The sequence below is a fragment of the Ixodes scapularis genome, unplaced genomic scaffold (assembly GCF_016920785.2).
Source record: "Ixodes scapularis isolate PalLabHiFi unplaced genomic scaffold, ASM1692078v2 PGA_scaffold3__209_contigs__length_174095766, whole genome shotgun sequence".
In the NCBI taxonomy this organism is placed as follows: Eukaryota; Metazoa; Arthropoda; class Arachnida; order Ixodida; family Ixodidae; genus Ixodes; species Ixodes scapularis.
The window spans coordinates 129151775-129295625 of NW_024609868.1; the positions used below are offsets into that span (position 1 = coordinate 129151775).

The following is a 143851-nucleotide window of genomic DNA, read 5'->3' on the forward strand; positions in this document are numbered from 1 at the left end:
TCGAACTTTCGAATCCTGAAAAGTCAAAAGTGTGACCAACTTCGAACTTCTAGGGTAAAAGTGCGAAGATCGTCGAACTTCGAAAGACCGGCGGGCGGTTTTATTTGAATTCAAGCAAAAAAGTACATTCGTAACTTTTATTTTTTTTATAATCCTTTTTTTTTTACACGCGGTGCCGCGTTCTTTGCGAAAGACAATGCCGTTTATTACAATGTCCTAGCATGCTGTTTTAAAGAAATAAATTCCCGAAGGAGCGAGGAAGGACGACGGGTTTCTGACAATTGTCGTTTGTGCCATGTTTGAAGCGCGCTATAGCCGAACCTATTTATGGTGGAGATGTTAAACTTTTTAAGAATGATCTATGTACAGCCTAGGTAATTGTCGTCTTAAGATATGATTATTGTTATTCAAGTTGAGTTTCGAAGAAATGTCCAAACATGTATCTACGGGCAAATATGCCCTAAACTGGGCAATTTTTTTACAACGGACAGTATATATGTAACATATCATTGCATCTGCAGAATACAAAATAATGTATTTATGTTTTTTGTTTTTTTTTACATTAAGGAATAAATTAACTCATGGGGGAAGATTTCTAATTTTTATTGTTATTCATGTTGAGTTTCGAAGAAATGTCCAAACTAGGCCACGGCCGCGCTGCCTACTTGGCCAGCTGCGGGCGCGGCAATACAAAATAATGTATTTATGTTATTTTTTTCACATTAAGGAATAAATTAATTCACGGAGGAATATTTCTAATACTGTTAAAGTTCCGCACGTTATTACAAAAAAAAAACATTTCTATTTTTTTTTTTTTTTTTTCACATTTCTCGGACGTGTTTCTTTCAGCATGTACATATTCTGGTAGGAAAACTTGTTTCAAAGTTCTGAGCCGTCAAAGCCGTTATATCATCATGTTTCGAGCGTAAATTTCGTTCAATCGTCCATCGCACGCTGCAGAATCTCCAATGTCAAGAAGTTTTACCCGTGACTGGTCCGAGAATGTCGGAGCGCTCTGAGCACGGCAGCTGTGATCGGCTGAAAAGGATCTCGAGTAGCTCTAGTAGCGAGGATGGGGCGCTCTGTTGAATCAAGGCCAGAGAAGAGAGGCGACCACCCGAATTCGCCATTAATAAGCGTATTAATTTAGTTTTTTTTTTTCGACATTCAGGAATATATTTTAAATGCATAACATACTTCTAAATACATAAAAAGTATGCCAGATATGTGTGATCATGTCCTTCCATGTATTTCAGATATGACAGAAATATTCTATCAATGTCAGAAGTATGGTAACATATAGCGCATATACTTCAAAATAAGCCATAAGTAAAAGAAACAAAAACATCTTTTCCACATATTAAAAAAAATACACCGAAAAATATGTGTGTGAAACATTAGTAATAAACTAGAAATGCGTTCGGCCGATGCGGAGAGAGTTCGGCCAACGCTCAGATAAGAACCGGACTTTGTGTAAACACAATTTGTAAAGTTATGTGACTGAGGTAAACAAATGCATGTTGAGTCGTATAAACACGACATTTTGTATTTTAACCTACATTTTCTTTTACTGTTTTGTCGAAAATAAATAACACAATTTCTTATTTTTGGTACCTGAAAATAAAAATTGTCCGATTGATAAAACGTATACAGTATAGTTACTCAGTTCACGGCGAAAATAATGCCTCTTGCCAAAAGAACGCGAAAAATATATATATAAATTTAGCTGTCCAAACTGGCTTGAAGCGTTATTTCTGCGTCCCGGAACTAAACCGGAACTGAACCGAAAGCCGTATACCCAAACCAAACCGATAAAAATTTCTGTTAGACACTCTGTTCAGCACAATGAAAACCATTTTGGAAGTGTGAGAGAGAAGAGTGAGTGCAATAGCTGTGACAAAATAGCGAGCAGTCAAACATGCGATCCCCGCCCGACAGGTGGGAGAAACGTCAGTTTTAGCCTCGGCCGCTTCAGTGCAGGGGCGGATCCAGACCTCCATTTTAGGGGGGGCGGTTCCTCGGTGTAAAACGGCGGGGGGGCGAGTGCTTATATTTTTTGTGGAGTTATCGTTCTTACTAAACTCGGATAACATAATATAGATCTTGAGAGCCTTTGTATCGGTTTACCTGTCGGGGATGAACTCTTTGAATTAAATAAAACCTTTCGGGTGACCACGCTAGAGGTAAGTATCTCAAAAAAGTGAAAGCCGTTTACAACTCCCTGTAACACCGAATTAGAGCGCAGCTCTTGAGGAGGAGGAGGGAAGGGTACTGGGGGGTGAAGTGACCTGGGGGGTCACGTGACCTTGGGGGTCACGTGACGATGCCGATGATGTCATCAGTGACGTAACTGATGACGTCATCAGTGACGATGACGATGCGGATGCCGGTGAGGTCATCAGTGACGTCACTGATGACGTCATCAGTGATGATGACGATGACGATGCGTATGCCGGTGACGTCATCGGTGACGATGACGTCATCGGGGAGGTCACGTGACCTCGGCGGGGGGGGGGGGGGTTCACGTGACCCTGGGGGGTGGTCACGTGACTTCTGGGGGGGTCACGTGACCTCGGGGGACACGTGACTTTGGGTGTCACGTGACCTTGGGGGTCACGTGACCTTAGGGTGACCTTTGGGGGGTCGCGTGACCTTGGGGTGACCTTGGTTACGGCGACGCCGACGCCGCTCAAGCCGGGAACGGGCCCCTAAGAGCTGTGCTCTAAAATTGTGGTGACACCATCCTTTCTGAAACTTGGGTTTCAGACCGACACTACGTGACCAGTCGATTTAGGGCAGCTTAAAGACATTGCCTTGGCAGACATTCTGGTTGGAGCTAGTGCTCAACTGCCGCGGCAACGGGAAGAGCGACTTAAATCAGCGGAGCGAGTACGTTGCAAACAAGCGACAAAAATGGCCCGGCGGCTTCGACGCTGCTCGCGGCGTCAAAACACTGTTGACGCAGCGAGCGAAACGAACGCTGCCACGCAAGTTCGTCGGTTGTTCGCTGTATAATTGGAATGTCCAGAGCGCAGCACATGCGGCATTGCCAACCCAATTTCGTGTTTTCACGTGTTCCGGATGCAACTCGAGAGAACGAAAGCGAATAATTGTTGAATATTTTTGAAAGCATGTTGCAGTTCGGCAACTATAACTTTTGAACTTAGACAAGACCTTAAACCAGCAATATGGATCCTTCCAAATTATATTCAATTGCACTTCGTCTGGATATTTTCTGTATCAAAGGAACACTTACTTGTTTCTGGGTAGTTAGCTCATTCGTCAGGGTCGAGAGGACATGTGAAGAGATATGATAGGGCAGAGCGGTTGTAAGGTCGGCGAATCTCAACTGGGCTAAAGGCCGATCACGACTGGAGCATGGATGTTTGGGAGTCGGTGTTCACTCGAACGGGCACAGGCACTGTCTATTTAATTTATGCATAGCCGCATCTTTGAAAGGGCCTCGTTTTCCCCAAGTCCGTTCGACACACACATATTCGCTCCTGCAAAGCCGCGCGAAAGCTCTGCCGTCAGTACACAGAAGCCGCGTTTAACTCGAAAAGTAAAGACGGCGCCAAGGGGAGACAAGGGGTAGCGGGCGCCTTTCCTAAAATATGTCCCGCCACCCTAAGTTGAAACGGCGTTGTATACAAATAAATGTTTACGGCGTCGGCTTGAGGAACCCGTGTAAGCAGCCTCCAGCCTTTAGAGTGCTCGTACCGTTTATCTTTCTTTTATTAGCTTCCCGCCACGAGAAGTCGTACCGTAGGCAGTATGAAGCCCATTAGAGGAAACATCTCCCCCTTCTGGCGCTCGTCGGCTTCTTTCTGTATTCCGCGCTGCGGCGCTGATCCTCAATGAAGGATGGAGGCGAGGACGGAAGCGTGCTTATGTTTAAGCCAAGGTCGTGGGGAAGTCCGGAGCGTCTTCAGGAGAAGCTCAGACCCAGACTACACTGTACCCAGAGCATTTGCTTCCTCTCTCAGTTGTACAAGCTACATCCCCCCCCCCCCCCTCGGAACGTCTCCTCCCGGTACGTCCCCTCCGCACTTCCCTTGGCAATGAGCACACTGTGCCAATAAGATACCTAGGGTAGTGAGTCCGTGGGCGACAGCATCTCAAAGCAAGCCAAAAAAGACATGCCAAAAGACAAGCCCAGAACCACGAAGAAACCATCAAACGAAAAGTGACGAAAAGGCGGCCGCTAGAGAGGAAGGATATTCCGCTACCCTTGAGGAAGGCTGCTTGACGTCTGCGTTTGGGAGCTTTCAGGGCACAAATTTTTCGCTGACAACCCCCAAAGAGAGAGAGGGAGACAGAGAGAGAGAGAAAGGGGACTAGATATGTTGAAGGTATTTTCCCCCCGTGGCTCGACGTGCTGGCCTTGCTTGGAAGTGTGCCTGCAGTCGAGGACCCCGATATTTGGTGTAGGGTGCCTTCATGTGCGCTTCGCATAGAGTGATGCCAACTGCCTGTTTCCCTTTCCCACACCCTCTTCCACCGTCATTTTGTTCCTCTCATTGTCTCCCCGTGCTCCGGAAAATGGCCTTTGTGTCCATCGGTCCTCCGATCCGAGGGGGAAAATGCTAATCCTCCCTCCGTGAGTTCCACAACACTGCTCCGAACTTGTGAGCTAAGGTGCTTGTTTCCGGGAGGGTTATAAGCCCCATGGATTATCGCCGAGAACCAAAATGGCTGCTGGTTTGTCGGCGAGAGGTATTACAAAGGGTGGCATCACCCTAGCAAAGCGCACATGAAGGCTCCCTAATTTGGTGCGCCTCCCCACTGTCTCTCCACTTCGAAACTCCTGGCGCCGTCCCTGTCGGGAAGACGTACCGTGACCTTGACGGAGATAAACCCCACTTTGGAAGCGCCCAGCAGGCGCGTCCACCCACCGCTGTTTTAATCTTTTGTTTCTCGCGTCGATTGCTTACGTTTTTTCTTCGAGCTGACGAAGAACCCCCGGGGGGGGGGGGGGGGGGGGGGGGCGATCGCCCCCACCGCCCCCCCCCCCCCCCCCTTGGATCCGCCACTGCTTCAGTGGTGGATAAATTGAGAACAAAACGTTCGCCAAGCTTGCCGTTTGCGCTCTCTTTCATATCAAGAGTGGACCCACACATTATATGTCTTTTGTAAAAATTAAATATAATTAAAAAAGATATCGACCTCGAAACCATGCCTGAGTCGAGATGAAAACACCTACTTTTTACACTTTGATAATGATACGGTATACATGTGCAAAGGTGCGGCAAAGTATCGAGTTATCGGAGTGATCTACTGAAATCCCTAACTTAACCCTTGACAAAAAAAGGTGTGGAGTGTGGTGGCCTGGTCGGCTCTCTAACCGTAGGAGCGCGGAGCGGCGCAGGTGTCACGTGGTAGTGAACGGGGATCACGTGGTTTTGTTGACGATGGCCGGCATGCAGTGGTCAGCGGGGTCCCGCATAACGACAAAGTACAAAGTGTAAAAAAATTAATTAGCCATCCTTAAACGCTTATTCTCAGTCCAAAAGTAGCGTAGAGGTTACAACCAGATGCCAAAGCTTCAGTCCGATCCGATACCTTATTCAAAAGTTATAACTGAATTCCTGAAAAATTCAATGGAAAAATGGTGGCCGACGGAGTTTTCGAATACACGGGGCTCTATGGCACCAGAAACCGAAAACGGGCAAAAATGGGCTCCATTTTCCCATTGAAATTTTCAGAAAATCACTTATAACTTTTGAATAAGGTGCCCGTTCGGGCTGAAACTTTGGCATCTGGTTGTAAGGTACCTCTACCTGGTTGTGACCTCTAGCGCTACCTTTGGGCAGAGAATGAGTGTTAGGCAAAGCGTAGTTTATTTCTGCAGTAAAAAAAAAAAAAACAAAAAAAAAACTATATCTGGTTTTACAAAGTGCTTGTGCGTTCGACTGTCCGAGGATTACAACATACTGGACGACAATCGCTTATTACCACGACAGGAAAACTCAACGGGGGAAGTATTGTGCTTTTACGATGTCGTTCATCTTAGAGCACTATATAGCTCCTTCGGAGCAGAGTAGCGCAATCTAGAACGCCGTCTCTCGGCGACTAGCGGCGAACGCCCGGAGGTTCCAACTGCGGTCAGAAATGCATGGAGAACGTGAGAAAATCGTTGTTTCTTCAGTTTTGTGGGGATGTGCGGAATGGAAATCATTTTTGACATAATAATGAAACATTTTAGAATAATATGCGATAAGTTTTGTGTCATACAAGGACGTAACTTTTTTTAAAAAATTGCCTGCGCGGCATCATGCAGCAGACGACACGGCGACGTCACACCATTCACGTGACCCGCTCCGGCCAACCCGAAAAGCCCATCTCCGCTGCGAGCAAAAATCGTCTGCTTCAAACGCCATTGCCCTGGAAATTGCCTTCTCAACATTTGCACACGCATCCGATATTATTAAAACTTTGATAAAGTGTTTAGCGCTTTACTAACTTCACGACAGGCTAGTTTTGAAAAGTGTGAACTCGCCGTTATTTTTTTAATCAGCCGTGTTATGTCGATCTCCATGTATTCTCCCATAGGGCGGGCCGCCTCTTGGAACCCTGAGTACCACGTGACTCGCGCCGAGCTGCTCTGTCGGCCATGTTGTCGGCAAAACACGGGGTTCAAAGGATTGCGCTACTCTGCTCCGTAGGAGCTATATAGTGCTCTAGTTCATCTCACGGTGGTAAACACGTTAAGCCTAACCGATGAAGCTCGTCGCTGTTTTACCGGGTTTTGTAAACGCTTCAATGAATTTTCAGGTTTGGTAAATGCGCTTTCAAAGGTTTGTATTGAAAATAAATGGAGAACTGGCTATAAGGCACCGTGATTTGTGTCACATGGCGACAGGGTGATTCAAGGAGACGCCAGGCTCTTTAAATCGACCGCAAAATTCGGTCGCCACTATCGCGCTACGACTTTGTGCAGCGTTGCCCACAGATGGTGCACTTTTTTTTTTTTTTTTGTAAAATTTGCAAAGAGCGAACTTACCTGAGGAAAAAGTAAAGAAAGAAAAAGATTTAGCTCCTATGGAAACGCGGCGAAGCCACCGGTCTTCTAACAACACGGCGCAGTTTCGCACGGGAGACAAGAGATGGCGCAACGAACGCCGCCGACGAACGAGCATACGACACCGAGAGCCGGCGTTTTTAGCAGACGATCTTTTCGACTCAAAAGCGGCGCGCGTTCCGCAGGCGGCGACAGTCGCAGAAATAAAAACAGGCGCAGTATCAACAAGGAACTGCAGTTCCTTGTCTGCTAAAGAGGTCGGCTCTCGGCGTCGTATGCTCGTTCGTTGGCGGCAGTTGGCGTCGCGACCACTTGCGCCATCTCTTGTCTCCCGTGCGAAACGGCGCCGTGTTGTTTGAAGACCGCTGGCGTCGCTGCGTTTCCATAGGAGCCAAGCCTTTTTCTTTCTTTACTTTTTTTCTCGGGTAAATTCACTACTATTTGCAAATTTTACAAAAAAAAAAAAAAAGCACCATCTGTGGGCAACGCAGCACAAAAAAAACGAATTTTGCGGTCGATTTAAAGATCCTGGCGTCTCCTTGAATCACCCTGTATGTGCTGTGAGTGATGTTTTCATGATATTCCGTAGTGAGAAAAATGTTTTATTAACCAGCTGGCAGGTTCTTGATAGTTTGTTTTTTCAGCTTTTTATTTCTGCATTTATTGCCTTTTTTTTACCAATGGCTTAGTTATTTAGGTCAAAAAGACATAGCTTTGAACTTCCGAACCACTAAGCATGTGACAAGTAGCGCCTTCTGACGAGTTTCCGACAATGACCATCTACGCGATCTTTTATGCAGTGAAGAGCGACAGTAGCGACACATATGCTTGAATAATTTCAGATTAAAATAAGCTCGACCATGCCCCCTTTCCCCTTATTGTTTTCTTTAACAGTCTGAAATATCTGCCCATCAAAAAGCATGCATCTTTAATGAATATTTTCAATCGGTCTTTGTGCCTGCGAACAATATAACGCCAGCAACATACTTGGGTAGTAATTAAATTACAGTAATTACTATAATTTAATTACTTTTCTAGGTGATTTGTAATTGTAATTAATTACTTTCAGCTAAAAGGAATTGTAATTTAATTACTTTCTGGCGTCAGTAATTGCAAAATTTCAGGCACAATTACAAATACTTTAGCAAAACTTTGTGACGCCGACAGAACCTGTCTGAAAGCCTCAGTGTTCGCACAAGCGGCCTAGCTCTCGGTGAAACACTTGCGCAAAGCCACACACTCAACCACCACGCACAACCTAAATAGCGTTGCAATGTTTGTTGTTTTGTTGCTTACACTGCAGGCCCAGAGACAATCATCCTTAGAGCCTACCTCAGCGGCGCCATGTAGCGCCGGGTGCGAGCAGAAAACAATAGCGTAAACATTTCAAAATATTGAAAGATAAAAAAATTTAGCTTCAGCTTTCAGCTGAGAATTTTAATTGTCTATAAAGTTATTTGTCGTTCTTTTTTGCCAGTTTTTTATGTCCCTCTTCCAGTACTGTCGCATATTTGTAGGTTTGTATTATTTTCAAGTTTATTTCTTGTTGGTTTTATTTCGGATATTATTTGCGTAAGCATTCGGGAGACTGACCTTCCAGAAGTGATTCGGGAGCCCCGATTTTGTTCTTATATAATTCTGAGCCATTATAAGTTCAACTCAAAGTAAATAATTTTAATACCACGGTGTTTGTACCTGAGTACGGTCATATTAGTGCGCACGTATTTAGTTTTACATTAACACTTCTGAAATATTCATATATCACTAATTGTCGCATTTCTATTTGCCTGGCTAACAAAAGTTTGTCAACCCAATTTTTTTCTTTAGCGATCTGGCGTCTTCCAGCATATTAACTAATTTATTATTATTTATTAAAATTATGAGAACGTAGTACTTCATTGTCCCAAACTCTGTTTCTATAATGAATTTAACAAAATTAATAAATGTCAATATGTGACATTTGTGCAGCGATGCTTAAAGGGATACTTCAACGAAATTTGAAATATTCCCGTCGTGTTCAAAAATAGGTTGATTATGATCCACAATATCCGTAAAAGAATATCGCACGTTTGTGTTTTGGGCCTGGTGGCTGTATTTTTCGTTATAAACGGCCCACTCTGGCAAGCGCTCGGACAAGGCTCAGCGGAGACCACGTGACATCCAACGCAATCGTGACGTAGGTCGTCTCAAGATGAGCAAAGCTATGGCAAGGCTGACGTCGATAAAATGGCCTAGTCGTTCCAGCCACCGAAGCGGCTTCTTTTGTACGAATTTTGAGCGACGGGTTAATCTTCTATAATCTTGTAGGGGGACAATAGCGACTTCTGCGACACACAAAAGGCATTCTCTGGAAGAGGGGAGTTCCTCCTTCCCCTCTTCTTTCGTCGTGGCCGGAGGTGAGACAAGCTCCGTCACTAGCTGTCAAGATTCCTAGACGGGCATTACAAGCGAGGCGTTAGCGACATCCACCAGGTGCTCTTTGCTAATCGTTTAATTCGTTTTAAAATTCCTTTCCGAGACATTTTTAACAAAATATTGGTATGTTTAATGTGATACTGCTCCTTTGAACACATATAGACAAAAAAATGAGAGCCGAAATTTCGTTGTAGTAACCCTTTAAAGGGATACTTCAACGAAATTTGAAATATTCCCGTCGTGTTCAAAAATAGGTTGAATATGATCCACAATATCCGTAAATGACAATCGCACGTTTGTATTTTGATCCTGGTGGCTGTATTTTTCGTTATAAACGGCCCACTCTGGCAAGCGCTCGGAGAAGGCCCAGCTTAGAGCACGTGACATCCAACGCAATCGTGACGTAGGTCGTCTCAAGACGAGCAAAGCTACGGCGAGGCTGACGTAGAGAGGATGGCCTAGTCGTCCCAGCCACCGAAGCGGCTGCTTTTGTACGAATTTTGAGTGACGGGTTAATCTTCTATAATCTTCTAGGGGGGCAATAGCGACTTCTGCGACACACAAAAGGGATTCTTGGGAAGAGGGGAGTTCCTCCTTCCCCTCTTCTTTCGTCGTGGCCGGAAGCAAGACAGTTATCGTCACTACCTGTCAAGGTTCCTAGACGGGCATTACAAGCGAGGCGTTAGCGACATCCACCAGGTGCTCTTTGCTAATCGTTTAATTCGTTTTAAAATTCCTTTCCGAGACATTTTTAACGAAATATTGGTATGTTTGATGTGATACTGCTCCTTTGAACAAATATAGACAAAAAAATGAGTGCCGAAATTTCGTTGTAGTATCCCTTTAAAGGGATACTACAACGAAATTTTCGCGTGGAGAAGTTGGTTGAACAGCTATAGCTGTTCAACCAACTTCTCCACGCGAAAATCCAGAACAAACGCCAGTCTGTTCAGCATCAAACTGCCACAGCCAAAGAAAGGTTTGCTCATATCACAGGCATGGCAGTATTTATTCAAAATCCTAAAAGTATTCATACCAAAATAGTTGGCTTGAGCATTATGCTGCAGCCGCAGCAGGCATATGAACGCTATTCCACAAAAGGTCTTTCGAGGTTTCAGTGAAGAGTGCCCAGTTCTGGAATGGTTGATTCACAACACCCAGAGAACTGGAAGCCAGGTCAATCGTGTCTCTGCAGCGATCATTTCGCAAAGGAATGCTTTTACCATACTGACACAGCATACAGGACTAAAAAAAAAAGTAAACGGACACGTGATACATTCACATCTTGGTATCATGAATTACTGAGCATTTTGCACGTAGCAGTAGTTACTGAGCACGTAAAACATTCCAATGCGGTAACAGCTTTAATACAGGCACGTCATTTAATTTCGTGCATCATTCAAAGTGTTTTTTCAACTGATAAAACTGCTGTCATGTATAGATAAATGTATACTTGGCACTGCAGTAATTGTCCTTCAGACTGGGATGTGCACACTGTAATATTACGTAACTCCAGTTCAAAAGAATAAAAACATAAAACATAGGACAGAACATTACTTATTGAAATAAGAGTGCACTACCATATGAGCACATTTGCATCACTGATTGAGCCAGCAGTAGAGCCAAATATGGGACCTTCCTACTCTACAACACCAATGATGGATCACAAAGCCCTACAATCTTGAGACATTCTATGGCACATAACATAGAATGGCTGGAAACAGAAACAAAAAAAAAAAAAGCTTAGAACTTATAGTGACAGGAAGCAGCAAGACTTTAAAAAGGCTAACTCTGATGAGGCAAGTTTTAGAAGAGTTTCACAACAAGCAGGTCCAAAGATGCTGCAGACAGGAAAGCGATGCCTGGTGTAAAGCCAACTGAACATGTGAGCAATTGAAAACGACCTAGAGAAACTGATGAAAAGAAATAATGTTGGAATCGCTGCACAGTTTGTCGTTAAATTGTGATATCGTTTTGCACCGTCTTTTACTGCATATAAATTTTTTTTTTTATTATGCTGCCTAGGATCTGATATGGAAATTTTAGGAATATTTATTGTGAACGTACATAAGTCTCCTACCACATTTAAAACAATTCATAGAATTTTTTTATCCGTCTACATTCTATGGCAAACCAACGCCTTTCGTTGAAGCATTGCTGAAGTTTAAATATATTTTCTCTCACTACATATATATATATATATATATATATAAACATATTATGAATATGGAGTGGACACTTCCCCTCCAGAAAAGTTGTCTGTAATGTGAATTGTTTATATCAAAGAGACAAAAATGCATGCATTTACCCAATTCGTCTCCAAAAACTGCCTAAACAGCAGGGTATGCTTATTAACGATATGACATCAGAACCCTCGGTAACTGCATCACCTTTAAAACTAATTCACACAATTTTCTGATCAAACAGTCTACTTCCTGCAGACGGGCCTCCTGCAACCAGCCAGCAACTTTTGTTGTAGCAGTGCTGCAATTCAAATGTTTCTTACTTCATTGATATTTGTGTATAATCATAACACCCTTGATATTTGCAATTCAGAAACTAATAGATGATATGATCCAGGCATTAGCAAATAGTGGCCTTCAAAGCAAATTCGAAGCGAACGGTAGTTTTGCACAGATATTTTTTTATGAAATATAAAGTAGTTTCTCCAAGCCATTCACCATCGTGCACAAAAATTCAGCCGAACTCAATAAGGCTGTTCCCAACCTTCCACTCGTCCACCTCTAAGCTCGGTTAATTTTAATGACTGTATATATGAATTGTGGCAAGTCAACAACAAATTTGTTGCAACTTTCCTAATCAAAAATATTAATTTCAAATTTGACAAAAAATAAATGAAAGTCGTTTACAACTCCCTGTAACCCCGAATTAGAGCACAGCTCTTGAGGTGGAAGAGGGGATGGTATGAGGAGGGTATGCACCTCCTCCTCCTCTATATCCTCTCCTCCCTCTTCCTCCTCTTTCTCCTCCCTTCCTCCCCATCCCTCCCTCGTGACGTCACTCGTGGCTCTAATGACCCTCGAGACATCACTCATAAAGGTCGCAACCTTCACGTGACCTTCACTGTAAAGGTCGCAACCACCACAAGTGACCTTCGTGACATCCCTCGTGACGTCATTATGGGAAACGTCCCATAATGCAACGTGCAGTTACGAGTGACGTCGCTCGTGACCCTCGTGACGTCATTATAGGATATGTCCCATAATGCAACGCACGGTAATGCCTACGCCTCTCAAGCCGAAAACGGGCGCCTAAAAGCTGTGCTTTACAACAAAACATGCACGAATGACGAATGTGGGTTGTCAAGACATCGCCGCCTAACACATGCTATAATAATCGCAGCGGGTAAGCCACGTTGAGTGCTCTTCTTACCGATCTTATGGGAGCCAGCTGCAGAGCTGGCTCCCATACGAGGAAGCCAGCTGTGCAGCTAGTACTTCTTTATGGTTCCTATCTGAGACATCATGACCTGTATTATCCATTGCCAACGGCAATTTTCGATGGTCCGTGTAAAGAGTACCGTGAAAGCTTGTAGCGATTGTGACCTTAAAACAAGACCATCAAGGGTGACCTCGACATCTCTCTTATTTCCATTAATGGAAGTAGAATTCATCCTAATCAAGACGTCATAGTGAGCATTCGGCACATCTCTAAAGGCCGACCACGACAACACTTTTGGCAGCGCACATCGACAATACCCACGTAGCCCGCAAGTATTGCTTTTCCGCAGTGCACGAATGCTCCGTGAAAAGCACACTCGACAAGGCTGATAAGCCTCAATCGACGCCTCAAAACACGTGAATATCGCAATTAGTTTCCAAGTTAATATTGAATGGTGTATTATTCGTAAATACTATTCAGAAGTTTGAATATTCGCAAAACACAAATATCACATTTGTTGGGTGCATTACCCCTTGAACGCATAATTGAAGTAGTAGCTACATATACAACAGATGCGTGCCACCTGCTTGGTTGGTCAAACACAGACATGCAAACGTGAAAATGCGTAGGATGAGTTCAGAGATGCTATTGCATCTAATAACCACAGTGATCGGGCACATTTGCACCGACACTCCAATTTCACTCCACAAACGCATAGGAGTATGTATGCGTGCTCGTATGAACCCAGCATTAGGCAATAAACAATGAGCCTGGTTTCAAGCAGGAAGCTTTTGAAGCACAGAAAAGGGAAGCAGAAACAAGAAAGGGCCAGAGATAAGTAGTACGCCACCTCAGAAAGCTACGGACCATAGGACAGTCAAGTTATTAAAAAGCAGGTAGGGTGCTTGGACCGTGCCAAATGGGCTTTGTAGATAGACGTTGGCGTTCATGACGACACCCGGCCAGTCGCGATCGAAGTTCTCTAATTTTTGTAGTGGCCCTCAATGCAGGCTGGAAAGTGTCACGTCACACGCGTATGGCAAAACCTCATTAAATCGACCTCCATTAAATTGGAAGATTCAAACCGCCAACACTGTACCAGCAAACACGCGTGGTCAGTGGCGCCAAACACTTAACGATTGGTGGGAGGGTCCGACGCACGCCAGTTCTCGCGAGCTATACCTTGGTTCACGGAGCAATGACGACGCAAAATATGCCTAAAGGGCACTCCTGGAGATGCGAGCAGGCATCGGTTGGAACGTTTGCCGCAAGCGTTAGGCCGCACGATTGAGGCAAAGACAAAGCTAGCGTGCAACATAAACGAAACGCAGGCGCTTGCACCGCTACAATCACCGATTGTCGAGGGGGGCAACGCGGTTCTTGCTCTCTAGCAAAATAATTTGTTGGCCTAGTTGGTTAAACATCACGAAAATAGGAAGCACGAAGGACAAGGAGAAGTGGAAGACTACGAAGGACAAGTTCTTTATTCGTAAGTGCTATTCAAAATCCGTAAGTGTCAAGAGAAGCGCTTGTGTCCTGTCTAGACTTCCACTTGTCCTTGTCTTTCGCACTTTCTATTTTCGTGTGGTTCTTGTTCTCTTTCACTGCTTTTACCCGCGTTTCACACTACTGGACGGACATAAAAAAAAAGCATTTGGCCTGATTTTCAACAAGGCCGCGTTCACGAGCAGCGCGCAAGTTCTTCCAACCGAATGGAGCCTTCCCTTCTCCGGCGGCGAGCTTTGGGAAATGCGGCATCTCCGACCAGTGTGTTTACCGGGCCTTCGTCGGCGGTCCCTCGGTCTTCACCTGACAACGTCACCCTCGTGCCCTGCCGTTGTTCGCCGTGATCCTGGATGTAGCACATCGGCGGAGGTGAATATGACCAACACTCACTCCGCCGTAGGTTGTTCTCCAGTTGGACAGTTCGCAGAAGCTTTGGCAGCCAGGAAATTAGACGCCACGATGACGGCGAGACTTACGTTTGCTCCTCTTTTTCGCCGAAACCTGTATGACCAACCGCCGGGATTGCGACATCCAACGGCACGACGCGGCGGCACCCGCGGCATAGTTTGTCGCTTCTTGGGGGCCGCTTTCGACGCGCGGGAGGTGCGAAACGCTAAACACGCCAGACGAAGAAGCGTTCTGGGCACCGCACCTCCCCGACCCCAGCCCTTTCCCTCTATAAAGGACGTCCTCCCTTAGAGCTCCTGGTGTGGGTGTGGCTTGGCCGGCGGCGGGAAGGCCCAGAAGGAGGTGGACAGCCCCAGCACGTCCCTGTGCCTCTTGGCGAAGGCGCTGAAGGAGGACACGCAGTTCCCCACAAAGTGGTTCGCCAGTCCCAGGATGGCCAGGTCCACGTGCGGTTCGCTCGGCTCTCGCGCGTGGGCCACCACCTGAAACAACGGTTTTTCCCTGAAATGAACCGCCCGGCGGCCTGACCAAGGCACACTTCCTGAGTCTGCACGTGCCACGGCGAGGATCAGATCCAGGGGTTTTATGCGCTAAACCGACGAAGGGCATTTGGCACACCCCAACAGAGGACTGAAGAGTCATTTTGACCACCTGGGGATCTTTTGATTTGCAACCGAAGGCTCGGTTTCATGTTAAAGTTCAGCTGCGTGCCTTCTCAACCTCCATCGAGTTGTGGACACTTCGGCTGGGAATCCGACCTGCCACCTGGGGTTCTATAGGCCGGCACTTTGCTCGGAGCCACCGACCGTATGTACTGCTGCTGACTGCACGCGTCACAAAGACCTAAAATACATCTGGTGATAATACGAGGCTTTTAAGGCAGTTACTAATGTTTGAAGCTTAACCTTAAATTGAGCAGGAAATTGTGCATCTCACTAACTCGAAACGGTGTTCCCCTCAATGACGTCACACCGTGGTTCCCATGATCGTCAAAAGTGGCTACAGATCAGGAATTATTCAATTATTTCCTCAGCAATTATGCAGCAGAATCGCACTGCTTCGGCAGAAGGTGAAGTGTTTTCTCTTTCTCACTTATGCAAAGATATGCAAGATAAAGAAATACAAGCTGCAAATTCGTTCAACATAAAAATCGTTGCACTGCCCCTTAAAGGGGTTTCTCAAGGACCCTATCTGACCTTAAAGACCACATGCAAAGGAAAACAAATTTTTTTTTAGACAGCTTAGATGGAAAAAGGATGTCATAAAACGATTTTACAACCAAGAAAAAAACTTTTTAAAGTTATATTTACGGCGCTATACGAATTTGTACTTGGCGCTCGCGGGAGCCGCCGCTGGTCACGTGGTAGGCCCGCACGCCGAGCGTTGCGCGAACGCCGCTTCAACGCGTTGCTCCACGCCACTGTCGCTGCCGCCGCACAAGTTTGTCTGCTTCGGGGCGCCGCCGCCGTCGTCTGACCGGCACACAGGTCTATCACGTCTGCTTGCACTTTTTCAGGAGTTTCCTTTGGGCTCTAAAAGTTACTTATTCATTTTAGTTTCTTGTTATACTTCACAGAAAGATGAATAAGTTACTTTTAGAGGCCAGAGGAAGCTTCCGAAAGAGTGCAAGCACCACGTGACAAATATGGGCCCGTCACATGATAAACAAGGGCCACTTTTCTGCGGCGCTTGCCGGCGCCAACTACAAATTCGTATAGCGCCGTAAATATAGCTCTAAAAAGTTTTTTTCTTGGTTGTAAAATTGTTTTATGATATCCTTTTTCCATCTAAGCTGTTTAAAAAAATGTTTTTTTCTTTGCGTGTGTCCTTTAAAGGAACACTGCAAGGGGGAAAAAAAGTTTTTTTTAAAGGGCATAGATGGGACACATACTTTTTCAAATAAACACTCCGCGAAAAAAAAAATTGTTGCACAATATTTGCATTAGACGCAATTTGGGTGGAGGTCACAGCCCACTCTAAGCCCCGCCTACAGATCAGTGGCTCTGCCCATCATCCAGTGCGTCTAGTCTGCAAGTCTAATACCGCCTGCTAGTCATGAAAGCAGACAAGCGGCAGCCTCCGGCATCGTCTGCTATTTCATTCCTGTCTATCGTCGCCTGCAATGCCACGAGACATAGACATGAAAGCTGCGCATTGGCGTCTGTTTTTGCCGTCGTCCGTCTGCTATTCATCCCCCATCTAAAAACTTCTGCAACGCTTTGAAAACGCGACCACGAAAGCGGCATTCTAATGTTCCATCATGCACGAGCCACGATCCAATACAAGCATCTGTCAGCATCTATCTATACGCGTAATAAGCGACCGAGAGAACAAAAAAATCAACAAAATAAATATGCAGTCTTCCTAGCTTTAGTGTTCATGTTATTTTTTCTTCATATGGCATCCGCAAGCAAGGTGGGTGAGCGTCATGATGCATAATTAAAATGCGACATAAAAATATTTGCTTTGGTAGGCCAGGTGCACTGCAAGACTTAAAGGCTTGCCTTTCGAAGCAATGACAGGAACATACCTAGACAAACTTGATGCGAGCCGAATGCCCGATTGCCTCGAATTAAATGGCTCTAAAATTCTTACCTGTGTAGGTATCTTCTTGGTATTGAGACTATGGTCACAATCACGACGGTTTGTTTGTTGTTGGCTTATCGAGCTCAAGGAGCTTCACTTGTTAAGCACTCCGCAGACGCCGGCAGCCATATTTGTTAATGCTTCAAACCAAAGCAGGAGAAGCAATCTCAGAATAGTACACTTAAAAACAATAATGACTCCATCTTCATTATTTGCTTCTCAAACATAAAAGAATAGTAAATTAAAATGCTATTTCGCCACGGAGGTACAAATTTACAAACAACCTTCTACACATCAATCATCTCTCCAGCCAGTGAGAGATGTAAGCACCTTGCAAGCACGGGGCGGGGCTTAGCGGGCTGCAACCTCCACCTTCTGCACCTAAATCGCATCTAACAACAAAAACTGCGCAAAAAAAAAAAATTTTTGTGGAAAATATATTAAAAATATTGTATGTCCCATCTATGCTCATTAAAAAAGTTTTTTTTTTTCTTGCAGTGTTTTTTAAGGGGCTCCTCGAGGCCTCTTTTTGACCTTCAAGGGATCCTCAAGATATTTTTTGGACCTTAGGAAGTTCTTAAGATAGCTTTTTGACCTTAAAGAGTCCCTCCCTGGGACATAAGAGACTTTTGATCCTAAGGGGTTCCTCAAGGTTCTTTTTTGACAGCAAGGGGTTCCTCAATGTTCACCTCGACATTAGGGGTTCCTGGAGGTCCCCTCTGGACCTAAAGGGGCTTTTAAAGATAGCTTTGAACATAAGGGGCTCTTCAAAGTCCCTTCTTCACCTGAAGGGGTTTTTAGACGTCTCATTTTGACCTAACAAATTTCCTCAGGGTCCACACATTTTAGAGCTCGTAGCGCCAAACATCCGTCACCCCTCAGAGGTGCGCTACGCACGTGCAGTGGCTCCAGAGCCTTGTTGATGGCCGGCAGCATGTGGTCGTTGTCCGAGGCCACGAAGACAGTGCGTGCCTTCAGGGCCCTGACGACGCGCTTGAGCTGTGCCAGCACCGTGTCCCCCTGGGGCAGACAGGCCTCCCTGGGCAGAGGGCCTTTCTCCCCAGAGTAGCCCACGCACTGGGGAGCCGAGAAGAGCAGCGGGCTGTCTTCCAGGTGCTCACAGGCACGTTCCTGCGGGGTACAGAAGACATCCGTAAAACATTCGGGCCTCCACAAAGCAAAGAGCCTGGGCCTATAAAAAGCATTATTTACCTCGATGCTACAAATACAGTCAGTACACACAGAATGTGTTGTTTCTTGAACCTTTTCGTAATGTCAAATCATGCAACATAGTTGCATAATCTTGTCTGAAGGTCGCCTTTATGCTTCACCACTCACCCACAGATCTTTTGATTCGTTCTCCGACGTCAAATCGCCTGATTTGACAAAGCTGAACGACCGCCAACTAGTGGAAAGAAACCTCAAGTTGGCATTCCTGATCTCGACTACAACAACCATTTTTCAATTTCTTCTTTCTTTCAGCATAAAGTAAACCTATTAATTATCACCGTACCATTTTGGTGGAGGAGTGTACAGTCGAATCTCGTTAAATTGAACTTGAGGGGGACCGAAAATTTGTTCGAATTGAACGGAGTTTGAATTAAAGAAAGCTCATTAAATGGATACTTACGTGCAGCGCTGCATTGGGCGGCGCATGTGCACTGAGCTAACACGAGTGATGAGTTCCGGGACATTTATTTACACCGATCACCAACTGAAGTAACCTGTGATGCATGCCTGTGCACGCGCGTTCCGAAGTCGTGAATGAACAAATATTGCTTGGAGCTGGAGACTAGCACTAACGTGGCATCAGCATTCTCTTGGCACGAGCAGTAGCGCGCAGTTGTGCCCAGCACCGATGCTACATCAGTTGCACTAGGTGGGGACATTTCTTCGCTGGCATCGGAATCTTCGCCACTGAGGGTTGAACGGTCTTCAGATGTCGCCTGTTGAAAGCACGTAGCCTGAATGATCTCAGCGTCAGTTATTCATGACGCTTGGAATCCAGATAACGTCAGTCGCACGCCCACTGAAAACATGCTGAAGAGCAGCAACACGCGAGTGTAAGGCAAGAAACATAACTGTCGCACTCCCACCAGAAACATGCTGAAGTGCAGCAATGCGCGAGTGCAAGGCAAGAAACCTAACTGTCGCACTCCCGCCAAAAACATGCCGAAGCGCAGCAACGCGCAAGTGCAAGGCAAGAAACGTAACTGTTGCGCTCCCACCGAAAACCAAATGAAAACACGCCGAAGAGCAGTGGCGCAGCACCGTCACCGTGGAAGAGAGAAAACGACAACCACCACTGCCAGCACCACACCGCAAATCACAGCATTCAAGGCCACCACGTCATCAGTTGTCACAGTTACTTAAAACTGAAGTCGGGAGTAGCAGCTGGCGCACGGCGTAGCACGGCCACACAGCCGGGTCGGAGGCGCTATTGCGTGAGTTAGCCCGCTCCTTGGAGCATGGTCAGCGGCACGGGATGTTCGAATTAACCGGCGAGAACGCTTAGACGTTAGAATTACCGGGCGTTTTCACACATTGAAACACATATAGTGTGGACCGGACCACAGCGTCAGTTCAAATAAATCGAAAGTTTGAATTAAGCGTGTTTGAATTAACGAGATTCGACTGTACTTATCACTAACGATATGACCATATCACATTGTTGCCTTTAAGATTTACCTCTCCCACAGGTCTTTTAAATATTGTCATGAAGTCCAATCATGTGATACATTCATGTGTATAGCCACAGGGTTGCGCCTAGGTGCTTCCTGCCCTTGGCATATTAAAGTAACTAACATTTCACAAGTCTCCCCTTGGCACAGTGGTAGACTGTCGGACTCAGAGTTTTGGTGTCCTAGGGTTGATTCTCATCGGAGAATGTTACAAACATTCTTTCTATTAATTTATTCATTTTTTGTCCTGATTTTTTCTTTGAAATCAGTGTTACACATTCTCGTATTGTTGCATCAAACTTTTTGACCTTTGTAATCACAGCCTTTAAAGATTCTTCGTTAAAATGGCCCATCTGGCCTGTCGGACTCGCCACAGTGCCCAAACAATGCTGGGACCCAAGCAGCAGGACTGATTAGTATTAGTCGTGAAGAACCAATGGCTGATACTGGAAACAGGGGTTCTTCCCTAAGCGTTTGCTCATGTGTCATTCAAAAGACTGTGTCCCCTCAATTTGATATTCTGAAAATGTTGCCCCGAGTGGTAAGCAAAGTAACAATAAATATCCGCTTTGGTAGGAAGTCTGCTGAAAGAAATAGTTACCAAGAAAGAAAAAGGCAAATGCACGAATGAAGGAAGGGCTGGCCTTATGTCGATACAACAGGAAAATCACTATTGACAGAAGCTAAAAATATTTGGTGGAAAAAAAGCACAGTAGAACCCCGTCGACAGATTGTCCCGGCTGTCACATTCACAAATGCTGGTCCCGTTGAAATGGGGATATGCGTATTAATTTACCTATCTTTGGGTTTGTCTTTCCCGTTTTTGCATTCAGAAACTTCTACCCGACGCAGCTGAACCCCCGCACTGGATCACCCAGACGTCCATGCACATGAGAGCATGCACGACCTCGTGCCCGGAAATTTTGCTTCCATGGTGGGGTGTCCGTATCAATGCGGTCCGTATTAACGAGACGTGGCCGTAAATAGCCTACATGGCCGTAACTAGCCTCAACGAACAAATATCCACGAGGGGTGACCCCAGAAATTCCGTCGCATTTAAAGAAGGGAGGGGCTTGGGTCTGACCCAGTCGATGCCGTTGCGCAGGTGGATTCCAACGAAGGGTGCCTTGAGGGTGGACGTCACGAAGTGCTTGGCCCGGTGCAGCACCGAGTCGCTCCAGGCCAGGTGTGCCTGGAGGGGCAGGTTCTCCTCCTGCACGGGGAAGCTCGCGGGGGCCCCCGTGAACGCCAGCACGGGCCACCGGCTGGGAGGGTACCTGCCGAAAAAAACGGGGTCGTCCACCGTTCCTGCTACGATACCTTACGAGATGCTCTGTAGCACCTGTTCTGCAGCACTTGTTTCTCACAAAGCTATAGTTGCTGACGGCATCTCTTTCAGATGCCTCTAGCACGTCCTCAGTGTTCTTCAATGTGCTTGGACTGCACGTGCATGCTCGAGGCTCCCGGGAGGCCCAAGTGTTACCCAATATAGAAAACTCACGCCGGAGGTGCGGCAACTGGAGGATCCCCGGCCGTCCTCATTCTGTCTGACTCTAGCTAGTTATATGCAGTCGTGGCTTTAAAATACGGGGAACTGCAAAATCAAATATTTCTAGAGGTGTGCAGATAGTGGTTCCAACAGAAAGGCACGGCGTCATTCATGGCCACAAACCTAGGCTTCGTAAACACATTTTATAACCTGTGCTGTTTATACACCTGCAAATTGTATAGCAGCGATTAACTTCAGATAATGTTCACTCCTTGTGATATGTATATTTTTATGATAAATGTGCTATTAAATGTGTCGAAGTTGAAAACATAAAAATCGACTGCAGCAGAAATCAATGCATCAAATGGAAATAAGAAACAGTAAATCTTTCTCGGGTTACTGGTTCCTGTCAACGCTATTTTTATCAACATGGCCCAACACAAATTTTTAACATTAGGTTCTTTCTTGATCGTTGTGAGTTGCAGCGACTTGAAAATAATTACAATAATTTATATTTAAACTTTTGGCGAACAATTTTCTCTTAACCATATTTTGACACCAAGGGGAGAGGCACAACAGCGCATGCTTGTCAGACCTCCTGCAAGAATGATGGTCGCTTCCCGCATCGCTTGGATAGAAAATCATTGCGATTCAAACGATTACTAACAACCTCCGCGCTTCCCCGTGCCTCGCTGTTCGGCAGCACCATAAGTTGCAGAGTGAATTTTACGACAGTATGAAATGCGGGACATTTTGAAGATGCGGCAATTTCTCGCGGGACACGAGCCCTCAATGCGGGACAGTCCTGCGAGTCGCGGGACGGGTGGTCACTCTAATTGCACTGCTATTCTGCTTCTAACGAGGGAAGTCACACCTTGCCCCCGACAGGATCCCAGTGGCAGCTGTAAGCGTACTGCTTTTGCACTTGCCAGTCGAGCATGTTTGTAACGAGCTCCGTCTCGTTGCAGTTAAAAAAAACGAGGCGTGAATCAGGTTTGCACACACCATAGGCGGAGAATTTTCAATTTTCTGAGGGGCGGGGGGCAAGGAATTTGCTGCCACCTTCTGTTTCCACACTGCCCTTCTTCTCCAATTGCCCTCTTTCACCTCTCTCTCTCCAATTTTATCTCCCCCTCCCCCTCTCTCATTCCGTGCGGAGACATTGTTTTTATAGTCCGTTGCAAGTCAAAAAGGTAGGGCAAGAGAAAGGAAAGTCAGGGAAGAGGAAGCAGACGGAATGCTGGAGAGGAGAGGGGGAAACCTCCTCCACCACTACATAGCATTTCGTCTGCCTCCTCCTCCCCGGCCTTCCTTCCACTCGCCCTACCTTCTTGAGTTGCAATGGACTATAGCAGTTTCACAAACGCGCAAGTGCTCAGGCATCGTCAGTTACTTCTTTTCTTTTCTTTTTTTTTACTTGAAAACAGGCAAACACAATATTATTGCTGTCAGTTCACATCTGGCATTTTAGTACAGAAACCATTTATTTTCTATTAAATACAGCAAAGTAGCTCCAAATGCCATATTCAGAAAATGCAACAGCAAACAAAATGTCACTGCAGGTCACCTTCGTGCAGATAATCACTTGACGAATTAACATGACTGAAGCATGACTTACAATTAATAAACACAATTTGATCTTATCGACAGAATCAAGGGAAAATGTACAAGTACACACAATTTCAACAAAAAACAACACATTTTCAAAATATACAATAACAAAAAAACCAACTCAGCCAGAGACAAACAAATGTAGACAAACCCTTATTTGAAAGGCAACATTAAAAAGACACTACAACAAAATTTTGGAGATTATTTTTTCGTCTTTACATGTTCAGAGGAGCGGTATCACATCACACACAGCAATCTCTTGTTGAAAAAAACACGAAAAGGAATTTTAAACTAATTAAATGATTAGCAACAAACATTGAAGGATGTCGCTAACGCCTCGTTTGTAATGCCAGTCTAAGAACCTTGACAGGTAGTGACGATAACTGTCTCGCATCCTGCCACCACGAGAGAAGAGGGGAAGGAGGAACTCCCCTCTCACTGACAATCTCTTTTGTCTGTCCCAGAAGTCGTTATTGTCCCTCTACAGGCCTGTAGAAGATTACCCCGTCACTCAAAATTCGTACGAAAGCAGCCGCTTCAGTGGCTGGAACGACTAGGACATCCTCTCGACACCAGCCTTGCCGCAGCTTTGCTCGTCCCGAGACGAACTACATCACGACTGCGATGGCTGTCACGTGGTCTCCGTTGGCTGCTTTCCAAGCACTTGCCAGAGTGGACCATTTATAACGAAAAATACAGGCACAAAGCTCAAAATACAAGGAGGAAGAAGACGAAGTTTCAAGTGTTCGGACGAGCTGACATTGAGCTCCACCAAAACACTGGATTTTCACCGGTTTCAGTCACTGGATCGCATTGAAACAGCCGTTAATTATCTACGGAACACGTCTTAGACACGTGAGTAAATTTTTGACCAACCACGTAGAATTTTCGCCCTCTTACGAAGAATATTCCAACACGGAAGTAAGAGGTGGCGCTTGGCCTAGCGCCGGCTAGGTCAAAGAGCGCTTCGAGCTCGCCCAACCTGGCTGTCGCTTCTGCTCTTCACACCATGGAAATCGATGATCTCAACGAAAATGACGGATCATGGCAGACAGTTGGTCTTGCACCCCGATCTTCTCAAGCGGCCACCATCATCATCCGCTTTGGGTCGGCCATACACCTCGAAAAAATTGACGCCCATAACCTAGGAGCCGCAATTCTGGAGGCAGCGCGCCTCACACCCAAAGAGATCGGGGATACCTATGTCAAGGTACGTTCCCTCCAAAACCTAATTGCCATCGACACGTACCGCACTTCCGCCGAAAATAAAATCCTAGCGCTCAGTTCGCTAACCTACCAAAACGTCAAGCTTCATGTGAAGTCTTACAAGGCCAACAGTCCAAACAACGCTAGGGGGGTTATCCACGGCATCAGGCCCCACTACTCCGACCAGTACATCCAAGACTCTCTCATTCTTGAACAAGCCAAGCTCCTTGCTGCACGAAGGATTGGGGAGTCTCAAACCATTCTCATCACGGTAGAGGGACCCAGGCTACCCAGATATGCATTTGTTAACCGAGTCGCCTACCGTCTGTATCCCCATCGACCACGCAGCACCCTGTGCGCGCACTGCTACGATATAGGCCACCGTGCGGACGTCTGCCCATTCAAAGTTGCACACAACACATGCCCCCGATGCAGCAAACGCTTCCCCTCAAACCAGGACCCCACGCAGACCCCCCACGAATGTGAACCGCACTGTGTTAACTGTCAAGGCGAACACCGTCCCAACTCTCCCCTATGTCCTAGAAGACAGCAAGCTGACCAAGCCGTCCAACAGGCCGCAATCGAACGCCGCAACGCCTGGAAAATCTCCAACGGATCCTCCACAAGAAACCACTCCACGCTAGCAGGATTCTCCAACAACTACGAAAAATGGCCAAAGCTGCCGACGTCAAATCGCTTCTCCCTGCTCCAAAGTGAGGAGATTCCACCCAGAGGATCTCAAGCTGGCGCCAACAACCCCAAACAAAAACCAATCGACCCTCAGTTTGTCGGAGAAACTGGCATGCATCATACAAGAAACACCTACCCCAAGGAGGCGCACACCCCCAGCTCAAGACCGGGAACCACAAACCCCCCAACACATGAACAAGAACAGGGCAACAAGCCACACCAGAAGAACACCAAAGTGAGACACTTAGAGCACCCGTCGTGCAGCTATGCTCATGCCCTACAGATTGCACGAGAAAATCCACTAACAGAAAACATTGCAGAAGCCATAAAAGAAGGGATTATATCAAGAAACAACGCATTAGAAATTCCCCAGCACACAAAAAGCACGCACGAGGCACGCCTTAACGCACTTGAAACCAAAATGAACAGCCTAGAGACAAAGGTCGACAACATTCTGGTCAAACTCGACTCTTTCATTAACGTCGTCCAAACTTCGATAGAGGCAAACAACGCTAGTAATCAAGCCAGAGACAACCTCATACAAGAGATCGCCAACAGCCTGACCCAGATATCCAAACAAGTTGAGGACATAGAGGCCGCCACGATCAAAAACGAGCAGCTTATTGCCAACCTCCAAATCACCAGGAAAAGACACGCGCTCTCACCGAACAGGCCCCACAAAGCTCTGGCCGCATTACCTGAGAACGACGACGGAACCATCAACGATGAATAACTCACCAACGGAAACTAATACTCATCCTCGAAAACACACATCACACGTTTATATACTTCAGTGGAACTGCAGAGGTATCCGCCGCAAGAGAGGAATATTCATACAGCATCTCAATTCACTAGAGTTCAAACCCGACATCATAGCCTTGCAGGAAACGAACGGGCCAGTCTCTTTACCTGGCTATGACTCATACGCGCAACCAAGCATAACCAGCAAGAAGGGAGACCAAACCCAAGCCAAATCCATGGCAGTTACTCTAGTATCCAAAAGTCTGGCCTCCATCCAACTGGACACTACCCATCTCAACACGACAACACAAGAAACAGTTGCGGTCAAGATTAAGCATCCGGACTCACCAGACTCCGCCTCAGAGATCCTTGTTATTAACTGCTACTGGACACCACGACAGTACAAAGCAGAGACCAAGCTATTAAGAAAGCTAATGAAAGACAACAATAGAGCTGCAACATTGCTACTTGGAGACTTTAACAGTCAACATCAATCATGGGGTTACACAACTAATACCCCAAACGGAAGGAAATTGGACACCCTAGCCTCGGAACAAGCACTGACACTCCTCAACGACACGACAACCTCAACACGGGAAGGCAACAGCGTCGAGAAAGATACTTCCCCCGACCTGACATTTTACAAGGGCCAACTTAATGTCTCTTGGACAAAAACGCAAGAAAATCTTGGAAGTGACCACTTTATTCTTAAAGTCACCGTCCAGATTGGAAAGGGACACACAAAAAGCGGACCCACAACCAATATTACAAACTGGGACTCCTTTAGACAGGAACTCGCAGAACAAACGGACTATCCGGGAAACCTTAGTTCATGGATTCAAACTCTTCACAGAACCCGAGACAAAAACACAAAAAAAGTATGCAGATCTGAAGACTTCCCTCAGATTGACACACACCTCGTGGCGCTATGGGATAAAAGGCATAAAATCGTTCAAAAATGGCGCAAGAACAATAAAAACCGTAAATTCAAGAAAGCCATACAAGACATAACAGAAGAAGCACAGGACTACGCACAGACACTCGTGACGAACAACTGGCTCGACCTTTGCGATAATCTAAACAACCAATTCCACACAGCAAGGGCATGGAACATACTCCGCACGCTCCTCGGACAGGCTAAACCCAAACACTCTCTAACCAAGATACAGCTCCGAACGGGAAACACTAAAGAACAAATAGTGAGAGCACTGATCGACCAGTTCTATCCTAGCATTGCATCTGAAGATGCTGCAAATACAGAAGACCAAACACCTAGGGAAACGGACGAAGCAGAAGGAATAAGCTCGCCTTTTACGTTGAACGAGCTCACCAGAACCCTCGCCAACATCAAACGAAACTCTTCCCCAGGAGAAGACGGTGTAAGCTACCGAATGCTCCGTAACCTTCCGGACAACCAACTTGAACATTTACTAAAAATCATGAATGCCGCTTGGGAAACTGGCAAAATTCCCCAAGAATGGAAAATAGCCACAATTGTACCAATCCCCAAACCAGGTAAATCGCCCGACCAAATCTCAAATCTCAGGCCTATCTCATTAACATCATGTATAGGCAAAGTTATGGAGAAGTTGGTCCTTGAAAGACTGCTTTGGCACATCGACAAGAACGAATGTTTACCTCACACGATGGTAGGATTCAGATCCCACGTCAGCATGCAGGAAGTCATGCTCCGCATTAAAGAGGACATATATGACCCTGAAAGCACCACCCAGATGCGGACGATCGTTGGACTTGACATCAAAGGGGCGTTTGATAACGTCGCTCACGAAGCAATAATCCAAAAGACAAAAGACCTAGGAGTCGGAAATAGACTAATCAGATACGTCCAAGATTTTTTACGAGACAGATTTGTTCAGGTCAGAGTCGACGACCATACTACTTCACAACACAGAGCTGAGAAAGGAGTCCCACAGGGAGCGATATTGTCGCCCACTCTTTTTAATATAGCCATGAAAGACCTTCCAAACAGACTTCAGAACATACCCAACCTTAAACACGCCGTGTATGCAGACGATATTACACTATGGTGTAACAATGGATCCCCAGGGGAACAACAGGAAACAATTCAAAGGGGTATTGACGCTGTACATAAATACACTAGTGAGCTCGGGCTAACCTGCTCCCAAGAAAAATCCGAATACATAGTTGTAACTAACGCGACCGGAAGGAAGGCCGAAGAAACTAGAAACCACATATATCTCAACATCGCAAACACACAGATAAAACGCAAAGACGTCATACGCATCCTGGGCTTCTGGCTTCAGGACAATGGAAAATGGAACGTTTGGCTAACGAAACTCACCGTAAAAATACAACAAATACATCACATGATAAAGAGAATCACCCGCAAGAACAGAGGCGTACGAGAAGAACATCTGAGACGTATACTTGAGGCCCTCGTATACTCTAGGACTCTATACCAACTACCACACATCCGACTCACCAAGACTCAAACATCCAAACTTGAAACAATTCTTCGCAAAGGCCACAGGCTTGCACTGGGCATCCCACGATTCTCAGCGAATTACCGTATCGAAGCAACCGGCACCTTTAACACGCTGGAGGAGCGGTGCGACATACAACGGCAATCCCAACATGACCGCCTACTTACCTCGAAGCAAGGAAGACAGATCCTCAGGCAGCAGGGTTACCTTACACCTCCCCATGAAGAGATCCCCGACATCCCTCCACCGTGGGAATACATCCCGAGACTAACGGTTCTACCTATCCCTCGGAACATGGACAACGAAAGATACGCCACAAGGAGGGCGGCAACGATCAATAGACTCCGCACCTCTCCAATCCCAGCCCACGTCACACTATACTACACAGACGCCTCACACAAAGAAGAAATGAGCACCACATCAGTCTCCAGTCACTACCTCAACTGGCAGAACAAACACGTAGAAATCCCCACTCCAGAGGAAGCAGAGATAACAGCTATCGGCGAGGCAATAGCACTACCCTACCACCCTACGGAAGACATCCTCATTTGGACGGATAGCCAAGCTGCATGCAGGGCCTTCCGAGATAACACGTTGCCTTCACACATTAGGCAACATATCCAGGATTACCTGCATCTGCGAAGGAACATAACGGTCACGATACAATGGACACCAGGCCATGATGGCCTAAAGGGGAACGAGGAGGCTCACCTCCTCACCCGAGAAGCTTTGCCGGGACCCCCTGCTATATGGCCGCCTGAGTACAACCCACGCACCGAGAGATCCATCTGCAGAACTACAAGGAAATTCACACTTAAGCAACTAAAGGAAAATGTCAGAACTCTGCCCCCTCCTCAACGCTCGCTTGGAAGGAAGGAAGAAGTACTCCTAAGAAGAGCGCAGACATTATCGCTGCTTACAGACAACTTCGTCCATTATATATCTAGAAGTGCTGGGCACCCAACCTGCAAACATTGTGGAGGATACCCAGACAACCACCATACACTCTGGGCATGTCCCAATGCCCAATCTTCAAAACGCACGGCTTTATCTTGCATATCACCTACTCTACGGCCCTCATCCTACGAAGAATGGCTCCGTCCACCCAAACACCTTGTCACCGTGTACCAAGATACTCTCCTCCAACACATCATAACCACCCTCCCAGAAGAGGAATCGTAAACACCCCACAATCTAAAAAAGGCCCGTGTGTCGGCTTTCCCGCGCAGCGCTTGGGGGGCCGGTTGCCGCGACTTGCGGAGGCGGCTCGGCTGGTGGCGTTGCCGAGGCGTGTGTTTGGGCAGGGGGGCGCGGTCTGAGTTGTGACATTGGGCATTGTAAAGCGTCACGCTTGCATTGCTTGGTGTCACGGCTCGGAGTGCGTTTTTTGGTCTGGACATGTGTTTCGGCATCGCCGTTCGCTGGGCTGCCTCCGTGGGTTGCGGTGGTTGGCTCTACGAGTGTTGTGCAGGAGAGTGGACTCACGAGTTTTTTTTTTTTTTTTTTTTTTTTTTTGTTTAGAGTGCAAAACCTTTTCAACGAGCGCCGGACCAGGCGTACAAAAATAAAGTTTACTCTCTCTCTCTCTCTCTCAACATACAAACGTGCAATTGTCATTTACGGATACTGTGGATCATATTCAATCCATTTTTGAACAAGACGGATATATTTCAAATTTTGTTGAAGAATCCCTTTAAGAGATGAACAAGCGACTTAGTAAGTAAGCAAGTAAGTAAGTTTATTTCCTATCAACATGGCTGCTAACATTTTCTCTGTTCGGTCAAATCTCAATGTTGGCTTCTGCATCGTGGTATTTAGTTTTCAGCCGTGAAAATATTGGGAAGAGCAGTTTCAGCGTGAAATATGTGGCGAATTTTGATAACTCTTTCAGGAATCCGCTTGCCTTTGCCCCAGTGTCATTCCACTCGTCAGATGCTAGGTGGTTTGAAAAAACCATCAGCTTTCTATAATTAAAGACTGACCAGAAAAAAGCAGCCTTGAGGGTCCACCTTGTGGGACAAAATGTTCTGAAATTCATATTTATGTCTTCCTCTTGCAGCGCTTGAAACAAAACAAACACAATTCTGAAAGGGTCTTACAAAGCTAATGAGATTGGTAATCCTGTTCAAGAAGTCACGACACATGCTCACATTGTGGTTGAAGTCCTGCAATAAAAGATTTAGGATGTGCGCCATTCAGTGCACATACAGGGGTCAGGGTTCTTCCTGTTGCATGAGCACTTGGAGCCCATTGCGCTTGCCCCTAATGTTTGTAGCACCATTGTAACATTGCCCACGGCACATGGCGATCAGCAAGCTAAAACGGCAGACCATGTCCTTGAGAATGGCGAAGAGTGCGGTCGCTTTCGTGTCTGCTGCATTATAAAAACCACGAAATAACCCCTGTAACTCGAAGTTATCTTTAACAATTCTAAAGCAAATCGGTACTTGCTCTTTGACCAACATATCCGTTGCCTCATCCACTATCATGGCAAAGGGCCCTGCTTCGCAGACTTTGTCATGAGCAAAGAACATAGTGAGCCATTAGGGAGTTTTAAAATAATGTACGCTATTTTAGCGCACGCTAGCGCTAAATTTAGCGCCTGTATTAGCACACACGACGCAAGACAGTTTTAGAATAGCGTTTCTCCGTCGCGACGCAAAAGCCCAAGCAGCTCGCGCTTGCGACGCCACCAAGATACAGTCACAATTTTTATTTCACACATGAAATGCTGCAACTTTAGAAAAAAACAAGTTTTTTGGTTCAGAGTATCATTTTAGATTTGTTTAAACATGAAAATGCAACGCGAGCAGTTAACTAGTTGTGTCCGCTTGCGTCTTGGCTTGTGTCTCCTCGGCAAGAGAGGTCTCGTGTACTGACCTTCGCACATCGTACCTTCGCCAAGAAATGTTCGCGCGTCGCAAGCATCAAGTTGCTGGTGATCGTTGCCAAACCGAGTGCAATGTCGTCCCGTATTGAAAATCGCAGTCGCGAGGATGCCGCCGAAGCAGCCGCCAACGTAATCCTGGAAGCCGCCATTTTTTTTAAAGGAGTGATGCAACAATTTTTGTACTTTGTGCAAATACCGCTTAAATCGGATCCCTAACGTTAATGACCTACGAAACACGCGTTCGTTTTTCACCCCACGCAATATAAGTCCCAGAAAAAAATTTAAGAAAAACAAGCAGCGTTCACCCCCTCAACTCGCAGCCAGAACAAGCGGCCACGTGATCTGGACCCGATTATATGCCGCCAATGTTGATCATAGCCACGCGCTGAGGTTGGCAAAGCGCAGGACACGCGCTGAGTTGCAGACATTGTTATGGCTCGGCTGTTGTCGTCGTTGCAGCGATTGGACACGGGTCACTACCCGAATGCTTCTCGAGCTAGCAATTATCACGAGCCCAAGTCGAGTGCCCACGCAATGCTCGGGTCCAATCTATGAACTGCATTCAAATATCGCCACTAGGGTGTACTACGATCCCCACGTTACGTCATCAAATTTTGCAAAGGAGAGATTGAATGAAAATGATCGCTTTTGTCCTTGAAAATCACCGCAACAAAGGAGTTTCTTGGCCAGTGGCGTTGCGTGTGAGTATCCTTCAGTCCCAGGTGTGCCAGTAAGCTCGTGTCAAGTGAAAACCATTCCAATTGAATATCGTTGCACCGCTCCTTTAAACTCTGCTCGTCTTGGCTTTAGATACTTCTTATCATGAATCCTCCTTAGAGAAGCGCAAAGATTCTTTGCGTACGCACGCTATTTCCGGGAAATAGCGCACGCTAAAATTGCGCGCGCAAAGTGCAAATTCGGGTTTGCGTTCGGAGCATGGTAGTGGCGACGACGCTATTCTTTGCGTACGCAAAGCTTTAGCGTGCGCTATTCTAAAACTCCCTATTATATCTAACAGTTCGTTAAAAATTTCAGGAGAAAGCCATTTGTTTCCAGATCGGCAAAGCCAAGATTGCAGCTCTGGTATGTCATTTGCGCGTAGTTCCAGAAGCTGCCTTACGTTGCTTTCTGCATCATCACGGCCACGTACCGCTAGGCCTTGACATGCCAAGTAGTGTAACGAAGATACTGTTAAACGTCACCGACAACTGCACGAAACACCTCCTGCAACGGGCGAAGCGTCACGCAAACCGACATCACAGCCCATATAAGGCCAAGCATGATGTCAGGTGCAGTGATGGAAGCGGAATTTGACCCTTTGTAGCAGGTTCTGTAGCAGGCAAGTGCCTTTCCAGCATCCTTCATTTCCTTTTGCTTTCCTTTAAAGCAGCAAAAAGCCGCATTTACACCCTTATCTACAGATGGTATAGAGGCTAAGCCTGCCCTATGAAAACTGGAGGCCTAATGGCTTTGAAATATCTGCAAACCTTTCTTCCAGTTGGAAAAGCCATTCTATACAAAGGTAAGGTAAGAGTCCTTGTCCCTGTATGTGGTTGGGAGGGGTACAAACATGTCGTAAGCAGCGCGACAGGTCTCACAGAACACTCTGTTCAATGAAGCATCATAATGAAGTCATATGTAGGTGAGCTTCCACGTTGGTTTGTAACGTCGTCCCTGCACTCCTTAAAAGCAAGGAACCGAGGCATTACTAATCGTTGGCAAGTGTGCGGATGCAGTAGTTATGGTGGCCGTGGACATGCTTGGAGTGGTCGGTTAGAATGGTCACGACATTATCAATGGACGAGGCTTCGCAAGTGATGGCTCCACAGGCTGTGGACATCCCGCCCGATGAGCAGCAGCTCGGCCTTGCATCGTCTTCGTTTAAAGCCTTCCGCTTCCTCACAAGGTATTTTTTCATTGTTATTTTTTCGACACCCTAATAATGAGAAAACAACGGGGTAAGACTGGCATTGATGATTTACGCAAAAAATCTTAATCAGTGAGCAGTACTACAAAAGAAAGCCTAAGCATGGCCCTTGTTTTCATGCCGCAACGGTCACCGCGTGCGGCGTGAACTCCGACAAAGTTGAGCAGAAAATTAATAAAGTTTAAATAAGTCTAGGTGAGGCACAGACATTGTTATAACAAAGCATGCGCCTGACTCGCAACGTATCCTAAATCAAGGATCACAATAAAGTGAAATTGCTATTGTCAAAGAGACAATGTTCTTACTTCTAGCTAAAACAGTACTAAATAGACAATGCCGAATATTCACTGGGGATCCGGATAATCTGTTGACGATGGGCGCAGTCCTCAACACTTGCAAAGAAAAGTTCTTCTCGTTGTTAAGACCGAGGAGTTCTCCTTCCAGGCAGCATCAATCAGGGGCAAACAATGGTAGGGCTCGCTCCCTCCCCTCCCCTCCCCCTCCCCCCCCCCCCTCCCTCCCTCCCTCCCTCCCTCCCTCCCTCCCTCCCTCCCTCCCTCCCTCCCTCCCCCTTGCCCGGAGGGGCGAACGTAGCCTTCACCCTCCACAAAGGTCCATCACAACATGGTGTGGCCAGCGTGCATGCAGCAGTCGACTCTGTGTCAAAAGACGGCAGGTTGATCCTTGTTCAGTCGGATGGCATGACACACTCAACTTCAAGAAGCAACTGACCAACTCCTCACCAAAAAAGAGAAAGAGAGAGCTTTAGGAAGAAAAAAGCATGAGGTCACCAAGGGAGAGAGAAAGAGCTTGAGAAAAGAAAGAAGAATCATTGCATCTCTTATTTTTGAAGAGGCGAAAAACAGATAAACAAAAATCTACACCCTCCTCTCCTATCTGGCAATCAGTCTACTTTCTCCTTTCCTACCTTCCGTTTTCCATGCCCTTTGTTTTTGAACTGTCGTGTTTTCTCGAGGAAGTGCATACGTAGAGAATGGTTCATGCAAGCAGGGAGCCCCTTGTTGCAGTGCTTGTTTGGGCGGCGCTTGCAGGAGTGAAAAACAGAAATGATGCCATGGAAAGACTCGTTCAATGTCCGAAAATCGGTGGAATTTCGAGGAGGGAGATATGTAACCTGCCCCCCCTCCCTTCCCAGAAACTTAGGAGCCCTCAGCGCCCCCGCAGTCGACGCCTATACTTCGAAGAGGGGGGGGTCGGGCCTCCGAGCACCCCCCCCCCCCCCCCCCCACCCCCATAATCAGCGCCTATGGTGCACACCACATCGACACACACAAACCAAGCCTGGCATCTTCGCTCGCTTGCATGGTCAGTCCCAACGCCTCTACAGGTGTTCACAGGAATCGCGGCATAACTTTTGGCATGCTCCGTCCAACGGTACGTAACCCAAAATACAAAGCGTGTGCCCATGTCGCAATAAGCCCTTACCCACTACTTTGGGAAACGTTTGAAAACTGTAAGCAAAAGACGTACCAAGCGCCCACCCCACATCTCTGAGCCCGTCGAGCTAACCGAAGCGCTCTTCCTCGTCAGCTGTTTCTTTGAGCATCCCAGTTTTAAAGCAATGAAACCCACCTGTAGAGGCAGTTGCAATTTTCGTGGGCAACCAAGATGGCATTTTGTATCAGTTTTTTTTTTTTCCATCACGAGCAAAGATATATTTTTCACACGGCGAGTTGCAGCCACGGGTCTTTCTTCTGACCCGAGGACGGAGGTCTAGACACAGGCGTCCGCCGAGGCATTCGGAGCAATGAACTGCACCCATTAAAGGCTAGCACATCATTTTGTAAACTAGACAAGACGCCATGGAAGCGTCTCGAACTCAAAACTACGTTGTCAGAAACCACGGATCACGTTCCAGTGGTGGGTGATGCCAGCTGAAGGGACCCCGAGCAGGACCAATGTTTATGGGCAGATGTAAAAGCGGCATCAAGTGAACCCAGCAAAGTGGCCTCCAAATTTCAGGAATCCCAAATGGTTATACCACAGGCCCTCCACGACGCCTGCGTTCACGAGTTCACGGTGGAAATTAATCTGTGTCACCTGTGGAACGAAGAACAGAAAACCGTATTTTCTTGCGAGCACTAGTTTTTATACTTTAAAATATGAAACAGATTGAAGGTCAAAGTGCCTCTCAACTCGCCACATCGCCTTTCGAGTGCATACTCTGGGGGTTCACGTGGTTTCCCCTTGGGCCCTCTCTTAAGAGACCCCAGCCGCTTTCTCTGCGATTGTCGACTTTTAAAGTCGACAATCAACTTTAAACTGCAGATCCGCAAAAAATTAGTTTTTTTCTTTGCGATTACGCAGTGGAATAGCAGTTTCTCGGGGCAAGGTGACACGTTTTTGGTCACTTGTGCTTGGATAAACAATATAAAAAATATAAACTGCCAATTCTTTCAACATTAAAATCGTTGCATTTACCACTTTAATACTCCCATCTATGCTCCCATCCATCAAGGTAATCGGCAAGGCACGTTTTGGCGATTCGCGTGGGGATGGTCGAAATCCGTGCATTTTCTCTCACACACAAACGAATCAGGGCTCATGTATTAATGTTTAAGTTCTCAGCCGTGGGACCTGATCCTACAAAGGAATTGTGAACCAAACTTTTGATTTCAGAAAACAATGCAGGAGCTGTAGGCGGGACGCTACAATCCCCACAACACTACTTGTAAGGCGATGTCTCGAATGGACGGCCGTAGTCTTGGAAAAAGAGGCCGAGATTGAACGAGGCCAACGAGGCACGTGATGTCAACATACCTCGTTTGCTCCTCTCTTCGCTTCACCCCCTCAAGGCGGCGAGGCAGAGAAGACGCGAGCCGTTCCCTCTCTCTCTCGACTCTTCTCGAAAAAACAAGATGTCAACATATCTGTCAAATGCGCCTTTCTTTTTATAGAAAACAAAGTCATCTGTTCGAGATATTGCCGTACAGTCAAACCCGTTTATAACGAACAGCAGGAAACTCTACTATCGGTTCGACGTAGCAAGTAGTTCGATATAGCAAAAACTATTTACACGGAACTTCCACGATGCGTTCGTTGTAAGGCGAGAGCTTCTCTCTTTCTCATCTCTTTTCTTCCGCTGTGTAACAACGCGCTGGAATTATTTATTTTGTATTTTTCCATGCGTGCAGAGTTTGATTTTTTTAGCTTATCTCCTCTTTTGAATCGCTTCTCTTCGTGGGCAACCGCTTCAAGCTGAAAAGATTTTTTTTGTGCTTGAGTGCACAGTGTATATTTTTAGATTTCTCCCCTTCTGAATCATCTCTCATCGCTCAATTTTTTTAGCGGCTTGACCTTTTGGAATTTTCTTTCCTTCCTACGATCTTTTATATTTTTTGGGGGGGGGGGGGGGGGGGGGGGGAGGGAAGGGGCAGGCTAGACGACGATTTTTTGCGCGTTTTTGGTAGCCTTCCTGGGGGAAAAAAGTTTGATATAGCCAATATGTTGTTCATTATAGAAATAACTTTTTACATGCATTTTTATTTAACATTTCCGTGAGTTCAATATCAACAATAATTCGCTGTACGTGGGTTCGTTCTAAACGGGTTTCACTGTATGAGTGACGTTTTGGTGTTTGTAGCATCTCGTTTCACGCTTTTTGCCACTGTGTTTTGTGGAATCCAGATTTCGGTTCAGCATCCCTTTGACCCTCAGAGAGGGTGGTGTCCTCTCATCAAATTCGCTGGGGAGTATGTTGACTCACTTTTTGTTCCAGCGCTGCGCCGTGTCACCGCGGTGGACGTCATAGTGAAGCGGCGCGTAGAACTCGGAGGCGTCGAAGTCCACCTGGAAGGTGTCCCAGAAGGGCCCGAAGGGGTTGCCCTCTTTGGCCTGGCAGCTACCGCCCCCCCGCCCCTGGTAGCACAGCACTGCACAAGAGAAAGGGCGGCTGAGGACCTTCCTGGGGGGCTTTCCCTTTTAGTTCTTTCACAATTCCTGCCCTGCCCAGGAAGTCAATCACCAATTAATTATTTATGCGAATGTCCAATGTCCACCGTAGACTACCGAGCAAGCGCCTACTCAATATTAGGAGACAACCTCAAAAAACAGGGGGATGGACACTTCTTAGGTCCGAGCACAGAAATGCGGAAGGGGCACGCGATGGAATGGGCTTCGCCGCATGCGCCGGCGTGCTCGGAGAGGCGACCGACATGAAGGAGCATCTCGACAATACATACTCTATTTCATTAAAACGCTGTCAAAGCTGCTGGCACAAGCGCATGGCTTCACCTACCGTCCCCTTTGTGCAAAAGCACACGCAAACAAACTGCAAGATGAAACCACACGCTTGCACAAGCAGCTTTGACAGTGTTCTACGCTACTAAATATAAAATTATATTTTATTACTTCATAAATGAAATGGAATAAAGGAGAATTCAGAAGTTTGCTGGGTGGGTATGATATGTGATTTGCTTATTTTTCTTGCATTTTATTCGTAGTGGGTGGGTGCTTATTGTGACATGGGCACACGCACGGTATTTGACGACACATATTGCGTCGTAAGTTAATAACAGCTACAAGATTTCTTATTTGTTCATTACTATTCTTGCATTTAGAAACAGTCACAGCCTGGTACTGCATGGCACAAACAGTGCAACTGCTATGTAGAAGAATTGAATGAAGAATTCACTAAGAATACTTTCTTTTAATATACTATAAAAAAGAAAGAGCGAATTAGTAAAATAAATAGTTCTTTGATAGCTGAAGTCTTAAAGCATGTGAATTTCATACAGAAATAATATATTTAAAGTAGAACGATGAATAAAGTACAGAAAAGTTAAATTCAGCTTATAATGCTGATGAAGGGGCTTGAAGTAGTGAAGCAGTAAAAATGCCCCACCCAGGAGCAATACGACAGATATGGGCTATATAGGCTCGGCTTCACTGCCACAGAAAGTTGTCCACGAGTCTAGCTCAGCTATAGCCACCACTGGTTACCTTCCCTACTAAGGTGACTTTGTTATGATTCTTTATCAGGTGATACTGCAAGCGGTGCCACATTCAGCGGATAAATTAAGGTAACACATAAAAAATGTGAGCAATGTGGGCTCTGGGGTTTTTCACAACATCAACAGTTTCTCCTGACTTCACATGTTCTCCTGACTTCACATGTTCTCCTGACTTCACATGTTCCTCATGATGTGATGTTCCTTATAACATAATTTGTTTCTCATGACATCAAGTGTGCACACAAAAGTGCAATAGGTATGCACATGACTCTCCGCAAAAATGCTGAGAAGCCTTCTGCAATAGCAGATGCAACCCAGGACCACAATTTTGTTGAGACTAAATTCGTCGCCTTTCAATCGTGGGATGTTGATGCCATCCATTTCCGGGGAAGAGGACCAGAGACCCACCTGTGCGGTTCCCAGGGGGCCAGACTGTGGGTGCCAGGTCCCTCATGAACTGCTCCATGAGGATGACGCTGTGGAAGGCCTTCAGCTTGTCCACCTTAAAGTAGGTGTCAAAGGGCACCTGCACCTGTGGGCGGCCCGGGATTCTGTGTGAGCTTACTAGGGCAAAAAACGGCGGTGTTTCCTAATTAGAGGCTAAAGGCCCGTTCACACAGTTGCAACATCTTAGAATAGAGTGCCTTGGAACTTCTTAATATCTCTTATGATGAGAGGGCATACTGGCACCATCTATCGGGTAGCAGTTTAAACTTGGTGGTCCGGCATATTTTTCATTTCTCTCGCGCATTATCCTTTCTCTCTTGGCTCGAAAGAACTTTTGTCAACGTTATAAACGAGCCTTTCTCAAAGGTATTACGAACATTTGACCTCGGAAATCCCGCAAAACCTTCGCTCTTGTAAAATGCAGTTTCAAGGTAACCGCATAGATGGCTCCAGTGTGTTCTCTCGTCCTAAGAAATTTTAAAAGGTTGCAACAGGTCTAGTTGCGCTCGGTTGCAAGTGTGTGAACGGGCCTTAAGAAATGTGCTAGCATTCAGAAGAAATGCCTCAAGGTAATAATAGGCAAAACAGGAACAAGCATTTGTCTACAGGCACCAAGTTTTTGCAAAACATTTGTTTATGGAACTCCCATTCATTTTCTTTCTACAGCTTTTTATTTTTTCCTCGACCCGACAGCCCCTCTGCTTAAAGGAACAGACCCGAAGGTCAAACATAAAGGGGCCATAAGTATCGAAAGTAACTGCCTAGACAGGAAGAAGAAACTGCCACAGTCAACAGCACCCTTTGGAGCGATGTCATCCTGGCACAATAACGGCATGTTGAAGGTACTTTGGTCCCCAAAAAGAAGCCACAGCAAAACAGATTATTTTGTTGTACTCAGTCCAAGCTCCCGAACTCATTTAATCAATGTCATACATAATCGAAGGTTCTCAATAACTACTCAAGATACTAGGATTCTGTGGCCACTGGATATCAAGAGGTTCTTGAGGCTTACGTCTGCAAAGGCTGCACAACTAGGAGCGATAAAGGTCACATCCACTCGAGGCTCTTTTGACTTAGACTGAAGCTACTTGAGACATGGGGTGCTGGAGAATTCATTAAACGAGCAAGAATGCACCACTGTCCCACTTGGGTTTGCTACCACCTCGAGCTCAACCGCCGAAGAATTTGATGCCCGACAATACCATTGCTCGAGAGCTCCCACGGGGTAGCCACTTTAAAGAACCCAAGACAAGTAACAAACACCGGAGCATAAAGAACTGAGGCCATTCGTAAAACACTTCATCAGCAACCAACAAAAATAGGACCGATACCTGCCAATACATTGAAAAAAAAACATGCTGCAAGAGGAAACGGATGCATTCAGGCCCCCATAAAACAAGGTGGAACTAATGGGCACTGTGAACATCAGCTAAGCAGAGAGAAACCATGGCAAAACAGGGAAGTATGAAAGTGCAGAATTAGTACTACTGAATGCTACCACAGTACCACAGAAACTGCCAAAGCTTTGTTTCAGAACCGTGTCACGGCACTCAATTTGATGGCTGCATTATGGTGACCCCGTGCATTCTGCTCGCGAGCAGAAAAATGGGCTGGCATTCCCCTTTCCAAAACTGAAATAAAGGTTTCTTGTTGAGAAACACCTAGCAAAAACCAGCTTGCTTCTTAACACCCATCAAGTAGTAATTCACCAGCTGCGGAGGGCTGCAGCGCACACGTTTCATATGCGCTTTATGTTGCCTGCCTTTCCATGGTGCCAATATGCCACACATCCCCTACGTCTACCTCAGACATCTGCCAACCAGAAAACTTAAGCGGGTCGTCAGTGCTGGGCAAGGGGCACCATGGGATGGAGTATTCTGGAAACACTCGGCGGCTCTGGGCAAAAATATTACGGGGCGCGGCAGTCACAGACGGATGGCTGGGACTCACAGAGTGGGGCTGTCCCACCCTGTACTCCACCCACGGAGGCAGCACGAGGGTGCGGTTCAGGGCACGGGCAAAGGCTAGGGCCCCCAGGAAGTGGTCCGCCTGGTTTCCGAACCGCCCTGGGAAGGGGGGACCACAGATCGGGTGTTATAGGGCGACTACGTCCAGCGAGGTCATCGACGGTGTCGGAAACGACAACGAACATTGCGAAGGAGATGATGAAAATACATTTGTCGTAAGGAGCAACCACGTCATTTCTTACTACAGTCCAGTGCTTTCGGTATGAACCGATAAACACCCCAAAAATAACCCCCAGGCCAGTTTCATTTAAGTGGGGAAAAACGGAAAAACTTCTAACCGCGAATTGGGGCTGTCCTCGGTCAAGAATAAACCAAGCTTCGCGGAAAAAGATCTTGTTCATTTCGCGTTGACCAAGGACACAGCCTAAAATGAACTGTACACGAAGATGCTCTGTTCTTTGGGAACCACAGCCCTTACCTATAGTAAAATACCGAGAAACACTCAAAATTTGAAGATAATCGCAAAAAAATAGGGGATGGGCACATGTGAGGTGCATGTGCTCCCTGGGTGTTGGGGAATGCCATGTCCTGTCTTCCTTCACATGAGCCCTTATAGATGCTGAAAAGACACCAAAACAAATGCTGAATAACCTAGGAAAAACAAAACCTGAAAACAAGGAAACCCTATGCACTTTGCCTAGGATGGATATTAAACTAACAAGAAAAATCCCCCTGGTAGCTTGACAACACAAACTACTAGCAAATTTTCCAGCATACAAGATAGACCCCCAGTACTTTTGGACCTTTGGAAATACCCTAGGAGTCTTGCCCCCGTAGGCTCCACACACTGGAGATGATCCAGACTTGAGCCGTTTCACGTTACGACGGACCGCAATAGACTCTATGAGCCGTCTCAGCCAACCCAATGCTGTGCGCATGTCACGTGGCCTTCGAGAACAGCATGGGAATGCGCCAAGTGCCTAGTCACGCGGTATGTTCACGGTGCTAGATTGTTTGGGTTGACCAGTAGCGCCGGATGTGGTCTGTCGTAAGGGGAGACGGAGTCATTTAAGATGGTTCCTTCGCAACCACTTTGAAAAAGCTTGTGAAAAAAGATCCACAAAGATCCTTTTCTGCAACTTATAGTGTGTCAGGGATGGAACTGGGCAAAGCAACTCTGGAGCAATTTTGGGGGCGGAAAAAACTGCAGTTTGGAGCAGCAAACACGAGGTCTTGGAGCAAGTTGGGAGCAGCATAAGAGTTTTAAGAATGTTAAAATAGAGGCCAAATGTCACCTGGTTTTCAAAACTTAAGGAAACATGGCATGCAGATAACTTCATGTGAACGGCAGTTTCAATTCACATTTTATTTGAAACATTTTTTAACAAATTACATGAAAATCACACAATATGTAAAGCGAAATTACACAAGTGTGACAAGTGATGGAACCGACTAGCAAAGAGGTAAATATAAACAAAGAGGCAGATATAGCTTTCAGCTCGCACCTTGCTCCATCATTAGCCTCACTGCTCGCCTGCCTTTCTCATGTTTTTAAGTTTTCTGCGTGGAGCCTCAGGGCAGGAAAACGCGGGCAGCGGGGTGAGCAAAGTTTGACAATTTCCGGTTCCTTAGGAAATTTTGTTTCACTGTTGACAAACGACGACAATGAGCTGCAAGCCTGTGCAAGTATAATTCTGAAACCTCCAGGCTGTAGTTTTCAGAGCCATGCTTAGAGAGGCTTGCAGGTCATTGTCGTCGTTTGCCAACAGCTAAACAAAATTTGATAAGCAACCGGAAGTTGCCAAACGCCGCTCATCTATACACCTTTCCATAAAAGCGTATTAGGGTGCGTTCATTGCCGTGTTTGTGTGTTATGCACGCGCAGTTTCTGGCTGGCTGCAATTGCAAGCGAGCACTGGCTGGACTGATTTTGCACGTGTGAAATGTGATTTTTGTAAACAGTGGAAGTATGGCCAAGAGGGAGGCACATCAACTTGAATACATTTGAGTTTATTGCAATATGGAGGCACTGTTTGCTCCACTATTCAGATGAAGTGATTCCAGAAACCACAGCTATACTTTGTTTCAGCTTATGTCCAGACGCAGCCGATGCTACAACGCCAGCAAGTGGTCTTGAACAGTGCTCGCAGTGCATGAGTGCGCGTTCTTGGCGGGGATGCTGAAGGCCCAGAGCTCTTCACTTGTAGCATCATCTTAGACGCAACAGAGTAACAGCAAATAGCTTCAAGGTCTAGGACCCTAACCTCGTCAAACACAATTAAAGTTGGGGACGAAGTTGACGGAGCACACCAATTGGACAGTCACAACAATGACTTTGCGTTTTTGTCGCCGACGTCCAATCAGCGCGCCCTGCGAATTTTCGGCTCCAGCTTTGTGTTTGACGAGTTTAGGGCCCCTGGTAGCAAAAGCATTGCAATAAGGGATGCTGTAACAATTGTTATAAGCTGAAACAAAGTCTAACCATGGCAGAGACCACTGTGGCAGCAACTTTTGAATACAGAGCTTGGGACTCGAATTCGGAACCCCTGGTGTTCCCTTTGGGCGGGAAGTTCCGATGTCAATGTCGCCAGCAGAAACTGCGCAACGGCTAATTTCGACGAGGATCTTTTATAATTTCAGTTTGGGCACACCTTGGCACAATTTCGTTCTTATTTATACTTTTGTGTCAGTGTGGCGCATGAAAGGTCAATAGGAGCACAATGGCACAATCAGCGCAGCAGTTCCATCCCTGGTGTGTACAATGCAGACACTGAAATATTGCAATTCGACTGTCCCGCACCATGCAAACACGACATTGACATTTTTCTCACAATCTACGAGGGTGATTCAATAAATAAGGTGAATTTTTTTTGTATAAGGACTTCTAATACAGATAGAAGCTTACTTTTTTTTTATTTTTCTACGTAGTCTCCTAGCACTGTCACACAATTTTCCCATCTGTGCACAAGCTTTCGTATTCCCTCAGCGTAAAATTCTTTGGATTGATGTCTGAGCCAGTCGCTCACAACACATTTGACTTCATCGTCACTTTCAAACTTCGTGCCTTTCGTGAACGCTTTCAAGGGACCAAACAGGTAAAAGTCTGAAGGGGCAAGGTCTGGGCTATAAGGGAGATGAGAGAGCAGTTCCCAGCCCAGCTCGTTGATGGTCTGCACCGTTAGGGCTGCTGTGTGAGGCCTTGCGTTGTCATGATGCAAGATGACTCCTTTTGACTGATGACCTCTGCGTTTGTTCATGTCTTTCTTGACCTGGCTCAGCAGTTCACAGTAGTTGGCACTGTTCACAGTGCTTCCTTTTTCAAGGAATGAAATGGTGATTGGGCCTTGCATATCCCGAAAAACAATGAGCATCACCTTTTTAGTGGACCGCTGGGACTTGAACTTCTTCTTCACTGGAGAGCCTGCGTGCTTCCACTCCATGGACTGTCATTTAGACTCAGGCTCATGGTGCCAAACCCATGCCTTGTCAGATGTGACCATCTTCTTCAGAAACTCATCACCATCCTTCTCATAGTGGGAAAGACACTGCTGGGACAACTCGACCCTCCTCTGTTTGTGCTCCGCAGTAGGCAATTTGGCACCCACCTGCTGCTGACCTTCGAGTAGCCAAAGTCATCATGGACAGTTTTGTGTGCTGTCCCCACAGATAAGCTCAAAGTCCTTGCAATGCCATCCACTGTCACCCTTCTGTCAGACTGAATGAGGTCATTGACTTTTTCGATCACCTCAGGAGATCTCACTTCTGTAGGCCTCCCAGGCCTGTCTTCATCCTCAACACTGCTCCGTCCTTCTTTAAACAATGTAGCCCACTTGTCGACATTTTTTTGGCTGAAACATGTGGCATCATACACAGTTGACATTCTCCTATGAATTTCAACGGGTTTGCACCCTTCAGCAACAAAAAACTTGATAACTGACCGCTGTTCGATCCTGGAGCATGCTTCTTGGTTGGCCATCTTTGTTACTTGGTAAAAGTCTCAGTTTTTTTTTTGTAATCTGCCTAAGAAATTAAATCCATGTGGAAAAGTAGTAAAACAATAAAAATAACAAAAAAGTAGGCTTCTATCTGTAAAAGGAGTCCTCATACAAAAAAATTCACCTTATTTATTGAATCACCCTTGTAACATGTTAGTGTCGAACACAAAACATTAACACCGAAGTTCATGACCCTCTTTACCATACTTGTTAGAGTCATGCAAGGAAGACAGACTTGTCTGTCAGAGGGCACTAGAACCATTAGCACATGTTTGCATAAACACCTGTTTTGGCCAACTTAGACTACACCCAATTAAAAGGCTTTAATGAACATATGGAGGAACCCTGAAGACAAGGAAACAAAAAGGGAAAAGACACAAGCTTTATTAAACTTTCTGCGTGTTTGTCCTTTTCCCTTACCTTTCACTATATGCAAGCCCTGTTACCAACAAGCTAGTCCTGACTTTAAAGAGTACTGTGAACTTGTGGTGTCCTGTCCTACATCCCCTGCTCCAGAGTTTGTTCCCTTAGAATTTCTTGTAGTGAGTTTGTCCGTCCTTTTCAGTCACCTTCCTCTATGTGCGATTCTTATTTCCGCTTTTATGCGAAAGTGCTCAAAAGTTATTACGAAAACAGTAAACACTCATGGTTTCTCGAGTTTTATATTTGCATCTAAAAAGGCCCAGTAATTATCCTTCAAGTTCACTTAAACCACAAAAATTAGAAAGCCATACAATGAACCATTTCCAAGTTCAAGGTTAAAAAATGAGTGAATTAAAAATTGAAGCCCCATGTGCAAGCGTACAACTGGCAATGTGCACAAACTACAGGAGGTGCTTCTTTAGTAGCTATCAACAACGTCCTTTCTGACATTGAAAGATCAGCTGTGCACATTCCCCGGCTTGCGAACTCGCTAATGCGTTGATTGGTTAATGCATCCAAATTTGTTTCAAGTGTTGAATATATTTGGTTAAGTACATTTGGGGTGGACAGATAGTCGTGCTAAGTAAAAACCTTTGGTGCTGAAGTGTCAAAGTGCCAAGATGGCTGTGTACTGTTCTGTGCCCCTGAGCAACATATGGTGAACAGGGTGCAAATTTCCATTGTCATTCAAGCAAAAAAAAAATAAGGAAGGAACGGCTCAAGTTTAAAATAGGCAATCCAAACACGAGAAGCTCTCGCATGTGTAGCGATATTTCAATATAGTGCACTTGTGTAGCCTCTCCGTTTTAATATGTGCAGGTGCTAGTCTCTCATTAGTCCCTACTTCATTCCTTTTTGCATTCTGCAAACAAGAACACAAAGCATGACACTAAAAATAGTGTATGGAAGAGGCAGAGGCTGGTTCCTGGAGCCTTTCCCACTAAATGCCTGCCTATCTATAGTCTAATTAAGCAAAAAGTTTGAAACCACCTCAGCATTCGAGACCCGCAATATCTAGTCTGTTGATGGCACTTCAGCATCCCAGATACGAGTTAGAATACACCTGCTATGAAAAACGACCATCTTCGTGTTTTTCTTGTTTTTGCGGGTGCAAAGATTTGGCAAAGAGTTTTGTGAACTTCTCAGCTATACTTGGGGACAACTTTTCTTGGCAATGAAGCCAAGGCTATGGGTACCCGTGTGCTCGTGCACATTAAGCACCGATCCCAGCTGTGGTTGCAGTCTTCACCTTTTCGGTGATGCCAGAAAAAGTTTTGGCAGTTTGATACTTTAGACCCATGTTACGTGTAAAAAAAACAGGGCGTGGGGTGGCCCAAAAAATATGCTTTTCGTGCAAAGCTCATCAAATTATGAGGTGCTGGAAAAAACCAACCTTCAGCAATAAGTCCCTATTTTGAAATCTTTTTGTTCACGTTCCGCCAATTGAAAAGCGTGTAGGAAGCACCTCAGCACGCACCTCTTATTGCTGCGCCACAGTTTTCTTCCGCAGCATAAAGGCCGCCTGCTTTCACCGCCGTCACCATGGCAACAAACGCCGAATGACCTTTTCGGACGACGCGTGTATCACTGAGGAGCGTGCTAACCCACATCCCTGTCTGCATTCATGCCGCGCAACAGTCTGCGGCTGCTCATTACAAAACTATTCAACTTTGGCTATCAGACGGCGTTTGAAAAATCAGCGTTCACTGCCATGGTGACGGCGATGAAAGCAGAGGGCCTTTATGCTGCGGAAGAACACTGCAATGCAGCGATACGAGGTGCGTGTTGAGGCCTTTCCTGCATGCTTTTCAAAGGGAAGAATGCGAACAAAACAATTTCGAAATAAGGACTTAACGCAGAAAGCTGGTTTTCGCCACCGCCTCATAATTTGACAAGTCTTACACGAAAAGCATGTTTTACAACATGGGTCTAAAGTATCAATGTGCCAAAGTTTTCCCCGAGTATAGAGGTTTTAAATTCATAATCGATCACACGTGAACAATTAACAAAACCGGTTGCCTTTCTTTGTCGGGCTATGCCCAAAGGCGTGACCGTGTCGAATAATGTCAGAGGCCTTCTGCAGCGTTACCTGCGTACTACAAAACGATGACACGCACGCGAAGCTTCGACAAGATTGCGATCGTACCTTCTCATCACTCGAAGCGAGTTAAACGGCAGCGCTGTATGACAGCAAAAGCCGTCAGCGAACTCGAAAGCCTGGTGCTTGCGATCGAATAGGGAAAATAGCCTCGTTTGACACAAGAGTCATCCCACGCCAGAAACAAGTCCGGCAAGGTTTTAGTATTTATGCTCATGTGAGGGGGCCCAGTGAGAACGAATGAGTGGATCTCGAGCAATCGGCTCTGCAGTGTGCTTCGTCGGGGCCAACAAGGCCGTCCACGTACCCATGCAGGGGCAGTACAGGACGTAGCCGGCCGGCTTCCGGCACCGGACACCGTCCAGCAGCAGCAACCACAACGCCAGCAGCGGCAGCGTCCTCCCAAGCGGCACGACAGATCGCACCAAACTCGCCATTCTTGCACTGCTACGATAGTAGGACAGCTGGTACAGTACACTGCCCTGCCAAATACGAATGGTCAAGCCAGTCAAGCTTTCACTTGAGTCTCGAGTCGTTTAACCTGGTTTAACCGTTTAGCGCGGCTAGTTCACTTTAGCGCGGCGAAGGCAGCGAAGGTGGCATACGCAAAAGCATGCGGCCTCCGTTGCGACTGGCGTCGACTTGGATTGGATTGCACGATATTGACTAGTAGAAACCGAAACCAAAACTTTACGGGTTTATACCTAAATGAATACATAAAAAAAGCAATAGTTTTAACAGCAAAAGTAATGCAGCAGGCAAGTGATTCTTGTGATGCCATTCATACGGCGATCGATAATTAAAACACATGATGGTGGAGTTATTAGCTCATTTAGATGACTACAGGGTTGTTGTGGAATAACTTGTGCGATTCTGTGCGATCTCAACGTTAAAATGAACTGACCCAATACGAAAAAGAAAAGGGCATGGCAAATTTTACAAACGTATAGAGATGCTCTGACTTTTCAGTCGCCAGACGCGCGGAAGCGATACCGCTAATCGAACTGATAAACCTGGCGATCCTTACCGAGCTCCTCTCCTTCACTGCGCACAGGTGGTCGAGCTCCTCCTCGCCTACCCCTTTGGTCACTTGACCTCTTCATTAACCAATCAGCGTTGAGCACCTTATTCCTTTCTTACGCGTCAACCAATCATTGTCGAACGCCACGCTTTTATCCAGGCTTCACGAAATGCCGAACATCTAGGCCACTGATCTAGGCCATAGAACAGAAATCGTTTGAGTCACATCAGCTTCACCCCCCCCCCCCCCCCCCCCCTTGTTTTCTTTCGTGGCTTTCTCCATAGAGTTATCATAATCTCTGGTTCTTTTTTGGCATGGTTTCAACATGGTTTCAAAGTCAAAGCTGAAGTTTGACGCGAGATTCATCGACAGAGTCAGCTGATCATGTGATCATGTTGCCCGTCGGTTTTGGCCAAAGTAACGTTGGTTTCGGCCATGTTCTGAACTCGCGGCATGGCAACGTTGTACCTGTAATGGCGGCGTTCATTCGTTCACAAGTTGATGCTCTCTGAAGTAGGGGCGGGCACTCGTCACAGCGGCGTGTTTAGACATTCTAGCTGCAGTTTGCTAGAAGTGTGCGACCGCTCCCGCGTTGCCCCAGGCGATGAAGTTCACGGAACACTTAGCCGCGCACATCACTCCGGAATGGCGCAAACAGTACATCTTGTACGAGGTGAGCTCCCTTGGCTTCCTTCGCATTTGTTGCACCGCCGTAGATTCCTCGTTACAGCAACGCCGTGCGCACTGCCAGTTGGTGTCGACACAACCTTTGTCACGAGCCTCTAGCCCAGGACGCTCAAAAGTGCGCGCGCGACTTGACGGACGGTGCAATGCAGTGCGCGAGCAAGTCGAGGCAAACGCGCGCTTCTTCGCGCGCTTGAGGTCAGAATTCAGACGCAACGGATGCTATCCGCCAGACAAGTAGCGCCGAAACCGCGTCGTCATTACGTTGGTCGTCTTTATGTCCATCTTTTGTCGACTGTTAGTTAAATCGAGCGCCGAGAAGGCGCATCGACTTTGCGCGTGTACTAGTGTGTTGGACTGTCCTCTAGCCTTTCACTACGCTTCACAGCGGGAGTACAGTACGAGAGCCCCTTGGGAGTGCGGTCTCTTAATTAAAATAATACCCAGGGCGAAAGGGTATTGCACATTTTGGGAACATGGCTCGCGTTGCCACGCGTGCCGGGCGCTCGGTGATGCGTTTATTCGGTAGCTTGTCGGTTTTCTGCCCTTTTTCTAACGCGACGGCGTCGAGGAGCGTGTGGTTCACCCTCCTAGCAATGGCGTTGTAACGCGCCGTGCGTGCAGCTAAGCCGGTACAAAACTGAGCAAGGTGTGCGTCCGGGTGATATTGGTCCTACGTCTACCCTAAGTCAATAATCCTAGAAGAATGAGCCTTTCCCATTTCGCACAGACTCGCCAACAGTTTCTTTCACCCCCGTGCAGTACAGCATTCCAAGATCATCGTGATTGACGTCACAAGAGATGTGCCTTGTAGCGACAATGTGCGGCTAACTATGATGCTTGCAACCCTTTCATTGAAGCCGCACCCTCCGCATGTGCTCCTGCCATGCATTGTTTTGGTTCCGAGGGAACTGCGCTGAAAGGTAGCCAGCCGGCGGAGCAAGACGACGTTGAATGCCGGGCGCTCCCGCCATAGTCGTGGGACAAGAAAAAATGCTCCGATCCCCAGCAGCTGCTTATCTGTGATTTATCTGTGATTGCGCCAAGCCTTCCCACGCGAGGCCGCGTCTCCACTTGCCATCTTATCACTTTTGTTGTGCCCTTCAGCTTGAAATCTCAGCATTGACGGCGATCCTGTCTTGGCATTCGCAATCCCCGCCTGCCTTGGCTGAGATGCAGACGTGGGCAGCCTTTGTAATTTATCCAGAGTCAGTTTGTGCTGTACATTATGCACTTACGTCTACACTAGTGGCTGGTGCACAGATAATTTTAATATGGTCGATCATCTGATTTCATTTACCTTTCTGTAAATACTTAAAACGACCTAATTTCGGCGAGGACCTAGTTGTGGTTTTGGCGAATCACTTACGATTCTCAAAATAATTGGTCTCGCAAACATATCCAACAAAATATCAACATATTGGAAATAATATTGAGATGTTATGCTTCATTCAGTGCCAATGCAAATGCATGAAAATACACGATAACTGGAGCACACACATATGTGGCTGGAGCACACACATTTGTGGATGGTTAATAATATATTTCCAATAAAAGATGTCGTAAGCTGGAATGCAAGCCAACTTGCATTATTGGAACAACCTGAAAGATTCCTGCAGAAGTATAGAAAGACTGTGCGGTGTCTTGCCCAGGATGTCAAACTAAAAACCAAATCAAAACCATTTTTTATTGAACTGGAACAAAACAGAAAGTAAAATGGAACATTTTGTTTGAACCCAAACTAGAACGGACTCACAATCTCGTGTGGCAGTTACTGGCTCGTTGAAAAACGCTTTATTGAAATTTTTGTAAGCGGTGGGGAGAGGTCCATTTTAACATTCGGAGTAGTGGCATCAGCGGTGCAGCATTGCCTAAACAAACACCAGCAGCGACTTGGAGACAGCTCAATAACAATTAAACAAATTAATCAATTTTACGTCCACGGGCAGCACAACTTGGCGTCGGCATGGAGGCATACTCCAGCTGACTATGCCAAAAGACCAAAGGGCTGTTCTTTGTTTTGTTGCTGCTAGACTCTTCAAGAAAAAAAAAAGTGAGCATAAAAACTGAGATAAAAACAATCAACAGGCTGTTACGTGTGCTTGTTTGCAGTGGCAAAAACTGAAGGTGCCCCCAAGAAGGCTTTAGAGGCAAAGTGAAGCCATGATGAGCACAATACAGGGGTGCTGGGTGCTTGGACACTGGTAGCTCAGTTGCAAAAAAAAAAGTTTTTTTTAAATTTTTTTCTAAATAATCATGCTATATTTTTTTTTTCTTCTTTTGTTTTTGAATTATCTTTTGCCTGCCCTTTTCCGTCTTTCTAATCTTCCACTCAGTCGTTCGAGACAATTAGTTGCGATCGTGGCGCGTGCTGGCTGACTGACCTTGCATGTGGGTACTATACCTCAGTACTGTTTCCAAGTACCTCTCTTACCATTTGTGGAGAGTGGTGTTTGCAGCAGTTAAGCCATATTTGTTCTGCTGTCTCTTTTTTTGCAAACAGACTTCTGATAAGCAGTTTTGCATTATTTTTTTTAAGGAAGATGACATTGAGGTGAACACTTTTTTTTTTCTTTGCGACTGGGAGCCATGAAGTGTGCGTTTTGTTTAGTGCAGGGAATACACATGTGGCCACAGTGTAAAGTAGAATTATGAACTAGTTTGAACCGATTCACGCTCCATTGAAGGGGTAATTGAACCGATATTTTGCATGCATGACTGAACCGGAGTCGAACCAAAACAAAATACAATGCTACTGAACCCGAACCAAACCAGAATAATGACCGGTTCGACAACCTGGCCTTGCCGCTTCGAATCCTTGGTGGTTACTGCTATAATCAGACTCTCGTTGACGGACAGATAATCGCCCTAGGTCATCTATTATTTTCTTGAGTCCAAAAACAGCAGTTCCGAAGAGTAGAAGACAAAGCCAATGCGAACGCTCCTTCATCTGTTGTTCTTAAAGGGAAGATGGGGCACTTCTACATTTGAGAAAAAACGCTTGAATTGCGTTCATTTGGCCTTTAGAATAACAGATATCAAAATTATATTTTGATGCGACGCGCCGGAGAGCCATACGAGCAATTTCAACATAGGGCTTAAGCCCCGCCTCCCTAGCCTTGGGCAGCCAAAAGATCCGTTGATGACGTCACGTACAGCGACTGTCTTTCGCGTTTTTCTCGCGTTTAACAATACTTACGCAGCAAATGGTTTGGGTATTCGGGTCCACGGGGTAAAAATACACTAGAATTCACTTCTAACTCATTTTTACCAGGAAGCTCCGTAGCTTCCCTTTAAGGAAAATGAACACAGAATGTGTTTTTTGGCCAGTTTTCATGCAATGAGCGTAACATTAGAAAGAGTGTCACAAAAAAATTGTCAGATAGCGCTAAATTTGGCGGGCAAGACGTCGCCTGCCATTTTTAGTGTACCCCCAAGCTCTGAAAAGCTAATAAATCAACAGCTAGTGCTACTCCAAACATGCTGCACATTCTTTCTTACTTTACTTCAGCATAAACATTTGATAGAAATCTGGTTGGATGGCTTCTTAAGACCTGTACCAAAGGGCAATAAAACTTTGTTTGGGCCTAGTTGGTTCATATTGATTAAAAGGTTAAAAGGCGGGAACAAACAGGACGAAAAAAGACACACGTATGTTACGGACAGGCGGCAACTTTCAACTGATTTATTGAAACGCGAATCATCGTCAAACTTGATCCCAATTGCCTAAACACACACAACTGATAAAAAATTCTTATCGCTCATTGCACACATCCTTCAAGAAACAAAATTTCTTTGGTTAACAAATAAAGAGATGGCATGCTTACGTATCTGTCAACCGCTTTATGTATACAGAAAGCTTTGATTAGTTCTCTTTCCATCTTCTCATTCCCTTTCTTGATAAACCTTGTGCGCTCTAACAAAGGATCGCACCCACATCGTTTGCAGTGCTCCGCAAGATGCCCACCCGAATTATTGCGTACGGCTAGCTTGTGTACCCGCGCTCTTTCATTAAAGCATCGGCCGGTCTAACCTATGTAAACTTGGTTGCAACTAAAAGGATGTTCCTTTTAGTTGCGGCCAAGTTTACAAAGGGTGGTTCGCCACAAGGCTGACAGCGAGTGTAGCAGCGGGGGGGGACAGGTTTTGTCAACATTCGAGTATCCCCCAGAGGCTCTGTCCTTTTAGTTCCCGTAGCCGCGAGAGGCGGCTGCAGATCGGCAAATAATTCGTTTTTCGTTTTTTGCTTTGTGATTACGAAGCAGGATAGCAGTTTTTCGGGGAAAGGTGATGCGTTTTTGTTTACTTGGGCTTGCATAAACAATATAAAAAATGCAAACTGCCAATTCTTTGAACATTAAAATCGTTGCACTGTCCCTTTAAGTGTGTTTGTAGTTTTTTGTATATTCCACATGCAATGTATTCCCAAACTCTATCTTGGGCCAGATTGGTGAAATATTGAGCTCATAAGAAAGTTAATTTGAAAATAACTTTCCACTCCTTTTCCCTTGATTGGCTTTGCAAAAGTCAGGTTGCCATGTTTATTTGAATGAACAGGAACCCATTTTGTAAAAACCAATGAAATACCTTTGTCACACTTTGTATTTAATGGTACTTGCACTGCTGAGCTTTTGTCCTTTCATAACACATACTGTCTCCTATTCATTGGTTCAGTTCTCCCCTTAGGAGAAAGAAAGGTCACATGAAATTTACAAGATATATTGAGCTACTGGGAGTATCACAGAGCTATAGAAAACGAGCTAGTAGTATGATGTACTGAAAGAATTGTTCTGAAGAAAGTGCACAGTTTATGAGGAAGTATATTATATACTAAGTATAATTTTATGCAAAACTATAATACAAAATACAATTAAGAATGCAACAGCAAGGATAAAAAAATACTGGAAGGGCTAATTCCGTACCTCTACACACGGTACTTGGAACAAGGAAAAGACTGAAATGTATCGTTGTGGCAGATTATTTCTTAGAGGGATTCATGATGATAGCTTTTTTTTATTTGGGAAGCTAGATTATTTAATAAAACAATTCAGAATTTTATTTACGGAAACATGAATCCTGCAAGCTGGCATCCGAGAATCCATACAATTCGGAATTGTGGTATATAGATTGGAATTCATTAATGTATTGTGAATGAAGTGCAAACATTTTGTACATCTTCAAGCAGTTTTATTTTAGTCATTGTAAACCAAACATGAAAATGGGTGGCACAGAGGTTTTTGTCGGCCATGAATCTCGCAATTGGAGAAGTGTTTTTGACATTTGTGTTTCACAACCCAACATATAATCATAAGGGATGCTACAAACTTTTGTTGAACCTAAAGTTTAAAGGTTCGACAAACCTTCAAACTTTTGTTAAAAATTTGACAAGGTTTGATTTCTTAACCTGTGTTGTCTGACTTCCACCGGCACCTATCTCCCACAAGGCAGTGCCAGCTCATCTTTAATTTGCGCACACGTGCGTAATAGTAGTTGAGTTTCTGTCTACTTTTGTGGAATTTCCAGTTGAAATTTAGAAGAAATCAAATCTGGTCCAACTTGAACTTCGACAGCTTTGTGATGTCCCTAATCATAATAAAAAAGCCATACCCAATGTCCCTTCTGTTTTTTTGTTTTGTTTCCTAGAAAGGGCGAAAGAAAAAATCCTTTCTGTAGAGACCAGCACCTACACCCACTTGAACTTGAGAGTGCCAGAAGGAAACCAGGGCTGTTTCTCAGCCAGGCAGACAGCAGTTTTGCAAAAATGATAACGCACACACAAAAAAATGAAAACATTTTTAAAATATTTAGTTTTCACTATGAAGGAGTTTTTTTTTTTTTTTTTTTTTTTTAATTATGATTGCACCTCTGGAAATTTCAGTCCAGGAAACCCCTGAATGAAGTAGTTACACTTTTAAAACCTTCAAATTATACATTTTTTCGTACAACATTTTCTGCCACTGAGAAAAATGCATTTGAAGTTTAAACTTTACATTTTCCAATCTTTATACGAGTCCCAGGCTAAACTTTAGGTTTCTCAATTTTCTACAAGTCCCGGGCATACAAAGTTCACCTGGAGCATAGGCTAGCAGAGATTTCACTGTTCCCCTGGCAATAGCTAGCAGCTTGTATCGTTTGTGGGCGAGCTAACTTTAGTAGCAGGCATTTCTTAACAGATAAACTGCTTAGAACTAAGAGGCAGATGATACCAAAGAAGACCAGCAAAGTAACAATATGAACTGAAGTGGAAGATACTGGCGAAAGGATGCTGCTGAAGTTAACACAATATCACGCCACCAGCCAGTACCGATCGCAAGCCCTATTTCAGGTCTCAACCAATAATATTGCTCATACCATATTTTCCAAATTTTTTTCTGTTTGGATGTTGCATTGTTTCTTTTTTGGCCATTGTTACTTTTTAACTTGGGAAGCTTCTACAGGCTAAACTTAGAGTAGATGGCCCTTCCAATAAGATTAAGATGTAAACGACATGAAGCGGCCTTAATGTAAAAGTTTGCTTGCTGTTGACTTGAAAGGCTGCCAGTGTGCCAAGAATCTTTTTTTTTTTATTGTGAGATAAATCCTGTATGTTTATGAGTGAACATTTTTGCAACCATTCTTTGGAAAGTAATAAACATAGATATAACATTAAAAGAAATTACGAAAAATTTGAAATCTGAGGATAATCCCTCTCTTAAGTTAAACACACGTCACCCTTGGGAGGTCTGCTAATTATAGCAGGATTTTATTTTATTTTGATATTTTTGAATGTGAAAAAAAGCAATATGCAAGGTATTTGCAAGACAAATTGGGAAGAGAAAAAAGACTGTCGGCAATAAATGGCACTTTAACTTTTATTTTTATTTGCTCAGGTGTTATGCACATATTATGCAAACTACCAGTAATACAAAACTACAATATTTTGTTCAAATAGTAACTTATGGTAACTGTAGACATACAAATGTTTGTTGAATTGCGAAAAAAGCGAGACAAAAATTGTGTTAGTATGCATGAAATTTAGATACATACTGTAGCTAGTTCTGCATGTAATCACCACACAGATTTAGGCCCTTATCATCTGGTGGCACAAGTTGTGGATCTCCTTCTCAGAGAATGTTGTTTCAGCCATTCTGTCGTGTGTCAAAAGACTGCTGCTCGCCACAGAGAAGTAATTTTGTATTTATTTTTGACAGTGCCAGTCATAAGGCCGAAGCAAGTTGGGAGACATTTTAGAAATGCAAGCACACTTTAGTACTAAACATGTTATCAATACAGCCACACATTTTGACTATTTGTAGCATCCATGGTTAGGCTGTTCTATTGCTTGACACATTTAACAAACAATAAATATAGTTTTTAAGGAGTCTGTATTAAAGTGATAAGCACAATAAATTTGTTTCATTCTAGTTGGGTTATCGAAGTTTGCATATGTAACATGTTTCTGTATATCAATAAAGTTATCATCATGTAGCGATTTAAAAAATAATTTAATTTGAGACATCATCCTGATACTTATGGTCAAAAGTTTCGTATCGGACTTCAGTAGGGAGACGAAGTCTGCAGATCGGATAGCGATTGAAAATAAATCGCACACAGCCTTACTTCGTATGTGGTTTGTTTGTAAATGTTTTGTTGCGTGAAGTTCTGGAGAAGTTGAACAGACGTTCATGACAATGGAGGTCAGGGAATTATGTCTGACGATAAACGGTCTTGTTGGTGTGAGATGAAATGTCCCGAGAACCCCAGCAGCAACCTCCTTTGAGGCAGGGCGTCCAAAAGCTCGTGCCATGTCAGAACAAGTGCCTAAATCTATGCGGTGATTATGTGAAGTAGCTACAGAATCAGGGGCGTTCATAAAGTTTCTATCACTGGCAGGAAGAAAAAGAAATGTCACTGAAATTTGCATTGCGGGATAAGCCCACATTACTGTGATCTCAGTGCGTTCAAAACGTTTCTCTCACAATGCTCAGTGATTTCCACACGCCCAATGATTTGTACACAATGGAGGTCGTCGTCCACTGGGTTATGCGACTGTTCCCGCCGACGAACAAACAGCGCTTAAAAGAGTTTGCTACAGAAATTTTGCAGCTTTGCCAAGTCAACCCTGACAACTTCTTTGATCATCCAATCACCATGGATGACTGTTTGACGTACTATTTCGGTTGCGAAACGAAGAGACGAAAGGAACATTGGAAACACGTGGACTCAACACCGTCTAAGAGGGCAAAATGCAGCCATCATGGGGGAAGTGATAATTTGCATTTTTTGAGACTGCCACGATGTGCTCCTGACAAAATGTGCCCGTAAGGATCCCACAGCCACTGGAAACTATTACCGGGACCTCCTGATTAGGCTGCATGAGGCTTCCACGCATTGTGGGAAGCTGACCAACAAAGTGTGTGGGCTCCACCACAGCGCACCAGCTCATTCTTCGCAGTAGACTGTGACGCATGCAGCTACTTTCAGTTATGAAATTATACCTCTGCCTCCTTATTCACCTGCCCGGCAACTAGTGACTTTTGCCTTCTTCTTCTCATGAAGAACCCACTGCTTGGCAAGCATTTCCAGGGCGATGATGAGGTGATTGTCGAGGTGGAAGACCTCCTCAAGATTCAGAATGAGTGCTTGCACATCCAGGGTATTCGCCAGCTCATCAATCGACGGGAGAACTGTGTCACCTAGTGTGATGCTTATCTGCCGATGGCCTATCCTCACCACCGACGCTCGTGATCGCAGCTCTCTTTTTATCCTGATTATGATACAAGCTTTATAAATGCCCCTCGGATTTATCTAAATTTTGCGTGTACTATAGCTTTTTTTATCACTCTTGTTTTTTATGCTCAGCTAATTGGAAGTTTAAAAAAATTAACGTCCCTCGTATATTCACATAAAATCCACAAACATGGATACTTTGATATTTTTACTCTATTTGTAAGGCTATCTCACAATGAATTTAAAGGGCCCATGAAACGAATTTTGGACTGGAATAAATCAATCTATATTGGGATTTTACTAATAGCGCATCGTTCAGTGGGCCAAAAGAACCAAGGTAGATAGTCAGAAGCCTGACTTTTGGTACGAAAATTTTTAAAACACAGCAAACTATTTCTTACCTCCTTCCTTTCGTGAGCTCTCTGCCTTTTCACTGTGATACATCCGCGGACCCCGCAGCGCGTCACCGGGCACCCGCAGCGCGTCATTGGGCCCAAGCGCACGTCACACGGCACCGGACCTCACTTAATCCCTTCACCCCTAAGCTGACATTGTGGTGGAAGCTACGCACTTGCTGAACCAATCAGCCACTTTCCTTTCATCACCTGATCTCATTCTCTGCGGGTCGGTATGCGCGAGAGAGCGTGATCACGTGGCAAAAGTGAGGCCGGGCCCAACGAGCACGTGGCTTCCACGGCACTGTCAGCTTTGGGGTGAACAGGGTGGGGAAAGCAACTTGTCTGAATTTTGAGTGACGGGCTAATCTTCTAGGGGGACAGTGGCTGTGTCCGGCTACACAAGTAAGATTCCCAGAAAGAGGGGACTCCCCCTTTTTGTCTTCTTGAACTGTTTGGTACAATGCGCTATTTATGAGTTGAGGAGGAAAGCTAAACAGGAAAAAGTTGGAAAAGCGTTTCATGACTTCTTTAAGTTGCAACATTGACATTTTCCCGAAAGATTGTTTCTAAAGGGTTATATGAAATAATATGTAAATTGTTGCTTTGTGTAGTAGAATAAGGAGTTTACAGTTTTTCTGACATCTTTCAAAGTGAAAAGTCGGTAACTTCAGTGTTCTAACAAAATACTGGAATGGACACCTACATCTTTAAAGTATCTTTCAACTTCTCTCCCCAACTTCCCGGTCATGTTTTCGTTTGCATTTATGACTTCTGAAATAGTCATATTTTGCTACTTCACCCACACTCTCATGCATGTTAGCATTGCTGCACTGTAGGCATCTAAAACTCTTTTGCATAGCTAAATGATCAGGGGATAGTTTGCACATTTGATTTCATTGCATACAGGTCATAAAGTCTCATCCGAATCACTGCTGATGGACTCTCTTGAGAGCTGTTTCATAAACAACACGCTCCAATCTGTTATCACATCCATCCGGCATGGGGCAGGTCTTGCAACCCTACCTTTTACATTTTGACCTCAACTCATTTTGATTAGTTTGTGCAATTCTGAGCTTGAGTTCAACCTCATGAGGTACAAATTTCATGAGTTCAGATATTCTTGTATAAGCAGGCAGAAGTTGGCATTTTAGGCTGCTCCTTAACCTTAACCGCAAAGTACAGCAAAGTTGTGCTCTAGCATGCACATGGATACACATAGCCTATATAGCCTGAGAGTGTGAGTTTGGGGTGCCCTGTGAAAACCACCATTGGTGCAAATGGAGCGGGGTGGTATGTTTTATGTTCGTGTTGCTGAGCACTGTACATGTTTCTGAATTGCAACTAGAATGAGATACAAATACTTACAAGTACTTCTTTATGCTGTTTTACGCTTTACAAGGTGTGCTGTTTTTACCTGTGGTTTCCACTTTCAGGACATGAAAACTATGCTGTATGCAGCTGTGGAAAGGGCACCGTCCTCAGAGGGTAAGCGGCTGAACGGGAAGAGGACTATTCTGTATTCAGGATGGTTCACCTCTATCAATCCCTCTTGCTTTTCTCTCTTCCTCTTCTTCATTTACCTTTGATGACAAACCTGGGCTGGCATTAGATATTTCGTCCATAACCTTCTTCTGTACGATACCTCTTGCCCAAGAGTCTGCACAGCTGTGTTCCTTGGGAGTGCCAGTACAGCTCATACCATTGCCGTCATTATTGATGGTTTTCTACCTTTTGCTTGCTCCACATTAATTGAGGAAATTCACTTCACAACTACCGCATGTAAAGACTGTTCAATTTCTTTCTTGTCTTCCTAGTCCTCTGTAACTGCCAGTTATTAAAAATTGTTGGTTAATCTCTGGTATGAATAAGCCCACAATTAAATTAGGACTACAAAAGAAAAAAAAAAAAATCTGAGCATGAAGAAAGTTTTTATTTCACAGATGTGGAGAGTCAGATTTATGCATGCTGTTTGTGTGGTCGAGATTTGTTTTGAATAACCTAGGTTCACTTTAATTAATTAAATGGTAATGTTTTCTTTGATAATTTTAATGAACTAAATATAGATGGCAGAGGCTACATCCACGCGCAGGGACGTAGCCAAGTCGGGAGGAGATAATGCTCCATCCATGCAAAAAGTCACGTGACTTATAATATACTAATACAATTTGTTTTTATGTACACATTATGCTTTCTTATAGGTAAATATAGAATATTAAAATAAAGAGGTTAGATTTTATTGTGGTTTTAAAGTTAATATGTCAAGTGACATTACAAATTCTTAGACAATGTATAAATGTTTCACTGTTTTCTAATGCTAATAGCAAATATGATGCATCATAAAAATAGTACCAATATATATCTTTATAGTTATTTTGTCCAGGAGTTACACACACGTGTGGGCGGCGTGCGTGCCATCCGTGCGTGCAGGCAGTGCGGGTGCGGCCCCCGGGCCCTTCGCCCATGTGTGCATCGCTGCCGAGACGAGGCAGTTAGGCTTCGTCGTGTGTGTGGTTGGCTTGATTCGAGGCGTATTAAAGTCGGTTCTCACATGCAGCGGAGCAGTGATGTAGCGCTGCTCACGTGTCGTCAGCTACTTATCGTCTGCCATGAGCAACAGTTTGGACGGTGCGATACGAAGCTGGTGAACACTCCCGTCAGCACGCGCTTAGCGCAAGGTCAGCGCTATGCTTGTAGTGCTCAACTGCATGTGTGAACAGTCCTTTGTGCGAGCTTATGTGCATCGAAGAGAACAACTGCAAGCCCACCGCTCCGTGCATTCTTGACTTGCCCGCACGCTCGCGCAGTCTGGATTTCTGCAGACTACCCGCTCGTGCTTGCAGCTGTAGTGCACACACGCGCACACAGACCGGAAGTCGATTCCTGCGTGGACGTAGCCAAGTCGGGGAGGGAGTACATCCACACCTGAAGTGACGTAGTGCGTGGATGGAGCCTTATCTCCTCCCGACCTCCCGACTTGGCTTTATACCTGCGCGTGGATGTAGACACTCGCAATATAGGTAGTGTGAGCAAAACTAGAATAAATGTGCATTTGATATTTGTTAAGCAGTTTTCATAACTATTGTGAATGGCGGTAACCTATACTAATTGATTGTTATTGTTTTTTTAAATAAATAACTACATACTTTTTGGTACTTTTGCATGTGTTTGCATCATTATTTCAAATATCAGGTATATTCACGCTGTTTCTCTGCTTTGCTGTAAGGAAGGCAGACTTGTCAAGCTTTTTTTATTTTTGCCTCCCCTCCCCCAATACAGAAAAAAAAAAACAAAAAAAAAACCGGAGAATTTAAATGATAAATGTCAACTAGCTCTGTTCAATGTTACCCCGAAATCACCTTGGAGGAATTACTAGCCACTGTGACAGACATTGTATGTAGCACGTGCATTGGCACCCATGGGTGTGACACTGTGACCTTTCCGTGCCCCAGTGGTGGAGCAGAGCATCATCACGAGGTACCTGGCCTCTTTCGACGAGGAGTTCTTCCAGTACTGCGACAAAGAGCTGGCCAAGATAAACACGTTTTACTCGGGTGAGTGCCAGAGGAAGGGCTGTCAAGTGGACCAAAAATACTCTCTACGGCCACAGCCGTTATTAGCAAGGTTTCGCAGCAAATCCCAGAAGGTGTTTGGTGTATGGCGTACAGTATGGGTCGTGGCCCGCTGAGATTTTTCCAGGAATCACAGTGTCACAGAAAGCCTAAATTTAGCGGGGCAATTGGGACGTCATGACATTACATGACCATGCGACATCACAGCGTCATGTAACACCATGTCACATCACGGGACAACATAAATTTTGTGCCTTTGCCAACTTTTGAACGGTTGGGGAGAATGATTGTCTGCATACAGCAGAGTGTGAGATGCCTTGGCTGCCGTCGCAGTTCACTTGCAGAACACGGTGAGGTACCAAGAGTTTGTTGGGGGGACGAAGCTTTCGGCAGAAATAGTTACCTTTCTGAACATTCCCATTGTGTTCAAGATATCTTGCGAGGCTTAGCCAAACTGCGCTAAAGAAGTGTTTTGACTTAGCCTATGTGCTTTGCGGATTTCAGAAATTTGCGAATGACCTGCACGTGCCTCAACCTTGAACTCCTGCGCTACAATAGTGCAAATGATGTAGTGTTGTTTGCTGACAGCGGGATGAATTTGCGGGAGTTGAAATGAACACCTGCAGTTAGGAGGAAACAAATTGCGCTTGAAATCTTTCTCTTCTCGAGCCTCCCATCTACTCCTCAGAAGTGCACTGCAAATTGTAAAGGCTACAAATGACATCGGTGCCTAAGACCGTTTTATCTCTGTGGGATTTTTCCATTTCCTTTCCTTTTTATAATGTCTCAACTGTCCGTGTAAATGTCTCTTAAGAGCTTAATTATTCCGTCTTTCACGTTTAAGTTCCTTTCTGTACGTCACTTGTAGTTTTGGCTTACATTGTCTTAAAGGACACTGACACCCCCCAAATTAATTTTTTAGAGCGCAGCTCTTAGGGGCCCGTTCCCGGCTTGAGCGGCGTCGCCGTCGGCGTTGGCGTCGCCGTCGGCGTCGGCGTAACCAAGGTCATCCCAAGGTCACGTGACCCCCAAGGTCACGTGACCCCTCCCAAGGTCATCTCAAGGTCACGTGACCCCTCGAGGTCACGTGACCCCTTCCAAGGTCATCTCAAGGTCACGTGACCCCAAGATGACCCCATGTGACCCTTTGAAGGTCACGTGACCCCCAAGTCACGTGACCCCTCTGAGGTCACGTGACCCCCGAGGTCACGTGGTCGCCTCCCCAAGGTCACGTGACCCCCGAGGTCACGTGACCCCCAAGGTCATCTCAAGGTCACGTGACCCCCAGGTCACGTGACCCCCCCCCCCCCCCCCCCGAGGTCACGTGACCCCTCCAGGTCACGTGACCCCAAGGTCACGTGGGGGTCACCTTTGGGGTCACGTGGCCTTGAGGTCACCCCCAGGTCACGCCTCCCCGAGGTCACGTGACCCCCTCCCCGAAGTCACGTGACACCCCCCCCGGAGCATATTAAAGAATGAGGGGAGGAGGAGGAGAAGGGGGAGGGGTCTACCCTCCCCTCAGTACCCTTCACTCCTCCTCCTCAAGAGCTGCGCTCCAATTCGGCGTTACAGGGATTTGTAAACGGCTTTCACTTTTTTTGCTTTCAAATTTCTTTTTTTTTATTTTTTGCCATGCAATTTATTATGGTATCAGAAGGCTACCCAATCAATATTGTGCTACAGCATCACATATAATTTTAATAAAGTCAAAATGCACAACTGCTCGAAACCGAAACCAAAACTGGACTGGGGAGCTAGAAGAAATATAGAGGAGGAGAAAATTACCAGAAATCACATAATTGTGCAATTCTTTTCTTTTACTTTTTTTTTTTCAATCAATGTATTTGCAGTTTTTTAGAAGCCACATTGCATCATCGAAGCCACAGCCTTCGATGACCCATGACTTTGATTACCTTTGGTGGTTGTGTCTAAACCATGGAAAACGGCACGTGACCACAAAGAAGAGAGTGAGCGCGACTCAAACCGGCCAGGTCTCGATCGGCGGTTTTTGGGTAGAAAGAAAACTAATTTCGAGCAGCAAATTGTGTCCAGGGTAGTTGGGCTCTCATATGTCCCATACAGATGAAAACCTTGGCCACCAAAATACCCTTTCAGTGTCCCTTTAAGCGTCTTTACGCATCATGCTAGATTGAATGTAGTTTTTCTTTTTCTGGCAGTCTATGCACTGTGTTATAGAAAATGATTTGTTTATTGACCTCCTTTATTATCTGAATTTATTTTTACAGCACATTCAGTGCTCCCTTGTTATCTTCCTTTTTGGTAATGATCTGCGTGATTTCCCCGTGCATGGCTAATGTCGCTGTCCTAAGAGGGATGGGCCTAATGTATCAGTCTTGTCTTCCTTTTCCGTATGTTTTTTTACTTGAAAAACAGTTACAGAAAAAGGACTCTGGAGGTAAAGAATAAAATATTTTCCAGGATAACATTGTTGGCTTATGGCAGACTTGATGGGTCACCTCTCATATGATAATTAACAAAGTTTCTAACTAAAATTAATCAATTAGCTTTTGACTTACTAAAATTAACAGGCAGGTCCCAATTAGAAATTTAAGGGGCACTAAAGAGGATTCTGCGACCGTCTTTTCTTGGTCATAACTGATTCTACGGGCCCTAAGTATCCTAAAAAATTTTAAAATTACAATCACGTGATGCCGATTTTCTTATTAAAATTGTTATGAAAGGCCGGGACACTCTACTTTCCAAGCTGATTTTTCCGCTCAGGAAAGGCGCTGCGTTGACACCCCAGCGGTGGTGTCAGCGCGGTGACGATGGGCGCTCGTCGGCCAATCTCAAGCCGCCTCTCTCGGGGAAGTGGTTTGCGATTGAGAGGCGGCCTGCGATTGAGAGGCGGCTTGCGATTGGCCGGCGACTGCCCATCTTCACTGCGCTGACACCACTGCTGGGGTATGCCCCGCCTCTCCTGAGCAGAAAAATCCACTCAGAAAGGGGTATGTCACAACCTTTCTATATGTTTTTAGTAGGAAAATCGGCGTCGCACGATTGTAATTTTTCAATTTTTAGGATGCTTAGGGCCTATAGAATCAGTTATGACCAAAAACAGACAATTGCAGAATCCTCTTTAGCGCTCCTTTAAAAGCCCATCATCAAGATAGGACTTAGCAGTTGTTAGCTTTCATGAACATGAAAATTTCACTTTGTACCCGGCAGTGTGGAATTTTAGCTGTTTCTAGCGTCGCTCCGGTTAATTTCGGCATGGCAGGTCGTTGATAGCCCGAATTCGTCACTGAATGTAACGTCAGTGAGTAACCTTTTGTGGAACTTAAATACCACTTCTTACTGGAATTGCATAAAACACAAACTGGTGCCCCCCACAGATATCTAACAATGTGCTTCTTCTTGAACTTATATGCCCATCTAGGTCCTCCAAGTGAGCGTTTCTGTCTCCCATCCTAGTTTGGTCATTCATATCTCGCCTTCTGAGATAACAATGCAGGACGCCCGCATGCTGCATAATGGTGTTCATAGAGAAACCAGGAAATAGGAGTGAAACAGAAAGAAAATATGTTTATCGACAAAAATAGACTGGGGACTTGTTAAAAACATCAACACGAAAGGGATGGGGACATAGAATAAAGGACAAGAATAAAGATAAATTATATAAGGACAATGGTGCATGGTGTGACACATGGTACATGAAACTTAACATTAACAAATGCAAATCCATGAGAGTATCACTTCAAATTAACATGCGCCATGGTTACAATATTAGCAGCATTGTCTTGGAATCTGTATTATCATATAAATGTCTCGGTTTGCATATAACAGATATTCTCTCCTGGGATACCCACATTGAATACATAATCAATAACGCAAAGCACAAGTTAGGCTGTCTTAAAAAAAACTTTTCTCTTGCTTCCACCTCTTTAAAACTACTACTTCTTTATAAGTCTTTGGTCCGAAGTAAACTTGAATATGCCGCAGCTATCCGGGACCCTGGTATAACACTTGCATCATCACTTGAAGCCATTCAAAACCCTTCTGCTGGATTCATACTACATAACTATCACCGTACATCCAGCGTATCAGCAATGAAATCCAATTTGTGCTTACCTGACCTCTTCACAGAAAAGTGTCACGTTTGCACTTATTTCACAAGATCTATTATCTTAACACGTCATTGCACGAGCTTTTGTTAATACAACTGTTTTATATCTCATCGCGCGTCGGCCATTGATATAATGTTGGCATTGTTCACTGTCACGCATCCCGTTTTTTTCCGTCTTTTTTGCCCAAAAGGTCACTGGACTAGAATCGCCTTCCGACAGCTTTAGTCGAGCTTTTGATACCCTTCAGGGCCGTCGGGCCCTGAAGGGTATCAATAAATAAATAAATATACAAGCTTGGTGCAGTTATTTACATATGGTTGGTTCAAATGCAGTTATGAATACCCGCCAACTTAGTAAAGTAGTAGAGTGTCCAGGCTAACTTTTCAGCATTCCGGTGGACTTTCGGGTGTGACTGCACTTTAAGAAATGCTGGTTTTAGATTACCGAAATAAAACTGATCCTTATTAGGAAATAAGTATTTATGCATCATACAACGGTAGGATTGGATAAATAAAATGGCTGAATTCTCAGATCAGTCTGCCAGTGTAATACAGGACATACTTTTATGGCTGCCTTTTGCCAACTACCGACACCCAGAAGGCCTACTACAAGTACCTCTTGTAAAAGAATGAATGCCAAGGGCCAGTAACAAAGTGAAGCACAGCTTTATTTATGTGCCCTTAGCTTTATTTATGTACCAACTTAACAACTATGGCTGCCCTCTAAGTTAGTAGATCGAGTGTTGGTAGCACCACCCCACAGCTCGGGGACGAGTTTCGGGGGTCCCTCTACGGCAATATCCGCCTGAACCCCTGCTGTTCGGCATGCAGAGAAGCTGGCCGAGGCCACACGCAAGTTCAGCAACCTCAAGTCAGAGCTGAACAACTACATCAGCAAGATGGAGTCGCACCGGCTGAGCGGGACACCCTCCCACGTGGGCTCGGGCGGGGGCGCCCGGGGCCGGCTGGGGCTCACCCTGCGGGCCTTCGACCGGCAGGCCCAGGAGGTGAAGATCCACACGCGCAAGATCCACGACCTGAAGCTGGCCTTCAGCGAGTTCTACCTCAGCCTTATCCTGCTCCAGAACTACCAGAACCTCAACTTCACGGGCTTCCGCAAGATCCTCAAGAAGCACGACAAGGTGGGCAGCCCCTCTCTTTTAAGGCGACAGCTTCATGGGGGAACCCTGTGCGGACCTCTGGCTCGCTGATGTCAGTGTTGGTTGCATCGTAGCAAGGCCAGGAGAAAGCGTTTGGAATGGAGTGCCGCTGTTGGCTTGCTGTCCTTGCACGTGCGACCGATGGTGCAGCACTGCGTGGTGTGAGGGGGTGCTCTAACGCTCTGTAGAGTAACTGTATATGCTCTGCCTGTAGAGCCGAGTATCGCAACGGTCTCAAATTTTTTACTCTTCGGTATATTGCGGGAGAAGCAAAGGTTGCTTTTGCAAGAGAGACGACGAGTGCAGCGCGATCACCGCGCACGCACCGCTGTGCATTTCCCAGATCGCTCGGAAGTGCACTTGCGTGGGCTTTGCCGTCATGGCTGTTGCGACGTCTGCATGCTTGCGGCTGTCTTAAAGTTGCGCTTGGGTTATAAAAATAATGCATGTACACCTAGCTAAGTGGTACACACAATGTCCGAAGGTTCAAGAAGCTTCCTGCTCATCATACTTCGGTGCAAGACCTACGATTCGTGAGCGCCAAGGGAAATGTATGTCCCACCCTAAACCTGGTGCAGCTTCACTGCAAGCGCGAAAGTCAAATGTGTGATTCCTTCTCCACCAATGAGAAGGTGGCGGCAGAAGGAAAAGGAAGGCCATTCTTTGGCTCTGCCATTTATTCTTCCCCCTCCCCCCATGCAGCAGGACAGAAACTGCGTTTAGTAAAATAATCAGTAGTTGCAGAGGCATTTCAAGGTCCTGCTGCACTTTCGTTGCATTTGATGGAATGTTAAGTCGGGCAATTTTTTTGCTGTCTCGGTAACTTCGCAGCAAAGCAGAGAAACCACATTCGGCGGGTTGAAGTCCCGGTTGAGGTGCCCACGATATGACAGCTTTGCAGAAAAAAAATTAGGCAAAATCGAGTTTCGGTTTCAGGTCAAAAAATCTCCCAGCGGTTGAACTTAATCCTCGGTCCTTCGCTGGGGCTTGCCAGTCGCCCTTCGTTGGTTTGGCACATAAAATTTTCAAATTTTTGCACCCCATTTTTTCTCCTTCCCTTCAATGACCCGCCGATGCCCGGGCGATGGATTAGAACCCTGGTTGAGACGCTCGCTACTTGACGGTGGCTTTTCAATGTGAAAGTGTAGTGCAACTGAGCAGTGGTGTCACAATGGGGGGAGGGGTCTCTCAATGGTTTAGGACATGGGTCGTCAAACTTTTCGATCTCGAGGAACCTCCGTCTCTCTCGATTGACAGCTGAGGAGCCCTTGTTGGTCCTGGCGTTGATACAGTAAGGCAGTGCAGAAGCCTGCAGTCCCTCTAAACAATATTTCACATGCTATGGGGTGATTCTTTCAGAATAAGGTAAAAACGCTTTACTTGAGGACAGGGACGGTCGAGGAAGTTTGGGTGCTCAGGAAAGTCGTGAGGGTACTCTGAGGAACCCCTGTGTTCCTAGGAACCCAGTTTGAGAACCCATGGCTTAGAGGAATCCTCAATCTTTCGCTTGGGTTTGTCGGCCGCCTTTTTGGCCGTACGTTACGTAAACTTACAAGGTTACGTACTGTCGGCGGGCATTGCCACTGACAGTACATTCCTAGGATCTGCCGAAGAGTGCACCACTCCGAATCACGCAGTTCCAGAATCTTTTGTTTTCTAAGGGGCGAAGAAAGTGCTTCGACCTCTCTTGTGGTTCTTATTCTGTCGAAGAGATGCCAGGCAAAACAAAAAGCTGCTTTCTTTTAGTTTTGCTTATGTATTTGTTTGGCTGACTTGTTTTAGGGAGAGCTTTGCTCGACAAACAAGAAGGAAGAAAAGTGGCTCGGAAAAGCTGTGAAAGAATACAGCACTCTGGAACAAAGAGGCCTTTTTGTTCTCTTTTTATCTATGAACACTTAAAAACTTGCTTGTTTTACTTCCAGATAGCTGGTTGAGCTTAGGGAAGGTTACAATTATGAATTTTAAGAAGTAACATTGCTTCAATGTTTCTTTTTTTTTAAATTGATATTTAGCTTTAGGGGCAAAAGTAGGAGTGCAAAGTTTGGATATTTTGCCAGTCAAAGGTCAAATTGAGTTTATCCACAAATGAATGTTGTTTGGTAGTTTCAAGTGTCAAACATTCGTGCAGGCCCCCAGGCCCAATATTTCGTTTATACAGCCTTCGGTATGCTTGCTCGAAAATGGTCTTCTGCGCATGCGCCCTAGATTGCTTACGTCAACAGTCTGTCAGAACCGACTCCGCTTGCCTTACAAAATGGGCTAAACCTGATGCTGTGCCTTGTGAAAAGATGCCACACCTGGACAGTGCCCCTTCAAGATCGAAAGGGCATCGTGTGGAGTCCTTAAAGGGGCACTAAAGAGGATCTTGTGATCATCTGTTCTTGGTTATAACTGATTCTACGGACCCTAAGCATCCTAAAAATCCAAAAATTACGATCACGCGACGCCAGTTTTTTTATTAAAAACGTGATAAAAGGTCGGCACACACCCTTTTCTGAGCAGATTTGTCCGCCCAGGAAAGGCGGGGCGCACCCCAGCAGCGGTGTCAGTGCAGTGACGACGGGCACTCGTCGATCAACCGCCAGCCGCCTCTTTGTGATTGTAATTTTTGGATTTTTAGGATGGTTAGGGCCCGTAGAATCGGTTATGATCAAGAACAGACGATCGCAGGAGCCTCTTTTGTGCCCCTTTAACTGTTGGGGATGACAGTATGGTGCCTGGAATGCGTCATTGACTGTTGTGTTTAGAATCCTATAGTAATTGCCCGTGCCTCCAAAACAATCCCAGGGTGGCAACAAGTTACGCCACTGGAGCCGGTGTGTCATTCTGTCGGATGCCGCGCTCCTGGCGGTTGGTTGTAGAAGTTATGACGAAAAAGACGAGGAAACAAGTGCTGCCGTTGTCGCGGCATTCCGTTTTGCATCTGCTTTAACTTAAGCATACTGTCAAGCTGGAGAGCGACCTGCAGCAGAACAGGCGTCGGTCGTGTCCACTTCTGCTGCCGTTCTAACACCAGGACCGCGGAAGGCGAAAGCATGACGCTTCTTTGACGTCATCGGAAGCGTAAGTCGAGGGACCACAAATGAGGATGCGGTAAACAGATCAGTTGGAGAAGTGTTCCAGTCACCATAGTGAAACCTATTGTGAGAGCGGAAGAAAGAGTCATCTTTTGGCTGTGTGCTGAATGTGCCCGAATGCCCGCGTGCAGCTGCTGGGCACCAACCTAGGAGGCCAGTGGCGGCAGGGCTATGTGGAGGTGGCCCCCTTCTACACCAACAAGGACATTGACAGACTCATACAGGAGACTGAGGTGAGGAATCCCAGTTTTCTCCCAGCGTGGTCTCTGAGCATACCCTGGGCAGCATGCCGGGGCACACGGGGTCAAACCAGGGTGATCCCGGAGCACATTGGAGTGCACCGGGGCACACCGGGTACTCCCAGAGCTTGTCCGGAGCAACCCACCAGGGTGCTTTCAAAGCATTTTCTAAGGCTGTCTTTTCTGGGGCCGCCTGGTATTTGTCGGGTACCATAATTCGGCGACTCTCTCCTTCCAGGTCCATCTTGCATCTCTCCCACAATGGTATTTGAGGCTGTACCGAGTAGAGCTTCCTTTTGTGACCAGCACTGAGCACTTTGCAAAAATTGATGCTCGGTCTGTCGGCAAATTTTGCAGACTGTGCTACATACAGTCGAATCTCCTTAATTCAAATTCGAGGGGAACCGAAAATTTGTTTGAATAAAGCAAAGTTTGAATTACCGGGAGTTTCCTCCCACAGAGACGCATAGGATGAGACCTGCATGTTAGTTTGAATTATCCGCAGGTTTGAATTAAGAGAGTTTGAACTAATGAGATTCGACTTACTTAGCTTTTTTCAAGAGCATGTAGAATGGCGCTAGGCTACGTCAATGCAACTTTTGCAGAAATAATGTCTCGAGAACCAAATTAGCGAAAACAAATACTACTAAGGTTCGTGCTGCTTATTTTTGGAAGTGAAAGTCTGGTATGTTGCAAGTGTGTGTCATCCCCAAATGCTTGTCAGTTGACTGGAAAAACGAGCCTTTCTCGTGGGTCAATTTTACGGTGGGTGACAAATGCATAGGCTTGGTTCTTGCATTCATTTTCAGTTAGGGTCAGAAGTCCAATGAAATAGCAGCTTATGGTTTTGGATGATTTGCAGTGTTTTGGAGAGGTTCATGGGCTACTTGGTCACTATGGTCCTCTCTGCTAATAGGAGTGCACAAAGTGAAATATGTAGAGGTTTACTAATAAAAGAGAACTAAATAACAAAAACAAATTCCTTCGGTGATTTCAGCTAGTTTTCTACAGAACTTTATAAGGTACCACGGATAGAAAGAACCAATTCATAGGGCCTGTACAAGTTCTGCTGCATTACAAGCACCTACTTGTGATTGGCCTAGGCATGTAAGGGACACTCTTCCCCTTGCTGGACAGTCTACTGCCATCAGAGGTGGTATGCTCTTGTCTTTTGTGAAAGGAACTTCAGTAGGCTAGCTAATTTGGAATGTACTTGTACATAGATGCCGGGGGTTTTCCATAGTATGTTTATAATGTAGCAGTTCTCCTGAACCAGTGGCAGAGAATGCTCTATGAACTGGTTGAGCTTATTGATGCAATTCAAGGACGATTGCAACATACTGTAATTCAAACCTTAAAATTTCTGGTTATAACTCCTTTAGTAAGTGCCAACTGTGACCTGCGTTCTTTGAAAAGCGGCTAGAGGACAATCCCTTTGGCAGTGCTCTTGAGAATGGCCTGTGGTGGCTGATCATTTCAGAGCTTGGTGACCACTATGCTGGAAGGGGGCGATCGGCAGAAGGCCATGAAGCGGTTACGGGTGCCGCCTTTGAATGATCAGGTGAGAGTCGCCCTTTGCACTTCTTTCCTGCTCTGGCGGTCGAGCAAGGTGGCCTGCGAATGCTTGCAAAGCCTTTGGCTACAGCAATGTGCTTATTGGGCTAGTTGGTTCATAGTTTAAAAATATATATATACTAAGAGTGCCGAAAATAATGACTTAGGTAAGAAAAAGTAAGACGACACGAGGCCCACTCGGAACTGTTGTTTATTCGAGAAGCACACATATAATATAGGCCCCATCAGCTTGTCTAGTCATCAGCATGTTGGTGCAAAGCTTGTTTGATAGAATCAGACTCTTTTGGGGATAGGACAGTTGATGCGTCACCTATGCAATGTATTTCTTTGTCTCGAATTTCGTATGCCTCATGAACTTCTCTGCTTGTTTTTGTTTTAGAGCGCAGCTCTTAGGGGCCCGTTCCTGGCTTGAACGGCGTCGCCGTTGGCGTCGGCGTAACTAAGGTCACCCCAAGGTCACGCGACCCCCCAAGGTCACATGACCCCCAGAGGTCATGTGACACTCAGTCATGTGACCCCCCCCCCTCGAAGTCACGTGACACCCCCCAGGGTCACGTGACCCCTCCCCGATGACGTCATCGTCACTGATGACGTCACCGGCATCCGCATCGTCATCGTCATCATCACTGATGACGTCATCAGTGACTCACTGATGACCTTACCGGCATCCGCATCGTCATCATCACTGATGACGTCATCAGTGACGTCACTGATGACGTCACCGGCATCCGCATCGTCATCGTCATCATCACGGATGACGTCATCAGTGACGTCACTGATGACGTCACCGACATTTGCATCGTCATCGTCATCATCGCTGATGACGTCATCGGAGTCCGCATCGTCATCGTCACTGATGACGTCATCAGTGACGTCACTGATGACATCATCGGCATCGTCACGTGACCCCAAGGTCACTTCACCCCCCCCCCCCCAGTACCCTTCCCTCCTCCTCCTCAAGAGCTGCGCTCTAATTCGGTGTTACAGGGAGTTGTAAACGGCGTTCACTTTTTTTTTTGCCAGACTAGAATCTACTGCAGTGAATGGCGAGATGACCAGAAGAGCTAGCTCGCATGACAGCCCCGTCCTCGCGTGCATGGTCATTCATGCGTCTGCCTGTCTGGTCAATGTGCACAGCGCCACACAACAGGGGGTATCTCGTAAACAACACATTGCACACTCGCCAAATTTAGTTTCGGTGCATTATGCTGCGAGGCTAGGCGTCTTGAGACAAAAATAATGAAGCATTGTGGGCCACTGTCATGACCCTGGTGGTTCTGATGTGAAGTTTTCAAGCAGTATATCCGTCACATTGCAATTAGTACAGTCGAGCATGGTTAAATCACACTCGGGTGTTTCGAATTATTTTTTATACCAAGCGGTCCAAACATCCCTTTGAAAATAGGAGCATTGTCTTTTTTGTATCCAACTACCATGCCGGGGACACTCGATATAGCGAACGAGGCCTGGCCGCCCGTTGCTTTTCCTGTGATTCAATTGCGCCGGTGGCGAGCACATTGTTTGCGTCGCATGGCTGGCAGGCCGCCAAGCCAGCATACACGTGGGAAGATATGCAGCGAAAGAGCAGTTGTAAAAAAAGAAAGACAAAGTGTAAAAAAGAAAAAAGTAGAGAATGGCTAAAGTAAGGGGAAGGGCAGGCACGCGTGCGTAGGGAGAGCAGGGAACGCCCACTATTGGAACAATAGCCTGTGCCCTTTACTTGAACACTGCTGATGCTCGTTGACTCCCTAGCCCCAAAATAAAATAAGCAAAAAAAAGACTTCGGCAAGTCGAGTGTGTCAACAACAATGGTTGTGCAATCGAACTTTGAACGCCTTATCTTTGTTTACTTTTTTTCTTTTGCAGTTATTGCTTTGCCCGTCTTTCCTTTTTTTGCCTTTCTTTTTTTGCTGCCTGAATTTAGTGAGCTTTCTTTTTTGTTGCTTGCTTAACTTTTTTTCTATGTATCAAGAGATTTTTTATGCATCTCGCTTTTCCGTTTTTCTTCCATTTTTTTTATTATTTTCGTGTTTTGTAGTTTATGCTCTGTGGAGGTACCGGCCATGTGCACGTGCAAGCGCAGCGTTGTTTGCTGTGTGGAAATCCTGGCCATGAGCGCGTGTAAGCGTGGCGGTGTTTGCTGTCTCCACCAACTATGCCATTTACGCACTACTGTATTTAGTGCCTCTTGGATGCTCTATTTGGTAAGCTCCCGTTTGTCGCGACCTTCGGTATTAGCAGAGACTCCAGAAAATTTCAACTCGAGCTTAATTTAACATATTTGTGTATATCAAAATATTGATATATCAAACTATTTTACGATCCCCTTTGAATTCAATATATCTGGGTTCGACTCTATCACATTTATCATTCTGAAGATTTACCCACCTCTGCATGTAACCTGTGCCCCTGTCTCAAGTTGTTGAGGAAAAGATTACCAGCCATTCCACTCTGTGAAGGTGGATGACCAGTGAAGCTGTTTAGCACATGACACAGGCGGTGGTGTATGCTGCCTGCCGCCACTGCTGACATTCTCCTTGCCGTTCCTGCCGTTGTTTTAGAGCGCAGCTCTTAGGGGCCGTTCCCGGCTTGAGCGGCGTCAGCGTAACCAAGGTCACCCCAAGGTCACGTGACCGCTCCCTCAGGGTCACGTGACCCCCCACCCCCCGAAGTCACGTGACACCCCCCGAGGTCACGTGACCACCCCCCAGGGTCACGTGACCTCCCCGATGACGTCGTCGTCACTGATGACGTCACCGGCATCCGCATCGCCATCGTCATCATCACTGATGACGTCATCAGTGACGTCACTGATGACCTCACCGGCATCCGCATTGTCATCGTCATCATCACTGATGACATCATCAGTGATGTCACTGATGACGTCACCGGCATCCGCATCGTCATCATCACGGATGAAGTCGTCGGAGTCCGCATCGTCATCGTCACTGATGACATCATCGGCATCGTCAAGTGACCTCCCCCAGGTCACTTCCCCCCCCCCCCCCCCCCAGTACCCTTCCCTCCTCCTCCTCAAGAGTTGCACTCTAATTCGGTGTTACAGGGAGTTGTAAACGGCTTTCACTTTTTTCGTAGGCAGTTTGATCTTTGGGAGTTAAGACTATATGCGGCCTCCCCATTACAATGAGAGACAAGAAGTAAAAATGAAAATAGAGAGTGGCAACTTGTCTTTCTGTTTTGTTTTTTTTATATACATTTGCATGGGCGACAGTCGCCGCCCCTAGGAGCCGGAGAAAATTAGAGACGTGCGACGGGACCGCCACCTGGCAGCTGAGAAAATGCAGTGACGGATATTGTAAATGATGAAGCTAGTTCATAGACATCAGAGGATGCTTGGGAGGGAAATCAGAGTTAATTTTACTTTATATACATCTTGACAGTAGGATCCACGAATGTTGTTAGCGAAGTTTCTAGTCTTCTATATTTTTTAGACTGAAACTTTGATCACATGTGTGGGTATTTGGCATAGTCTAGAAAATACAAGTCTTGCCAGAGATAAGCGCCGTTGCATGCAACACGAAGGAGTCGCTCATGCGGGAGACTGGTTTAGCACGAAAATTGAGTTATAGAGTTTTCTCTAGGTGCGCGTTGATGCTCCTGTGACAAACAAACAGGGAGCTCGAAAACAGCGAATTGACAGAGGCGCCACAAATTTTCGGTAGGACCGCACAGGGCTTGAGCCCGAATCGGCGTCTTTGTACGACGAGCAAGCCATCCCTGCCTAGCATGGCCAATCCATTGACGGGGAGCCAAATCGGCCTGCTCATATTATTTGTTTGCCTACGCCGCCTGTGCTCGTCACGCTAAGGGCTCGTTCTCTTTCTGTTCAGCAATCTCCCTGGGTGACTTTCAAAGTGGGACTCTTTTCTGGAGCTTACATTGTACTCGTCATAGCAGTGATCCTGTCCGGTGAGTGGCTTCTCTTTCCTTACTCTTCCTCGCGCGAGCGTCGAGGGGGTGCAACTCTCTCCTGGGCCCACACTTGCTAAAGGGGGAGCCAAAGGCATTTTCAAAAGCTCGCAATAAACCCTTTTCAAAAGTGTGCGCCATCTAGCGGCTACCGTGCCAGTTACCTTTGTCCAGATTGGTTCAATCTCGTATTTTGGGCATGTATCGAACACGAGGGCTGCGTCGGTGTTTGGCGAAGACTCGAATCCAGTCGCTCGCTTCGCGTTTAAGAAATGGCAACCACCAATTTCGCTCGGTGGAGTTTTGAAAAGGGTCTATCGTGCAACTGCCCACCGAAAGCCAGTATTGGCTGGGGTAGGCAGACAAAAGAGTCCGATTAAGCGGTTTGATGTCACAACTTTCCCGCACCCTGCTCCGGTCGACGACTGAACGTCCGAGCGGAGGTCGTTCCGAGCATTTTGGTTTTGAAGCACGGGTAGCTTCGAGATTCCGGGCGCCTGGGCCACCTGCAGCTGTCACCATTTTGCGGGTTCGGCACCGCGGAATTTACTCTAGCCTCGATGACATAGCACAAAATAGTTGACACCGAGTATAGTTTGTAAAGGTCTCCTCTGGTGTCATTCGCGAATGCTCGCATCGTGCCTCAACATGTCTGGGTTTCTCTCGCAAGTAGCGTCGAGTGCGCCAATGCACAAGGCCTGTGCCTTGAGCGACCCTCAGAAGGAAATTGTGTTGGAACACTCGCTCGTGGCACACGTCTCGAGCATTCGCGCGACGACGGTCATCGGTACTCATGAAAAATGCAGAGTGCGAGTTTCGTCGACGAACTCTAATCATGCCCTCCATGCCCCGCAGGCGTGTTCAGCCAGTCGCGGGACGACTGGCGCATAGTGTTCCGGCTTTACCGGGGCACCCTGCTCATCATCCTGTTCATGTTCCTCATTGGGGTGAACGTGTATGGCTGGAGGACCTCGGGCGTCAACCATGTGCTTATCTTCGAGCTGGACCCCCGCAACCACCTCTCGGAGCAGCACCTAATGGAGGTGGGTGCCACCGAGTGGGGCATTCGGCGCCTCTCTGCCCTCGCAAAGGGCGTCGGGTGGTGGAAAGTGGAGCCACCGACTGAGCTTCGTGTAAGGATGGCGACACTTCGACCGTATTGTCACGTAGAAATAAAGCTGCCAGTTGTCCCCAGCTTTTTGTCAGCGTGCCTGACGGAAGAAGTGTTCTTCATCACCTTGCTTTCCAAAACCGCTGAAGCAGTTCGCAACGGAGGGAGGTCGGTGGTCAAGTGCATTAACGCACCATGGCTCGGAGCGTGCTGAGTGAGAGCTCGCGCCACAGAACCTGAGGATCCCAGGATGAATCCCCACCCCTGCCTGTCTCGATCTGAATGATCATCGTACTGGCGTGCGGTCATGTATCACTACTGCGTGATGCACGTTAAACACCCCAGGCTAGCGGTTGTACTGCTCTGGTTAAATTTCTCATCTACACCCAGGACACCAGATGCCCGTTAAGGCCGACTAACTTCCGGCTTTCTAAACAGCCACGGTTATTAGTTGGCCACAGAGAACAAGACAATACCGCAATGATTTCTTGACACTGCATCAACCACTGAAAGAGTCGCATTTCAGAACCATAACTGTTGCAAATAAAGCCTGTGTGGTTCCTAAGCGCCAGAATGCCGGTGCCCACAAGCTGCTGCTATGTAAACGAATATCATATGACACCAATGGTTCAACGACCATTGTGGTGACTTCGGACAATGAGGGAAAAGAGTTCCAATAGTTTGAGCATAGCTTTGTAGTGACTCTAGCATTAGTTACGGGTTAGCATTAGTGCCCTGGTACATGCGCTGACTTTAGGCGTGGTTGGAGCATTAGTGTACCATTCATGTCTTTTAAATCGGTAGCTTTGTAGGGCCAACCAACCTCAGGAGCTGTGTAAGCAAAAAATGTGTAGGTCGATCAGTCCAGTATCGTTAACGATCTTGAGAAAAAGGCAACCGGTGCCAGGGATCGAACCCTGGTCACCGGCATGGAAACTGACTGTGCTGCTGACTGAGCTACGAACTCAGCAATCAGGAACGGGAGGAGCAGAAGCAGGTGGTGTGAGAAAGCGCGCAGATCGGGGAGGAGTAGAAATGGCAAGAAAGAGAGGAGCAGAAACAGGTGGTGTAGAAAGACTGTGCGGAATGAAGCGGAGTGGAAACTGCAAAAAAGCGCGCTTCCCCTAGCTCGGTGACCCAGAAAAGTCACCGCGTAGGCTTTGTATCCAATGGTGCTGAAGGGAAGCACACGCTGCATCACAGATACAATGGTGTGATGTAATGTTTCGGTACAAAACCCTGCCCTAGTGCACTACTCAAACTAAGAGCACCACCCACCCTATAAAGCTACCACATTTAAATGCATTTAACAGAATTAGCAAACATGCAGCCAATTTTTTTTTATAAATCTATTTGAATTAATTTTAAATGACCTGTATATTGTAGGCATCGTGCTCTATCATATTGCACAAGATGGAAGTCAGAGATATAGGTCACGTAATTCTAGTGTGCTTGCAAATAGTATCCACTTTCTAGAGGGTGTGTAGTAACAGTGAAAAACTAACACATAATAGACCCTTTCCGAAATTCAGTCTGGCCACTTTGATCACTATCGTCATCATCATCTGAAAAATGTCATATGTGCCATACTAATGGTGGCCTTCTGTTTACTGATGAAGGAACATGTTGAAGATACTGAATGAATGCAAGTGCTGCTTAAGCGTTCATTTCTATAACTCGGTCCCAGTCAATCTTTTAGTAGCACAGAATCGACTTCAAAGCCCCTTGACGTATACAGTGTAGACCGCTTATAACGTATGTCGCGGGAGTCGCGAAAATCCGCACTATAAGCGGTACTGCGCTATAACCAAACATCAATTTTTCAGGCCAAAATACATGCCATGAGACAACTTACCTTTGTAAAAGAATTTATTTTATGTTAGGTGAAAAATAAAGCTTAGTTTGAGGAAAGTCTTTATTTCACCAGACTAGTACAGTTCTGTCTCAAGTGTGTCACACATTTTGAAAGAAATGAGCGGCTTTTGCCTGGCGCAGCCTTTTAACAGCGTCGCGGGTTGCGGACGGACGTTGCGAGCGTTCAGGATTGCTAACCCTAATCACTTTTCTCCGGAGATGAAAACGCGTGAAAATTTGCATCCTTCATACGGTACGCTCCAGTAATACCTTGAACTTGAGCACACGCATGAAATGCACCAAATAAGAAATCCGGGCGATGTTCGAGGACACAAATGCTTAGAAATCACCACTGTAGTCGAAGTTAACAAATACGACGACACGGGCGTTTCTGCCATCTTGAGAGCGCCGCCACGACATCGCCGCACGAGTAGGTGGATCTTTCCTTCTAGTACGTGCTGGGTTACATAGCGACACACTACGAAAATTCACAGTCAAGGATAGCGCTTTTACGCGGAACGATGAGATGAACGCTGTCTACGAGGACGATCACAACCGACGCCATGTTTGCGGATAAAAGCAGCCGGCCCGCGACCGGCATGCAACGCGTGCTAACACTTCTCCTCGACCTGCGATTGGTCTGTCGTTGCAGTTTGTTTCCAACGCAGTGGAGGGACGCACGCACGTGAACGACACGTGCGTGCGTCCCTCCGTCGCTATGGCAACTGAAGCCTCTCTCTTCGCTTCTCCCCGCTTTTTCGAGCAACCTCCTTGCCCCGCAAGTGCCGCTTGCGGCTCGCGCCGTCAGCGCCGTTATCTAGTGTCGCACAGGGAAGCGTGCTCGCTGCTCCGGTTGTCGGCGCGGTCGGCGGGCTGTGCCAGAAACCGCACTATAACCGGTATTTCCCTTCGCGCGCCTGCATTTCAAACGGTATGTAATTACATGGAGTTCTATGGGAGGCGAACCGGTGGTTTAAAAAAACCGCGGTATACCCGGTCTTGCACTATAAGCGGTTACGTTGTAAGTGGTCTATACTGTAGAACTTTATCAAGGCGTCTATCTAGGTTGGCGCTTCGTTCTGACTGATTGCATCTCTGTGACCATCGACACTGAAAGAGATGATTGAGAGAGAATTGTATAGTGAAGAGCGCATTCTCGTTTTCCGTTGACTTGGGAAAGTGATGGTGCACGATAAAATACTGCAGGCTACAGGTTCATTGCCGCCATTAGTACAGCAGAAGTTAAACCGCCTTTTCAGCTGCCAGATGGCACTAAATTTCAACAAGGGTTTTAGCACATAGATTGAGATTTTATCAGGACAGAATAACTGTTTCTAATTTTATAAGAATCAACAAACAGAACTTTAATCATGATAAAACACTATCTATGGCATACTTTCATATGACCCTCCATTTGCAAATGAGCAGTCACCTATGCAGGCTATAGCAAGGAAAGACTGAAAGTATTTGTTAGAGCAGATTGAATTAGCAAATTCATCAGTCACCAGACTGCAGTCTGCTCAAGTGTGCGATACACCCAACAGTTCCTTATGATTTGCACCGTCAAACCACCGGAGTTCCGACCCCGATTATGTGGACATTTTCCTTTTTTTACTTGCCTCTTAATAACTAGTATGCCTCCTTTCTTGCTGCTGCCAAAACTGGTGTAATGTGGTAGCATTTGGAATCCTTTACCTGCTGAGAAAATGTGGCGAGTGAGGGAGTGCTGTGATCGGTCAAATCTGTTTCAACGGGCCAGTTGACGTCAGTGTGAACCAGCTGCGCACATAGAGAGCTGACAGTGTGGCATAATCCAGAGGAGGGGACGTCACTTGACCTGTTGAGACACATGTGCTCTCCCACTTCCCTGGGGTTTCAACCAATAAGCGGGCATACCATTGAGCCCCTTCCGGATAGATGCACACAATCTCGCCGTTTGGTGGCCGCTTATGTGCCATCACATTTAGAACTCGGCACGAAGGGTCAGTTGAAGAAGCCCATGGTTTCCGTCTGCAGATGGCGGCCATCTTTGGGGTGCTGTGGGCGCTAAGCGTGCTGGCTTTCCTGTACTCGGGGCCGCTGGCGATTCCGACGTACGCCAACCCGCTGGCGCTGCTCCTGTTGATGCTGGTGTTCCTGCTGAACCCCCTGCACACGATGCGGCACCAGGCCCGCTTCTGGCTACTCCGGGTGCTGGGGCGCATTTTTGCGGCACCCTTCTTCTACGTGGGCTTCGCCGACTTCTGGCTGGCCGACCAGCTCAACAGCCTCGTGCCGGTCTTCATTGACGCCCAGTACTTCGTCTGCTTCTACGCCACAGACTTCCAGTGGATGGAGAACAGCGGTGAGGACCCTTCCCACTTCACGAGAGAGAGTGTTGTATCCGATACGGGTTCGTTGCTGCATCACTTTATTTAGACCAAACAAGGAGCGGGACCACACATGGTTGCGGGGCTGGGTACAACAACCAGACGGTGCGCTGGCAGGTCTCTTATATCTCGCTATACTGTCACTTGCCCCCAGGGCGGTTTTGGGCCACTATCTTATCACTGATATCGCAGAAAGTCGTGACATGCAGGCTCTCTCTACAGTGTCGGGGCTAGGGACGACGCTGCGCCGTTCAATTTGAAGCGATATTAGCATGCCCCTAGTTGGCAGCCTTTGCCTATTTAGTGACTAAAATATGCAACACTTTGCCGGAGCAATCCACGTTTTCACTGTCTATGGTCACTGCCAGGACGAGAACACGGGAGGAAGGACTTTCAGTTGTCCCGCCTCCTGCGCAAGCTTGCTACCTCGGATAGTGCTTCGGCATTGCCTTCTACTGTGCTGCCAGAGCACAGTAGAAGGCAACGAGTGCATGTGTGAGGCATTCGAAGGAGACTCACTGTTGTTCTTATCGTGTCGGTCAGGGCCTTACCCAGAAAAAAATTTCGGGGGGGGTTTTCGGGGCAACGGCGGCCATTTTGTCTTATTTTCGCCTATGAATCATGTGCATCGGTGGCATATAATGGAGAGTTATAGCAAACCGAAGAACTGGTCCCGGTTTGGTACCCGGTAGCCGACCGGTGCCACTGCGCGTGCGCAGAGGTGGAGATTAAAATCGGCTGGCTGCAAGTGCACCGACCAGGGCCGTACCCAGAAAAAAATTTCGGGGGGGGGGGGTCAGAACCCCCTAACCCCCCCCCTGGTTACGGCCCTGGTGTCGGTGACCATTGACGAGGAGATCAGACTATAGGGGGCGCTCTTTACAGGTTATTTTCCCCCTTAGCTTCGTATTTACACGACACGATGCTTGTGGATTCGATTCTTTACATAATGTAAAAAGTGTCGACGATGTGATGTTGCCAGGACGCAACGAGCCGGATCTTGCGTGAATGCAGTCAGAGGAGGATAGAAGCCTGACCCACTTCGGCCTTTGTGCCGAACGGGTACTGGTCACGTGCGCGGTGCATGCTGCACTGTTGACGTGCGCCGGAGCGGCTACGAAAGAGCCCCTCCTCGGGTGACGGAAGATCCACGAGCCCCGGCCGAACGGCCACGCAGCGTTCGGCTACGGCACCGAGCACCGAGCACCCCAGAAGTATAGTTCTAAAGTTAGCCACTCGGGGCGCAGCAGTTGCATCTCCTCCCCAATAGTAGCAAACATATGCATAGGTTGACTGTAGAGGTGTGCAGATCTCACTTCGATTTCAATAGTGCTGCATCATTGATAGCCTTCACATTGCAAAGGAAAGCCCAAACTGACTCTCATTAATGTTGAGACCTGGAATGATGCTGCACAACTTGATTTGAAGTCATGGTAGCACGGCTCTTTTGAAAGTCTTTGCCCGGCGACTGTGAGCCGTTTCTGTGCGTTGTTACTTGCAGATGCGACGCGCTGCATGAACCGGCCGGTGAACCTGGCCCTGCGCCCCGTGCTGGCCTGCCTCCCTGCCTGGTTCCGGTTCGCCCAGTGCCTGCGGCGCTACCGGGACACCCGAGAGGCCTTCCCGCACCTGGCCAACGCCGGGAAGTATGCCAGCACCTTCTTCGTCGTCCTCTTCTCCACCCTCTTCAACGTCTACCGAGGTGCGTCAGCAATGGTTGTCTCGTTGGGGAAGGCGACGTTATGCTTCATCTCTCAACTGTGCGTTGTGTTATCAAACGGGCAAAAGTGTGTAATGCGACCAGTTGGAGGGGAGGGAAGAAATTCTCTCTTATCCCAACTCTTCTGTGGATCCCAAATGTCGCTTTTGTGCCTGTCGGGGATCAGCCTGTCACTCGAAATTCATGCAAAATTGTTTTCGTTTTTCACTCCCACACATGGCTTCCACAGTGCTGCACTTAACTGCCGTAACATTCTGAGTATCTAGCGCACGTGCACAGATGTAATAAACTAAAAACTCGAATTAGTTTCATTGTTTTATACAAGAAATGTTAATGAAAAAAGGTTTTACTATAGCGAAGTCTGATGCTTCCATACGCGCGATGAACGCCGCTCATCGGCATACAGCATGAACGCTTGGTCTGTGAAAGCACATTTCTAAAGCCGCTATGTTCCCTTCTTTTGGGAACATAACGGTTTGCTGATCTGTAAATAAACAAAAAAATAAATCGAGTAAAAGAAAATAAAACGAGTCAGCAAGAAAATAGAAAAACCATCCAGGTGCGACGAGCGAGCGAGCGGGCGAAAGAAGCGACAAAGAGGATGCTGGGGAAGCGGGAAAGTCGGCGATAGCATTGGCAAATACTTTGGCAGCGAGCCAAGTCGGGCGCCTTGTCAACCACAAGGAGCAAGCTTTTGTGGAACTTCCTAGTTTGGTGCATACAGGCGGGTGTCCATGCTTGGCGTGCTATCAACGCAGGTTGAGGTGGCTTTGCTGCATAGCGTGGATGGCACCACGAAACCGGAGCTCGAAATAGAACGCTTTACAGACGCTTGTGTGCGGCGTCGTAGCAAATCTTTATGTACCCATTGACTTTGTCTGGAACATCGCACAACCTTACCAACCGTGGTCACGACGTTCTGGGAGAGGGAGGGGGTTTTCGGTGACCTTAATTCTGTGGAGACGGACTTTGTCCTACATCTTTGACCTTACACTCCACTGTTACATTTCAGGGTATGGGGCATTCGCTGACCTCACAATTCCTGAATGGGTTACTGCTTGTGTCATTTTTCCGATTTCTTTTATCTCCACTAATTTTAGTAAAACACAGTTTCATTCTGTTATCTCTATCGCTTTCCTTTCGCACAAATGTACCCCAACTTTGGGGTCACAGGAAGCGGGGAGGAAATCCGTAAACAAAGTGAAGTGTATTCCCCTCCTTTGTTTTACTTTGTCACGGACGTCCTCCAATCGTAAGGTCTGCGGGCCGTGTCATTTGGGTAGAACAAATTTTCGTGGATCGCGGAGTTTGTGTTGGGATATTTGTGGTGGTGGGCGATCACTGTGTTTTCTTGAAAACCGATATTCGCCCAAAGAGTGGGGTGGGCGATGACTCGGAATATTACGGTGCTGAGATAAGGTTATGAGGGTCGCCATTTTAGACTTTAGAACCCAGAGGATTTTTTTTTTTTTTTTTTAACTTCCTGGGTAGGGCACATAGGCACGTCACAAAATGCTTTTTCCCTGAAAAAGAAAATTGATTGATGCAATATTTACACCGTGATGCACATTTTAAGTTTGGAACGATTTCGTCTGCTCATGCATGCCGGCTCAAACACAAGCTTCTACATGGAGGCCAACATCATAGTGACATCAAAACAGAAGCACTTCTGTGAGGTGGCATACCCTGAAACCTTGCGCATTTTTTCAGCACGCTGAAAAAATGTGGAAAGGAGGGCGGCCTGGTGTGCAGCATCCGCAGTGTGAATATTACATTCTTTATTTTTTTTTCTCGGAAAATGCATTGTGTGACATGTGGCGTATGCAGGCAGTTTAAAAAGTTTTTACCTTTTGTGTGTCTAAGGGTGCATTAAAAAATTTTTTTTTTTACTTTTTTCATTGTTTCTTTTTTTTTTTTATGAGGGTCGCCATTTTAGACTTTAGAACCCAGAGGATTTTTTTTTTTTTTTTTAACTTCCTGGGTAGGGCACATAGGCACGTCACAAAATGCTTTTTCCCTGAAAAAGAAAATTGATTGATGCAATATTTACACCGTGATGCACGTTTTAAGTTTGGAACGATTTCGTCTGCTCATGCATGCCGGCTCAAACACAAGCTTCTACATGGAGGCCAACATCATAGTGACATCAAAACAGAAGCACTTCTGTGAGGTGGCATACCCCGAAACCTTGCACATTTTTTCAGCACGCTGAAAAAATGTGGAAAGGAGGGCGGCCTGGTGTGCAGCATCCGCAGTGTGAATATTACATTCTTTATTTTTTTTTCTCGGAAAATGCATTGTGTGACATGTGGCGTATGCAGGCAGTTTAAAAAGTTTTTACCTTTTGTGTGTCTAAGGGTGCATTAAAAATTTTTTTTTTTTTACTTTTTTCATTGTTTGTTTTTTTTTTTTACCTGATTTATGTGATGCACAAAGTCCGAAACACCGTTAATTATCAGTGTGTACCTACTGCCTAATAGAAAACGCGATATTCAAGATCTATCGCCGCGTGCTATGAGAGGAGCGGAACCAGCCGAGATGCAAGGGCTTATCTTCAGAGTGGACGCTAATCTTTTTCTTCGCACACGGTTGACAAGGGATGTGGACTAGAGTCGAATGGCAACTTTCAGCCGCGAAGGCGGTTCAAGACCACACTTCTCTTGGACAGAAAACCTTCGGGTAGAGTTCGATAGGAGTGTTCTGCACCTGCCACAAGGAGGAGGCATAAATCCTCGAAGCAGGCTTTTTATACTCTATAGGGTGTTATGAATCGAGGGGCTCGCTCTAAGATCAGCCACAAAAAGCAGCATCTGCATGTAACAAACTCAAACTGTCACTAAAAGTGTATTTTAGTGGTGCTTTTTGCCTCATTAAATTTCAAGGTGTGGCATTTTTTCGTGAAAAGTTAGACAGGCCTTCTTGTCACAAGTCTATGGCTGGCTTGCTGGCTGGATTGAGCCGTCCGAGCAGTGCCCTGCCTGCACTGCCCTGCGCTCTTGGGCTGCTGTGGGCCTTTACTGCGGGTGGTCCTGTTTAAAGAAGTGGTTGGGGGCGTGTATGCTCTCCGTCCCGAACAATCCGGAGTTCGGAACGAGTGCATGGGTTGCTAGCAGTTTCTCAGTGGTCGCACAGTTGTTACGAAAAAAATCGGAGTAGAATCAGTCACATTGTAAACTTCGTGATGCAAGGTATCACCATGCTTTTGTCCGTAAGCTAAATACCCTTTTTGTGCGAGGCGCAATACTCGCAATGTTTGCCATTTTCCGGCCAGGCGTCGGCGGGATGGCAGTGTTCGATTTAATGGAATGTTTATATCGAAATGAGTGAAAGGCAAGTGCAATGCGGTTCTGCATTGCAACAAACAATAGCATGCTCGGCACTCTGCAGACGCAAAAGAGTGTTTTTGGTAATGCCTATCAATATAGAAATGAGACATGATGCAAGCGAAATCACAGCCCATTACTTCAATCGTTCAAATTCATACATTGAAAGAGGCGACGCAACAAGCGCGTTGCTAATAGACTGATGCCTCAATGTTCCTCTGCTCAGTGCGATCTGTTGCTCTTCGTAGTATTTGATGCCGCTCGTAAGCGCAGGTGCCAGAGAAAGGCATGCAGTATAAGCTGTAACTTCTAAATACCGAAATATGGAAAATGGAACATCAGCACCTTTTCCAGTAGATACATGTCGATAACCCCGGCGAGGAGTGAGTAGCAGTGAACGGCGAGCACTTTGGCAGAGCTACGGTAGTAACAACTGTAACAACCTTAACCCACTTCTCACGGAAACAGACTGATCAACAGCACCGCTCACTAACTCGCTGCCTGTGAACCTGGCAAATGCGGCCACTATGACTGTGACCAACGGGTTTGTGCATCTGATTTGGCCTAAAACACTGTGGTCACTGCTCGAGGCCAAACCAGAGCAGCAACTACTGTTGCCAGATATACGGCGCAATTCAAAATGGCGATTTTAACAGATTTTTGCATTTAGAAGTTACTTAGTGTATCAAAATAAAAGTGGTGGCAAATGAAAGGTGCTTTTTTATGCATTTCATAAAATATTTAGTTATTTCCAGGCTTGTGTAAGGTCATAGTAAGGTAAAACAAAACCTGTGTAGCTCCACAGACCTCCAGCAAGACATGAACTCAACATGGCGTCCACAAATTGTGATAATTATTGACCATTGATGAGTGATTGAGCAGTTGAGCGTACCCTAATTAAAGGCTTTCTAACCAAGGGTTGTGCTTATAGTGCCATCTCTCAGTAAACGCAGCATGCAGACAATGGCACTCGGTTACAAGCAGACGACGGTGTTGTCTGCCCGCTGTGCCTGTCGAGGTATGGCACAAGCACAACCCTCGGTTAACTCAACAGTCTGCATTAATGTCCACCATTGAAGATGTCAAGAGTGGTACTTGAATTGTCCTCAGGCCTCGAAATTTTCTTGATGTAAAATGCACCACTCAAATACATCTTTGGCGAAAGTTTGCACTTCTCACGTGCAGGCGCCTATTTGTTCGGCTGACTTTCGAGCGAGCCCTTCAGTTCGTAACACGGGGAACCCAGTTTGAGAGGCCTAGTTGTATCAAAGGTCCGAGATGCAGAAACCGTCCCCACGAATGGATGACACTATGTCGGTGGGCTTTGTGAGGACTGCTCGTGGGCCTTCGCGGGGCAGCGTCTGATTGTGGGTTGTGCGCAGACAGCTACCCGTCCTCGACCAGCCACCCCTTCTTTATCCTTTGGATCCTGTCTGCGGTGGTGAGCTCCTGCTTCACCTACACCTGGGACATCAAGATGGACTGGGGTCTCTTTGACCCCAACCAGGGGGACAACCGCTTCCTTCGCGAGGAGATCGTCTACTCTTCCCCCGTGAGTCCACCCCACTCTCCCACCCCGGGCACCTCGGGACAAGTTTGAGCCACTACGTGTGCTATGCTCAAGAGCAACGACACTTTGGCCTTCTTTGCCGCTCAAAATAATTGTTGCCAGTCGTCCTAAGCTCTATCCGAAATCGCGGGAAACGCTTTACCGTCCTCCAGAAATGTTGACACAGTCCACAACAGAGCGAGGCGACATCGCCTCAGCTTCCCGGCATAGTATCTAAGTTCGGGAAGCTGCATGCTCTTCCCTAGGCAACAACATGGCAGCGCCCACCAGACGATCGGGGAACTGATGGTCAACACTCTATACACCGTGTCACTAGTTGCTTGGAGTATAGGCGAAGGCAATGCCAGGGGAGGGGAGAAAGGTCAAGAACTAGGAAGGTTGTGGAGGAGGAGAAAAATCTCTTCTCCTCTCTAATGTTCCTAATGCTTCTCCTTTCTCCCCTCGCCCTCTATTGCCCTCCTCTCTCTTCCCGCCTTTCTTCTGCTTGTCCTTTCTCTCTTTGCCTGGCGTTGCCTTCGCCTGCAGTGCACACAACTAGTGACACGGAGTATACCTAGGCTCATTTAGTGTTCCTAGCTCAGAGCACGTGGAGCGAAAGCTTGCGCTGCAGAACCCAGGGATCCAGGGTCCAATTCCCAACCCTGCCCTTTTCGATCTGGATGAGCATCGTACCGGCGTGCGGTCGTGTACCATTACTGCGTGGTGCACGTTAAAGACCCCAGGCTAGCGGTTGTACCGCACTGGCTAAATTTCTCATCTACAGCGAGTGACTCGTCGCAACTTTGAATTGGCTGACCAACTACAGGTTGTCTAAATATCCCCACAACCCCAATTATTGATTAGTGTCCCTAGCCTCAGCACTCCCTGCAAAAAAAGAACCTGGGTCTCCCGTGCAGGGCTACTACTACTTTGCCATCCTGACCGACCTGGCCCTGCGCTTTGGCTGGACCCTGTCGGTGTCCCTGACTGAGCTGGGAGTCATCCACTCAGACCTCATGGTCACCATCTTGGCTCCGCTGGAGGTCTTCAGGTGAGCGTCCCTCTCGCTGGACCTCCCTAGCAATGGCGGTTCAATCTGCCTCTTGAAATGGTAATGTGCAAGCGGCGTGTCTGAAAGGAATGTCTACGAGGAAGAAAGGGGGGGGGGGGGGGGGGGGGGGGGTTAAGCTGCCGTGTCTTGGATTAACGCATTGGGAAAGGAGAGGCAAAAGGGTTGCAAGGGGGAGAGAGAGAAAGCAGAAAAGAATGAAATGTAGAGAGGGGAAGAATCTACCAGGGTGTCTTCAACAAACCATGAATGCTTCACTTGTGAATTCTTGCGTGCTTTCATTTGTGCATTGTCATCCTCGGGTTGGTGGGTTCCAATACCGCCCAAAGTTCCCACAATCTGACAGAGGCTTATTGCGGAAAAGTAAGCGAGATTTCGGTTGCACGTCAAAGATTTCCGGGTGGTCGAAATTACTCCTTAGTCTTTCGCTGGAGCATGCGAGATGCGCTTTGAAGGTTTGGCACGTAAATCCCCCAAACACAATCTTTGAAAAACCTAGAGTCACGGGGTTTTTGAAAGATGAATTGTCTCCAGCTCGCCCGTTGTTTGAGTATTTTATCAATGACCCTAAAAATGTTTTGTGCATTGTCACCCAAGGAAGGCTTGTCTTTTTTCTTGTTGCACGGTAACTCTATCTACACATCACGACACTATTAGAGCAAACAAGAGATTGTTGTTGTTGTTTATTTTGTCTCGTAGAATCAAAGCACTGACGTAAATACTACTAGTGTGGTGAAAAGTGCACATCTAGTTCACCTACCTAAGTAGTATTGATGCCCACTAATATCCCTTCAAAGTCAGCTGCATAAACCGATGTAGTGTTTGCGCCAACAGCATTCTACTGTGAGTACAGTGCTCACCAAACTCGTATGGAACAAGCAAACTGTGTCTTTTCTCGTAGCAGTGCTATCCTGCAGGAAGCTGAACAATGGCTCCTCAACATAGCACCTCAGGATGGCTCATAGAGTGCTACGCCATAAAACCGTCGCTCGGCTTCTGCCTGGATAGCTCTCCCACAAGGAGGAAACAGAGTCTGCATGTTCCGTACAAGTTTGGTGAGTGCTGTACATTGGTGGTACGGCCTGCACTCACAAAAACACGACCCAGCTTGAATAAAAATTGTGCTGTAAACAGACATTGGTCTCATCGCCCTATACATGCACATCGGTCTATAGCTTAGTGGAACCTCGTTATATGTTTTCTCCCTAACAAAAACATATTAGTAGTCTCTGTCCAGCACATTCAGTGCAAGTGTCTTGTGCAGGCGCTTTGTGTGGAACTTTTTCCGGCTGGAGAACGAGCACCTGAACAACTGCGGCAAGTTCCGTGCGGTGCGGGACATCTCGGTGGCGCCGATCGACTCGGGTAACCAGGCGCTGCTCGTGCGCATGATGGACGAGCCGAGCGGGGTGGTCAACCGGGGACACAGGGAGCTGCGCAAGAGGCCCAACAAGTGAGGCAGGCCGTCCATCCATCCGTGCGGTGTCGCCCGTCGCTTCTGCCCGTCTGCCACCAATGCCCGTCGCTCCCCCGCTGCCTCACCCGCTCTGCAGCTTGCACGCTTGCCTGTGTCTGCTCAGATCTCTTTGCACGTCCCCTCCTGGTTCACACATCTTTCAAACTGTAGTCCTGCATGCCCCTCGTGCCTTTCCTTGTGGTGTGCTTGACTGCCTCGTTGGCTGCTTGCATTACCCGACTTTGCTCGCTCAATCGCTCGACACGTCTTCCAGACTCTGCACTCCGTTTCACCTCAAGTGTGAGCTTACCAGGAGCTACAAGAGCGAGGGCCTTCGGCGTCCCTGCCACGTACGAGTGCTCACGCAGTGTAGGCATCATTCGGGGCGACATGCTCGTGCTTGTAGCTTGCTCGCTCACGAGTTAAAACAAACTATAATCCCACTGCTGTTTGTGCTTGTTTTTGTGGTGTGCCCAGCTCTCTATTTGGCTGCTTGCATTGGCCGGCTTTGTTCGCTCAAAGTGATGTGCATGCCGTGCCTCGCTTCAGCATCCGAGCGCACTTAACCGTGTTCGTGCTTGACCCCTTTTCGTTGCCTGTCCACGTTTTGCCACACTTGGTGCTTGGGCAAAAGACTCTGACTGAATTAAAACTGCTTGCTTACTAATTCTTTCACCCTTCCCCGCACTAGGTAGTACTACATAGCACGCCGCCACATGGTTGCCTCATAAAGTGAAGTTGAGGGTCCATGCTATTGCGCACACAGGGCCCGTCTTACGTTTTTAGATATTCCATCTATGAGTTTACGGACATTGGAGCATCCTGTCGAGCATCATCATAATTCAGTCTATGCAACTCGGATAGACCAGACTGGTCTAGGACCTTCCTCTTGCTGTTCGTGGCAAAAAGACACATTGGCACCACCTATTAGGTAGCCCTGGAACACATCCAATCTCTGTACGACTAGGCTGAAAGCTTTAGAGTACTATTTGCCAGATTAAGTGTGCACTACCTATGAGGTTCCTTTTAAGACTGTAAGAATACTTTCAAGCCTGTGGAGAGAGAATGGTACGTAACAAAGGAAATGTATGCGAATCGGGGGCATTCTATGGCTACCCCATAGGTGGCGCCAGTGAGTTTTGTCATAAGCGGTGACAAGTGGTTGCAGCGCACTCGCTCGCGCTCAAATGTAAATGTCGGTAGTCATGTGCGAATAGTAAATTTTGAAGGGAATTCAAAGCGAATACTGTAAAGGGACCCTTTATTTTCGTAGCCCCTATTTGTTGCGAGTTGGTCACAGAGGGCATAAACGCGGCCACTAATTTTTGCGAATTCCATGCACCCACATAATTTTTGCATGCCCTTAAATTTCGCAAACTCGCGAACCCTTAATTTTGCGAAAATTAAGGCCTCGCAGACGTTAAGGGTTTTACAGTAGTAGTTTTGGCCAAATATTTTCTAATCGAATATTGAATAGTTTCTCCAAGCCTTTCGCTACCGTGCACCGCGCCTAAACAACAGAGAACAACTCGTGAAACAAACAGAACAAACAAGAGAACGACTTGTGAAAGTTGTTCTCAACCTTCCGCATGTCCACTTTTCAGCTCAATTAGAGTGGGTTCACGCTAATTCAAACCCAGGTATTTCATACTGCTGGTTAATTCAAACAGATTTCAAATATTGGTTGTCGCGCTATGTTTCTAATGCACTTCTACGGCACTTAATTCTAACAGCAGTTTCGTGCAATTCATACCTTTTGTTTTCGCGGCGCCGTTGAGTGCGCTCCTTTCCGAGCGCTTATGCGCTGCAATGAAGTAACACTTGCGGAGCTTGCTTCTGCAGGCGTTTTTTCTTCACAGTGAACCGGTGCTTGGTGAGATGCGCCCTCAATGTGGCTCAAGTGGGCACACAAGCTATGAAAACGGGCACCACGCGAAAATTTCTATAGCAACTTGCACAGACGCTGTCACATGGTGGCATGGCATAGGTCCACGTCACAGCGTCCGCGCAAGTTACTACAGTTGACTCTCGGTAATTCAAAGTCGCATAATTCAAATTTTCGGTTAGTTCAAAGCATGGGCCTGGTCCCGGCAATCGTATGTACAATGCTGTGGGGAAAAACATGCGGTAATTCGATGGCTAAATGTTCGGAGCCGGTTAATTCGAAGAATTTTTTGTCTGTGCCTAAAGTCCGGAAATCCCAGGAGCGAAAAAAACAAATGCCAAGCGCCAAGCGCGAATATGCAACGCCACGACCCGCGGCCGCGTCACTGGCGTCGCCGCACTAGGGATGATGCAATCTGATGCAATGTACAACGGCGCCACGGCAGCGAGGAAGCGAACAAACAGCCTTACTTGCGCGACTGTTTGCTTATTTGCTTTGGGCTCTGCTCTCCCACTCTGTGCTCTCCCCTCGAGAGGTGAGAAGGAGATAGGTGGCGAGAAGGTTGGGTTGCGTCAAAACCACGTTGCGTTCGGCGGAACCGCGGAACGACGCGAGCGGGAGTTTTGGCAACGAAGATCCGAAGGTGTGTTGGTTTGTTCGTACGTGCTCTCGCACAGCCCAACAATCGCTCTGTCGCGCTGCTTTGGTACTATCACGATGGCTCAACGGAGTAAGTACCGTGCAGTGGACCTCGCTACCAAAGTTAAGGTGCTGCAAGAAGTCGAAGAGAGTGCGTCGTCAAAGCAGATGTCGATGTTGACAAGCACGTCGAGGTCTCTGGTCCGCTTTCGGACGTCGAAATAATCAAAGTGGTTAGGCCTGGTGCGGTGGTGCAAGGAAGTGACGATGACTCTGACGACGAGGAGCTCTCGCCGCCGTCGATTGCCGCGCCGAGTGCCGCTGATGCGGAAACTGCATTGGGCGTCGTAGAACGTTTTTTCTCGGGCAAAGAGAATGCCGAAGACGCCTTGCGATGCGTACGTAACTTGCGGAGCCGAGTGACGGTGGCGCGGACGCGTCAGCGAAAACAATCTAAGATCGACCAGTTCTTCTCCTAAGTGAGTACTGAATAAAATAAACTCAGTTTTATATGTGCTTTTCTAATTCGAAGTTCGCTTAATTCGAAGCATTTTGCTGTCCCCGTGAGCTTCGAATTACCGAGAGTCTACTGTACGAAGTCTGCCACGCTGTTACCATTCTCATCGTTCGTGTGTCCCCTGCTTAATACACAGTCCACATTAGGCAACATCTTGGCCTGATGATGAACAAACTTAATTTTCTTTTGTCATGTGCTGTCCAACAACATTTTTGAGTAATAAAAAACTTAGTCATACATTTCACAAATGTTTTGTGTGACACCTGCTTATGATAGGTAGGCCTATGTAGAGGAAGTCATCAAATATCTGCTTTGTTGTGTAGCCATCATATGGCAAATCATAATTTTTTCGTGCATCGTGCAGCGAGCCCTTATCGAGAAGAGAAGCGCACTCAACGAGGCTATCTAGCCGCAATCGACACTCCGGAAAGTATGAATATCGCAGTTTATCTCTAAGCAACTATCGAATAGTGTATTATTCGAAACTACTATGTATTCGAATATTTGCACAACGCTACAATGTTTGAACCAACCTTTAGGTGCTGATGTAAATTACAAGGGATGTTGAAGCAATTTTTGTGCACACACGCAATGCCATATGAAAGTTAGTTACACAAATACCTCAGATAACCAGAGGTTTCTGGTTTCTTAACCTAGGGTTTACAAAATTGGATTTTGAAAATTATTGTCCAATTGGAAACGAGTCTTAGACCTTGTTTGCCTTCGTGTCCCATGTACCATATTTTCTTTCTTCCCAGCACTGTTCTTCTAAATCGCGTCTCGTAAGGAATGGGTGCTATGTGGATTCGCATGAATATGACATAAAGGGCACTGATATCCTCTTACAACAGTGCCTAATGAAAACAGATTGATTTTTCTGTCATTTTAACGATTGCAGTGCAAGACCAAGCTTATAAAAGCTCACCATTCAGCTCAATGTGCCTTAGAGCTTGCAAAGGGCATGTGATAAACATTGGTGCATCTAAATCGCTTTGTGGTTTGGATTCTTTCTTTTTTCTTATGTTTGAGCGCAATATGATCACCACTTGTAGAATTCTAACCTCGTTGCAAAGACAAGGGCTGGGCCGGAGGACCCTTGCTTCAAGCGGCAACCAAGAACGGTTACCACACCAAGTTCACTCGTTTCACAAGTTGCACAAAACCTTGCAAACATGAAAGAATTTAAACAACAGTAAGACTTGGATGGAGGAACTACAGTAACGCTATGACCAGCAATTAGGCATGTGCAAACAATAAATTTTGAGTAAAAAAATGGATTGCATAAAAGAAAAAAATCACTATTGGAGAATGCTGCCTGTCGGCATTTCCGCCTAACATACTCATACAGTAATTTTAAAAATTTTATTGCAATATAGATATCAACATTCATAAAGTTTCCCTTTATGAATGCGACTGCAATATTCACACTGTTTTTGGTGTTGACCACGGCAGGTTAGTCCCGTTGAGCATGCCTTTTACCCCGTACCGGTGCACTGCGGAGATACAACACCCAAGGAGCTTGTTTCCGTGGGTGTTGCTTTTCTGCAATGCGCCAGTGCTTGGTAAGAAGCGCACTCATTGGGGCTAACCTGCCGCAATAAACACTTGAAAAAATAAGAATATTGCAGCTCCCTTTGAAGTGAATATCCAACAGTGTATTATTCGACACTACTATAGTAAAAATCTAAGGTTTGCACCATTCTAGAAGCAATAATCCGAAAGCAAGCGCTCACCTTCCTTCATAAAACGTGTTTCTTTTGGTTCCAGCACTTTCTGGCTTCCATTAAAATGGTAAAAGTAGACATGTCGTTACCTGCACACTTCTCAAGCGAGCCTGGTGAAAGAAATGTTCTTCACGCGGTAGTCACATGAGGGAAAAAACCCCGGACAGAGATGCGCGACGCCGGCAAGGCGTGTCTCGCCTCCAACGCCGAAGCAGCGTCAGAGTCGAGGAGTGTTTGTAACGTTCAAGCATTTTTTTCACAAGCTCGACGTCACCGTACCGCCTCATAAAGGCACGACGACAGTATCACGCAAAGCACAGCCTGCGGGGCGAAGTGACAAATTTCTCCCTCGCGCGAATACCCTCTTAATGTCCGAGCGTACTGTGGGCACAAAATGACTGAACCTGCAGAGGCGCCTTCTTTTATCCAACTCCAACGAGATTGTGGTTTGTGTACTTGCAGAAACAAGAAGGCTTCCATCGAAACAAAGGTTCTTCTGGAGCCAGACGCTGAGGAAACAGAGTCCTAGGCCCCGGGAACTGCGCACCGTGAAGTGCTCCGGAGCGGTCAATGTGGCCTCTTCCCACGCGTCTCCGAGGACACGGGCCAACAGACAGTCCGTCGACTCTACTTGCCAACGAAGCGGAGACAGAAGAGCAACCTATAGACAATCCAGTGTCGCCAGCCGAACATCAAAAGACCAACAAGCTGGGTTTTTTTTTGGTTTTTTTTAGTTGGGCGACTGGATTGGTCGAAGCGTCTGCCCGGCGAGACCTAACGAAAAGCCCCGTGATTTTCTTAAACTAGTCTGTAGCGAGCAACCCCGTCTCAAAAGGGGTCGCCGGAATTTTTACACAAGTGTCCCCTAGGTCGTCATTCCAAGCCCGTGTGTCATTGTTGCATTTCCCACCCGCCCTTTATGTTGGTCTCTCGGAGTTACCCGCCGTAGCGACCCTTTTCTTTGTACGTACATTTATTTTTTCCTTCGCAATCACGGTCAACATATATACTCACTTTATTTTTGCCGCATTTTGTAAAACTTTTATCGACCGTCGCCAATGTACACATTTGCAGCGAGTATTTTTCCAGATGCTTTTACACCTTGTCCCTAGACGACGAGAGACTCGGCTCTTTAAAGACGGGAGGGGGGACAGCTTGGCACGTGTTGCGTGCTTCTTGTAGGACTCAAGAGCCGCAGTCACGCAGTTTTCACATGTCGTACAAAAGTCGCGGTGTTCGCAGCAGGCAGGATGTGTGTATACGCCTCGAGCATGGTCGAAGCCCGTCTGCTTCTACACGCGTCATCTGCAGGCCGATCTCGTACGATCAATGTGACAGGAGTCGTGCACGAAGAAACACATTTTAGACAGTATCCGTAGACTGTCTTTGGTACGACGTATTGGCGGCGTGATCCCGGCTTAAGACCCGCTCCGGTTGCACGAATGCTCCCACCCAACGAGGAGCATTCGATGCCATGGGTTACCACTTCCGCTCCGCTGTCCGAGGTTGACCCTAGGCGCTACAGCTTTGATTGGTTAAACTATGGCATTTGTTTTCCCCGATTTTGAAAAGAATCCCATGCATCTACCGGCTTTCTGCGAGGAACGGATCCAATCGTCGCTGTACGGAAAAGCCTAGACCCAGAAATGGCTCGGATCCCAAGATACCATTTACGTCAGGAAAGCCACCCGAGTCAAGCGTCCGTCCCAGACTCTTTAAATAATTCCATTTTGGGCAAAACATTTTCAGAGTTTGTTACTTATTGGTCTTACTTTCGTACATCATGGCAATTGGCTCATCTGCGGGCTGCGCAGGAAGGCACGAGCCACCTATAAGAAAGGTCTGCCGATACACGAGCATGTACGGTGCAGATGGCCAGCGTAGTTGTGAGTGATACCTTGCCAATTTTTTGTGCCAATGTCGACACGAAGCATTAGGTATAAACCGCATGTAAGCGATCTGAAGAGCGACGAGACAAGCGACGGCGACCCACTTTGCTATCGCTCAGTCAGTCACGCGACGAAGCAGACCGCATAAAAGCAGTGGGAGCAAGTGACCAAGGTGATGAGCGACGTTTTCTACAAATCTAAAAACGAAGCGACATGACGAGCGACGGTGAAAAATCTTTGTCGCTCGTCGCCGACTCTCGTTGCTTGTGCCGTCGCTCGTCTGTTTGCTCGCCAAATTGCTTACATGCAGTTCAGCCTTCGAGGTGTGTTGCATATTGCACCAATATCTCTCTACAAGCAATAGTGGTCAGTAATGCTTATATATTTATAAACTTTTTTTTATTCAATTGGTACACACGTAAGGATGCTGAATCACCACCGAAGTAAATGCATGTTGCACGAAATCGCTCGTGACCAGAGTGCCGGTTTCTTTTAAGGGGGAACACTACCCAAAAAATTAAATTTTTGAACCACTTGTCTGATTTAAATTATATTTACAGGGCTTGTTTCTGTTGATGTCAATAACATTTCTGCCAATTTTTGTTAACCTGGGTGAAGTACAAAAAAATTGCAAACGTTCAAAGACGAAAGTGGGCGTGTCTGCTTAGGAAAACTATCGTTTTGAAATTACTTATAAATTTGTTGTTTTCATGTGTTACATTGCATTAGGACAGTTCAGAGCAGATAACTATGGAGCTATATTTCTATGTTATACCATCTTTCATGACAAAAAAGCCACATGAACACAAATACAGTTTTTTAGATTTCCATCCTTTGTCCAAACTTTTAGTTCCTAAGCATGAAAAATGACAAAAATAAAAAAATACAAGCTCATAGTTATCTTCCCCTTAAAATTTCACCCCAGAAACACTCACAAAAATGAATCCAAGTTGCGTAATAACAAAACGATAGTTTTCCTAAAGTGAAATTTATGCCGAAAAGTAGAATGGAGAAAAATGCGTTCAAAGTGCTCCAACCTCTACCTTTTCTTTAGCATCAGTGGACCGAAAATAATTTATAAAAAATTAACTATGCAGTGTAAACTAATGAAACTTTCTGGCAATACTCTCTAGATGTTGGTGGATGTAAATATGACATTTTTCAAAATCAACTTTTTTTGCAGAAATTGTTTTTTCTGGGTAGTGTCCCCCCTTAAATAGCGCTAGCTAAGCTGCATCCCAAAAAAGATCTCAAGAGAAGCTCCCTGTTAGTAAGAGTGCACCGAGGCTGCGACCCATTTAAACAAATGCAAACGGCAGCACATTGAAAGCAAGTGCCTAGCACTCCAGCAGCATGGCCTCGAGCAATCGTCTGAGCCATCGCCTGGGCCCCGGGGGCCTCTGTTCCAGAGTGTCCGATTATTATTTTTAGGCTTCTTCAAGAAGACCTTTTCGCACGAGTGAGCTTAAAGGTACCACTAGAACCTCAAGAATGTGTGGCAGTTTCGATTTGTTTCGTGCGTTCCAAATGTGTGGATGTTCAATCACGGACGGGAAAGAATTGTATTTATTTTTGGAAATAACTGAACGTTTAAGCTGAGAGAGCCCATCGAACTTTGACCCCCCTTTTGCTGAGAACAAGTTTGAGGGTTCTCATTCTCGATTGGCTGCAAGAATGATGCGAGACAGACCAGTGTCGAAACACTCTAGCGAACGCGGAAAATGCCTCGATCACTGGCCGTTTCGCGTCGGCCGTTGGAGCCAATGAAAAGCTCGCAAAACGCTGTTCTCAAGAATGACGAGTCCTACAATAATGGTTTTCAACGGCGGGGTCAAAATGAAATCGGTGCTCGCAGCGCAAGCATCGGGTTGTTTTGAAAACTTTTTGTGTTGCAATTTTTGTTTTATAGAGATTTTAATTACCAATCAAGAAAAGAGTTTCTGCCTGTTAGGGGCCCTAAGCACGCGTTAATGTGCCGCATAGCGCCGCGTGCCCAGAGTCACCGGAGCATGACCCTATTTTTGTGCAGAATCCACAGTGCCATAATCAGTCCCAGTATCACATTTCTACAAATGACATGTCACTCACGAGTATACTTGCAGCTTTAATATAAGATTCCTGTACATATTGTAGCTCTTGCTTTGTACGCCTGTGTTCTTTGTTTAGGCGCAATAAAGATTATTTTCGTAGAACATTAACGCTGAGAGCATGTTCCTTGCACCACCTGCACCACCCATGTCCACTTGGTGGGAGTTCCAGTTCTCTGGTCCAGGTCTGAGCCCTCCGTCAGCATGCACGGACAGGTCTAGTTTCACCGCTGCTGAAGGAACTGCAGGAATTCCTGTTGAAGAGCGGTCGGAATTTCCGTCTTGCAGATGGCATCGGGCGGGGCGATGCGCTTGCGGATCTCTTGGAAGCAGTTTTCCTTCAGGGAATACACTGCAGTGGAGAGAGCGTGCCAGAAAAAAGAAAGGTTGAAATACTTTGCCACTGTCCAGAATGTCCTAACAATGAGCCTTCAGCTCCTGCTCACTCATGAATCAAACTGTGTGCAAGCTATACTCCATTTCACGCTAAGTTGACAAACTGTGGCGGCTGCAGCCCCTGTGACCCAGTAAGAGTGTCTGAGCAATGCACGAGATAACACTCCATGGTTGAGGCCATGGAGGCCTCGTCACAGCAACAGAGCCGTCCGCGACAGAAAGTAGTTTTAAGGTTCTTTTTCTTTTAACAGCAATCGAACTCGAGCGATTTCAACCAAAAGAATGACGCCACATTCGTATCTGCTGCCAATTTTTTCCTTGTAGCGCCGTGGCCGTTGGTGATCGCAGCCATGTAATTGACCGCTTTTGCTCAAAACGTCGCACTGGGTCCTGGCATTAGCATCTTCCACAGATTCCCGCGTAAATTGAGCATATGGTTGTCCTGTGAACAGTTCCCAAAGAGCTCGATAATCTAGCGGGCGACTGTGTTGCGGTGGTGGACGTTCGTCTGAAGTCTGTTGGTTTCACAGCAGACGACTGTTGACCAGCAGACAGAGAGTTTCTCTGGGCCTCACACTCGTCACAGTGATACACGCGTCCCTGTGACGTAGTGTCACGTGCCTCACTCCGACACTCTTATTGGGTCACAGGGGTCGTAGCCTCCATACTTCGCCAAGTTATTGTGAAACAGAGTATAGACACGTGGGCAAACCGCCATCCAGAAATGTGTTTGTAGTGGAACCAGCAGTCATTTTCATTGTCTCTACGTGGCCTTTTAAAAGGAAATAGCTTAAAAGTGTGGATAAATGAGCCTACTAATCAAACGGGAACAAAGGTACCCGACTGCAGATGAACTTACCAGCTATTCTTTTAACTGGAATCTAATGTTAATGTAAGTGGAGCATCACTGTCTGCTAACTACCATTTGCAGTAAAGTCTGTGGGTGTGGGCTGCGTTGAAGCGCAAAGACAACTTGGCTGCACCAATGCCGAGCTTTTTGCAGGTCGTCAAACATCGCTGTGCCACACGTAGCGATGCTTCACACAGGTTGCACTACTCAAGCACTGGACAACACGGGGCATGGCGAAAGGGACGACGATCACAACGCAAGGAAATCGAGCAAAGCGAACCAGCATACCGGATCTGGCAAATACCAATACTTATGCAACATTGCCTCTTTCACTTTATGCGCAAACGAGGCCAAAGCTACGAGCACGAGCGTGTTGCCCTGAACGACACTTTCACTGCGCAAATGCACATGCTTGGCAGGGACTACGAAAGCCGAGAGCTCGCTCTTGTGGCTCCTGCTAAGCTTGCACCTAAAGCGTGATGGAGGACCCCTTCTAATAACTCTGAGACCTTCGGTCATTTAAGATGGTGAACTGAACGAGATCTTCACGACTCTGCATCGTGACTACCACTGGAGGTATTGCACCATTTCATATCTCAGCAATTCATTGGCTAAACTTACCAGAATTCTGTTTTTCTATTTTTTAGGCCAGGTTCGCCCAAGTGGAGCCGGTTTGCCACCAGAGGATTCCGAAACATTAATTTTAATATGTCAAAGCAGCATTGCCGGCCACCACCGCCAATGTAATTCGAGGCATCGTCAGTCGATCCACCGACCGCCTCTTGTGCACTAAAAGTGGAAGTGTGGTGACGTCCCCAGCAACTCGCATCATCCGAAGAGTTGAGAGCCAACAAAAAACCCTACGAGTTGCTCAAGCATCACGGACAGCATCTAGGCAATAAGGCCCAGGCCTTCCACACAAACTTCGTGTGAGAGTGGTTCTTCGATGGCTGCCAGTCAATATCTGGCTGGTCCTCACTTCTCTATTTTCGGCTAGCCTTTTGCCGTCATAAAGTGACCTGACGTCGCACTCTGGCCAGGACAGTCCCGTTTTAGAGCTTCAATTATGCCGTCCCTTCATTTTGTTTCAATCTCGCGTCCCGTTGTTGTGGTTACGTCCACAGTTGCTAAATCAGTACTAAGTAGGGGGAAAAAAAACTGAAAGACTTTTTACTCGTTACAGATATAGTGTTATAACAATAAACACACTACGACAGTATTACCTCCAATAGAATACAATTTTGAGCCCTTTCTGTGGTGGCATCTGCCAATCTGTTTTGTGGGAGACTTTTTCTCTGCATTACTCAATTTGGCACATCTCTGTTGGCAACATTTCTTTGCCACTGCTAAAAAAAATGAGGAAGGAAGGCATTTGAGTTTTCAACGAAGAACTCCAAGAAAATGTTTTTACATCGAAATGACTCGGCAATAGCCCCCAGAGCTATTCTTTCCGCCTCACTTCCCTCCTTGCTCTCCGTCGTCCCATCTTCTACTCGGACTACGGTCACCCTAGGCGCTGTAGGCGATTCTAACCTCTGCATAGATCGCCATTTTCGAGGACGCCTGAAGCTCCAGCTTCGCAATGAGAGTTCTGCCAAGGATCGGCAGAAGTTGCTACCGCAGCCTGCCCAACCTCAACTGAGAACTCTGTCTTGTTCCCACCACGGTTCTACAACTGCAGCTCAGTTGATGTTTCTTAAGCTGTTGGCGACGAGCTACGCGTGTCTGGAATGCTGTGCAACCAACTTCAAGCGCTAGCACACGCACGGGTGGAAGCAAGCTTCAGCCGTTTGTAGCAGGTCTGGAAGCAGCAAAGATGCCCTTTTGGAGCAGTAAAAGTTCTGCTTCGGAGCAGCTCAGGAGCAACAAAAGGATCGACGTTTCGGAATTTTTATGCTATGGATATTCAGCCCAAAAAATGGGATGGGTTATTTCTCGGGGACGGGCGTTCGTAAGAGACCTTATGGTATAGCGATTTAATGCGTGCGGTATTTAAAATACACACGGCCATGCTCGACACCACTGTGCGAAAAAAAAATGTAAACGACGAACTGATGGTTTAGTACTTCTGACGCTACGTCAGAAGTACGTCAGAGTACACCTACGCGTGTCACATTTTCGGAAATCAGATGCCCACAGGCCATTGTTGGCCGAGCACGTGGACTCTCACGGTTCTTCCTCATGCTGCTGGCGCTTGACAGCTCATCAACATGAGACAACGAAACGGAACACTGCATCTATTTACCTGGTCCGGAATAAATCGTGATCATTCACGTTAGATGAAAATAGGCACTTGATGCCTGTTTTCATCAAATGGAAATCAATGGCTTTAAAAACATTTAAAAAAATCTTTTTTTGGCTAGAAAGTGGATTGACACAGAGAGGCGCTATTGGCGCGGCGCTTCCACCAATGCACACGATCGCAGCTGCATAAAGGAACGGGCTTAGCAAATAGCCTCACGCGGGACTCTGTGCTTCGAGGCTTCCGCAGCTCCTCGCCCCAGCCACCAACGTCACAGCGCCCTGCCCGACCGACGTACACTCAATCGTTCGTCGTCGAAGCCACTCGTCGACGCAAGCACGACCATGAGCCTACTTCCCGAGGCCGTTTGTTTTGCATCCGGTCGGGTGCCAACCTTGCGCCACTCCCTATCAAAGCCGGCGGTAAGGCACAGCTAGCATTGGTTGCCTTAGGAAAAGCATCAACTTCAAAATTTATTTTTCTCTTCCCAGGAAAAATTAATACTTTGTGGACATTCGCGACTGCTGGAAAATGTGTTATTTCATTTTTCTCGCTACCATACTTGGTATCGTGAGTGTCTATCAGCTTGCCTCTTCGGCCACAACTCGTCTCGCCCTTCCTAAAGGGACAACAGTAGGGATGTGCGAACAGGCGTTCAAATTGAATAATGATATGTTATTTACAGCCTGCACCGTGCAAAGGAAAGCCACGAAAGCCTGATCTTAGAACAGTGTTAGAGGCAGGGACAACATTCCACTACAGTTGAACCTCGATTTAACGAAGTCACCTGGACCCGCTAATTATTTCGTTAAATCGGGAACTTCGTAAAATCGAGGAAGGGAGACCAGGCTGCGCGGGGAATCCAAATTTGTTTGTTAAATCAGGAAATTCGTAAAATCGGGTTTTGTAAAATCGAGGTTCAGCTGTATTTGATTCAGATCGCCGTTTGTATGCCCTTATGCTCCGTTGCAGGTTTCGAAAGGTGGGCAAGCTTCTCCCAAAAAGCTTTCCACTCTTTCCACTTTAGCGGAGGAAATGTTGGAGAGGAGGAAACCAGCAATCAGAGAGAGCTCTGTGAAAAGAACTTGTTGTCCTATTCTTACCCCTGCAACAGACTAATAAAAAGGGTTGAAATCAGGGAAAAACAATATTTAATTTTTTTTTTTAATTAAGTAAATCAAATTTTATTGATTTAAATTGGATTCATTTGATTTCAATCGAAATTATTTGGTTTAAGTCGGATCCATTTGAGTTAAATCACTCTAGCTATAAAATAGTGCTTCATAACCGGTAAATGTATATTTACACCTGACAGATTGATAGGTCAATCTGTACAACCACCGAAAACAATGCAGAAGAAAGAATTACTTACTCTAAATGTAGCATACAGTTAATTAACAACTTTTTATTAGTAAATCCCAACATAGAACAAATACAGCTTTATATTTTTAGTTAGTGAAAAAGCTTTATTTGCTTTTTCTTTGGCATTCTGATTTTGTTGCAATTAGACGTTACTCTTCTAGTGTTTCTTTCATGTTCTTATTTACTTGCAATAGGTTGCTACGTGACTGACAAAGTGCATGGCAGAAAAGAAAAAGAGCTCAACACTAAGATTTTCTCGAAAACCACTGCTTTGTGTTCATGTTCACCCCGATATAAATGATTCCTCGATTTAAATACAAAACAAATGCACCCCATAGCAAGCATAAAATAATAGACCAATGGCAAATTTAAAAAAAAAAAAATTATTTTGGGATTATTTTTGTGGAAAAGGTTTGAAATGAGAATATGAATTATTTTAAATGTGATTTAAATTGTCATAGTAAAACTGGTCTGATTGTAATCAGAATTTAAATCATTTTCAATTTTATTGAAGATGATTTAAATCCTGATTACAATCAGGATTTAAATCCTCATTGTAATAAGAATTTAAATCCTGATTTAAATCCTGATTAACTGGATCCACCCACAACCATGGGTGGATCCAGTTAAATATGGATCCACCTTGGTTGTAATGGTGCCTCTGTGCAAAGCCTTTCAGCTTCTTGCCCCCATGAGAAGAATCCGTCTCAACCGTTGGTTTGAGATTGCCGTTCGGAGGCACTGACCAGGCAGGGTGATGGGCACTATCCTGCGCGTCCGCTCCCCGCCGGGACCCGCCCGCCCGGGCTCCGGTGGCAGGAACACCTCCCGGTGACGCACCACCAGCCGGTCGTGGGTCAGGGAGTCCCGGAAGATCCACGGGTGGTTCACAAACGTGTCCACGTCAAACACCTGCACAAGGGAGAACACCCGTTGGGGCCCCGTGAAGCCACCCGTCCGGCAGGGAAGTACTGGGTGTGGAAGGGAGCCGGCAGAAGGCTAGACGCAGAGCCACTTATTCTGAGAGAGTTGGGCAATCTTTCAATGATGCCGACAGTTCGGCAACCACGGTTGGGGGTCTGGCAACCAGGAGAGTGTCCCCTTCGTCATCTATGTCTCAGACATATAACAGACTACGTCCATCTCAATAAGACGGCACACTGTGTAGCACTATCACAAAGCCGGCTTGCTCTAGCGGGCCATAGGCTTTACCCATTGGCCAAACTAGTATAAACAGCTCTGGCAAGAGGATGTGTGCAGGACAATGTAGTGTTACGTGTGAGCACGTCTGGTTCACTCACAGCCCTGTAAGGCAGTGGAGTTTGATTCTGTAAGCACAGTGTGGCACATTCCGAAAGTGTGCCGAGCTACACTAGAGCTGGGCAGTCTTCTCTGGAATAAAAGCGCAGCTGCACTAAGATGCCCATACTTTGTCTTAGCTCAAGTCCACATGCAGCCGATGCTATGAGGTAATGGGACCAATCGAGCACTGTAAAAAGCGCAAGTCACTAGGTCTCTTCTGTTTATGACTGGTTCAGCCACGATAAAACATGTACGGAAACATGACAAACGCCATGATGGTGCGCTTTTGACGCCGTCTGCTCAAAGTGTCGACTGCATCTAAACGTATGGTTGAAACAAAGTCCGCGAATACTCCGTCACAGGTTCAGAAAAGCGGCAAAGCCCCCCATTCTTTCCACTTCAACGAGTACATGCTGAAGAGAAGCCAAGGGAGGAGGGGTGTCGGCCCGCATCCTCTCCAGCTTGGTGAAGCAAAAAGGTAGTGGGAACTTGTCCCGCTTTTCTTAACCTACTACAGGGTATGGTGGCAGTAGGTTGTCCATGTGTGTTGGCAAAACTTTAGCCACTGCCACACCGAGACCAGCAGCACGTCTCTTTCGGACGACCGGCTTTTTGCTGTGCTTTGGCTCCACATGCACACTCAAGGCTCAAGAGACACTGAAGCGTCATAGAAAGTAGGAAGTGCGCTCTGGAGGTGGGAGAACAAACTCCTCCCTGCTGTTCCTATTCTGTCTGGTTATAGGGCAACTCAGTTGGGACACGACCTTGAAATGTGGACTCCTCGCACTCCCAGAACCGAGCCACTGCAAGCTATATATTTGATTGCAGCACCACCCTCTTGCCAACAGTCGAAACATGCAAGTTTCTTAGTTGGTGGTACATAATCTGTTTTGAGATGGGGAGGTCAGCAAAAGTATGCTTTACCAACGCAGGCAAGATTTTCTGCTTTTGTTCTTCCACTTTTTCTGCACACTTTCTGGATCATGCAGCTCACGAGGAAGCTGCAGGAAGGCGCGACTGTACCATCTTCTCCATTTCGGTATGTATATTGCTGGTGACAGGTTAAGAGTTCAGGGGAAACTCTTCCCATCTCTTTTCACTTTAACAAAAAAAAAAAAAAAAAACGCTGGAGAGATAGCGGAAAAAACGCTGGAGAAGGACGTCTCTCTGGGACCGCCAACTCCGGAACCTTCGCTGGAGAGAAGGTCCCGGACACAGTGGTCCCGGAGTTGTCGCTGCAGTGGAAACGGTGGCGCTACAATCGCATCTAGCTTGACACTGAAACACGGGCTGGAGCGCGTTCTACAAAGCAGGCTCCTATGGCACTTTCCCTAGACGAGTTGTTACTGTGTGCCTTGTTCGGTGCAGCGATGCAGCTCCTCGATAAAAACAGGTATGCGTTATTGACATCCGGTCAAGGAGCAGTGCGGGAGGGCACGACTCTTTAGAAGGATGTCGGGGCCCGATCAACGATGGACAGCTCGATTACCGATAGCGCTTCCGGACGCCTGCCTACCGGGCGGTCGTGGTCGGCCATGTACCTGAGCGGGTTCCAGGCTCTTGTACTTGACACGCGTTCCGTTGTAGTCAAGCCAGATCACGTCCACCCGACGTCCGGTCCTGTTGACGAAGCGCACGAACGACGGCACGAGAGACGGGCCCGAGAGACCGGGAGGCACATCACCCGCCGACATCACACCACGGTCGTTGTCGTCCGCACAGCGCCTGCTCTGGTCCGAACCCGAATCAACGTGTTGTAGCGGCCAGGCGGAGCTCCCGACGGTGCCTTGATCGGATGTCTGGAGCAAAATAGCGCAGGCACGGCCATGGGCCGCTGTCAACCACAGAGTGTGCTGTCCATTGCCGTTCGTGAGATTAACTCGACACGATTACTGCGATCGCTCTGGCTGTCGATCCCTCACATCCACCGCAGATCACACACATACATCACCAGTTGATCTTGCATCACCTATGAATTAGTAGCTTGTGTGGCTTGTGGCGAAAACAGCGGAAACACGACCAACACAACTTTGAGGGCGAATGCAGCGGAAGTGGCGGAAACACTGATCAGTGGGCGGAAATAAAACATCTACTGGATAGACATAGCATTTATTTTGGGCGGTAGCTTGCGATATCTAGCCTTTAACATTTACACCCCTACACACTTTTGCTGATATTACTTTAAATTTTAATTTGATAAGCACTCTCGTGATTTCCTAAATATCTTTCAACGATATTTTAATTTACTTTTTTTACTGGAGTTTTATTATTATTCGTTCGACCTTTGCCATGTTTGTCATACTCTGCAGCGCGGCAGTGCCCCATCGGCACGAGCATCACTTCTTGAAGTTTCGAGCTTCGGAGTTATTTGGGGTATTTCAAGTTTCAATTTGACATTTGACTGGCGGAAGTTTGGATTATAGCTCTTTAGCTTCTTTTAATTGCTGTCGAATGCTTGTCAAAACGAGTCAGCAACACCACCGAAACCAAAGTAAGCTTTGTGTTGCTTATGAACTAACCTTACAAGATTCTCGGTCTCGAGTTGACCACATTCTATTTCGGCTCTCTTTACGTCACATGCGGGGCCGGTCTTCGAGATTATTTGACGGCACAATGTGCATTTCAGTGCACGAAGCGATGGAGGAGGACAGGGAGGGAAACAGAAAAACTGGAACGGTCTATGGTCCAAAAACAAAATGGCATGCAACAACTAGAGCCTAAAGGGTGCGGTCGCAGAGACGCACACCTTGCAAAATTCAAATTAAACGTAAGTACGTACCTGAAATTGGCCACGCGAACGTAATTTCGCAAAAAGCATTGTCTTTCCTTTTTTTTTTTATAGGTTTGGATTCGGAAGTAGTGAAATATTAAAAATAACACAGTGTCTAGCGTTACGTCCGACGGAACCCGAAATAAAAATTAAAGTTACGTCCAACGTAACTTTACCCCAAGGTTTTGAGTTACGTCCGACGTCACCCAATATGAAAATTAAAGGTATGTCCTCCGACGTAACCCACTATGAACATTCTCGAAATAAAAATTAATGTTACGTCCGACCGAACTTTAAATAAAGAGTAAAGTTACGCCCGATACATAACGTAAATACAAAAATATTAGGGAGTTTTCGTAGATCGTTTTCGCCGTCCCGCAACGCTCTCCGCAACCCGCTACGATACCCGGAACTCTACAGTCAAGGCCATGGGCGCGCAGGCGCAGTAGCGGCTTCTTCGTTGCGGAGAGCTTAGCGGAGGGGGAAACGCGGTCTACGAAAACCCCCAATTGTGAACTATTACTGCGTTACGTCCGATGCAGCATTCGTGAATCGGTTAAAAGCTCAACTCTATTCGTGCCTTCAGCATTGTTTAGAGCGGTAGAGTGTGTTCCTCGCTCATCGAGGCTGCTGAAGCTGGGTGCATGGGTTTTTTTCTTTCTCATCTTCTCCTCCTTTAAGACAACTCATTGCATTTTTTTTTTTTTTCGATATCAAAACATTTTGCTATTCTTGCCACGTTTGTTACACCTGCTTGTGGCCCTTGCTGGCTCGGGCTGAGAGCAAAGTTGATGTGACTAAGGGCCGAGGGTCTATTGTCATTCTCACACCCAGGCGGCCCCCTCGAAACAGCTCTTTATTTAAGACACTCTGGAAGAAAACACTGCCAAAGCTAGTGTACGTGGCGTCTTGAGTGGTATGTGACGATTGTGCCAGTTTTCAACTAGTCTGCCGGAAATTCTGCTGCTGTAAACAGCACTTTCGTATCACATCACTATTCTATCTCTCTCAATAATCTTCAAGCGTCCGCAATTTTCAGAAAGTGTCGCAAGAAATCGTCTTAAAGGTGAAAAAAAATTGTCTTAAAGGGGCCCTGCTATCATATTTAAGTGTCTACCTTTTTTGCGGTTTCCGCGTCTCTTGGGGTTCGGACAAGCCAGCGGGCACGGAGAGAGTAACTAAATACCTGTGTGTCATATTTTAACCGGACAACACGGAAACTTATCCACCTACAGGGGTGACCCGCGGTGCCGAAAGCGCACGATATGTGACGTCTTTGGTCCTGGGCTTACTACCAGACAGCCGCTAAAAGCTTTTTAGTCGAAATACAAAATATAAGTGGCGCGAGCCGTTTCCGTTATTTATAAAAGTAGTTTTTGTTCAGTATTTAGATCAGAAAAGAAACAAATGCAATTTATAAAGTATGGAAACAAGAAATGACCCATCGACATATCCGCCACCAATCGGTGGAAAGAACGGCGTATACTAGAAAGGTGTAGTGGGATCAGGCACAGAGTGGCGAGCGTAAAAAGGTTCCGGATGTACGCGGCGGCCCTGCAGTCGAAGATTCGAGTGGTTCCGATCGTTCCGAAGGCCTTCGGCGAGCAGCTTTGGCTTGCGGTTTGGCCCTTTGGCGGTATGGCAGCACCAAGTGGCTTCCGTTCTGAACTGGTCTTTACACCATGTTTGCTATCGTTTGTGGCCAATGAAGTGTCATGCCAAATTAGTGTTTAATCACACAGCAAACGCAATGCGAGCCGCCCTGGCTGCCCGCTTCATTCAGCCTATCCAGAACATGCTTTAGTGGCGCCCTCTCGAGCCGTCAACACGGAGTGCGGCAGCCGTGAGCGCTCGCTGAGCTCACTACCCCTCCTCTAGATCACGGCCACTCAAGCGACCAAGGACGTCATGAAGGAGATTATTTTTTGCTTGTTTTTGTAATATCAATTTGCCTATAACTTTTAAAATGAAGCGAAATTTGAGAAGAGTTTTACTAAGTTACTACATTCAGTGCGCTCAGGTTTGGTGCAAATTAAAAACCTGTAAAATAGTCCCTTTAAAGAAAGAAACAAAACAAGAAAAAAAAAAAATGTGACGGGCATCTATTTGTACCGGGAGGTACAGATGAAGTTGCCATTTTAACCAATTAACGAATGCTGCATTGGACGTAATATAGTAATAATTCACTATGTGTTTGTGCTTAGGTCATGTATCGGCTGTAGAGTGTAACATTCAATAAGGTTGCACAGGTTACACAGTACGTAACTTTAACTTTTATTGCTGTCGGACGTAACTTTCACTTTCATTTCGAGTTCTATCGGACGTAACTTGAAATCTTGGCGTAAAGTTACGTTGGATGTAATTTTAGTTTTCATTTCGAGTGTAACTTTAGTTTTCATTTCGAGTGTAACTTTAGTTTTTATTTCGAGTTCCTCGGGATGTAACTTTAATTTTCTGATTGGGTTATGTCAAACGTAACTCGGAACCTTGGGGTAAAGTTACTTCGGACACAGGCATACAAATAAAGGGAGGTGGGCCCCCTTCGTCGTGACGTAGTAGCGAGGATCACGTGACCACTTCTGCACTTTGTTGGTAGCAGGTAGGTTGAGGTTTATCGTTCACAAATCACATTTAATTAGCTAATTTGAACGAAAGAATAGGGTTGCTTTTGACCCAATCTTTCCGTTACACTTCTCAAAGTTATTGGGGAGGCCATCAGACCGTGGCGCCACAAGCGGCCAACTTTAGAACTACTCCGATGGGGACAACGAATAACAATGACTCAGCGCTGCGCTCACTTAATCGAACTCCGCTTCAGCGTTCGGTTGGAGTTCGTGTTCTCGGGTCGCCTGAGGGGAAGGAAGGGCTCTTTTGTTACCACTCCAGCCTGCGTGAACAATGCAGCTTCAGGATGTATAAGCCCAGCTCAGCACAAAAGCCGGAGTGGGTCAAGCTCGCATTCTGTGACGACTGTTTTGGGGAGGGATCCGGCACTAACAATAAACGCCACTTAGTTTATTGTTAGTATTTTTACATTAAGATACGCACATGCCCACAAGGCTTGTGGGCATGTCCACAGGCTTTGTGTTGGGTAAACGCCAAGGTGTGGGGACAACAAACGTGTCAAAGCGCCCCTATAGTTCGATCTCCTCGCCAATACTCAAGCAGCACGACAACAGTGACGTCCTTCTGGCCTACGGAAAAGGCCCCAGCTGACCCAGCTTTGCTTTGTCGTACTGACCACAACCAAGTCGGTCGTCTCCGTGGCTTCGGAGGCTCGTCGAGTGACCAAAGAAGTAGATAGATTCTGGAGCAATACAATTTCCAGGGCAAGGACTGAGCTGCTTGTTAGCCCAAGCGTGTCGTTGTTTTCCAGACTTTTCTTGAACACTTTGGTAGTGAAAAGAACCTTTGAACATTGGTAAAGTTAAAGAAACTGATGCAATTTTACGTCCTTAGGCATTCCTTACTCGCGGTACTTGCCATGAAAAATCAAACCGATGGATGTCAGAGCGATGGGGCATTCCATTGTGAGGTCAAAACGGAACTAACTAAAATTTCTAAAATAAAGAAGAAACAAGCCTTAGCATATAAAGTGATATAGTTTTATTATTTAAAAAAGAAAAATACTAAACAAGATACAGAAAATTGATAAGAGTAAAGTATTGATGTTGCATCAGATGCTATGAAATGGAAGAGCCGATGTTTTTTTTGTTTTTTTTTCAGTCTTGAAACTATTTTCTCATTTGGTCATGAAGTGTATTTTTAATTAGTAAGAGCCAGCTTACTATCTTTTATTGCTAAATTATTCTAGAGCTTCAATCTTCAAATTACGCAGTGTTTTTATTATTTTTTTAATTCCTTCACAAAAGTATGCATTGCAATGCTTGTTGAATTTTTCTCGATAGGAAGTGATCCTAATATTGAAGTGTACTCCACTCCGCAAACCTTAGCTAGAGCTGTTAGAATTGTTGAGAACACTAATCAAAGTCGGTGATGAGTGTGTCACATTAACACTATTCTATAAAAACTATTCAAACTAAAAAAACAAACAAAACATATTTCTAGATGCTTGGCCAACCAAAAGGAATGTTTTTAGGTGTGCTGGAAGTTTTCACTTTGGCTGATCTTCTATGATTCAGTAGAACTATCGATAGGACCAATAGCCGTTTTTATTGGATAAGCAGAAATCTTAAGTGGACAGAAATTGCTATTGGTCTAGTAGAAATATCTTATGGTAATATAGAAATTTCAATTGGTTATATCATCACCATCATCATGTCACTTTATTGTGCCCATAAACGACCAGAAGTCTGTAATGCGGCACTGGTATGTAAACGATAAGAAAATAATCGTGCAGAAATAATTCCACATGCCAAAATATACATCCATAAATTCATATGAAGAACAGAAATCCATTCGAGTAACTAATACATTACTAAGAATAAAATAGCATATTATGCAATTGTCGAATTCAACATAGTTATTGAAAATATCTGAATTTTCATTTCCAAAATTATTGACAAATATCTGCATTCTAGATAAATTCGATGACATTAGATTGTTCTGAGCGTAAAAAGTAAAAGCACTCCTATTAAAACGAGCCGGACCATTAAAATTAACTTTGCATAAAAGCTTGGAGTCTATATCATTATGAATTACTCTGTACAAAAATACTATATCACGTGCCAGCCTTCTGGCGGATAAAACTTGAAGCCCTAATTTAGCAACGGAGGAGTTCATAATTATAAAAATGTCTTCTGCCAAAATGTCTATCATAAGCTATGCGTGCCAGGCGTCTCAGAACAGACTCCGTTTGTGCTTCATCATGTGCACGAAGAGAATTCCACACTATCGATCCAATAGAAATCTTCTTTGGATTTTTTACTAGGGTGGCCACCACACGTAGCTGCGTACGCATTTCTTCATAGCCACTATGCGTCTGGCCTGCGTGTATAAATGCCAGTACACAAGGACGTGCTGACATTGGTACGATCACTCGAGAACCCCAGGTAAGGCATTCTTGATGAAGTGCCAGTGCTGCGGATCTTTGCTGGTGGGGTGTAAACACATCTCCTGTGAGTTTGTCTACTGTGCCATTTTGAACGGCAGTGTACAGTTCACACAAAGTGCTGTCTTGCTGTGTGAGACGAGCTATCTTTGTGGCTGTGAATGGTAGTCTTGTTAGGGCTTCAAACATTAATATGTCACCAGGTGGCCATGGTTCATCGTCACTGTCTGGTAATGACAGTCGGCTCAATGCGTCAGCATTCTGGTGTTTCCTGCCTTTCCTGTAGATGATGCCATAGTCATATGTAGACAGCTTGATGCACCACCTGGTCATTCGGGGACAGAAGACTTGAGCTGTCGGTTTCTTTGGCCCAAGTATACCAAGCAGCGGTTGATGGTCTGTGATGAACGTCACTTTCCTTCCTGCATTGTACTTGTGGAATTTTCGGGCTTCCAAAACTACTGCAAGGCCCTCTCGGTCCAGCTGAGCCAAATTTCTTTCTGCTGGTCCTAGTGTCCTAAAAGCAAAAGCGATTGGTGCCTCTCTGCCTTTTCCATCGTGCTGAGCAAGGACAGCTCCCACGCCGTACAGCGAAGCGTCGCAAGAAACAAGGATCTCCTTCCTCTCGTCGTAGTGAGCCAGCGCTGTATGTTGGAGGATCAGATTCTTCAGTTGCTCGAACGCTTTCTGGTGCTTTTCTTCCCATTTCCACGCAGAACCTTTCCAGTGCAGCTCGTAGAGACAGCTGGCGATGGTTGCCCTGTTTCTCCAGAAATCTGTCGTAGAAAGCAAGCAGTCCGAGAAACGACTGTAGAGCTTGTTTACAAGTTGGTGCTGGAGCGTCCACTATGGCTCGCACTTGTGTCGTGTGAACCCCTGAGCCATCGATATGGTGTCCCAGAAAGAAGACCTATTGAACTCCGAAGCTACACTTGTATTCCGCGGATTATGACATCCTCAAGGTACGCACAGCCACCTCGGAGCGCTGGAATATGGCCGGTGCTGCGGAGATTCCGAAAGGAAGTCTCTTGACTTAAGTCCCTTCAGCGTGTTGAGGGTCAGGACTCAGCTGTTTCTGGGGCAACATGAAGTTTCTGGTAAGTTTGGACCAGATCGGTAGTGCTGAATACTTGCTTCCTCCCGGTTGCTGAGGACTTCATCTGCTGTTAAAAGTGGATAAGCTGCCTTCTTTGCTGTAAGGTTCACGGTGCAACGGTAGTCGCCGCAGATGCGCAGCGTTCCGTTTCTTTTCCTACTAGGATTAAAGGCATTGCCCAGTCGGAATGCTGAGTCTGTTCCATGACGCCTTGCTGCTGAAATGGATTCAGTTCAGTCTACATTTGACCGAAGGGAACCGAGCGCGTTTTTCAAGAACTTCGGAGGTGCTCCGTCCACAAGTTCTTGTTGCACGGCAGGACCAACGTGTCCTGTGATGCGATTGAACAAAGACTGGTACTTGTAATAAGTGATCTGGAGACAAGCCCGTCATCTGAGAAATCGTTAATTACAGCAATGTCTGTGCTGAGGTGTGGAAGCCAGCTCCGTCTGAGAAGGTAGCAACCGCGGCTCCCTTGACAACCATGAGTGGCAGACTGCAGGTTTTGTCTTTGTGTGTGACTAACACTGCTGCAGTGCCTAGAACTCCAAGAGACTGACCTGACCATGTGCATCGCAAGATGTTTGAGTCTTCAGCCAGACTTGTACACGTTACTGAAAAATTGTAAGGAATTACATTTACAATTACTCGAGGCTAAATTGTAATTTATTACAATTACAATTACCCATCCCCTAAAAGTAAGTGACCGTTACCCCCAAAAGTAATCCGTTTCTTTCGTGGCGTTACTTTCAACATTATTTTCCTCAATTAAGAAACAAAGGGAAGAAGTTTATTCAAGTTCCTATTGTTGGCACCTGTTCCATCTATTGACCTTGAGCATTTTCAGCAACAGCTGACTCGAAAGTCTCGTCAGACATTTTGCGTTATTTCTTACTGAAGATGTCCACTGATACGCTGAACACACTTTGAACTGAAGCACTGAATGGGAGTGTCATATTGTGCCTCACGAATGTTTTATGTTCCGCATTGAGCTTTTTCAGCGAAGCAATGGAAGTACTATATCTATTTCGAAGATACAGCAAAGCTTCCTCCTTGCAGCTGTTGCCTGATATTCGAGAGTTTAGAAGAGTTGGTAACAGTAAGGTGATAATAAGGTTTGGCTCGATATTTTTTTTTCTTTGGTTCTGAACAGGTCGAGCCTCGGTTGAGACGTTGGTGAATGAGAAAAAGTTTCCAATATTTAAATATAAGTAATTGAGAAAAGAACAACAACTGGGGACTTATAACAACAATTAATTAGAACGTTGGTTAAAACAAGGGAATGTAAACGCACGTTTGCCACGTGTACCTTTCTTATTGCCGTTCAAAAACGCACGCAGCATGAACCGACTACAGTTTACTCCGGTGTTCTCCAGATAGACGTTTACTGACGCCACGGGCAGCGAAGGGTAGAGTACTAAGTAAGCCGCGCTGTGGCCCCACTCACGAGTTTCACTCTCTCCTCAAGCCCAGAATATCAAGTCCACGTCAGCCACCATTGTGTTTTATTTGTAAAAAAATATTTACTTGAGATCAGATGCGTCCTGCTGGAATAAAAACAGGAAGAAGAAAAAAAGAAGACTACGTATTACCATTTTCGAAGTGCTCGCAAAAAGCTGATTCACGATAGGGTAACTGAGATGCAGATAACCTGGCTGGAATTCACAAATAAAGTGGGCCAACCCTAGAAGTTGGACTACAAAAAAGTAAATATCTTTTAAAACTGGGTCGAATACGGTGAAACAAGCAGAAAAAAAAAACAATGTTTTCTAAGAGACGATGATAAGTGTGCATCGACGAACGAGGATGCTTGTGGCAATAACACCTTCACATATTATCACATCTCTTTTAGTGGATTTTAGGGTAGACTGAGCATTGACTCGTGTTGTGACATCATGAAAATGGTCGTAGTCACTATAACCGAGAAGCACATTGTTAATTCTTGTCTGTGCACTTACAACCTGAGCTTCTCGAAGAGGCATACAATCACTTGGTGTCTTCCTCTCCCCGCCTTCGATCGCAAAGAAAAAACAAAGACACTAAAAAAAGCGGATATAACTTGCCCCCCCCCCCCCCCCCCAACCAGCCCCCTTTTTTCTTGTAGAAATGTTTATTCGGATCATTTGACATTGTTGTTAGGGTCTAAAAAAAATAGATTCAGGGTCTTGATGGTGCAAAAAAAAAGGCTTTGCGGAACTGAGGTGTGCCAAGCCTCCCTTTGCGCTGGTCAATTCGCGTGGCAATGTCACTGCACTCAACTTTACCAAAATGAAAACGACCTTTTCTTTAGAAAGGGGGGGGGGGGGGGGGGGGAGGGGGGGGGGGCGGGGGCGTCCTGAAAAAAAAAATGTAACGTATTACAAGGAATCTGTTACGTAAAAAATGTAAGGGAATTACTTTAAAATTACTCTAGAAAATATGTAATTATTTCGTTACTAAATTACCGATAAATGTAAGGGATAACAAGTAATTTCGTTACTTGTAACGGATTACGCACAAGTCTGTCTCCAGCTGAGGTGGTTTGTTTGTCCTCTTGGAGTTGTATGTCGCTTCACTGATGAGCGTGCAGGCTGCTCCGGAGTCCACTTCAAGATTCAAGCACCTGTTGTCAATTAATACCTTCATTGTAAACTTTGGCACATTGGTAGTTTGTGACACAGAGTTGAGCTCGTACAGTTTTGACGTTGCTGCTGAGTGTCGGAACCCGACAGCTGGTGTTGAGGTAGTTCCATGCTGTGATTTCGGTGCGAGTAATTCGCTTCCTTCCGCTTCTTGATGCACGCCTTTTCTATGTGTCCGCGTTTCTCTCAATACCTGCAAGACAATTTCTTTTTTTTTTTTTTTTTAATTTGCAAATCTCCAGACTGCGTTGTGCGTCGCACCTCCAACAACATTGCGCGTTCTGCTCTTTCGGTTTCTTGACAGACTGATGTGGATGTCGCGTTGGTCCGCCACTTGCACTTGCCTTCTGCACTTCTTGGAATTCTGCCTTCGCTTTCCGCTGGTCTTCGATCGCGTTTTTTGCTCGCCGGGTGAAGTCGTAGGCTCTCTGAAATGTCAAGTCCTTTCCCGCGAAGAGACGCCGTAAAGAGGACGGTTGCGCAGCATAATGTCCTAGGGGTCCATATGACATGAGCGAATGACATTTTAGCGAACAGCGACATTTGAGCGAATGGACGTTTTAGCGAATAACGGGGGCGCGCGTTAACCCATCCACCGCGCTGCGCTTTAGGCCGCTTCGCGGCGACAGTCTGCGGCGGCTCATTACAAAAATGTGAACCCATTAGGCCCACCCGAAAACGCCGCTTCGCGGCGTCCGACTATTCGCTAAAGTGTCATTCGGTCAAACGTGGGCGTTCGCTAAAACGTCATTCGATCAAGTGAGTGCCTCCCATTTCCTAGGAGCAGTGTCGGGTTGGACGCTTCCTTAGTGGTGGTCCCGAAATTGCAGTTTGCTGCGAGTTGTTTTAGTGCTGTATCTCGGGTGCTGACCGTTTCACCGTCCTCTTGGTTGCGGCGTTGGAAGCGTGCTCTGCAGTAGAGTTCCGAAGGTTGCGGGTAAAAATGAGCCTCTAGAGCTTGAACAATCTCTTCGAAGGTCACCTGTCGGTGCTGCTTCTGCTAAACAAGAGCGCAGACCACGTCGTAGGTCTCTTCACCGCACAGCATTAGCAAGTGTGCTGTCTTTTTCGAAGCATCCTTTATATTGTTAGCTTCGAAAAAAAATTGCAGCCGCCCGTACCATGATTTTTAGGAGCTGGAACGGCTGTTGAACTTTAATATGCGACCGAACTCGGGTGTGGCCATGGCGTAGCACTCGTCATCGCCCGCTGTCGAAGCGGCAATCTAAGTGTAGGCTATCATCCGGTGAGTGCTGATTCTCGTCGCCAACTCTGATGTCCGAGCAGTCCGAGCAGCCGTCACCGGCTGTCTGAGTATTTAGTAAAAGCAAGAACCGACAAGCGCGCGAAACGACAGTTCGCTCGGAAATCAAGAACAAAAACACGACCGAGCGCGCACCCTGCACGCGCTGAGGATCAGGGCCTTCCGCTGGCCGGTGGCGATGATGATAGTCCTGTGCCGCCGACACATCAGTCAGGTGACATTATGGTTTAACATAACATCCTGAAGGGAATGGGTAAGCACACCTCAACCACTCGCCCCCCTCCGCAGCTCCCTCCTTTCTTCCCCATTGAGGCTAGAACCGGCATGGGCACAAAAGTGTTAAGAACTGGTCCTATATTAAATGCTATGCATTTAGCAATCCACAGCTTCAAAACAAGTGTGGAGGTGTTGGAATCGAATCTGTGCTAAACGCTCGCTGTACATCAACTCAGCCAGTCATCTACCTGGGGTCACCCTGCTTGCTTTGACACTGGCAGGTGTGCAGTCGTGCAACCCCAGCAGCTTGCAGCTTATTAAAGATCTCGGGTTAGTAGTCGCATATGGCCCTTAGTTGCCCTTCCACAATCGAACAAGTGCCAGGAAATGTCTGAAGCAAGTTTTTATCTTTTTAAAACCTTTACCCAACCTTTTTTTTTTTTTTTTGCTCCACTTAGTGTTGAAGTGGAAGGCAAAAAAACTGTCAGCCTTTCCACCCTGGTGAACAAGGAAGACCAGCCAAGCTGTATTATGGTGGGGATGAAGTATTTATAAATGTAAGGATCAATGTGTGATTGTTTAATTGGTTATTTGAACGATTAAATAATGAAACATATATAACGATCCGGGGTTATTTATTTCGTCAACCACAGTGACCATGGCCTTGTGATCGCTGTGGTACACCGCCATAGGGTGTACGCTGACGGCAGGCACGCTCTTCGTGAAGACGAGGTCTATACACGTCCAATGCTTGGTCGTGGGCACCGTAGGTTTGTTCACACGCGCAAGCCCGAAGCGCTCGAGCATAAATGAAGTGAACCACTTTCGTCCTTGCGTGCAGTGTCAAAGTTAGTCACCCGTCAGTACGGCAGACGTGTCGTCGCCGAGCAGAACCTAGCCGAAGACGTCCATGAATGCTTCAATGTCTCTCTTGGGCGTCGCGGAGGGGACGGGACGGGACAGGACGTACACGACGGCGACCACCGGACCATCGCGCACCATGACAGAAAGGCTAGAAAGGTTGCCGCCTTCTATGAGCGATGGCGGCAACCAGATTGGTGTTCTGGTTTCCGCCGTCGCTCATAGATGGCGGTAGCTGTCCAGAGTTTTGTGTAGTTTTGTGTCGACATTTGTTTGGTACCGGACACGAAACTGGGGAAACTAGCCCTTAACAGCTCCGATGTAAAACAACAGGACAGACACTATAAGAATTATGACAACTTGCCGCCGTTGGAACACGTCGAAAACGAGGTTAGGCCCAGTAATTATATTAGCGCCACTGCTCTGTGCCAGGTTAAAGCCCGGCCACGTGATGTTAAGGCGGAGAGGGAAGTTTTTCGCTACTACAAAAGGACCAAGTCCATCTTAAAGCTTGGGAAACAAATATTCTTCATAACAATTTAGACAGCAGGTCAGTACTGTGTGAGCGACATACATTCTGAAGGATGTTTCATTCAGTGTGAGTAAATCTATATCACTAGCCCAGACATGGTATGGTTCCACAAGTCTTTTTTTTTTTTTCTTTTTGGAGAATTAAAGATAATTACCATGTCACTTCTGAGAAGGATATCGCATAGTAAAATACCGGGCAAGCGCCCACTCAAAATTTAGAGATAATCGCGAAAAAACGGGGCATGGGCGTGGTATCGGCGGATGCACGGTATTCTACGGTAGGTCAAATTGCGCAGTTTTTATATTAATTCTGTGTGTGCTATGATTTTCATGAACACCTGAGATCGTCCTCTTAGCTAGAAACGTAAAGGACGCTCGGTTGGGGAGAGTGGTCAACAGCACCCAGCTAAGCACTGCTGACCGCTTTCAAGATCACGTGATTCAAGTCTATGCGGCAACGCGATAAGTTGCATCTGTTTGTCGGCGGATTATGAGCCCATTCAATGATTGGACCGTCTACTTCCGTCCTGGATCAATGGAATGCAGTGAAGCAGGCAATGAATGCATCACCCCCCCCCCCCCCCAGCCCACCCTACGCTCTGTTTGAATAGCCCTTTGCTACATAGAGTTTTTTGGTTTATAATGTCTGAAGGCAAATGTGCACGGCTATTTCCAGCAGGAGCACAAAGGTATTTACCCCATAAATGCGAGGAACCCTATCTCCACGACAGCACTTATTACCACCAGCTGCACATAAGTGTTTCCCCCTTAGATGCATAAAATCCTATTTTAAATTTGGTTTGAAAAGTGGCGTCATCTTATGGGGCATTTTTCACCTCTAAGACGGCCCGCGGCCGCGATCATTGGACCAGATCTCGAGTCTTCGAGCGCCCTTCCAAACTGTTAGGCAGTGCTCGTATCCATTCGCTCGTTGATATTGCCTTCCCAAAGTTGCCCTTTGTGGCCACCAGCCGCGCTGACCAGCAGCCGACCGAGGCGCCTCCTGTTCACTGCCCTGGGGCCAATAGCTGCGCATAAGTTTTTGAGCGCAGCTCTAAAGGGTGAACCCCATAGAGCGAATTATGCGACGAATAACTGACAAACGTCGTTCTACGGCACGCTCATTTTGCGCGCGACGTAGCAGCCACTGTGCTGATTCTACGCGCAGAGCATAAGCCGCCGGACAAAATTCTTCGATTTTTCGCAGCATATTCGTCCCGTGGAGTCCAGCCTTTAGGTGCCCGTTTCCGGCTTGAGTGGCGTCGGCGTAACCGCGAGGTCACGTGACCCCCTCTGAGGTCACGGGGGCCACGTGGCCCCCGTGGCGGAGTAGGAGGCAGGATGAAGAGGTGAGGAGGAGGGATGAGGCGTATACCCTCCCCTCAGTACCCTTCCATCCCCCTCGCTCAAGAGCTTCGCTCCAATTCGGTGTTACAGGGAGTTGTAAACGGTTTTCATTTTTGAGTAAAGCTATACGCACTCCGGAGTGCACTTCGGACGGAAATGGCTATACGTACTCCGCTAAACTCGTATAAAACAAATGGATCACAAAGAGTTTTCTGAGGGATGGCATAGCATAAGATTAAGGTGTCCGCTTTATACGGAAGTGGACGCAGGTTCGATCCGCAGTGGGCCTACTTTTTTGTTCTTTTTTTTTTCTCGAACATTTTGTTTTGTCGAGGCATTTGGCGATATTTACGACATTTCTTTTTTTTTTTTGCGATGAACACTAAAAAAAAGAAAGAATATTGTCGACGAAACTTCGCGGAACTAAATGGTATGGGACTCCCTTTCCGGAGGTGCGATCGGGGACAGCGGGGCTTGGGTTGCCGGCTGGACGCCGCAAAGCGGCGTGTACTGGTTAAGTTTTGTAATTAGAAGCCGCACACTGTCGCCACGAAGCGGCGTGAACGCAGGCGGGGGCTGGCTTAGCACGCTCCCCAGTGATACACGCGCCGTTCGTAAAGGGTGGCCCGAGCGGAATGAGCTCTCCGCGGAGTGCGTATAGCCATTTCCGTCCAAAGTGCACTCCGGAGCGCGTATAGCTTTGCTCCTCATTTTTTGTCCCATGATTGCATACAGCCCTTTGTGCATAGCAGTAGCTGTTATCAACAGGAACACATCGGTTTTGATGTCATAAATGCGTGCAGCCCTTTGTGCGTAAAAGATAACCAATTACCAATACGAGCACAGAGCTTTTTGTTCAATTAATGCATTCAGCTGAATGTGTTTCAACCAGTTACTCGTGGGTTCAATGAGATTTTCGGCTACATTTTAATTATTTTAATTTCAGCAGGGCAAAAACGCCACCTGTACTCCCCTGCCGTCGGCGGTTCCCACGAACGACCAAAACAGCTGAAGTGGCGTAGACAGACCCGTCCACACACAACCTCTACTCCCCAGTGGCAGGTGAAGCGAAGGCTTCAACATGCTGGACTCGACCGCCGAAGGAATCGCAAGGGCTGGTGCAACATCAGCGACCAGCTACTTAGTCATACCAACAGCCAAGCTGACACACCAAACGCCGACCACTGTCGAGAAGAAAAAAGGGACCTCCCCTACCGCAACTCCCACCCTGACTTCCGCACGTGAAACGAACGACAAGACCCTCGCCACGAACATCACGACCATTCTCTTTCGCCCTGTAGAAGGGGGACGATTCACGAAAGAAAACATGTTGTCGATCGCGAAGGATATGACACTTACTGCGAAACGGAAAATTACGCAGTGCAGAGTGAACACTCGCCTAAGCATCGCGGCGGTCGACACTTTTGACGCGGATGCGGTGGAGGCCTTACTCCAAACCACTACCCTTGCGGACATTAAGGTCAAAGCGTGCAAGCCAGCCCCGCAGGCGCAGAGCGTCGGGCTGATTAAACGACTACCCCCGACTGTAACGACGGAGGAGTTGAAAAAGGGTCTCGATTCGCCTTCGGAGATCATCAACATCCAACGGCTGGGCGGAGGGAAAGTCGCGATGCTCCACTTCGATGGCCCACTGCCGACCCACGTGACATTATGGGGCGTACGCAAGGAAGTCGCAATCGCCGAACCCAGACCGTTCCAATGCAGCAACTGCGGCAGGTTAGGACACGTGAGCGCCGCCTGCACCCTCCCGGACGGGTGCCCGACGTGCACCGGACGCCACCCGAAGGGCGCCTGCGACCGCAAGGATACGCCGAAATGCCCCAACTGCCCCTACTTGCACGACGCCTTCGATCGCCGCTGCCCGGCGTACCAGAGAGAGAAAAACATCGTCATCAGAGCCGCCAACAATGGGGGCGACTGGGCCGAAGCCCGAGCGGTGGAGAAAGCGCGTCGGGAGGAACAAAGACGACAGCAAGAGATAGCTAATCTTGCCGCAGGAACAAGGGCAAAAGGGCGGCACAATGGACCACTCGACCTCCCCTACCTCCCAAAGCGAACACCAGGAGGAACAAGTAACCCAAAGTTGCCAGCAAATCACCCAGACACCAAAGAAACAAAAAAAGGGCCCCAGAGCCGCACCAGAGCACCGGAGCTGCAGGCCCAACGATCATCGGCGGCCCAAACCCCAAAACAGCATCAGCAGCAGGCCGAAAAACAAGTCGTGCAACAGGCCCCTAAATACAGGCGCACGTACGGACCCAAGAAACCCGTGAGTGCAGGCAATATTCAGAAAGCCCCCGTCGCAGTGCAAGCCTCAAATGTGACCAGTCTCCCTTTCCACCAGGCTCAATCGGTGGAATCGGTGGCACGTGCCCTCTCCACAGTTCACCCGCCATTGGAGGCCAGAGTCAGATCGGAGCACTTGAGCCAGAAGCCAAAACAGGAGTGGCCCGAATCCAAGAACGCACAAAACAGCAGGAGCAGCGGACCGAAAAACAAATCCTGCCTTAGTCCCGAATCTAAGGACGCACATATGAACCCGAAGAGCCCAGTGGGCGCGGAACAAGAGAAGAAAGCAGACGCCATCGCTCAAGCCCCGCCTGTTACCAGTACAGACACACAAACGGATCTACGGCCACGAAAACCACCGAAGGTTCTGAAGAAAAGAAGTAAGCATGGCAAGCGTCACAAGAAGTGACCAGTTTCCCTCTACACCGACCCCATCGTTGGCGCATGCCGTCTCCGCAGTTCCCCTGCCCTCGGAGACTGAGAGGGACTGAAAGGAACCCACCTTGCCCAGGAAAGCGAAATGGGAAGTTCCCTTTTGACACCAGAATATCCGGGCATCAGCTGGGTCCGCAGAAAACGTTAAATCTGAATTAAAGAAATTCTTTAAAAAGTTCACGGGGTCTCTTTTGTTATCTCTAATGCTACTTGAAGGCGAAAGCCACAGCTCCGATCCCGGTGATAGGGAACCTCTGAAGACAGCGCGCTCTCTGACCACGCACTTTTCGCGCCGTTAATCTCGCGGCATGTCGCACACCCGCTCTTCACCGCTGGCCGAGCGAGAGTGTCCTCTCCCGCTGGGTCTGCGCCGTGCGCACGCCTCTGCCGATTCCGACACAAGTAACGCCATCTCGTGGTGTAGAGGCGAACCGTGGGTTTTGGAACCTTTCGTGTCACCGACGCGTTTTCGCTCAAAGATTGAACAATGAAACACATAAGGCTTTCGCCTTAAAAGAGCACTGACCCATCAAAATCCTTTTTTTTTTTTTTTTTTTTTTTATCCGAAACGATTGAAAACGATGCCGGGACATTACCATCACAATTTGAAACTTGGGAATATAGTATTTGTGAAGTAAAACAATTTCCAAATGCCGAATTTGAAGTTCCCGCGCGATAGGCGCTAGTGCAGTGACGTCAAATTTTGCGGTCTCCTGCGAGTCGACTTTCTTTCGCACCCCCACTCACCACCACGACCCGAAGCGAGGAGGTAAGGAGCGGTAGAGAAGGACGCCGGCGGACCGGGAAAAACTGGTTTCTTCGTCCGGTTCCCCGACTCTCCGATCATTCTCTGCTCGAGCGCCGCCAAGTTTTCTGAGGGAGGATACAAATCCAGGAGGCGACATCACAACGGACTCTGATATTTGGTATTTCAAAAAGAAGGGCCGTAGTGCGTTCCCAATTGTGTTAAAAAACATGTTTTATGATTGCCGTTATTAAATGTAGAAATTTCGCCTACAAAGCTTCTAAATTTCATAATTTTTAACGTCACCAATCAAAAGATGCGAGGAGGTGAAGAGCGGGAGAGAAGAACGCCAAAAATAAAAAGGCGCGCGCGCGCGTTGGTAACTTTTTATTCGCGATGCGGTTTTTTTTTGCGTTTCTATGACTACAATTTGCATCGTTTTAGACAAAAAAAAATACGACCTTTATGGTGTCAGCGCCCATTTAAGACGTTTTCACCACCCTGCAAAAGCTCATGGGAGTGTTCGGCACTATCCAGTCGATGGTGCCATTGCAATAAGACCTATTTGTATACCTTGGCAAAACTCATTCATGAGTCCACTCACTACCGATCAGGCGTGAGATGGGGTTGAGTGAGTTGGTAAGCCTCGAAAAGTCGTGAGTTTGACGTTGAGTGAGTGGCGTTAGTTCGGTAAGTTTGCTGAGGGGCGTGAGTTCATGAGTTTGGCGAGGCACGAGGCCCCGAGGGGACATGGGTTCGATGTGGGTTTGCCGGGTGCACGTCGAGGAAGGGCGGTCCATGTGGCTTCTCCGTACATTTCCGGGGAAGTTGAGTCGAGTCTCGCTTCGAAATGGCGCTGTTAGCTCGTACTGCTGGTTCTCTACGCGGGATGGGAAAGGAGGAAAGAGCGCCGATGGATTTATACAGTTTATCTCCGCTTCGTGGCGGCTCTGCGTTTGTTGTTTCATGAGGGAGGAAAACTGCAGGCGCTACGCCGGTACGCACTAAGACAGATATGTTGCCGTAGGGTGCGCTCGTTTTAGGTACGGTAGCTGATCCTGAAAACAATGTTAAAATAAAAGCCGGCTGGGAACTATCACGATTCGCCTGTATCAGCTTGTCTGTTCAGTTTGTAGCTTGGAGTTTTGTATATATATATATATATATAATACATAAAGGTGCATATACATCTCCGTGCTCGAGTACGCCCGAAACGCCATGCTACATTTATTTGGTAGCATATAAAAGTTAATTTGATTGCGGATTGTCATGGAATAATTGCAGAGGATAAGTTTCTAGATTATATTCAAAAATATATGAAACAATCTTTTTACTTTCGCTTAATATTGGTGATAAATTCTTGACGTTCCTAGCCTGCTATCCGACACCCGCGTTAGTCCTTCAAGAAGAGGGGCATTGAAGATGGTCGGAATACTGGCTGCAGCCGTAGACGCTTTGCGTGCCGGAGAAAAGGTTTTCTTACTAGCTCCAATAGTATTTAGCTATTATGAATCCTATATATTATTATTTATCAACCGGTACAGCTCACGCCAGGGCACGTCCCGTTTATTTACGAGGCGTGCGGTGAGTATGCCTTTTCTCTCTCTCTCTAATCCTTCCTTTATGCTCAGCTGATACTATAAATACCGCGCTCCTTTTTTTTTTTTAGCAACACTGTATACGAGTAAATAACAAGGGGAGGGGTAAGATTCAGCACCTAGGTAATTATAAATATGTATGCTTACATGCGCATGCCTGCATGGAAGCAACTTTCCCGCCCTAATCAATCAAAGGGGCTTTAGAGTAATTTTATTATTTATGAAAGAATACTTATTATATTACACACTGATATAACGCATCTCGCACCTATTCCAAATATGCGATCAGGTATTGAACATCTTTACAAAAAACCAGAGTTATGGGAGATCGGTCTAATTTGATTAGGTAATTGTTACGGGTCGTTGAAGAAAAGTTATTCGTAAATTATCAAAATCTTTCAATGCAACATACTGCATTCACGGAGGTGTGATTTGTGCGGTGATGGCATTTTAGGTCTTATATGAGAGGGTTATGTTACTTAAAAAGTACTGTAATTATAATGTAAAAGACATTCTCGTTTAAAATAGCATCACCGCACAGATCCATTCTTCCTGATTAAAATGGCACCAAACGTGTTAATATTGTCCATGACAAACTTCAGGAAATGCCTGTAAGTCATCGGTACTTCTGAAAGAAGTGTGAAAAGAAAAAAAAAACACTTCAAGTATGTGCATTTCCAATGAATGTTCATAGAAAATGGAGACCATACTTTTGTCATATTTGAAAATTAGATAGAGCAATTTTATTTTGTACAGAGCTGGATGGGTGTCTAAGCATCAGAAAATCCATTTTCTCAAAAATGATTTTTCCCCAACTTAACCTAAGCGCCCACATCTCGTATCTAACAAATCAAGTATTGAAAAATTTTATACCATTTCTATTGAATTGAGTTCCATCACCGCCATTTATATCGAATTGACTTCCTAATTTGGATATCCACGCAATATTTAAGGGTCATGACCCTTAAATATCGCGTGGATATCCAAATTAGGCTACCAGTAGTTAGAAGTAATTTAATTATTGTAGGCAAAGCAACTTGCGCTTACACCAGTAGGTTGTAGTTTATTCAAACAAATTCGGGAACTCAAATTAATAATTAACATCCATCAAAAATTAATGAATTATTTTAATAGAAAACAACATTATACATGCACTTTGTAAATATTTGTATTCAACATGTTGACAAGCTTGAACACACACAGATATAGAAACAAAAATCCCGATGGCATTTGATTAGAGCGTATGTTCCACGCTTAATTGGTATGTTCGGTGCAACAAAAAATAAGAGACGCTAAAAAATGCAATTATATGGCATTCACATTAGTGGTGCAAAACTATCGATAGTACTATCGATAGTATCGATAGTACTATCGATAGTATCGATAGTCGTCAGTAATCTGACTATCGATAGTAAAAAAAAACTATCGATAGTACTATCGATAGTATCGATAGTCGTCAGTAATCTGACTATCGATAGTAAAAAAAAACTATCGATAGTACTATCGATAGTCGACTATCGGAAAAATATCGTTAATCGACTATCGGAAAACTATTGATAGTCGACAATCGTAAACCTATCGATAGTACTGTCGACAGTTTACTATCGATAGTTTTCCGACACTAGCAGTTCGCGTCGCTCCCTTTTTTCTTTTTCTTGCTTTATTTTTTCAAATCGAACACCAACTAGCCCAAGAACTTACCATCCCGACTTTGGTTCAGCTTTCAGTGATGACGAAGACGGGAGTTTGGGTGATGAAAAGAGGAGGAAGGTCAGGTGAGTGGCGGTGTGGCAACTGTGTTCGCTCTAGTAGTGGTGCAAAACTATCAATAGTACTATCGATAGTCTCCATAGCCGCCAAAAATCTGACTATCGGTAGTAAAAAAACTATCGATAGTCGACTATCTAAAAACTATCGATAGTACTCTCGATAGCCTACTATCGGAAAACTATGGATAGTACTATCGATGGCCTACTATCGGAAAACTATCGATAGTACTATCGATAGTCGACTATTAGTGATGCAGAACTATCGATATCGATAGTTCTGCGACACTATCGATAGTTTTTCCAAAACTATCGATAGGCGATTTATCGATAGTTTTGCATCACTAATTCATATAGTTCTTCAATCGTTCATTCTCCCACGAAAAAATATCCAACAGGCAGTTATTTTAGGGGGAATGGTGTGACCTACGATAAATATAAAGGCAGACCGTTCCGCAATAGTTCTACTAGACATCGAGTTACCGAGCAAACTGTCTTACCATTAAGGATAAGTTTGCAATAATCTATGCGGAAACAGATTACACACCTATGGTGGTATACATGTTTGAATAATAATAATTCACACCTGAATAAACAACGATGCAGACGCTCACTCCATACTTGCAAGAAGTTGTCGCGAATGCTTGAAACGAAGGGTGGACACAGTAAAGACTACTTCGCGAGACTCGCGATGATGCGCCCTTGTATCATAACAAAGCGCACCTTCGTCAAGCTCTCGGCCGACGCTCGGAAGAAGTCGAAGCGAAACAAACAAAAATATAAGATTACTTGGCGACGTTACGGCTGGCGCCGGAAGACGACCGTGGCGGGATTGTAAAAGTCGCGCAGCCCGCGCCGCCGCAACTACGGTGAGGTCGAGAACTATTGAGTGAGTGAGTTCTATGAGGGGCGTGAGTGAGTGAGTGAGTGAGTTCTATGAGGGGGCGTGAGTGAGAGTTCTATAAGGGGTTGAGTGAGTGAGTTCTATGAGGGGCGTGAGTGAGTGAGTGAGTGAGTTCTATGAGGGGGCGTGAGTGAGAGTTCTATAAGGGGTTGAGTGAGTGAGTTCTATGAGGGGCGTGAGTGAGTGAGTTCTATGAGGGGGCGTGAGTGAGAGTTCTATAAGGGGTTGAGTGAGTGAGTTCTATGAGGGGCGTGAGTGAGTGAGTTCGGTGAGGGGCGTGAGTGAGTGAGTTCTATGAGGGGCGTGAGTGAGTGAGCGAGTTCGGTGAGGGGCGTGAGTGGAGTTCGGTGAGGGGTGTGAGTTCGGTGAGGGGCGTGAGTGAGTGAGTTCGGTGAGGGATGTGAGTTCATGAGTGCGTCGAGTTCGTAATTGAGCGTTAAAGGTAAATAAGAGTAATTGATTTTTTTAGCTAGGTGCAAATGAGTGAGTTCAACCAAAAAGGTAGTTTTATGCCTATTAGATGAAACAGCCCTCCTACAAGTCCTTCAACACATAAGGCAGGTTGTCGGACAATTCATTCCGAATGGGCTTCAGTAGCTTTAACCTTTTTTTCTGGTTCAAGCATGCAAGATATTGGTTCGTCTACCACTTCAGCCAAGTGAAAACTGTTTCAAGCTAGTTTGTAACTTTTATCATGACCGCCTGTGCACTGCCTGCTGCTCTCGCTGAGCCTGCGCTATAGTATCACTGTCACTAAAGGCCCGTTCACACGATGCATTTTTCTCGCACATCTAGTGTCGCGAAACGTAGTTTCGCGAAATGGTTGCGCCGTCTGAACGAGTCCGAAAAGTACGCGCGTCCTTTTCGGACTCGTTCAGACGGCGCAACCATTTCGCGACACTAGATGCGCGAGGAAAATGCATCGTGTGAACGGGCCTTAAGAAATTTTGCCAGTAGCATTTAATTGTGAAAATGTTCTACAGCACCACCTGAGATGTTCAACTGCGATTTACTCTTTTTGCTGAACTCCCCCTACCGCCCCACCTCCATTTTCTCTCCCCTCACTTTCCACCGACTGTTCGCCTGAAGTTTCGTAAAGCACCACCTTTGTTGGACGTTTGGTGTTAGCTTAGAATCATTGCTGTGGAGACATGCGACTGGGTGCACATGATGGCGCTTGAATGAATTGGGGATGAATATCTGGGGCGGGAGAATCTTTCTCACGATGTAACCCGTACAAAAACGTCAGATCGGAGCGGTTCCAGTTCAGATCCGCGCGGATCCGATCTGGTACCGCGCGGTTCTGGGTGTAACCAGTCGGATCTAGTGAGACTCAACATACGGGAACCGCATTGTGATGGGTGGATCCGATCCGTTCCCCGTGGTACCAGAAGGGTCTGCTTCCAGCCAGCGGGCGCTCACATCCGTGACTTGAGGAGGAAAAGGGGGGGGGGGGGGGTCGGCGGCGAACTCCGGAACTCCCGCTCTCTTCCGCGTGGTCTCTCGCAGGTCACTGTTAGGGACAGGCGCATCCGCTACGCAGGCGCTGCGAGCGGGCGTTCTCCACGCCTCGCTTTGTCGCAGTCGGCGGCAGCGCTCCGAGAGTTTCGGCTCTTCTCCGCTCTCGTTGAACTGACGGCCGGCGCTTGCCCGGCGGTGACGTTCGCGCTGCGGGCGCACGGATACTGACGCGCCCATCGTTGCCCTGGATGGATATCCACTGATCTCGGCTTTGAATCTTCATATAGTATGAAGCTGCCGACCCATTTCACTTTGGCTCGGCATCTGGATGTTTTTTGCGCTGGTGCTTGGTGACAATACTTTGACAACTCCTATACCGCTTGCCTGCCGGAACTTCCCGATACGCGCAACACGGATACTGTGCTTTTGCGTGCTGTGTGTGCGTTCTGTGCACCGTGTTTGGTGACGACGCCTGGACGCCCTTGTGCGCCGCCGAAGTTCCCGCTGCGCTCACCACTGGACTCTACGAAAGTATTTCGCGCAATGTCCTTAGCCGTTACAAACGAGAGATCGTCGCGATTTCAGACCCGGGCTGTTCCGCCTGGGTCTGAAATCGCGACGATCTCTCGCTTGTAACGGCTAAGGGCATCGCGCGAACTACTTTCGTAGAGTCCAGTGGTGAGCGCAGTGGGAATTCCGGCGGCGCACCGCCTGGTCTGAAATTGGGGCACCGGTTGGTACCGCGCGGTACCAGTGGCTCTGCGGAACCACTGGAACCAGCAGGTTCCGCCTGGATCTGAAATTTGGGCACCGGTTTGTATCCCGTCTGGAACTGCGCGGTTCCAGGTGGGATACAAACTGGTGCCCCAATTTTAGATCCAGGTGGAACCGTCATTTTTCATTTCGGCCTGTATCTGACATTTTTGTACGGGAAGTTTGCTAACAGAATTGGTCCTTCAACTTGATTTACTGACGTTGTTCTCGACGGGGGTTCATCGACATTGTGCAAAGAGTATATACAAATGCCTGTCGGTGGCTAGAGTTAGCCAGGCTGCAGTGCTGTCTTATCACCAACAAGACGCTCGGGGGGGGGGGGGGGGGGGAGGAAGGCACAGATCGGCTACGAGTGTTGCGGCAACGTTCGGTTGGGACTCGCGTTCCATCAGTGATGACACCTGTTCCAGCCGAACGCTCACGGAACGCTGCTGTCCGATCTTTGACCTGTGCTCTTCCGGTAGGTGATGCCGAAAATAAAGAACTGCAACCCTTGTATGTAGAAGGTATTGGTTGAATCGTGAATCATTCTGCCCATGGCCCTTCCCTCGGGAAAGGAACATGCATTACTGTTTAAATGTTTGACTATGGCTTGATTTTCCTTATTTCTTTTGTGACCATTGTACTTTTTATCTTTTTTAGACGGGCTTGGAATATTAAGCTCTTGACCAATGTGTCTTCGGCGTGTGATCAAGAAGTCCGTGTAGCGCTCGAAGGCAGGGACCTTCGTGTCTTTTTATGCCAAAGAGCTTCCTTCTGTGAACATGTGGAGCTGCGCTACACGAAGTTATCTGACCATGTGCACGAGCACATTGGCAATTTCACCATAAACTGCGAACCAGGATAACATCAATTCTGCGTCAAACTCGGCAAATCTAAAACAGAGACCTTTTAAATTTGTTTAGCAATGTTATGTCATGAAGCAGTGATTGTGTGAAGTGTTTTGAGTGGCACTCCCGCTTCAATAATGGCAGAAGATCACTGGAAGACAAAGAGGGTCCGGAGAAGGTCGCCCTTCATCACTGCATTTGGGTAGTCACATATATTGATCCGTGGACGAAGTATCTCCCCGCCTGTCATCAAAGTGTAGCGGTCATTTCAATCCGTCGTGTTTGATCTCATTCTCAAACAGTCCCTTATTTCTGAACGCCTTCTCGCTTTCTTATATTTGTTGCCCTTTAAAGGGATACTTCAACGAAATTTGAAATATTCCCGTCGTGTTCAAAAATAGGTTGAATATGATCCACAATATCCGTAAATGACCATCGCACGTTTGTATTTTGATCCTGGTGGCTGTATTTTTCGTTATAAACGGCCCACTCTTGCAAGTGCTCGGAGAAGGCCCAGCTTAGAGCACGTGACATCCTACGCAATCGTGACGTAGGTCGTCTCGGGACGAGCAAAGCTACGGCGAGGCTGACGTCGAGAGGATGGCCTAGTCGTTCCAGCCACCGAAGCGGCTGCTTTTGTACGAATGTTGAGTGACGGGCTAATCTTCTATAATCTTCTAGGGGGACAATAGCGACTTCTGCGACAGACAAAAGGGATTCTCGGGAAGAGGGGAGTTTTTCCTTACCCCCTTCTCTCGCCGTGGCCGGAGACGAGACAACCTCCGTCACTAGCTGTCAAGGTTCCTAGACGAGCATTACGAACGAGGCGTTAGCGACATCCACCAGGTGCTCTTTGCTAATCGTTTAATTCGTTTTAAAGTTCATTTTCGAGACTTTTTTAACAAGATATTGGTATGTTCCATGTGATACCGCTCTTTTGAACACATATAGACCAAAAAATGAGCGCCGAAATTTCGTTGTAGTATCCCTTTAATAGCTATTTATTCAATAATTGCTAGTCGCAGAACTTACGCCGGAAATGGGAGCGATTTTTTAGAGCGCAGCTCTTAGGGGCCCGTTTCCGGCTTGAGCGGCGTCGCCGTCGCCGTCGGCGTAACCGCGCGGTGCATTATGGGTAAATTTCCCCGCTAAATCTAGCGGAAAAATTTCCCCGCCAGATTTAGCGGAAAAATTTCCCCGCTAAATCTAGCGGGAAAAATTACCCGCTAAATGTAGCGGAAAAATTTCCCCGCTAAATCTAGCGGGAAAATTTCTCCGCTAAATCTAGCGGAAAAATCTAGCGGGAAAAATGTCCCCGCTAAATCTAGCGGAAAAATTTCCCCGCTAAATCTAGCGGAAAAAATTCCGCGCTAGATCTAGCGGAAAAATTTCCCCGCTAGATTTAGCGGAAAAAATTCCCCGCTAAGTCTAGCGGAAAAATTCCCCCGCTAAATCTAGCGGAAAAAATTCCCCGCTAAATCTAGCGGAAAAATTTTTCTGGGGGGTCACGTGACCCCCCAGGTCATATGACCCCCCCCCCCCCCCCCCCGCCCCGAGAACAGGTAACCCCCAGTACCCTTCCCTCCTCCTCCTCAAGAGCTGCGCTCCAATTCGGTGTCACAGGGAGTTGTAAACGGCTTTCATTTTTTTTTTTATTAATGTGGTAAACAGGTTGATCAATACCTACATCAAACTGCGATCGTTGTCCGTTCCATCTTTGGTTATACGCGCTACTCCACTCTTTTGTGTGCCATTTGCTATCATTGTTTCGTAACTATAGTAAAGCAGACGATCAATCAGTAGCGTAAAACGAGCACCAAGTTTAATGCTCATATCACTCAGCCATCACACATGTAACCGTTGAAAGAATCGCGTACCTAACTCAGGCACCCGAATAACAATTGTAGGGTAAACTAACAATATTTCAGTGCTTGAGAGGAGGTCATATATCGTGCTTTCTGTTAAGGTATCTTCAGGTCTATTAATTCCGTTTGCCAAATTGATATCATAATGGTTTAACTGGCCACATAATGCGGGCAAACTAATTGAATGGAAGGAGCAGCGTGGCAAATTATGTCTGTATAAAGTGCCCTCAAAGACTCTTCCATGGACGGTGCGGGTGACGTAGATCTTTCTCATCAGACATCTGGCTGATTGAAGACCCTGACGTAGCTCCGTCTGGCGTGCTGGTAGTGGCATGCCGACGAGAGGACACCTAGAGCCTGAAAACAACGAGCCATTCAAAATCTGCGGTTGGATGAGCGAACAGATGCTACATACGAAATCAAACGATTGTTGAGATTGTTTTCGCTGTGCTACAAAAATTGGATCTACTGTTTTTTTTTTTTTTTTCGTGCTTTCAAATTACGATGATTTATTTTGTTGTGTGTAGGGAGGCGGCGGGCAAAATATTGTCATTGACGGGTAAAGAAAATATCAAATGCCCCAAAAAACTGCCCCTATAATAATTATTCAACTGACAATTTAAGGGGTTATGACACAAAAATAGAGCATGTTACGTTATTGGTTTCTTCGATACCATAGTTTCAAAACCGTCGAATTCTTGTCCAATTATTTCTCGAGAAATATGTGGGAAATAAACCTGAAAGTAACTTGTAGTATAACGAGTAAAGCAATCAATTACTTTTAACGACATTAATTAGTAACGGTAATTCCATTACATTTATGGCTGGGTAACTTGTAGTTGCGATTTATTACATTTTTTCGAGTAACTTGCATAAGTCTGCCTCGAAGGTCGCCTCCATCGTCTGCTACTGCCGCTACAGCCAGTTCCCAGCAAAACTTTTGACGCCGCGAAAAACCCTATACATAGTTTTTTTTTTTTTTTTAGGCTGCACCGACTCTTTTTTTAGAAAGGGGAGCGTTAGATAGAGTAATTTGAGCCCTGGGGAAGTGTTAGTGGCCATGGCGGCCTCTAGAAAAAAGGTGAAATTAGGTAATTAGTTAGCTAATTAACCAAAACTTTTAACTCACTTTAATATTCACTTGAGGGCACATGATGTATTTAGAGGATTGAACATCGACCACAGTATGGTCTAGCCGTGTCGTCAAATTTGGATAAAACAATTCCTTGTAGGCGCTACGCGGTCGAGATATGTCACTTTGGTGAATGGCGTCAAACCGAAACTAAACAGGGAAGAGCGCCGGTAAAGTTATCGCTCCACCCTTCTGGGCATCCGATTCGTCATTATCGCGGCCGGCTGCGATAATGACGTTAAAGTTAAAGTTACAACATTTTAGTTAATTAGCTAACTAATTACCTAATTTCACCTTATTCCAGAGGCCGCCATGGCCACTAACACTTCCCCAGGGCTCAAGTTACTCTTCTCACGTTCCCTTCCTTTAAAAATGTAGTGTAGCTAAAAAAAAAAAAAGGTAAGTGATGTAACAATTGAAAGAAATAATTCTAAACTAACACATCGCTTGTACGCATAAGTGGATCAACCCGCATTAAGGTTGCTCACGAATGATACTGCATGAGACCTCATTTGTACTGACAGATTCCTAACGCCTTAACTGGAGCCACTAAATTTGTTAGGATTAGAATAATGGTACCTCGTAGGCCGGTTTTCTTGTGGGCGCCGCCATTTTAGTTATCAGCCGTGAATTGCTGAAAGTGTGGTTATTCTGAAGCATAGCTTATTTCTAGTCGATTTAATCTTATCCTTACCTTACCTTAAAATTGTTTTTTTTTTTTAAGTAACATTTTTAGCAAGTATTCTTATCAGCTTTCTAATATCCTGATGGATGCTGTCATGAAGTTTCTTTTTCACTCCTGAAATAAAGTAATTTGTTTTCTCGGCTTAATTATTTCCCATATGCCAGAACCATCTATACTCCGTGTAACTAGTTTAACGATCAGTCAATCCCGCAACCAAACGTCATTTGGATTCTCGAACAGAGCATAGCACAAGCAGGAGGCAACAAAGCCACTGTGGACAAGCTTGTCACCACGACCGAACAAATCACCGGCATGCTCCGAGAAATGGGAACAAACTCCATGGCCCGAGGAGAGGGAGGCGGTTCGTTTGGTGCAAGCCTTCGTGATCTCACGCTTTGCATACGGAACACCTTATCTCAACCTTACTAAAGCTGAACTAGATAAGTTGAATGTCGTTATAATAAAAGCGTATTAATCCGCCCTGGGATTACCAGACAAGACGGCAACGGGTCAACTGCTGGAACTCTGTGTACATATCACTGTAGAAGAACTCGTTGAAGCACAACTCATCGCCCAGCTAAAAAGGCTACACGAAACACCCAACTAAAGATTGGCTCCCGGACGCACTAAATCTGGCGGTACCCGGGGGCACTTCATACCACGAACCCACGCGGGACAGTCCAGAGGACGTCAGGACCAACGTTAAAGTCGGTAGGATCCCAAGAAGCATGAATACATCAAGAAACTCCGGACGTCATAAAACCAGGTCTGGGTCTCTGGGTCGGGGATGGGACCACAGGAAACGAACACTTTACGTCAAAAACCTCAGGACGGGGTGGCCGCTGCTGCTGTGGCCACCCCCGACGGTGGAAAGATCATATATTTATGCATCGCTTCCACACGCACCAAGCACATCACCCAACCTGAAGAGGCAGCCATCGCCCTTGCCGCTAATCCAAAGACGACGATCCTCCCGAACTCGCAAGCGGCCTGCAGGAAGTTTGCTACCGGAGTGATCGGCTCAGCGGCGGTTACAGTTCTTCGCAAGCATCTTTTAAACTCTATTCATGTCATTTGTACTCCGTGTCACGCAGAACACAGGGGAAACGAGGCGGCCCACGCCACGACTCGAAGTGTCTCCTTCCCATCGAGCCCCGGGCCCCCTCCTCCCGCAGGGTCACAGAGTTGTACACGGACATGACATATTCTGCATACATGAGGACCATACGACTATAAAGAAGACGATTTCATCATCCGCCTAAGCCTTTTACGTGAAAGGAATCTCTTAGAACGCCTTCAAACAAATCCCACACCAGACTGACTGCCCATGTGGTACCCGAGACCCACCCGTCGCGCCCGGGATGCGGTTGGGGGCCTGTCGAAAGAACATAAATTTACCAACACTCGAAGACGCTTCGGTGGAGAGTTGGGAGACCGCGCTGCGCAGCGATGAACCAGGGACTACTTCTGGGTGAAGAGAGCCGTCTCAGAGTTTCAGGCCAATGGAATCTCGTAATAGGGACTACCACCCTAATCAGCTCCCCTCTTCTTTTCTCCCCAACCCCACCCCTTATTTTACTCTTTCAATAAAGATGTTTTCAAGAACAACAAACGGGTCCCTGGTAGCATGCAGTACAGGCGAAGGCAACGCCAGGGGAGGGGAGAAAGGGCCTTTTCTGCAAGTGCGCCGCCATCTTGAATTGACGTCACTTCCAGTATGGGCGAAAACATTGTTTTGCCTTTACCACGCCAATGGAAGGCATTAGGGATATAAGCGTAACTGTCACACTTTCTCGTTTTGCCTTCTCTTTATTTTTTTACTATTTGCAGGTTGAAACATTGGATTATTTTTTCTTCGCCCATACCGGATACGCCTATTAGGTGGCTGAGGACGAGAGTACACCGAAAAGGTCTATAGTCCGTTGCAACTCTAGAAGGTAGGGCGAGGGAAAGGAAGATGGGGAAGGAGGAAGCAGACGGAACGCTACAGAAAGGAGTAGGTTTCCCCCTCTCCAGCGTTCCGTCTGCTTCCTTCTCCCCGCCCTTCCTTTCCCTCGCCCTACCTTCTTGAGTATCCATTCTCTTTCCCAGCTTCGAATATACCCTACAAATTTCGTACAAATAAGCCTAACTGTTAACAAGTTCGCTTTCCTGCGGTGCTGCGATAAACGCACAAACTTTATGCTATCTCGGCGGATCTTGGCTGAACGCGGTGGGGTGTGTTGCTTGCAAGCACCGCCAAAGACGAGCTTGTTGTTTCTGTCAACCCCGTGTAATCTTGACTAGATATGATAAAAAAACAAAAAAGTCATCCACACGTTGTGTCGCACGGGTATTAAAGAATGTTAAGCTTTGAAGGCGGCAGAAGAAGCAGTTTGATGATCACCAATGTTACGAGGAACCTTAATATATAATTCGGGAAAGATTTGTGAGTTGCTAAAAAAAGAAGCGATGTCTTCTGAAGTGGCATTGTTTCAAGGTGATAAGTTTTGAGAGAATTTACGGTTTTGTTTAAGTGTTTTCATAGTGACCCCTGATACCTGCGTATATCTGTCATTTTTGTTCTAAAAGCGAACCTGAACTTTTTTGTTTGTATGTTAGCAAGACCGTCGCCGGATTACGCCAAGGCTACTTTTATTCTTCCCAATAGCGAACAATTTAGTAAAACTTACTGACCGCGGCGATCTTTCCGAACGCGTCGTCGCCAGCGTTCCAGAGCACGTTCGCACTCGCCACCAGATAGAAGATGCAGCCCACCATCTGAAACAGAAAGAACTAAAAAATCCACGTTAAACTTTCTTTTTGATTCATAAATTCGTGCAACACTCAAACATATCTCGTGGCATTTGCCATCGAAAATTTTGTTCAGTAGCAGAAAATTTCCGATAGCAAATTAAAGGTACATTAACGGAGACAGATAGCTGACGTCGGCTGAAGGCGCCATTTTCTCGCAGATGAAAAAAATACAGACAGCTGACCGTCAATCGAGATCGAAGCTTGTTCTTCACGAAAATGAACTACGCGAGCGGTGTCGGCTCTCTTCGAACGTAGGAGAGGTTCAAACACGACGCCAAATTTCCACAAGTTCAAGAGTCTCAAATACTCCAAAAGTAACACATTTAAAAGACTTCGAGGTCGTGTGAGTTATAACGGAAAAAGGAGAATAAAAACACATGACAAATGTATGTCAAAACATCACGGCCGTCTTGATCTGTAAAGGAGTTTCGAAACAATTATGTGCTATTGTGAATGGGTATTCTTATTTTTTTGTTGTTCCTAATTGAACGACAACGCCAAACAAGATGAGCTGGCTCACCTTGTTTGGCGTTGTCGTTAATCTCTGCAGCGTGGTCTCTGGCGTCTCATTCTCGCCGATGCTGCTCTGCGAGAGAGTCTTTGGAGACCCGTATACGCTTTGTATACCACGCAGCAAATTGCTCCTGGCGAAGTCATCGTCGTGCCACAGTAGCGCAATTACGTTGGTTGGCAAACACATTCATCAAACTATTTTAAAATAATTTTGACCTTGGGTTTACCAGATGCAGATTAAGACGGCGATTCTACCCGTCCTTGAACTTTTTTCAAACGTTCTGAAAGGGCGAGTTTTGGAACTCGTGACAAAAATGTGCAAAGATCGGAATTATTCCACCAGGGACGGCTGGATTCTGGTCAGCTGAACAGAAACCATTTTAGCGGATTCTCCGCAAAATCGGGTGGATTTTACTTCCGTTTTTTTTTTTCTTTTCGTTTGTCACATTGCTACCATGATTATTCTCCCGTGTCGCGGCCTAAGACGATTTAACATAAAACAAGAAAACTGCAAAGGAAGAAAAAAATATTTGCTCTTGAAAAGGCTGTTAAAACTCCAGAATCATTTTTCAAGCCTCTCCTCTTGCCCGGTCCGATCACGTGCGGTCACGTACATGGATAAAAACTATCAATAAATTCACTCTTTCCGTTTCTAAAAAAAAAAGAAAAAAAACATTATTCATGCGATTTATGAAGCCGATCATGCCGTGATATAACCCAAGACTGAGATGAAAGAAAAAGACAATACTTTGGAGTCACAGGGAAAAACCACGTATTACAGCGATTTCGAACGTACTATGCCACCGATTTATTGAAATGAAAGTCGGATCCTGGGTGAAGTGACAATGACAAAATTTCCACCCTCTCCATATTTTATATGATTGCTTCATACTGGCATAGGCTATACTAGTGTCGAGGCTCCGAGGTGCTGCCAAAACTAAATCTTTAATTACGCGAAATTTTGCCTAAAACTAAATTAAAGAGAAAATTTAATGTAGCTCAGTCTTACCGGCAAAGTCGGGTTACACTGCAAGCGCAGCGTGTTTTCAGTTGCCCTGGGTGTTTATTTATGAGCACATCTGGGCTCGCGACTCACCTAATTTAGCGGCCAATTCGCCGTGTTGAGCGGCCATGTGAAGGTGTTTTCTGAAGCTTTTTTAAAGCGTTACGTTGGCATATTAAAAGCCTCAGTACCATCATTACTAAGTTTAACATTATTGGTAACTGGGCCAGATTACGCACATAATCTCTATTCCTCGGTGGTTCTCATTCTTACGAAAACTGAAGTTTCCTGATGTACGTACGATGACATACTTAACAAATGACAGGTTTGCAATTTTATATTACATAAACAAAATTACCTTCTAGCTTGTTTATATGTTCTAGAAAATTAATATATAGAGAGCCCTCGTAATTACGATTACACTGCCAAGGGAGAAACTAGTTTAAATAAACTCAGAAGTAACAACAGTCAAACTATGGCCACTACAAGCTGAACGTATTGCAAACTAGTAAATTTATAACATTAAGCTCAAAAATATGTGGCAGTACGGCAAGCACCTTTTGACCGCGAACACGCTCGCTACATCCCGCTGGCTCATTGAGGGGCCCGGGAACTAGATACAGTTCTCCCACCCACAATATCGCCTTTATCCTGATTGCGGATCTGTTCTCTCGAACACGGCGTATGTTGCAAAATGTAGATTTCTCGCAGCCTCATCACGTCGGGCGCACACTGAGTCCTAGTTCTACGCCCTAGCCCCTCCCCTGTCATCGGCTAATAATCCCGTTTGGTGCTTTGAGAAAGCCTGCCTTACGTAGAGGGAGAGCGGCATATAGGTGTCGGTGAACGGCGAAGACAAGGCTCCGAGCAGCATGAGCAGGGACACGTGGCCGAATGCGAAGGCCACGGCAAGCAGTGTCCGCTGGGGCAGCAGCAGGGGTGCTGAGAGCAGTAGCCCCACAATGCACGCAGGTAGGAGCTGCGCGGGGTGCGTTTCTGGTTAATCGTGTGCACGCCCCTGGACTGCTCATGCTTCGAGCCTTCTCGAATTCGGCTTGAATCACACCAGACTTCATTTTTACAGCGGAGCTGCTAATGGCTAGTTTTCCCAGTATCGTGTGCGTCAGCAAACAAATGATGACACGAAACTCTGGACAGCTACCGCCATGTATGAGCGACGGCGGCAACCTTTCTAGCCTTTTCACTTTGGCTTGCTGACTTGCGGCCGGCCATTACTTCATTCCCACCATAGTACAGCTTCGCTGGCCTTTCTTCTTTACCAGAGTGGAAAGGCAGAACGTTTTTTTTTAACACTTCGCTCCTTTTTCTGACGATGTGGTTCTGTCAGCTTCTCATTGCAATGGACCTTTTCAAGAAAAGTTCTGGACATGCTCAGGCCTTCCTCTCGCAGCGGGGAAAGCTCGAACTTCGGTTGGCGTTCGGAAGAATGGTTTCAATACCTCGCCTGCCTTTTCCGGGACTCGGATCAGCCGCAGCAAAAGCAGGAAAGGTATCGCAGCTCCCATTCCATACACCAACCGTAGTTGGAGGTTTAGCCACTTGGCGTCGTCTTTATGTGAAAAAGGTCCATACTCTCAAAACCCGGGGAAGAACCTTCCAGGGTTTGGGCGATGAAGGGGTGGTGTTCTGACGGGCACTGTTGGTAGATCAGTAGAGGGAAGATTGGAGAAAAATACGCCAGGGGGAAAAAAAGGGGAGCGACGTTTTGACCGAACTATTGTGCCTCAATGTTGTTGGGCTGGCGGCCAAGTCGCAGCTGGCAAGCAACAATGAGGCACTGTAGACCGAATGGTGTTGCATTTTTTTCTTTCTTTTCCAAAAACAAAATGTATATGACCGTTCGGTCTAGACTGCCTCAATGTTTAATCAAGACATCATGTCCTCCCTTTTCTTTTTTTGACACAGTTTTTTTTTTAATTTTTTTTTTTACCTTCAATGGTAGGCTGCATTTTTAGTTCCATTTGCAGTGCATAGGTAATCTCGGCGATACACGAGGTGCCCTAAACCAGCACGGCACTCATCTACCGATTTTCGTGAGAAAGTTTGACGGCGCCTTTTTCTTTCAATTTTGCTATCATGCAAAAAAAAATATATATATATAGAATTCAATATTACGAATTTAGTTGCCTTTTCGAGAATTGTTTCTATTTTTCCAGATCAATATTTCTGCAAAGAGAGTGGCCGCACCCCATAAACGTAAAATTATCCGTCGAGATGACGAAGGGCAAGTAAGCTAGCAAACAACAGAAACAAAAATTAAAAAGCTCACTTCATAGCCCGTCTGGTTCTGCCGATAATTACCAACCTGGCCAACTCTCCGCAAATATTTGCGCGCTCCTCTAAAAATAATAATAATAATAATAATATAGGTGTGCCACCGACCGATGGAAAGAGTTCAGCCGTATGAACCCAGCCGTTCATTGAGCGAGTCACAAAGAGATGGGCCTTCGTGTTTGTGTACACTGGTTTCTCGTGGATATGGACACCTTCAGTCCCGTCAAAGTCGCCTTGTTATGAGTTCGGGTTGGAAAGGATAGGGACGGCTCTAAAAAAGGCACTGTTTACTATCGAGTCGGCGGTAGCATGCAGCATTCTACGACGGTTCAAGAGAAAGCAACGGAACGTTGAAGCAGTATATGTTCAGAAATTGGCGGACGTCTAAAAGCAGGACTTGAGATTTCTTCGTATACCCGGAGTACACGCGGTTCCTGGATGCAAAGCTTGCATCGCGCTCTTTTTCGGCGCAATAGTGAAACAACGTCTGTGAGGTACTAATCATTACCCAGACTAGAACGATCACTCCCAATACTGTGGTGCCTGTAACGTCCTAAAAAGCGGTTCCTCGATTTTCGCCTCTTAACGTCGTTATGAGGCGAAATCCACCGTGCACTAATGCACATCCACCACCACTGCTACGACACCTGGCGGTGTCACAGCAGTAGTGGTGATTGTGGCAGACGCCTGCTCTGCCACAAGTCGCTCTCCACCTTGGCAGCACAAGGAAGCTTCGGCAACCGCAACGACAGCGACTCAACCGAAATCTCGTTCTTTTTTTGTTTTTGTTTTTCAGAGCTTCCACGGCCAGCCTTTAATGTCGCGACATCAGAGAGCACGACACTCGGGCTTTTGTGACGTTGTTTGTTGGCATTTCGAGACCACTTTTGATGCATGGGTGGAATACGCCGAGAAGCTCAGGGTGAGGATGAGACAAGAGGGGACGCCAGAACGCCGAGCTCTGATTGGAGGGATTAGTGGGTAGAGCTAAAGCTCGCTGCCTTCAAAATACTTTTCGGGACTTCGGGATACTAGAATGCGTTAAAATGGAGATGAAAACGTGTATTCCCGCGTCGGCACGTACCGCTTCTCCCACGTTTATTATTCCAGTGGAAGTGGCTGCGTACCAAGGATTGTAACCGACGTAGTCCGACTGTTCCGCCGCCCAGAGCACGACGTCTGGAGGGATGATGGGTGGGCCTTGGATCTTTTGATCTCGAGCCTGCAAAAAGATGTCACTAGAAGTCAGTCGGAAGTATATGAAATGCTGCGTCTGCATCTAAGTCTACGAATAGGATAGAATTTTCTTTAGCGGAACCCCCTAATACCAAAACGTTGTCCGTCCTTCAAGTTTCCTGTACTGATGAAATTGACGTCACATAACGTCAGCGAATCACGTGACACCACGACTTGACACCGAGATGTCACGTCACGTGGCTAGGTTGCGTGACGTCAAACCACGTGACACCAATTGAAAGTATGACGTCAATTTCCCTGCTAAGTATAGCGGGGAAATTGACGTCATGTGGCCTGACGTCATCTGACTCAGGTCACGTGGCACCGAGATGTCACGTCACGTGACAAAATTTTAGGACGTCACGATACCACGTGACACGGTGACTTAACATCCTAACGTCAATTCCATCAGTACAAAAAACTTTACGTCACATCAGGTAACCACGTTATGTGACGTCATGGTCCATACCACGCGACACCGCGACTTGGCAGTGACGTCAATTTCCCCGCTATATTTAGCGAGTAAATTGATGTCACGTGACACCATGAGGTCACGTAATGCGACCTCAGGGCCCGTGACACCGCAACCCGACACCGTGACCTCAATTTCCCCCCCTAAATTTAACGGAGAGCTTAATAAACGATATGTTCATCATTTCCCGGAACGACTGTTTAACCATGAATGGAAATACTGCGCCATTTGCGCCATGAACGAAAGTCTGCTAAATCTTACCACAAATTGCCATGTTTGCTAAGAATCGTGCAACAGCTGCGCAGAGTGGGCTTCTGGTCAAAATGTCCAACGAGACGAAATGTCCATCGAGTCAAAATGTCCAATAGGCCACGTGACACCCGTGTCAAAATGTCCATCGAGACGAAATGTCCAATCGGGTCAGAATGTCCATCGAGACGAAATGCCCATCGAGACGAAATGTCCAATCGGGTCAGAATGTCCATGGAGACGAAATGTCTATCGAGACGAAATGTCCAATCAGGTCAAAATGTCCATCGAGTCGAAATGTCCGAGACGAAATGTTCACGTGTCATTTTTT

The 143851-nt window shown here is 46.3% G+C and overlaps 4 protein-coding genes across 8 annotated transcripts; 2 read left to right on the top strand and 2 right to left on the bottom strand.

Moving 5' to 3' along the window:
- Positions 1–10384: 10384 nt before the first annotated feature.
- On the bottom strand, positions 10385–47590 carry LOC120841511 (GDP-fucose protein O-fucosyltransferase 1). The gene is made up of 7 exons (XM_040212417.2): positions 47249–47590; positions 40409–40524; positions 38420–38543; positions 36766–36931; positions 21104–21296; positions 18236–18469; positions 10385–15234 (listed from the first exon to the last, which is right to left on the bottom strand). The coding sequence occupies exons 1-7, from the start codon at positions 47376–47378 to the stop codon at positions 15040–15042; spliced, it is 1158 nt and encodes a 385-aa protein (XP_040068351.1). The 5' UTR covers positions 47379–47590; the 3' UTR covers positions 10385–15039.
- A 769-nt stretch (positions 47591–48359) lies between these two features.
- LOC8024849 (xenotropic and polytropic retrovirus receptor 1) lies at positions 48360–96985 on the top strand. 2 transcript variants are annotated; one of them, XM_029966458.3, is made up of 14 exons: positions 48360–48635; positions 59187–59238; positions 61203–61304; positions 66241–66551; positions 69778–69879; positions 71366–71446; positions 75312–75390; positions 76246–76433; positions 80372–80699; positions 82226–82426; positions 87150–87319; positions 88234–88367; positions 89650–89838; positions 95069–96985. In XM_029966458.3, the coding sequence occupies exons 1-14, from the start codon at positions 48567–48569 to the stop codon at positions 95133–95135; spliced, it is 2073 nt and encodes a 690-aa protein (XP_029822318.1). In that variant the 5' UTR covers positions 48360–48566; the 3' UTR covers positions 95136–96985. The 2 variants fall into 2 exon arrangements, with proteins under 2 accessions (XP_029822318.1, XP_029822319.1); XM_029966459.3 differs by lacking the exons at positions 48360–48635; positions 59187–59238 and having other exon boundaries at positions 61243–61304; positions 66246–66551.
- A 1594-nt stretch (positions 96986–98579) lies between these two features.
- Positions 98580–106803, bottom strand: LOC8024850 (von Hippel-Lindau disease tumor suppressor). Its single transcript, XM_002407200.4, has 3 exons — positions 106276–106803; positions 104179–104344; positions 98580–98934 (listed from the first exon to the last, which is right to left on the bottom strand). Exons 1-3 carry the CDS (start codon positions 106426–106428, stop codon positions 98807–98809), a joined length of 447 nt encoding a protein of 148 aa, XP_002407244.1. The 5' UTR covers positions 106429–106803; the 3' UTR covers positions 98580–98806.
- A 236-nt stretch (positions 106804–107039) lies between these two features.
- Positions 107040–123374, top strand: LOC8024853. Of its 4 annotated transcripts, XM_040212414.3 has the most exons (3): positions 107062–107225; positions 112396–112516; positions 121398–123374. In XM_040212414.3, the coding sequence occupies exon 3, from the start codon at positions 121533–121535 to the stop codon at positions 123168–123170; it is 1638 nt and encodes a 545-aa protein (XP_040068348.1). In that variant the 5' UTR covers positions 107062–107225; positions 112396–112516; positions 121398–121532; the 3' UTR covers positions 123171–123374. The 4 variants fall into 4 exon arrangements, with proteins under 4 accessions (XP_002407243.3, XP_040068348.1, XP_029822320.2 ...); XM_002407199.5 differs by lacking the exon at positions 112396–112516 and having other exon boundaries at positions 107040–107225; XM_029966460.4 differs by lacking the exon at positions 112396–112516 and having other exon boundaries at positions 121401–123374.
- The last annotated feature ends 20477 nt before the right edge of the window (positions 123375–143851 follow it).

Coding starts and splice junctions, on each gene's coding strand:
- LOC120841511 (XM_040212417.2), bottom strand. CDS start 47,378: ATGGCGAGTTTGGTGCGATCTGTCGTGCCGCTTGGGAGGACGCTGCCG. Junction 40,525..47,248: donor CCTGTACTGCCCCTGCATGG/GTACGTGGACGG, acceptor CCCCCTTCCCAG/GGCGGTTCGGAAACCAGGCG. Junction 15,235..18,235: donor AGGCTCTGGAGCCACTGCAC/GTGCGTAGCGCA, acceptor CCGTTGTTTCAG/GTGGTGGCCCACGCGCGAGA.
- LOC8024849 (XM_029966458.3), top strand. CDS start 48,567: ATGAAGTTCACGGAACACTTAGCCGCGCACATCACTCCGGAATGGCGC. Junction 71,447..75,311: donor TGCCGCCTTTGAATGATCAG/GTGAGAGTCGCC, acceptor CTTTCTGTTCAG/CAATCTCCCTGGGTGACTTT. Junction 89,839..95,068: donor CTGCGCAAGAGGCCCAACAA/GTGAGGCAGGCC, acceptor GTGTACTTGCAG/AAACAAGAAGGCTTCCATCG.
- LOC8024850 (XM_002407200.4), bottom strand. CDS start 106,428: ATGTCGGCGGGTGATGTGCCTCCCGGTCTCTCGGGCCCGTCTCTCGTG. Junction 104,345..106,275: donor AGAGCCTGGAACCCGCTCAG/GTACATGGCCGA, acceptor TCCCTTGTGCAG/GTGTTTGACGTGGACACGTT. Junction 98,935..104,178: donor AGTGCCCATCACCCTGCCTG/GTCAGTGCCTCC, acceptor TCTCCACTGCAG/TGTATTCCCTGAAGGAAAAC.
- LOC8024853 (XM_002407199.5), top strand. CDS start 121,533: ATGCTGGACTCGACCGCCGAAGGAATCGCAAGGGCTGGTGCAACATCA.